Genomic DNA, 144,179 nt, shown 5'->3' on the forward strand with positions numbered 1-144,179 from the left:
CCAGAGCCAGAAAACCTGCAGGAAGTGATAGGAGGAGAGAGGAGAGGGACGAGAAAGCACAAGACTACCGGAAAGGGGAGAAGTTGTGTTAGTAACATGCAATAATGGGATGAGGTTGCATACAGAGGGAGAGAAAGTAGAGGAGAGAGGAGCTCAGTGCATCATAGGAAATCCCCCGGCAGTCTAGGCCTATAGCAGCATAACTAAGGGATGGTTCAGGACTCACCTGAGCCAGCCCTAACTATAAGCTTTATCAAAGAGGAAAGTCTTAAGCCTACTCTTAAATGTGAAGATGGTGTCTGCCTCCTGAACCCAAACTGGAACGTGGTTCCACAGGAGAGGAGCTTGATAGCTGAACGCTCTGGCTCCTAGACTACTTTTGGAGACTCTAGGAACCACAAGTAACCCTGCATTCTGGGAGCGCAGTGCTCTGGTGGGGTAGTAAGGTACTATGAGCTCTTTAAGATAAGATGGTGCCTGACTATTAAGAGCTTTGTAGGTAAGAAGAATGATTTTAAATTCTATTCTGGATTTTACTGGAAGCCAATGCAGAGAAGCTAAGACAGGAGAAATGTGATCTCTTTTCCTGGTTCCTGTCAGAACACGTGCTGCAGCATTCTGGATCAGCTGAAGAGTCTTAACGGACTTTTTCGAGCAGCCTGATAATAAGGAATTGCAGTAATCCAGCCTAGAAGTAACAAATGGACTAGTTTTTCTGCATCATTTTTAGACAGGATGTTCCTGATTTTCGCAATATTACGTAGGTGAAAAAAGGCGGTCCTTGAAATTTGCTTAATGTGAGACTTAAACGACATGTCCTGATCAAAGATAACTCCAAGATTCCTCACAGTGGTGCTGGAGGCCACAGCGATGCCATCAAGGGAAACTATATCTTTAGATAATGCGTCACGGAGGTGCTTAGGCCCCAGAACAATAACTTCAGTTTTATCTGAGTTTAACATTAGAAAATTACAGGTCATCCAGGTTTTAACATCCTGAAGGCACATTTGAAGTTTAGCTAACTGAAGAGTTTCATCTGGTTTGATCGATAGATATAACTGAGTATCATCTGCATAACAATGAAAGCTTATGGAATATTTCCTGATAATATTGCCTAAAGGAAGCATGTATAAAGTGAAGAGGATTGGTCCAAGGACAGATCCTTGTGGAACTCCATGACTAACTTTGGCATGCATGGAGGACTCATCGTTAACATGTACAAACTGAAATCGATCTGATAAATAGGACTTAAACCAGCTTAGAGCGGTTCCTTTAATGCCAATGAAATGTTCCAGTCTCTGCAATAGGATCTGATGGTCAATGGTATCAAATGCAGCACTAAGATCTAGTAAAACCAGTACAGAGACAAGTCCTTTGTCTGATGCAATAAGGAGGTCGTTAGTAATTTTCACCAGTGCTGTCTCTGTGCTATGATGAATTCTAAATCCTGACTGAAAATCCTCAAATAAACTATTGCTCTGTAGAAAGTCACACAGCTGTTTAGCAACTGCTTTCTCCAGGATCTTAGAGAGAAATGGAAGGTTAGATATAGGTCTATAGTTGGCTAAAACATCCGGATCAAGTTTGGGCTTTTTCAGAAGAGGTTTAATTACAGCTACTTTAAAGTACTGTGGTACATAACCATAAAGATAGATTGATCATATCTAGTATAGAGGTGCTGACTAAGGGTAAAACATCTTTAAACAACCTAATCGGGATGGGGTCTAAGAGGCAGGTTGATGGTTTAGATGAAGAAATTATTGAAGTTAGTTGGTAAAGATTGAGGGAAGCAAAACAGTCTAAACATATATCTGGTTCTACAGCTGTTTCTAAGGTTCCTGAGTTAAGAGATAAGTTGGTGCCAGTTGAGGGCAGGTCTTGGTGAATTTTGTCTCTAATAGCTAGAATTATATCATTAAAGAAGCTCATGAAGTCGTAACTACTAAGAGCTATGGGAATACATGGCTCAATAGAGCTGTGACTCTCTGTCAGCCTGGCTACAGTGCTGAAAAGAAACCTGGGGTTGTTCCTATTTTCCTCTATTAATGACGAGTAGTACGCTGCTCTAGCATTACGGAGGGCCTTCCTATAAGTTTTAAGACTATCTTGCCAAATTAAACAGTTTGGTGGAACGCCAATTCCTCTCAAGTTTCCGCGATATTTGCTTTAATTTGCGAGTTTCAGTATTATACCATGGAGCTAACCGTCTTTGTTTTAGTATTTTCTTTTTTAGAGGGGCTACAGAGTCGAGTGTCATTCGCAGCGAGCCTGCAGCACTATCAACAAGATGATCAATTTGGGAGGGACTGAAACTAGCATAGGAGTCCTCCGTTACTTTGTGACTTGATAATGAATTTAGAGTTGATGGAATCGCAGAATCGACAGACATCTTGTATAGAAATTTTTGCCCAATGGCGTGTAGTTCAGAAATACAAACTCAAAAGTTATCAAACAGTGGTCAGACAAAGAGGGATTCTGTGGGAACACTATTAAATGTTCAATTTCAATACCATACACCAAAACAAGGTCGAGGGTGTGGTTAAAACAGTGAGTCAGTTCATGAACACTCTGAGAGAAGCCAATGGAATCTAACAGAGAGATAAACGCAGTACTAAAGCTGTCATTCTCAATGTCCACATGAATATTAAAATCCCCTACAATAATAACTTTGTCCGTTTTAAGGACTAAAGTTGACAAAAACTCTGCAAATTCGGATAAGAATTCAGAATACGGGCCAGGTGCCCGGTACACTATAACGAAGACAATTGGTTGCAGTGATTTCCAACTTGGGTGCGAAAGACTAAGAACAAGACTTTCAAATGAGTTATAATTTAGTTTAGGTTTAGAGCAGATTAGTAGGCTAGAGTCAAAGACAGCTACAACTCCACCTCCTCGGCCTGTGCCTCGAGGAATGTGAGTATTAATATGACTGGGAGGGGTGGATTCATTTAGGCTAACATATTCTCCATCACCCAGCCAGGTTTCAGTAAGACAAAATAAATCAATATCATAATCTGATATTAGTTCATTTACTAGTACACCTTTAGAAGAGAGAGATCTGATGTTTAAGAGTCCACATTTAACTCTCCTATTCGTTTGCACTATTGCTCTTGTGGTTTTACCCCGAGCCAGACTTCTAAATCACTGAGCCTCGCCTCCATGTCTATAAATAAACTACACTTATCACACGTACCATTACCGCTAAAGGAGGCAGAGGAGTAACTGAACATCTGACACACCGAGCAGGAGAAAGTAGGAGAGAGAGAGGGAGAAGGAGAAGCCATCGCTAGCTGCTAAGCTAAAGTCGCCAACGGCTAAGCTAAAGTACTGTAGCGTTGAGTGATAATAACTGAAATTGAGCTAAATAAAATTTCCTTTTACTACTTACTTGACTGTGTTTCGTGTAAAAAGCGACTATGCATAATTTTATTCCATCAGCAGCACTTTCACTTAAATAATATAAAAGGGAGCTTTAAATGTTGAGTTTTATGGAATCATAGGCAAATAAAGACAGCTAATAAAGATTGTTTAAAATAAGAAGTCCCACGCTACACAAATTGTTAAGTCAGGTAGACGAGGTAATGGAACAATATCAGCATTTCTGCAGGTTTCACCCGGTCAAATTTAAGACTTTTTAAGACCATCATGAACGAAATTTAAAACAATATATCACAACTTAAAAAAAGAAACGCACAAAGGAAATACAGTCACAAAATTACTTGCAGAGTAAATCAATGTCTACAAAATTGGCATTGGACGATGTCAACAATGAAACACCAGGATGGACGATGACATCGATAAACTACGTAATTAACAAGCTGGCATGCGGTGACATGAAAAATGGATCACCGGTGAAAAAAAAAAAAAGAGTTCTTTGTCTTTTCGGTGACTTTATAAAACATAACCTACTGCTAATGGATAAACTCAGGGGAGCAGACAGGGAGATCTCTGTCTAAAATTTATAAATTTAAGGCCTTAAAAAGTCTTAAATTCGCTAATGTTTGTGTTCTAGGTCTTAAATAATTTTAAACGGGTATTTATTTTCCTCTAATGCTCATTGAAATGGCCCCGCAGGGCTCAAGAATGTTTTTTCCTCCCATGGTGTTGTAGTTCTTCCTGTCGCTTTTCCAAATCGGTCCAAATATAATTTGCTGTATTACGACTACAAAAGACAAACAGGCAACTTTCGTGTTATTGCCGTAAGTCTCTTTCAGATTGTACCACAGATATAAAACGGATTTATTCTTCAGCTATGGGGAAGTGCAACCTTATCAGTTCTTGGATGGGAAAAACAGATCTTAGGGCTTAAAACCAGTCTCTAGCAATGTATTTGAAGCCTACTGTTGCTGCTTAATGAATGAGAGCCACTATTAAAATTTCACACAACCATTAATGATGCTGGCTGTCTCCCTCTCCTCGTTCTTCAAAGGATGAGTGAATGTGAGAGAGCGGCAGAAAGTGACGGTGAAAGTTAGCAGATGAAAAGATCAACATTAAGTTGTCAGGTGGCAGGACAGAGGTGAGGACAGACAGGGACGGGTGAGGACGGACGGGCAGACAGGTGGGGACAGAAAAGTGGGGACAGTCATATGAGGATAGACGGGTGAGGACGGACCAGACAGACAGGTGAGATTGAGACAGGTGAGGACGGACAGATGAGGACAGAGGTGAGTGTTGAGAATATTTCTTAAGGGGCTTTGTTGATGTAACAGGGAAAGGTAAGACAGGTCTAGTTTAGAGTAATTTAGCTGACCTCATAAGTGTTTTCTGACACTATAGCTTTGGGTATTTCTCACATGTACTTGTCCTTTTCAGGGAGACAACAATAGACTGATTAGTTAGAGTCAGTTGCTCAGGCATCAGGCTAGCAGATATCAGTGTTCTCTGGGAATCTTACAAGGCTGAGTCCTACAAGAATGTTTACAAGAACTCACTGGCTCCACAGATTAGAGTACAACTCATGGATAGTGATAGATTTCAATATGACGAAGCATTGGAGTCAGATCAGATAGACATCAGATAGATCAGTTGTTCTAGGTGAAAGATGACCTAATAGAGAAACGAAGGGGGACACTAGGGGGAAGAGAGAAACATAAAAGGGACCAACAGATGTCATCCTTCAGATTTGATGTTGGCATTTGACAGGTTCACATGTTGTATGCTGGCATTGACTCCTTTGCCGGGCTCAATAAACAATGCTATGTTAAATCTTCATCAGTCTCCGAAACTTCTTCACACCTGAACCTGGCTCACAATAATTATCTTTAACAGTGAGGACGGTCTTTGGGTACCTGTTGAACAGCGGTTGTGTCTCCGTCCTCAGTCTTTGCAGTTCAAGTAGTAAACTGGCTCAGCTCACCCTGGAATAGATCCTGGAGCCCATGGCAAACCTGAGGCTGAGCCTGAGCAACACCAAGAACAGCTGTCAGTACACACACAGGCTTAATGATCGCTTCAGGTGGGATTGATAACTGAAAGCTGATTGGTTGTGTCTGTCTCTGCCAGTCTTCATTCAGACCCCGATCCTTCAGGCTCTGCAGCACGTTCAGGCCAGCTGTGATGAGGTCCAAAAGATGAGGTACGCACAGGGCTGGACAGATAATCTGGCATACTGGGCAAATGCCCGGTGGGCTGACGTACCTTTGGGGCTGGTGTAACGTAAATTATTTATTTATGTAACTGTTTTTATAGGCCAACGATCGGCCCATAAAGCACGGACAGCGGCCCATTGGATAATTTGGATAACCGATCTGTTTGCTACTGGGGCTGCAGCGGCTTCAACGTCAGCTGCAGTACCCTGCATAGAGCAGGCACAGGCACCTGGAAGAGTAAAAGAGCTGTAGCCCCTACCAGGCAGAGGAGGAGGCGTGAGACAGTGAAACAGAGTGACAAAGTGACAGTGCCGAGTGAGAAAGTGAGCAGGAGGAGAGTGGAGGTGAAGCGGGAAGCATGGAGCAGCTCAGCCTGTTGGGAGGGAGCAAGGAGGGAGCATTTACACTGGGGACACTGGGGACATGTAGCCACCACTTTTTGAAAGCATTTGTTAACCAAAAAATAAAAATAATAATCTACTGATTACTGCATTACATTTTATTATATTTTCATATTGCCACCTGAATTTTGTGCTTCCTTTATAAAAATGAAGACATTTCCACCACAAATTGGTGCAGAAAATGTCTCCAGAATGCAGGAAATAAAGTGTTTAATGCTCAAAATCTTCAATCTGCAGCCGACCTCCCCATTTCTGATCACATGTTAATTTCTTTTAATGTCAACTTAACACTGTCCAAAATAAAACTGCCATGTGTCATTTCATTCAGAAATATCAAGGACATTAATTTAAACACTCTCTCTACTGAAATTGACTGGCTCCCCAGTATAAACTGTTTTTCCAACACCGATGATCTGGTTTTTCACTACAATGATGGCCTACAAAACATTTTAAATTCTTGGGACTATGCCAGCTCAAGGTAAAAGGTTGTCGCCTGGAACGCCTTTACAAGAAAACTGGACATTCTCCACTACAAGGACGGGTCTTTCTACAGCCAAATTCACCTATTATGCAAATATAATCAGTTCAGGCAAAGGTAATACCAGAACCCTGTTCTCCATGGTCAACAACATACTACGACCACCGGACTCTCTCGCACCTCATCTGTACTCATCTGCTTACTGTAACTCCTTAATGTCATTTTTTACACAGGATTCACCAGCAACTGACTACTAATACCTCTCACCGTCTTTCTTCTTCAGTTCTTCCGACACCTCTTTCTTGTTCATTTTCAAGTTTCACGCTTCCCTCTGTTGCTGAAATATTGGACATTATTAGAAATCCGAAACCAACTACTTGTCAGCTTGACCCTCTTCCTACCGACTTAGTAAAAGCCTGCTTACCCTGTCTCTCTACCCAAATAACTACCATTATACATTCCTCTCTCACCTCTGGTATTGTTCCCTTGTCTCTGAAATTAGCTGTCCTATACTTAAGAAACCTGGTGCAGACCCCAACAATTTCCGTCCTATTTCTAACCTACCTTTTCTTTCTATAATCCTTGAAAAAACACACTTATATCAGGTCCATGCGCACATGTCTGACAATAACCTCTATGAACAATTCCAATCTGGTTTCCGTCCCTGCCATAGCACAGAAACAGCGCTGGTAAAAATCACCAATGATCTTCTCATGGCATCTGATTCTGGACTACTAACTATTCTCATCCTCCTTGATCCTTTGTCACCATGTCTCATAACATCCTCCTTGACAGATTAGTCTCTATTGGTTTCACACACCCTTGGACTGGTTTAAATCATATCTCTCTGGCCGCACTCATCCAACTCATACATTTCAAATCAGAGCTATCCCCTGTCACTATCGATGTTCCCCAGGGCACTGTCCTGGGGCCCCTTCGGTTCATCATCTATCTACTTCCTCTTGGCCATATCTTTTGTAAATTTAACATCCATTTCCACTGCTATGCGGATGACAAATCCCTGTTCTCTTGCAACTTCCTCAAACTTAAGTGACAAAACCAAGGTTCTTCTCATTGGCACCAAATCCACTTTGACTAAATCTGACAGTTTTTCTCTCACCAATGACAACTCCACAGTTTCCCCCTCCCCTCAGGTCAAGAGTCTGGGTGTGATCCTCGACAGCACACTTTCATTTAAAGCTCACATTAATAATATTACTCGTTCTGCATACTTCCATTTACGCCTCCGACAGTCTCTCCCACCAGTACAACCATTCTCGTTCACACACTGGTCACACCCGCATTGATTATTGTAATTCTCTTCTTGTTGGTCTTCCCCTCAAATCCATACATAAACTTCAACTGGTTCAGAACTCTGCTGCCCGTATCATCACCGGAACCCCTCCTATTAATCATATTACTCCTGTCCTTCAGCAGCTTCACTGGCTCCCACTTAAATACCACATTGATTTCAAGAATCTGCTCCTGACCTTCAAGGCCATTCATAACCTCGCTCCTCTGTACCTCACTGACCTCCTTCATATTAACACCCCCACCTGTACTCTTAGGTCATCTTCTTCTATTCACCTCACTGTACCTCCTGCTCGTCTGACCACCATGGGGTTCAGAGCCTTCAGCCGCTCTGCCCCTCGTCTCTGGAACTCTCTTCCACCAGACATCCGCAACATTGACTCACTTTCCATTTTTAAATCCCGCCTGAAAACACATCTTTAGCAAGTTTAGCTTTTGGGGTGTAGTTTATTATTGCCTCCCTGTCTGCTCCCCTGAGTTTATCCATCATCAGTAGGTTAAGTTCTACTCTTTTTTCTTTCTTTTTTTATTCCCCACTGGTGATCCATTTTTCACGTCAGCAGGTGCATCCCGGTGTTTCATTGCTGACATTGTCCGATGCCAGTTTTTTAGACATCACTCAACCCTAATTTGAATACACTGATTAACACTGCAAGTAATTTTGTACTGCATTTCTTTGTGCATTTCTTTTTTTAAAGTCGTGATATAGGTTTTAAATTTCATTATAATGGTCTTAAATTTGACCAGGTGAAACCTGCAGAAACCCTGATATTGTTCCATTACTTTGTCTACCCGACTTAACAATTTGCACAGTGTGGGACTTCTTTAAACTGATTCCATAAAATTACACATTTAAAGCTCAATTTTATATTATTATATTATATTATGCTAATTTTATTTAGGTCAAGAGATTCAAGTTATTATCACTTGACACCAAAATATCTCATTAAGAATCTGGAAATAGAGAATGTACAACATTATTGAAAAAAAGAATGAAAACAAATTGATAATCAAAATTGTTGCTGGTTAATTATCTGATCAAGCAGTCAATTACTTTGTCTATTCAGTTTTATGCAAGATGTGCCTTATTTTTTTTGTCTGTACAAATGACAGAACGTTTTGATAATAATAAAGGGAACTTGAATTGTAATAATGGAGTTGTATTCATATTTTTCAGGAGTACTATCTGAAAATGGGCATTTTGTAAATTTCAAGTTGACTAGCAGTAATTTTGAGCGAGTTTCCATTGGTATTTGAGTCTAGCACAATTCATTTTTTGAGTAGTTTTCCCTCAGAGTATAAGTTGTCCACAATTAAATTTATTGAGTAAAGAATCAGTGGAATTTAATTTTAATATGCATCAGTGAATCAATGTAGTGTAGTATGCGGAAATTAAAGGTTTTTTAGAAATGTATTATATTTAAGTTGAGGTTTACTCAAAAATATTATTACCACTACTTAAAAAGTTTGAGGTAATCAGGTTCCACAAATATTTTGAGTTTTCTGAACTTATTTGGGTTTACAGTATGACATATGAGGTGGATTTACTCACACATCACTCACAGCCTCAGAAATGTCCACTTGAAGGATTACCCTGATGACTCACTACAGAAAAGGGCACTTTATTTGTTGCATTATTAAAAAATACTGCATTCTGCGATAGTAACTTCATTTAAGGTACCTTTGGAGAAAAAGGTGAAAATGGAATCAAAATGGAACTGAAATACTTAATATCACTGCTACTGGATGAAACAGCACCCAGTTAACCTGAAGAAATGCCAAGCAGGAATTACTCCCCCATCTTTTTTTGCAATCCTTGAGTGTGTGTGTGTGTGTGTGTGTGTGTTTGTGTGTACGCACATGTGACCACTGAGAGTTGGACTGCTGTGCATTCCCGGCATGCTCACATTCAGCAGAGCTCTGAGAGGGGGATGGAAGGAAGAGGGAGGAGTTAGTCTCATGTAAACACACGCATATGTCTGGCTGTTGGAAAACTCAGATTTTCCTCCAGCGGCGAGAGGAGGTGAGAAGGGACAGGGAGCTTCGCCTGAACACACATGTAAGCCGTATTTTCTGTTCGATTTCAATGAGAGACCCTTTCAGAATGCATGAGGGGATTTTTTTTTTTTTTAACATGTTTTTTTTAGTGTTTCTTCCTGGGCTCTGTCTGGTTTTAATTTCTGTTTTTAACTGAAGAATGTGTGCACTTGGGATAACAAAATTGCTGATGATTGTCCTCTCTCAAGCCATTTCATAAAAAAAAATATATATATATATATATTTTCAATAATGAACAAGTTTTGGATATATGGAGTCTTATTATATATTCTTGTTCTTCTTCCTATTCTTTGTTTGAAAAAGAGATTGAATTCTGCTAGATAGCATGCACAGCGTGCAACTTGAGTGTCTGTTTTTCAAGTGTTCCATGCCAAGACTACTCTGCAGCTCTGTTTCTGAATCTACTGGTTGTGTGTAACGTTTCGTTAGAATGAAGCCAAAGCAAAGGTTAAAGTCCCAGTGCTCTGCCTTTTGTGACACAGCTCTTAACCCCGGGCCAGTTGCCATGCAACTCAAATTCCAAATCAAAAGGAATTACCTCAACCACCACTGGTCTTTCACAGTTGCATTAAAAGTGCAAGGTAATGCCGTTTCCAGCAATGCTCTTCACTGCTACCCCACAAAAGGGGTCCTTGTTTAGGATTCCGGCTGTGTTGTTCACCTTCTTTTTGCTCTGTTCTTCCCAGTTCATCTGTGCTCAAGATACTAAGCAGACTAATTGCCTCTGAGAGTGGGAAAGCTGCACACAAAGCGCTGTGTTGTGTGTTTATTGATATTAAATAATATCCAGCAGTGATATCATCACATTGAGGTGTGTGTGGGTGTGCAGCTTGGACTTGGCAGCTGCAGCAGATAATGGAAACAGGATCAGTAACTGTATTGTACACTGCATAATAAACACCCATCTCATTAGCCCTACACAAAGGGAGAGGTGGAGGGAGGGGAGATATGACAGCTCCCATTTATCTCATGCAGATGTGTTGTTATTGCACTGTGTGTCTGCGGCTCATTTATCACAGCCTCTTTCCACAATGCAGCACCATCTAACCATGTTGTGTTGATGTTTATGCTCATGTCTTGGTTGCAGGATGTGGCTGAATCTTCTTTACAACTGTGCCGGTGGAGCAGCTCTTCTGTATGCTCTGTACAGATGGGTGATCCCCGCTGCTGTGCAGTATCACGGAGGACTGGCACTCATTTGGCATGATGTCATTGTGGATCGGATGCTGAACATGCTGACCCAGTCCACACGTCCTCAGGTGTGCCTTCAGTTCAAATCAATTTGATGTATATAGCACCAATTCATAACAGAAGCTATCTCTTTGCATTTCTCATATAGAGCAGGTCCACACCATACTCTGATATTATTAATGATTAATTCCCACCACAAGCAAGCACTTGGCGACAGTGGCAAGCAAAAACTCCCTTTTAGCAGGTGGAAAACTTGAGCAGAAACTAGACTCATGGGTTTGCGGCCATCTGCCTCGACCGGTTGGGGGTGGGGGAAGTGAGGGGTTGGGGGGTAAGGCAATACTAAAGGTTGTAGTGGTACAGACATCACTAAAAGTGAATAATAGTACTAATAATAACAGCAATATTAGTGATAAGAATAATAGGACTAATAATTGTAGCAGCGAGTGTCAAGCAGGAACAGACCGCCCAGGGACGAGAAAGCACAAAACTATAAGAGAGGGAATAAGTCGAGTTAGTAACGTGTACTGAAGGGAAAAGAAGGTGAGATCATGGGAAATCTCTCTGCAGTCTAGGCCTATAGCAGCATAACTAAGGGATGGTTCAGGACTCACCTGAGCCAGCCCTAACTATAAGCTTTATCAAAGAGGAAAGTCTTAAGCCTACTCTTAAATGTGGAGATGGTGTCTGCCTCCTGAACCCAAACAGGGACCCCAGGAGAGGAGCTTGATAGCTGAATGCTCTGGTTCCTATTCTGCTTTTGGAGATTCTAGGAACCACAAGTAACTCTGCATTCTGGGAGCGCCATGTTCTAGTGGCATATTAAGGATTTTAAATTCTATTCTGGATTTTACAGGGAGCCAGTGCGGAAAAGCTAATATACAGTTTTCCCCTCTTACATGGGCACCTCTTACACCTTAACACCAGATTGGTTTGATGTAATCCTGCAAGTAGAGGAGACTGAGTGATCACCAGAAAATGTCAATACCACTAAAGTGCATGTTTGTACAGCAAAGTTGTAGTTATAATAAAGTATGCATTTTATGAATGCTCTAATACAAATTAAATCAGCCTTTAATGATTATTACTAAACAAGACTAACTATGCTATGCTATGCTAACAGCTCTGTGAAGCTGGCACAGCAGTGCTTTTAGGGAAATGCTAACGTAAGCCTGCTAACATGCTCAAAATGACAATGCAAACATGTTGATGAGCAGGTATAATTTTTTTTTACCATGTTTGCCATCTTAATTTAGGGTGTTAGCATGCTAACATTAGTTAATTAGCACGTAACACAAAGTGCAGCTGAGGGTGATGAGGAATGTCATTAGTTTTGCAGGTATTAGGTAAATAAAAATGTTGGCATGTTAATGGAGCTACAAGAAAAATAAGTGAAAAACCATAGTCAGCAGACTTCATTCTCTGGGGACCATGAATGTCTGTACAAGCTTTCATACCAATCCATCCAACAATTGTGGAGATATTTCATCTGGACCGAACTGGCATTTTTTAAATCATGGCCTCTTGTTCCACATTGAGGAGTTGATAAACTTCACACACTTTCACAGAGTGATGTAAAAAACTCAGTCAGCTGCAGGTCAGGAATAGATTTAACATGAAACAATAGACGTTTCACTGGTGTAACTAATACCATTCATAATTGATGCATTCTATTTAGGTGTCCCACTGCCCAACTATAGTGCATGCTGGTTTACTGGGACACTTCAGTTGTTATTAGTTACACCTGTGCTTCTCCTACAATGACAAGCCAAATGCTTTTACCATACTGGAGAACAAAACATAATCTACTCTCATTAACAATGACTACTGAAGTATATGGTCAAAAACTCAAGTTAAATTGTATCATATTATATCTATCAGTGGACAGCACAGAGACAATAAAAATGCCATGGTGGTGGTATTCACAAAGTACAGCAAAATACTGATAACACAAGCACAAAGTATGCACAATAAAAAGTAGAAGCCGATAACAATATCGCTTTGATTAACTACTTGACCTTTCATACAGTTACAGCATGTGACACAGGTAGTGTTGAAGTCAAGATAACCCAAATTGAGACCAAGTCATGACCAAGACCAGAGTTTATCGAGACCGAGACAAGACCAAGACTTTCAGGGGTTGAGACCAAGACCAAGGGAAGGCAAGACCAAGTCAAGACCAAGACCAGTGCCACTACATGACACACAATAAAATGTAGAACAAGATCATAGGCACTTCTCAAACTGATCTGAAAGATCCACATTCCCATAAAACATACAAACACTATGAGCTGAAATCATCTAAACCATCTTTATTCAATGTTCATTTTCCATGTTGTACCATCCACCTAACACAACAAAAAAAAAAAAAACATGTGTGCAAGCATTAGGTTTTCTGGATGACCCTTATCTTCCATATTTGATCCTTCATATTAGATTTGCAACTGTTTATTTATTTTAAATTAGCAATGAGTCACATTATTGGTTGCATTTGAAGCAGTAACATCCAAATTAAGGGTGTTAGCAAAGAAAATCAGACAGTGCACAGGCAATTTATTGATATTGAATGGTCTGGAAATAAAATCCAGGGTCTTCTATGTTTGAGACTGAGACAAGAGAGTAGAAATACGGTCGATTCTGAAACGAGAACAAGTCCTTCAAATAGTGGTTTTGAGACCAAGACCGATCTCGAGTACCACAACACTTGACACAGGCATACACCCATACACACAATAAGTATGCATATAAGAGTACTAATGTGTGAATCCACACGTGTTCATTGTTTCCTGAAAAGAGCTCCTTCTTTTTTGTTCTTTATCTGTCCTTAATAAAAGAAAGAAAAAGAAAAAGCTTTAAGCTATGTCTTTTGATTACAATTTGTTAAATTTTACTTACTTTACTGAACAGATACTAATAGCAGAATATATACAAACCTTAACTTTACATTTTATAATCTGACTTACATTTGTATGCCGGGGAACCATATGCACCTAAAGCACAGAGCACATTTGGGTGTGGATTTCTAGATGGGGTTCAGACATAAGGTGGGCAGTTCACCAGATGGACTTTGTTAGGCCTATTTTAGGGGGGCTAAAGCGACCCTAAAGTGGTCCCTTCAACCCCCCACAATAATAAAAAAAAATATTATTAGATTCCAATTTTTTTTTACAGTACAATAGAATAATTCAAATTCAAAATAATTTGTATTAATTGGCTTAAAATAATCGTTCGGGCACTAGGCTTTTAAGGGAGGCTGCATATCATTGTTTCTCTGCCGCGCAATGTTACCCTGAACGCACACAAACACACATACAGACATGGTGAAGGAAGATTGATTCAACGTGGTGAGTGATAGAGTGAAATTGTAAGTTGTGCTTAAATTTAGCCATGTTTACTTGAGGTAAAGGAAATATATTTTAGTTGGCTGTGTAAAACAACATACTAGTTGGCGTGAACGCCATCAATCTATATTATAGGATTTCAAAACAATATCAGTCCCCACAGAATATTGTTAGTGAAAACTAAATTTCATAGTGTCCCTGATAATGCTATATACCAGTATATCCTTCAATTCATTGACCAGATAGATATTGGCGGATGTTTCAGGAGAGAGAAAGAAGCAGGAGATTGGCAGTACAGGTGATTATACCCACAGATGCACGAAAATATAATAAAATGAAAGCAATCATTTATACATGAATTCATACATATTGTAATTATTACTCCAAATGGTTTATTCCTTCCGCCATTAGGTTATTAAATTCAGACAGTAGCCACTTTAACTAGGATCCTTATCAGCCGCTTTCATAATAAAGTATCTATTGATAACACCCTTACTACTTTATTGGAAACCTGATGGAGGACTGTATACTGAAACACATAAACTCATTAGAAAAGGTCCATGTATAAGACAACCAGAATGAGACCTAAATGCAAACTCAGAGTCAGAGTCAGATGAACTTAAAAGATGCTCTGGTTCCACAAAAACACCAACTGCCTAAGGTGCTGCCTACACAGTATGCATTCAATCCAATGTGCAGGGGGATAGCAGCTCACACTGGGGATGATCTGATGGAAACCAGCAACCTCAGCAAACATGCTGAGGGTAGAGTAATAAGAAAAATAACCATACGTACATATGCCTTGTGTCAACACGTGTTCAGGATTGCCTCTCTCTTTTTTTTTTAAATTGGACAATAACACACCTTTTCTCATTATACTTCCTTTATTTTTTATGCTTGCTTTTAAAATATTTTTGCTAAGACTTAAAGCCACATTTTTACACACTTGACTTTATTCCATATTGAAAGAGCATCCAGCTTTTTTATACAACACACATTCATTCTGTAACTATCTATGAAATATGTAAAAATGAATTTAATGCTTTTCAACACCGTTAATGAAATTATTTCAAAAAGATAATTAGCACTTGTCCTAGTCGATGGAAGTACCTTTTGCCTCAAGTACAGTGTTACATGTTTTTAAAGATAATTATGTGCCTTACATACAGAATTATTGCTCTTTATTGCTATTCTGTTGAATCTCCTTAATAAAATCCCTATTAAATTAAATTTGAAGAGCAAGAGGGTGGACACCAACAAATGGGATCTGTCCTTTAAATATGGGGTCACAACCTGGCAACCCAGAAGTTATTTTACGTATGGTTATTAAAAGGGTAGTTAGTGACACCTTTTATAAAAATGCCCTATTGTAAAGTGATACTGTTTTTTTGATCCCTTCAGCGGATCCTGAGTGCAGTACAGAAGAACGCCACTAGAGGAGACCCTCGCAGCGTAGTCAAAGCCATCGATGATTTCTGCAGACACAAGGAGTGGGCCATGAATGTGGGGGATGAGAAAGGTATTTGTCATTATATGACTATGTGCTTTCATGTGTAAAATCATTACCTTACTTGACCGCTGTGTGTTTTGGTATTTATTTTTATCCTGTTTTGGGCCACAGGCTGTATTCTTGACTCAGTGGTGTCTGAGGTAAACCCAGCCACTGTGTTGGAGCTGGGAACCTACTGTGGCTACTCCACGGTGCGGATCGCCAGCCTGCTTCCCCCTCACGCCAAGCTCATCACTCTTGAATTTAACCCAGACTTTGCTGCAATTGCTCGACAAGTCATTGCTTGGGCAGGATTGAAGGAAAAGGTAAAGCCAGATGTCTCCACATAAACTGAAAACCAATGATTCGCATAGTGTGTGCAGGTCAGAAGACAGTGTGTGTTTCTTCTTTATAGGTCCAGTTAGTTGAAGGAGCTTCTGGTGACTGGATCCCCAAAATGAATGAGCAATTTGGTGTGAAAACATTTGATTTGGTTTTCCTGGATCACTGGAAGGATCGGTACCTTCCTGACACAAAACTGATGGAGGCAAGTTTGTGCAGCTCATTTTATACAGATCAAACTCTTGAATTTTCTGCCATGACACCCTCTTTGCTTTTTCATCAGGAGTGTGGCCTCCTCAGGAAAGGCACCATCCTGCTGGCAGACAACGTCATCTGCCCCGGAACTCCAGACTACCTGGAATATATCCGCAGCAGCCCGAGATACAAAAGCCAGTACTTCAAATCTCATCTGGAGTACACCAAAGTGGAGGATGGCTTGGAAAAGTCTGTCTTTTTAGGGTAGTTTTTAACAGAAACTGTCATGTTTTACACAGGTTATCTTCACAGAGCAGACTTAAAATCAGGAGTTAAATGTTTTTCTAATATGTATTAGTGTGTTAACTTGATATTAAAAGTAGCATGTGAAGGGAAACCAAATAATTTGTGTTGTGTGCTTTATTTTTCTAACACCACTTAATGGAAATCCCAGTTCTTGATGCACTCTCTCAGAGGTCTATAGTGGTACAGTAGGCGGCAGTAGCAATACTATGTTCATGCATGTAATTGACAGATAATGAGCTACAAACTGATCCCGGGGCTGCTTTTCCCTGAGCATCGACTCAAATCAATAATAAATCTAATCCAGCATGCATTCTGTGTTGCAGAAACCTCTTTTCTACTCTGTTATCCTCCACCATTATGCTAGTGTTGACAGGTGTGTGAGAGAGTGAGCGTGTGTGTGTGGTGTCAGTGTGTGTGCGCGAGCGAGTATGAATCAAATCGCTGCTTATCTAATCTCCTAAAGTGACAGAGTTCCATCATGGGGTGTGTGTGGGGGGTGCATTTGGTTCAGCTGTATGGGGGGAAAAAAAGAAATGGGCTAGTCCACCTAGTGCTTTCTTCACAGACGCCTGCATGATAATCCCAATCTGTGGCCATTAGTGCACGGGAACGAGCAAGGAAAGAGTTCAGCAGAGAGAGAGAGAGAGAGAGAGAGAGAGAGAGAGAGAGAAGGGGGGGGGGGTGCCTGGGCAGAGATGCACGCAGAGGAAAAAGAACAGGAGAGAGAGCTTTTAAGGGATTTGGCAGTGATTTGTAGAATCTCGCTGCTGTAATGTTGTGCTTTTCCTCCACTTTTCCTTGATTCTGCCATGATACTAAAAGTCAGCGATTTCATTTTGTCTTTATAAAATTACAACTACTTCTTTTTTAGACCATTGTTTGCAGTGTGTCCTGGTTATTTTTGAGAGTGCATGGCGGCTGTCTGAGATGACAGAGGATTTACCTTTGGTGAGGAGAGGAGAGCCTTGCCACTAGATATATAATCACATTTTGGACCATGGATGGAGGCACGTTTGGAAGAGCTCGTGTGATGGATAAAATCAAGACTGGTCAATGAAGAATGGGCAGGTAAAAAGTGCCTTTACATGAGGAAATGTCTCTACTTGCAGTTTGCCTGTAAAGGTATTTTCAGTGGGTAAAAATTGTCAGCAACAGTTGTGTGATTTCAGCAGCTTAGATTTCTACAGTTTCACATTATGCTTTTACTGATTTTGAGAATCTTTTCAACTAATTTACATGAATCTGAAAAATAGAAAGATTCAGCATGAAGTATAAATATAATAAGAATGCATTGCAATTTGAAGGAAAGTAAATCTGGAAACATGCAAACTAATTTTTAATACTTATTAGTCATTTGGATTTTAACTAAATGAAGATACCCCATGACAAATATTTTCTATTGTCCAAATTCTGCCTGGAAACATAAAATATACTTAATAATGTTATGGTTTCACAGTCTTTCAGCTCACTTGTTTGCTGTGAATTTAGTCAATGATCCTCATTCAGATAACATCTAACTGCCCCAACTTTTGGAGCATGAAATGCTGTGATGCTTCTATTGATGTTTTCTGTTTTGCAAAATTTATAGCGTTTTCCATCATCGGCTCTCAGCTCTCCGTGATAAAAGCTTCCAATCTTTGCTCTGTGTCATCCTGCATGCTGTCTAAAATCTTCTCCTCAGCTACAGCCTTTTATGATGTATACATATATATAGCTTTAGTCCTTTTGTATATTTTAACAAATGTGGATGTAATGCACCAAAACAGACTGCGGCGTTATTTAAAAATATTTGCCAAAAAATGTTTTCATTACATTTTTAAAGATCTTGTAGTGGCCTTGTAGTGGCCTCTGTGAATTTATACATTTTGTTGCCTGATACAGGTGCCATTATACCTCCTCCACAACACAGATCCATTGGCAGGTCTATAATTACAATGTCATGCGTACAGACACACAAGATCCCAAGTCTCAATTTACAAGTTTACAAGGGAATGTGAATAAAATCATCAAAATGCATCTAGAATTTTACATTTTATGTTGTAACCATTTAAATTTTACAGTGACATAGCTTCACTGAAAAATCCAGAACATAAATTTGCTGCTATATGATGCGGTTCCACATTATAGGATAAATTACTGATTCATTCAGCTTTTAAACTAAAGGGTAAATTTAAGAGGAATATTGGAGACATAAAGATCCAAGTAGTTAAATGGCAGTTTTTCTTCTTTCCAAGAAGACTGAGACCATGGAAATTATACATACTGTAATTATGATGAGATGATAATCAGACCTTAAAGCCCCCTCTCTCACTGCCCTCAGGTGTCAAAGGTAGAGGGAGTGGCCTGCTGTTGTCAGTACCTCTGCTGGTCATCATCATGACATCAGAGGCTCGCTCATCCCATCAGCGCTGCTGGCTCGGTTCACCTTCCACATACCAATCATGGCTTCAGCTGATGTGGGTGCTGCTGGTGGGTGTCAGCCCGGGCTCGTGGGCCCAGGAGGGCACCCAACCCCAGTCCATCAAAATCGAGGGCGACATCACCTTGGGCGGGCTATTCCCCGTGCACTCGCGGGGACCCGCCGGGGTGCCCTGCGGGGAGGTCAAGAGAGAAAAGGGGATTCATAGATTGGAGGCAATGCTGTACGCCTTGGACCAGATCAACAGCGACCCGGACCTGCTGCCTAACATCACTCTGGGGGCCCGGATCCTGGACACCTGCTCCAGAGACACCTATGCCCTGGAGCAGTCGCTCACCTTTGTCCAGGCCCTCATCCAGAAGGACAACTCAGATGTGCGCTGCTCTAACGGAGAGCCTCCCATCATCCCCAAACCAGAAAGGGTGGTCGGGGTGATCGGGGCGTCTGGCAGCTCGGTGTCCATCATGGTGGCCAATGTGCTCAGACTGTTTTCGGTGAGGCTTCTTTCACTACCCCTCTTCACTGAAAGGTCAAACTATTTGGGACAGCTCCTCTTAGTAAGCTGATGAGGAGCATAAAAGTGAAAGCCAATGTCCCTTACTGATTTATCTTCACAAAGGAAGAAGTAGAGGCATATAAGTTAAAGCAGTGGTTCCCAACCTGGGGCTTTGGATTCCCCAGTCGGCAACAAAGATAAATCTGAGGGGTCCCAAGATGATTAAAGGGATGGGAAAAATTGAAAAACTTACACCAAATTATGTATTTTTGAAATGATCTTTTCTCATTTTTCATCTTTTCTTTGAATGACTGGATATGTGGGGCGCCCTGGAGGTTGAGTGGTTAAGGCGTGTACCACATAACTGCAACATTACCAGTTCTATAAAGGCCAGGAACCAGGAATGTCATCACCTCCATCACCTCTCCCTGTGTTTCCTGTCTTTTATATATATATTCTGGATTCTTTCATTTCTTCTCACCTTAAAAAATTATTCAAATTAAATAAGTCACTTGGTGTCAAGTAAGTCGCATTGCTTTATTTTAAGGGGTCACAAGCCAAAAAAAGTTAGTCATTGACTAAAAGTCATTAAAACTAAGAGTCGACTGAGACTGTGCCAAAAAGTGTGCAACTATCAGGAATACGTCCCTAATATTCTGCATGTTTAGTTTTGGACATCTTTTAATGATATCAGTGACCAGCTGTGCTCAAATAGACAGATTCCCTGTGTGTTTGTGTGCTTTGATGTAGACTGATGGCTCAAACTAACTGAATTTTTATCATCTTTTTTACTGACCTTACTTGTTCGTGTTTGTACTGTTAAATTAGCTCACTGCTGAGCAAGTTCACATGTACAGGTGCACACCAACTCCACTCTTAGATGATGAATGGGGCCATCATTCAATTTTCAACCATTCAATTATTGTCTTTATTCTGCAGCATGAACATGGTTAAGTTTAGCTGCAGTTCTGTTATGGATTTTACAAACCAAATTAACAGCACTCCTCTCATTTACATCATCTCATTGGACACAAGATGATAATACTGCAGGTATCACCTTATTACTGCTGCGTCGACACATATTCAGCACATGTTTAACCTGATGTGATTTTGAAACAAGTCATCTGAAAAGATGAATAATCTGAATGAGTTTCTGTGTTGATGATAGGTACACGTCACAGGATTGTCAGTCCAATGTCATGGTTTGCCTCCGCGGGCTAATCCCTGTTTGTGTTCATTTTTTTAACAGACGACTGACCTTGATAATTGATTACAATGCATATAGCAGCGATGAGACATTGAATCTGTTTAAATCCCACATTATGCCATTGTCTGCTCGACTTACTGACATACAGTAGTCTGCCAGGAATATAGAAATGTCTAAAAATAAACTCTAGCCTGGGTCTAATTGGCCAAACAAGTTCTACATGGATCTGACATTTCTACTTACATGGGATGCTACTTTTTGCAGCATTCTTTATAGTGATGATGTTGAGGAGAGCCAAGGAAGGCCAGCTTGCATACAGGGCAGATGTTTACATTATAGATCCCGACCTCCACTAAGCCCCTCTCAGCAGCTCAGGACCCTGGGCTGAAATTAGAGCATCAGAGCAGTGGGATGACATTGGTTCTGGGATAACAGCAACTTGCAGCCTGGACAGTGTGGAGCAGATTTAGCTAAATGGTGTGTTTCCTCCTACTGTCCATATGTGCTACTCTCCAGACTGCGGATTCTTCTAAACTGATCACTATACATTGAACATCTGCTCTTAGCCTGAGCATCTACCGCAAACACTGTTATCATATTGGCTAGTTTTTGCATTAAGTGAAAACCGCAGGTGTAGGTCATTTTATACTCAGTAGTCTACCTTGCAATTTATGAGTATGTATCATATCAGTTCTATATTTTACTCAACAGTTCAACTTGTTAAATGACAGCATATGAGCCAACAGTAAGCTGAAATGTTTGTTTGATGAATCAATTCGCCGATAAGTAGATTATTAACCGGTTGTTATTTGAGCATTGTACATTAGAGGATTTGCTACTTTTATCAATATCTTATCCCAATATGAAAATCTTTGAGTTTTACTCAGACAAAATGAGCAATTTGAAACATCAATTTGGTAACTGCAATTGATATTTTTGCTATTTTTTTATAGACTAAAAAAATTCCTCCAAAGAGAATCTATATATCAACATAATAAAACAATCATTAGTTGTAGGCCTATTTATAATAATAAAATATATTTAATATCATCACTGTCCACAATCTTAATCAAAGCAAATGTAGACTGTGCAGTTAAAATCAATTTTCTCAAACCTCCATACCTCAGGGCTGTTGCAAAGTGATAATTAAAAAACAAAAACATTTAACCCATCTATTCAATCTCCCTGAACCCTTTAGAGCACATTTTATACTCTGAATGAAGATCTTTAATACATGCTCTGAATGTATCAAAATGTATAAAAATCCACGCTTGTCATAACATCTTGATCTTATACCTGACACACTTCTTTTTAGCATGTAATTGCTTCTTTACTTTAATCAGGCCATTAGATCAGGGGCTAAAAATCTAATTTCCTTGGAATATCTTGGCCAGTTATCATTTACTGATACCAAGTAGATTTCAGCAGTGCCGGGTTATACTTATGTTACTGATATGGCTCATTGATTTTAGAAAGTGAATTGGTGCAGATGCTTCTATGGGATTAATTTGGAGAGGATTATGTGTTGTCTTGTTCTTAACATATTTGTAGGCAAACAATTGAATCGCCTCGCTGACACTGACACAGACCCGTTGGGACACTGATGTCATATGTCACCTAATGGACTTTTTCTTTGGAGAATGTGGTGTGTAACATGGAGGCTGCCCGGTAAATTTGAGCTTGACGGGGCGAACACAGAGCAGCAAATTGAAGCTGCATGTGGCCATCAGAATTAAATATATTGTATGGCTTACAGCTGAGAAATGCTAGCCTTTTCCTAGTCTCTTGATCTCTGTCTCTCCCTCTGTGCTTAACATAATTTGACTAAAACCTCTATAATCCTTCCAGATAATCTGTGAAATGGTTCTCTCGCTCCTCTCTCCTTCTCCCTTCACTACCCCTTGTGTCTACCTTTCTTTCCTCATCCCCTCCAGAGGGCCCAACGTTAAGCCGTGCTGGGGGACTGGCATTAGCAGGGTCAGGGTCGAGACTGTCGACGTAAACTGTGTCATTAAAGAAGTAGCGCACTAGTAAATTAATCTTCTCATCCTTTTTTTTTTTTCTTTTTTTCTCAAACAAATGCTTTTACAGCTGTGGTACCTACCATCTGTATTTCACTGTGATGTTGGCCATAGCCTCAGCACAGACCAGCTCTGGGCACATCTCACAGTAAAGTTGCCTCAGTTCGGAGAATTAATGAGAACACAGGCTGTTCAAGAGATGAACGCTTTCTATGATAGTCCAATTTTGGGGTTTTAATGCACTACCACTTGTCAGAACTAAAGTGGAAGGCCTCCATTTAGACCCTGTTAAGGTTTTGTCTGTGAGTAATTGGTGCATCATCCTCTGACATGGTTCACTGCCTCTTCTAGTCATTCTTTTAATCTTTGGTATCACATATTGGCCTAATAACAGAGTTGCTCATATTTCACACTTGACCCGACCCCTTCGTCACCACTGACCCATCCTTGTCTCTCAGATCCCCCAGATCAGCTATGCCTCCACTGCCCCGGAGCTGAGCGACAACAGCCGCTATGAGTTCTTCTCCCGTGTGGTGCCTCCTGACTCCTACCAGGCCCAGGCCATGGTGGACATAGTCAAAGCCATGGGCTGGAACTACGTCTCCACACTGGCCTCCGAGGGCAACTATGGAGAGAGCGGCGTTGACGCCTTCCTCCAGATATCCAGAGAAGCAGGTTATCTGGCTGTGTGAATGTGAATTCACTGCTGTGACAATCAGGGATTACTTATTTATCAAGCCGTGTTGTTCTCACTCATTAAAAGACTAAAATAGGAAACATAAATCCTTTAATACACAAGAACTAAGAGGGCAAACAGAAGTCACTTTTTAATATGGGTTTAAAAGCTTAAATGATGTTACTAGGGTACAGATCTTATATCATCAAAAAGCATACACATGCTATAATCAATAATTGACAATGTTAGACAGTTCACTGCAATACCAACATGTTGTTTTAAGCCACGCTACCGGCACGGTTAGTCCACCACTTTGGTCCAGAATGAAATATCTCAGCAAACAACTGGATCATACTTTATTTTACCTGGTTCAGAGAATCATTTAGTCATTTAGCAATTTTCCCTAGTTTCAATACTGACTTAGGTCTAATGCTCTACATCGAGACACTTACAAGACTGAGAGTCTACAGCCATGTTAGCAGCTCTGTGAGGCTGAACTCGTGCACAGCGGTGCTTTGAGTTAAATGTCGGCAGGCTAACATGCTCACATTTACAGAGTTTAGCATGTTAGCATGCTAACATTAGGCCGATCAGAAAGTTATTAGTTCTGAAGGTGTCATAAACCAAAGTATTGAAAAAATTGAAATTGGGTGCTGGGTGAAAATTCAGAGGATCACCATTCATGCTGAAGGGGATCATGAATATCTAATTGTATGTATCACTATTTTGCTTTATCATATTTTTTGTAATCTATAACATGCTTTTTAAGGTTTCAGTTATGATATACATAATTATTTTAATGGTCAGTTAGGGGAGAAAACAGGGGGGTACAGCAGTGCCAACATGTTTTCAATGTCTCTGGCACAGGGGGGCTGTGTATTGCACAGTCCATAAAGATTCCCAGAGAGCCCAGACCAGGGGAGTTTGAGAAGATTATCAAGAGACTGATGGAGACCTCTAATGCTCGTGGGGTCATCATTTTTGCCAATGAGGACGACATCAAGTGAGTCATGCTCTGCTGCACGTCATATTAGAGAAAGGAAATCAGCCAGATGCTAACATGTGCACTAGAATACTGTATATATTTGAGGCTGGGGTAGGCTTTTCTGTAGCATTTTTGGTTGTATTTGTTGAAATTCTCTTTACATCCTGACAACAATCAACAACAATGGGATTTTTTCAGCTGGATTCTTTCAATATCTTGGTAGTTCTCCAGTGTTGCCTACTTTAGCTTTAACTGCCAGGTCTCATGCTTGATTATCACACTTGTCCACTAGCAGAGATTAAAGTAAATTAGAAAGTGTGTGATGAAGTATAATTTGACTTCTTTCAGACGGGTGTTGCAGGCTGCCAAAAAGGCCAACCTGACAGGCCACTTCCTGTTTGTTGGCTCAGACAGTTGGGGAGCGAAAAGCTCTCCAATTGAAGACCAGGAGGATGTGGCTGAGGGTGCTGTCACCATCCTGCCCAAAAGAGCCTCTATTGATGGTAGGGCAAATGTATTAAATCAAACTAACACAATATAATTGGATGCAATAGGAATCTCTACAATATCCTGTGACATGTGCCATTGATACACGAGTCTAATTACCAATGTCACAAATAAAATAAATTAATTTTTGATAAGTCCGCTAGCCATATTTCCTTCTGTCACAAAAATTGGCTAAATTGATTCATAGCCATATTTCATGTAGCATTCATTCAATGGCGATCGGCTGATGTTAGCACAATATGATTATTGATATACTGATATTAGTCTGAGGGCTGTGGTTTCAAAGCATGCATGACATTTTCATCAATCATGAAATTAAGTCTGGTTTGTGAAATGATTCAGGGTTCGACCAGTACTTCACTTCAAGATCTCTAGAAAACAACAGAAGAAACATCTGGTTTGCAGAATTCTGGGAGGATGACTTTAAGTGCAAACTAACCCGCCCTGGAATAAAGTATGAACTTGGTAGAAGGAAATGTACAGGTAAGCAGGCTACAGTTCAACAGTTTAAGTCAATGTATCATAGTTCAGTGTTTGTGGGCAGTTTTGTCTTTTCATCATTGCCACTTTTGCCGTCTGTCAGGTGAGGAAAGAATCAGCCGAGACTCTCAGTACGAACAGGAGGGCAAGGTGCAGTTTGTGATTGATGCTGTGTACGCCATGGCCCATGCCTTACACAGCATGCACATGGACCTGTGTCCTGGCTCCATGGGTGTCTGCGATAAGATGGACCCTGTGGAAGGACGGATGCTCCTCCAATACATTCGCTCTGTCAACTTCAATGGTGAGCTTTTGAATTTCAATCGGTTTTTTCTTTCTTTCTCTTTTCTCATGCTGTGTGTGATGATTTAGATTTCAAAAAGTTTAATTTCCATCTTCAAACTGGACGAGAAACCCTAATAGGACATTAATGATGGCAAAACTGTTTCTTTTGATGCGCTCTATCACTGCAAGTTTGAAAAGGAGCAGATTGGAAAAAGAAAACGGTAGAAGGGAGGTCAGCTTGAAGACGGAAGCCTCTGCTAATGTACCTAGCTACAGAATACGGCACATTTCTTCAAAGCACGTCCCCTCCCTAGGGCTGCCTCCTTAGTCTTCCCTATAGACAACACTCCCGCTTTTCATGCTCGTCTTTCATAAAAAAGTCACAGTTTGGAAAAAGGAGAGAAGAAAGTGTTCTATGAAAGCATCCTATTTACTGCTCTCTCCTTGCTTGATGACCTTGGCTTGTATGGAAGATTTTCTGATTGAGCGCCTGCAGGGACCTGAGAGGAACATTCAATCACGTTAGGGCAACAGAGCAGAGTGCACTGAAAGACTGTACGCGAGGAGGAGAGCCTTCACTAAAGAGCATCCTGCACTCAGCTTTCACATGATTGCACAAGACTATAGAAAGCAAACACAAACTGTATTCAACAGCGCGGGGGTGTTTTCCCCGCCATGCCGGTGCATGTCTCCAGCTTAGAGAGCTTGAATTCCTCATCTCTAGTGACTCACTACTTTGCTTTGTTGATAGCGCATAGGCCATTAAAACTCTGTCTCTGTCAAACAGGCAGCGCAGGAACTGGAGTGATGTTCAATGAGAATGGAGACGCTCCTGGACGTTACGACATCTTCCAGTACCAACTGTCTAATGTCAGCAACCCTGGCTACAAGGTTATTGGCCAGTGGACAAATCACCTCCGACTCAATGTAAATATTTGTTTTTGGTCCATTTGAGGTACTTCTGCTAATAGTTAGACATTTTGAGAAGATAGATACCAGTCTCATACATGTAGGATAACTATGTAGCTAGAGCCAGCAGCCAGTTAGCTTAGTTTAGCATAAAGACTGGGGGGGGGGGGGGGGGGGGGGAGCTAGCCTGGCTCTGTCCAAAGGTAACAAAATCTTGCCTACCTGAAGCCCTAAAGCTCACTAATTAAGATGTTGTATCTTTTTTGTTTAATCCGTAGAAATAAAGTGTTAAAGAGGTGGTATTATGCTTTTTGGCCTTTTCCCTCTCCTTTATCGAGTAATATACCTTTTTTGTGCATGGAATAGGTTTGCAAAGTGAAAAAGCCCAAAGTCCACCCCAAAGGGAGTTCCCATCTCCCACAGAAAACTCTACTCTGAACAGCTTGTTTGTAATCCAGCCGTTTCCCTTTGATCCGTGTGACGACACAGGGATAAAAGCTAAATGCGCCTCATATAACGCCCGCCAAGCAGCTGGACTGACATGCCCTCAAAAACCCCGGTGGAAAAAGGTGCAAGAACCTCCTGGAATTAGCAAGAGCCAGGCTAGTGGCTAACCAGCTGCTGACTCTAGCTACATAGTTAGCATACAGACATTGGTATTAATCTTCTAAGCTATCCCTCTGCAAGAAAGCAAATGAGCGATAATGATTTCATAAATGTGTCATGCTATTTCTCTTAGATTGGTACTGTTTATTGGTCTTGCACTTGTTTTAAAGGGCAATTTTGGTAATTTTAAACCTGGGCCCTACCTTTTACATATTTTGTGGTCGAAATCACTAGTTCGTACAAGAAATGCCCGTGAAATGACAACTGAGTTGGCAGAAATTTGGCTTGATTGTAAAATAAGTCGGGGGGGCGATCAATTCTAAAATTTGGCTCAATCTGAACAGTGTCAGCCCAGCTTAATGACAACAGTTTTTAGCCTTTACAGTCATAGCCAGTGCTTAAGAAACTGTTTATGTGTACATCCACCCCAGCCGGAGGAGATGCAGTGGTCAGGTGGTGAACACAAGATCCCTGAGTCGGTGTGCAGTTTCCCCTGCGAGTCCGGAGAGAGGAAAAAGATGGTGAAAGGCGTTCCCTGCTGCTGGCACTGTGAGCTCTGTGATGGCTACCAGTACCTGCTGGATGAGTTCTCCTGCGACATGTGCCCCTTCGACATGAGGCCCTTAAAGAACCGCACAGGCTGCCGGCCCACGCCCATCATCAAGCTGGAGTGGAGCTCTCCCTGGGCCATCATCCCAGTCTTCCTGGCCATCCTGGGCATCCTGGCCACCACAGGAGTCATCGCCACCTTCATCCGCTTCAACGACACACCCATAGTTCGGGCCTCTGGCAGGGAGCTCAGCTACGTGTTGCTGACGGGCATCTTCCTCATCTACCTCATCACCTTCCTCATGATAGCCGAGCCCAGCGTGGCCGTGTGTGCCTTCCGCAGGCTGCTGCTGGGGCTAGGCATGTGCATCAGCTACTCTGCCATGCTCACCAAGACCAACCGGATCTACCGCATCTTCGAACAGGGCAAGAAGTCGGTCACGCCCCCAAAATTTATCAGCCCCACCTCTCAGCTGATAATCACCTTTATACTCATCTCAGTGCAGGTATGCGTGTGGATGCTTCTTTCACACACACACACACACACACACACACACACACACACACACACACACACACACCACCTAGATCCTTTGTAGCACTCTGACTAATGCTCCTTTCTCTGCAGTTACTCGGGGTGTTCATCTGGTTTGGTGTGATGCCCCCCCACACCATCATCGATTATGAGGAGCAGAAACCCCCAAACCCAGAGTTCGCACGTGGGGTCTTGAAGTGCGACATGTCCGACCTGTCCCTCATCTTGTGTTTGAGCTACAGTATCGTACTGATGATCACCTGCACTGTATACGCCATCAAGAGCAGAGGTGTTCCTGAGACCTTCAACGAGGCCAAACCCATCGGCTTCACCATGTACACGACCTGCATCATCTGGCTGGCCTTTGTACCCATCTTCTTTGGCACAGCACAGTCTACCGAGAAGGTGGGGAATGTAACATTTATGTTGGCATTACTGGTCACTTTTCCTGGGATTGGAGATACTTGTACATTTTACATTACATTTATATTCACTCATTTGGCAGACGCTTTTATGCAAAGTGACTTACATTTGAGGCACAACACACAAGCATCAGTGAAGTGAAAGTAAAGTGATACGAGCAACAATAGATACTAGTAAGAGCTATTAACGCATATGGCATCAATAGGATAAATAACTAGGGGAAGCAATAAAAGTTAACCAATAGTGCAATCGAGACAAGCAAATTGTAAGGAGCACAGGAAGTGCATTTTAGAAGTTACGGGTTAAGAGATGTTTTAAGAGTAAGTGTTCTTGGAAGAAATGTGTTTTCCAGAGCTTCTTGAAGTTAGAGTGGGACGCCCCTGCTCTGATGGCATGTAGTAGCTTATTCCACCATCTTGCTGTCACAGATGAGATGAAACAGCCAGGACTGAGAATACCTTGAGTGAAGGGATGGCAGAGCCAGACGGCGTTCGTGTTACACTGCTTGAGTACTTTAGATTTATGCTGCTTTATACTCCACTATATTTCAGAGGGAAATTACTAGAAAATTTGAAGATCACGTTTTTCAGGTACAAAACCTGATCTTCTAAAATATGATTTATTGACTGACCACATATAAAGTAGTTAAAATTAGCTTCACCTCTCCCAGCTAAACCATTAAAACGCTGCTTACACGGGCGGTGCAGCTCAGTTGGTAGAGCATGTGCCCCATGAACAAGGTCCTTACTGCAGCGGCCCGGGTTCTAATCCAGCCTGCGGCCCATTGCTGCATGTTGCCTCTTTCCTCTTGCTATTCCCTGTCCTATCAAATAAAGGCAAAATAAAAGGCCCCAAAATATCATAAAAAAAGCTGTTGGCACATTAATGCATGGGTATCATTGTCGAAACTTTAAGTAGTCTATCTCTTGCCGTTAACATTTTTGTACATCTTTATTTCAGGAAAATCATGATTGCAGGATTCTTGCATGTAATGGAGTCTTTTTATAATGTGATATTGCTTAATAGACGGCAGAAATTAATTCTGATTGATGGTTCTTTTTCACTCTGCCTCTATTCATTTAAAAAAAAATAAAGATTATGTTTTAGATAGAGACAGATGAAGAAAGACAGGAAAGCAGGGAGAGCAAAAGAGAGGGGACGACATGTAACAAAGGGCACGGGCCAGAATCGAACCTGAGCCACTGACTTAGCCTTAGTACATGGTGCGCGCTGTTCCAGTTACCAAGTCTTATGTTAATCCCTACATTTATTGTGCAATTACTAATTAAACAATAATAATGTGCTTTCTATTAATTGATAGCTTAATATATTCTTTTGTAAAGCTTAGTCAAATTAAGTATGTTAATTAAGTATGTTAATTTCAGTAATTTGCTAGGCTCTTTACTGTAGATTCTATACATTAATGGGAGTATTTCAAATAACCAGGTGAATCCAAATGCTGCAATACACAGTAATTCATTAATAGTAAGAAAGTAAATTAATCCTTCAGATGTTCAAAAGAGAAATCTGAATTTGTTGCCTGTCATATCATATTTGCTTCCTGCTGTACTAACAGGACATCCTGCCTCCACTGTACTGTGAGTATAATTTAGCTTGTGGGCTATTTCTGCTGTCACAAAGTACGAGACTGTTGGAAAAACAGAGATACGCTTTGACTAATAGAGAGCCGTATTATGAATCAGTCAGGCTGAAACAATTAAAGCCCGAGGTGCTTTCAAAGTCTTTTCACCTCCTCCAAATGGAAATGAAGTGAATTAAGAAAAGGGAGAGAGGGACAGAAAGGAGGTCAGATGAGCTGAGGGACGGTAGGGACCCCTCGTAGACCAATTCAGCCATCCCATTCAATTAATCATCACTTAGAAAAAGAGCTAAACATAGACACTAACTTTTGTCTGGCTCATGGAAATGGTGACCGTTATCCATCCCATGAATGACCACGTGTAGGAGGAGGTGATTTACCTGCACGATGTCTGTATTTACATATGGCAGAGCCATTCACTCATCCTGAGTCAGATTCTCTGCTTGCCTCAGGCCAAGCACATGAATACAATCCACTTTATGCTCATAAATCTCCTTTTAGAAATGGAGAGGTCACTGAGAGGAACCGATAAAAAGCACTACTCTGCATGGACATCAGCCTGTGAGATACCGGGATGTGCTGCTGCTGAGGACAGTGTCATATGACTTATGTATGGCACAAATATCTTATTTATGGCACATATGGCCTTATTTATTTATGACCTGTACAGTTTGCTGGAATAATGAGTTCATAATTTATTGGAGGTAGATCTCAGGAGAAGTCACTTCTCATTATTATATGTTAGATTTGCAATAAGAGGAAGAACAGGGAGGGAGTAGATGTGGTCAAAGGCCATAAATAGAGCCTACTTTCCTGACTACATATATCAGGTCATAAATCATTAATCAGGGGGAAAACACAGCTTCCTTTGCTTTGAGATGAAAACTGACTACATTGTGACAACCCATGAGATGCCATACAGTATATTCTTGAACCTGTTCAAGGTGATACAATCTATTATTAACTGCACACTGATGGATAACTCAAATAATTCTGAGAAATGAACAGAAATGAATCAATACTTATTTCAGGGATCTTATTGAGCTGCCGTGTATTTGTTGCAGATGTTCATCCAGACCACCACCCTGACAGTGTCCATGAGCCTGAGCGCCACCGTGTCCCTGGGCATGCTCTACATCCCCAAGGTCTACGTCATTATCTTCCACCCAGAGCAGAACGTCCAAAAGAGGAAGCGCAGCTTCAAAACCGTGGTGCAGGCAGCAACCGTGTCCACGCACCTGTCCCAGAAGTCCACCGACAAACAGAACGGAGAGTCCAAGATCGAGCCGGACAGATCACAGTGAAACAAATGAAACTGGGTCCATGTTTTCATCACATTACGTCTCAAGCCGACACTGATGGAAAATAAGCATGTACGTTAGTTTCGGCTGGACCTTTTTTGCCCTCTCCTTTTATTATGGATTGAAACACCAGCAAAGACGTTTCTTTTCACACTTATTTAGATAACTCTGTACTACTAAACCTGGAATGAAACACAAAAGGAAACACTCACCCTTAAAATGAACAACTTTTTAGTACACTTAACAAGCACTGGAAGGATGGTTGAGGTTGAACAATCCTGAATGGACTGTGACATGGAAGATTTCTTTTTTGTAACATCATCCACGTATACACACCTCAACTTGACATGGAGGTATTGTTAGTTTTAATTTTCCTTGGGAAATACCCATTTAGGAAAAAAAAAGGCAACCTTTGCCCTACAGGAAAATGTAGAAGTGTGTGGAATCCTGTGGGGTCAATGAGGTGCAGTTTACTGGCTCCAAAAGCACTGCATGGATTGTGTTTTATGTGTATATGGATGTTTTGAAATATTGTTTGTATGGGGTATCGTGACTTTTTCTTCCAATTGCTCTGGAAGGAACTAGATTTTAAAATGCACCCCCATGTCCTATTTCTGATGCAGTTCCCTGGGAAGGTATAATTAATCACTTTACTATAATCACAGCAGAATCATGCAACATCCAATCACTACAACAAAGCATTTTATTTACATTAGTGTTATGTACGCAGTTATCATGGTGCAGACTGGTTTTCATTGTGGAAACCTGTAAATTCACGGGTGCAAACAGGATACAAGTAATTGTGAACAGGATACTTATGTTCTACCTGCCACTTCTACGTCTCCACAGTGGAAAACAATGTTTGGCATTTCCCCATATTGTTTGCCAATATATCAAGCAATCTCTTCAAAGGACAGCCTGTAAAACAACATGCCAAAATCATAGACAAGTTACTGATACGTTTACGCATGGGAACCTCGTCAGGAAGTTTACGTCAGCAGTTGTATTTGATTGTGTGTGCGACGATAAAAGGTCCTATATTAGTGCAAGTTCTCATATCTGCAAACATTATAAGGCATTAAACATGAGGTAACTCCTAAAATTAATAATCCTTTATTTGGCAGTATATGATTTGCAGGGTTCTTTTTGTTACTTGATCACAATGTACAACTCAGGTTTTACTGAAGGTGTTTTAAACAACATTGTTCTTGAGGATTTCCTTCTGTACTGGTACAGCCTTTTCAATACAAATTGATTCAGCAGTCACCACGAGCAGTGCATTTTTCTTCACAGGTCAGGAGGGCTGTGAGATTCATGTCCTTGTGTGAGAAAACACTGTTTGCACTGCCCTCTGCAGGAGAGCACACCTCAGTGAAATGTTTGTGAAAAAAAAAAAGTCAAGAGGGAATTGCTTGTAGACCCCACAGAAACATTAATAAAAAAAATTCTTGTTTATTATTTGAGTTGGTTCACATTTGGCAGGTCTATTAAAACTAAAAAAAATACCTATGGCATAGCCTCATGTCTGCGTTTAAGGCGGATTTTAAATAAGCACGAAACAAATGATTTTTCAGAGTACAGGGAATGATGCAGCAGTGATTATGAATGACATAATACAGAGCACTGACATTCGAATGGCCCGCAAATAAGTTGGTTTGTCTGTGACATACAGACATCCACATAACAAGAGAAGACTTTGAAGCAAAGGCTCAAGAGTCTCTACATACAGGTTTAAGTCAACACACAAAAAATGTACAACAGATGTCACCAAAAGCTCAGCATCTGTCATTAAGACGGATGTCAGTTACTGTTTTTAAATAAAGTTAAATTCATATTAAAGTCCTGTTCGCTGCCGAGTGGCAGAACTGCAGCCAGGCTGGTTTCTCTGTGCCAGAGCAGCCAAAACATGCTACAGCATCCTGACCTTTAACTCCATATCCGGGGGAAGGAGAGGTCAACATTTACTCGAGGAAGCTGTCCAGAGTCAGGCAAGTTGCAATCTTGGGTGGAGGCCTGGTTACCTTTTTCCTTTTAGCTTTCATCAGGGGGCGAATCTCTGATAAAGGAGACTGGAGTGGAGTGCTTGGTTAAGGAATGATTATAGATTACATTGATGTTCTCTGATACGAATATTTGCTGATGAATTTTCACTATGAAGTAAGACTAGTCTCCGACACTTTGAAATGTCCAAAACTAAATATTTTCCAAATGCTTTTTTATTTAAAGCCGCATTCATTTTTTGCCAATTGGGACTAGTACAACATGTTTACAACACAATACTGAGATATTATCACTTTATAAAACTGTTATAGCAAACGTATTAGCAAATACTTGCACATCCAGCAGACTGAGCAACATTAGCATTAGTCATATTTCTGGGTACCTGATGAATGTACTTAAAGTCTAACATTTAAATTCTGGTTTCATCTCTACAAACTCAAATATAATAATATATAACTAGTTGCTAACTGTCAACTTGTTTATCAAAGCCAATTGTAAAAGGGCGTGTATAAAAATAGAAATTAGTGAAGCTTTAAATTTGGTTTTCACTGCTAATATTCCATTAAAAGTAAGTCAAGAGACAGCCTAGATGAACAGTCAACACCAAGCTCTACCATCAAAGATAAAATGAATGATTGAGTGATTAAAATCAAGAAACCCATTTGACACACACATTCCACATGACAGAAAAAAGGATACAGGTTGGATGAATTTAGTTCGTCCTCCTAAACCATCATAACCAGTTCTCAACTGAAACAAGAAACATTTTTTCATCAAACCGCTAAAAAGGACAAATGAAACATTAAAACATTAGACCTGAAGTGCAGGAGATGGTTGTGTTGTACATACAACGCCGGGCTTCCGCTGAGGATCCAACATGCTACCGAAAGTCTTCTTTCTGAAGAGTAGGGAGTTCCTCAAAAAAGGATCCATGGATCCCTCCTCATCTCGAGCCTGAAATAGGAAAAAAAGATTGAGGGAGATGTATAGCTAAGTTGAAAATAGGCCTTGTTGCATGACATTTACAAACCTACCTTGCTTTGAGATAAACTTCTCTCGTTGTGTTTGGACACCGACGACCTGAAAAATAAAGCATTTGACAGAATGTTGACAGGCATTTCTACCCACTAACACAATTTAAAGAGAACATTTTGACAAAGTTAACCATATTTCAAAACACTATGTTATGAACACATGGCGCACACAGCAGCAGCTTCTGCAACCACCTTAGAGCAGATAAACACACATTCCATAATGAGCCACATTAAACTTACGCTGGAGGGTCAAGTCGCATCTTCTTGGATGGGACCTGTTTTGGCCTCTTGGCCACGTCGTCCGGAGTAGTGATGTCATAAGTCATGTTGAGGTCAATGTCCTCGCTATCTGTCGGATGGTGAAGGCGAGGCTGCTTCAAGTCCACTGGGGCTGGGCTGACCGATGGAGGAGAAACCTCATCAGTAAATCACATTCTTTTCATGAAAGTCATGTCAAATCGTGTGGAGATTTCAGTCCAGTGGCTGGATGACACACCTTTCAAAGATGAGCCGACTGAGAGCTTCATTTGTCCGTGTCGGGGTGCTCAGGGTTCGCTGAAGAAACTCCACTTTCTTCTTCAGACTCTGTGGAAAGACAGACATGCAGGAATCCCAACCACAAATTTCCCCGATATTGAAAGTAAAAGCAGTAATTGGTGGATTTGCCTTACAGAGATCTCTTTGTCAGCATTGGCCAGATCGTTCAGCAGAGACTTCATGTCCTCTTTAGTCTGATTCGCCTCCATTGAGGCTTTTTGAAACTGAAATGACACACACAAAAACTAAGAGATTCCACATTCAAGACTTGATTCCTCTGGGTGTGATTACTTACTAACAAAGTTACCTTGTTGTTTGAGGCGAGCACTTCTCTCTTCAGCTTCTCACACATGTCATTTGAAGACTTCAGGCCTCCTTTTAGATTATCATACTCTCTGAAAAAGGTAGGGAGGAGATAAATGCATAGTGAATGCCGACAGGGAAGTTGCATTCACTAGGGCTGAAGCTTTTAACGATGCATTAACAAAAGTGACCAACAGCTCTCATGCGCCTTACTTTTTGAGCGAAATACAGTAGATGGAGAGCTGCTCCACTGCCGCCTGGCTGACACCCATGTCTGTGATCATGGACTCCACCTCTGCTCTCTGGCCCTGCAACAACACGTCCAGGCTGGGGGCAAACCAGCAGTATTAGTGCACTGAATGAGTATGACTTTCTTTTACAATGAAAGAAGACACAGGACTATGCAGAGCAGACATTTTGATAAATCATCAATATTTTAACACTAACAGCAGACTAAATATTAAGAATTCAGATTGTCATATTATTGCTGTTATGTAACCTTAAATTGTCTCTTTACTCAACTCATGACTGTTCTAGCTGAGGCAAATGACCAATGTCTTTCCTTACTTATATATCCAAAATACTAATAGAGACTTTTTCCAGCCCCCATATCACCCTCTCCAAATTAAATTTATACTGACCAAAATTATAATCATCAGCATCTTGATATGCCACACCTGTGAGGTGGATGGATTATCTCGGCAAAGCAGAACTTCTCATGGTGTGTCCCATTTGACATGGGAAGTCGGAATTTCCGAGTTCAAAGGTCAAAATTTCAAAGGGAACGCCCCCTTAAGTCAGAATCCCAACTTCCAACTTTGTGATCCAAGATGGCTGTCGGGGTATCAACAGTTAGTAAAAGCTCAAGTTTATACTGTTTATTAGCACTTCTGTGTACTTGTGTCTCATGGAAATTTTTGTACACAAAGTGCTGTCCAACAGCTGTATGTGGTCGTGTTGCTACAGTGTTTAGTGTGAGTAAATACCGCACAATGCGTTTTTTATTATCAACCTTGCGTATCAATAGCTAACGTGGCTAGTTGTAAACAATGGCTGGCTGAGCGAGGTTTTCCGACTTGTAACTGGAACGCCATCAACTCGGGTGTGATGTCATTCCCAACTCCAACCTCCGAGGTAAATGGAACGCACCATCACTAACACAGATTTTGAAAGATTTGTGAACAATATTTGAGAGAAATGGGCCTTTTGTGTACATGGAGAAAGTCTTAGATCTTTGAGTTCAGCTCATGATGAATGGGGGCAAAAACAAAAGTGTTGCGTTTATAGTTTTGTTCAGTGTATGAATTGTATGCTCATAGACATACACAAAACACCATCACCCTGTCAGTATTGAGGTATTCAAGGCCATGTAAAACATTTTTCGCACTCGCAGAAGAGTCAACATTTTCATTAATAAAGTGCGGCCTTACTTAGAAACCTAAATATGACAGCACTTATATGACTGCAGACACCTTTCAAAGGTTTTCATTTTGGTCCTGAGTCTCCGGGCCTCCTCCTTGGCAGCCTGAGCTTCATTGTGTTGCATCTCCAGGTATGTCATCTGTTGCTGTGAAAAATTTACTAAAAATTAAAGCGCTAATATATAAAAAGGCATTACAGAGCCAATATAAAACACGAGGCAGTAAAGAATGGGTTTAAACAATAGAGAACAGAAAACTTACTCTGAGGGCAGAACAGAGCATCTCCTTTTCCTTAATCTCTTTCCGTGCACTGTCCAGGTCTCTCCTCTGCTTGTCTACAGTGTCCTTCAAACTGTCCGCCACCTTCTGTTTCTCTCGCCAGTCTTGCTCTGCAAATTGATCAGACATACATATAAACTAGTGCGGCCTACTTTTAACAGAGAGGTCATTACCAGATCACAACTTAGTTAGGTCTCTTACCTTTAGAGTTTAAAAGTGCCTTCATCCTATCAAGCTCATTCTAAGGAGGGAAGCAGACACACAACGAGAAGAAACAATACGACAAATCAAATCCAGGTGAGTGTAATGACAACAAGGACTATCTGTCTGAGTGTAACAGTTTACATTTTCAAGTAATTCTCAAACAATTTCTCTGTAAGAAAAACTCAAAGCCAACACTGATATATTGTTTAGACACTCCAAGTTTGGTACCTGCAAGCTTTCAGGGTCCGCTGAGGCCTCCTCCTCTCCACCAATATCAAAGAACAGCTTGCTGATAATGTGTCTGGTGCTGACCTACACAAAAAAGCACACCATTATCTAAGTTGACTTTTACCTTCTGTTTGGCAAGTTGGTACAGTTTGGGCTAGCACGAGTTTGGTGGTGTTTGAAAGTGGAGGTACCTGTTTTCTACATTGTGGACAGGTTTTTGTCGGGGCTGTCTGAAACCACTGGAGAAGACTGAGAAGGGTAAAGGAAACACTTATTAGCCCTGTGTAACATGACAGAAATGCTATATAAGAATTGACTTTCTATACCATGCTAGTGTTAACGTTACCATTCATAGTGGAAAGTATGTCCGCAGTGGATGGCAGCAACATCTCTGGAGTGATCGAAAAAATCGGAGCAAATCGTGCAATATGCTCGGATAGGCATCTTACTGTCACAACAATCCCCTGTTTATGGATAGTATAAAAAACCGTATTAAATACTATAGCTTAGCTAAAGCTGTAACATTAATTTTAGCAAACACGTTACTTCTCTGCATTCATAATGCTAACATACAGCTACGCTAAGGCTAGTTAGCTTTGGTAAACGTTAGCTGTCTTGTCAACTGTCGCCACAACGTTACTTACAAAGCGAAGACGTTACGTTACTGCGCAGTGCTTCGTAATGAGATCAAACATCCGTAACCTTGTGTAGAATACGACATTTTAACCGAGTTAAACTGTCTCTACACGAGTTAATCTCATTCTATCTGACAGAATACGTCATTAGCTAACACAAACACAATGGTTGCTCCATTACTGCGCTGCTTCCCCGCTGTACGTTCAAACGTAAGTCCAGCCCATTACGCTGCATTCAGGCACACCTCGTATAAGTGGCTACAATTCTTCCTAAATGTCAATTTAGTTATTTAAAACTACACCCATTTTTCTTGTGTTTAAAAAAAATATATACTCGACGGTTATTTCATCAGAGAAGCTAAAATGTAATATGGCACTATCAAGTGATCACCGCTCATTTGCTAGAAATGTATTTGTGTTTCCATCCCTATATCTCACACATGCACACTCATCACACGCACTTAAACTGTGAAGGGATATAGGGATATACTCACTTTGACTGATAATTATAATTATTATTACTCCAAGGAAATATTTTCTTAATTAATTAAGTTAATATTTTTAAGTAATTACTACATGACATCTATTGTTTTACATCAGATAATAGAATGTGTTGCATTTCCCAGCACCGCTTTTCCTACCCACTTTAGATTAAACCACGCCCACATCCGTATGACCAAAACCTTTCGGTTACCACTTTTTATACACAGTCTATGGTTACCACCACGCCGTTCCCACGCACCATTACATTATTATGTTCACAAGTTTTATTGGTACAAATTTCATTACAAAAACAAAAATGTAAAGGATACAATTAATCAAATACATCCTTTATAATCTTTCCAGAAAACATTGGTTCCCAGTGGTAAAATAGATCAAATATGTTCTTTCGAAATTGCAAAAATCACAGTTGTAATCAAGTTTAAGTTTAAATCTTTGCAACATTTCTTTAAATTCGCATTTCCCCACTGCAAATCACTCACAATGGAGCACCAAAATAATTTTGCTGCAGAAACTATGGTAAGGTCCAAAACATTCCTTAGTCTGAAGTGCTATGAGGTAAAATAAGGAGCTAAGCTAAATAACGGCACAGGTATGCAACATGGAGCTGCCTGACTGATTCACAAATATTTCAAAATTATCTTTCTGATTTATTATTATGTATTGTATCAAATCAGCCTGTTTACCTCTCCAGAGCCATTCTCCGGAAGATAACTTCATATCCCACAATTCTTACTTCCGCGACGTAGCAGGGCATGTTAAAGAAGAAGAAGTGGCACTTTTGTCTCGTCCCTGCTTGTCAGCTAGTTGCAGTAAATGTGACAAGCGAGTCGTGGGGCTCAACGATCAAATGCTCACAGCTCCGGAAATGAAAGGTAATAATTTAGCGTTAATTTAGAGCTGTTTGTCAGAATAAAGGCGGATAAACCAGAGCCAGCTAGCCAGCCTACCGCTGATTATCTGCTAAAGTTAGCTGTCGAAGTAGCCTATGAAGTTCTTCATCAGCATAGCAGACTTCTCTCTGAAGGGTGTGAAACAAGTGACATGACACATTTAATGAAGGAGGGTGTAAAAATGAAAGAGAGATGTTATCATCTAACTAGAGCATCTTATTTTGTCTTCCAGTCTAGTATCATACCAGCTTTGCTTATACCAACAATAGTAACACTCAGCTTTAGTAACGTTACTGTACTCACAAAATGAAAAGTGAGACCATCAAACTGTAATGGTGGTCATGTCATAATAATAGTACATTATAGCCAGATTGACCTCCATTGTCTCAGTCACACGCTGCTGACCTTTGGTCCCATAGCTCTCTGTCTGTTTGTCCTGTCAGGTGTGCCTTTCTGCCATAAGTAGCAGTGATGGAGGGAGAAGCCCAAAGGCCTGGTGCCTCATGGGAGAATGGTACTCTGGCTCCTGTGGACCGCCTTCGCTGTGAGAGGGCGGACAGCCCTACACCAGGTCTGGTGGAGGGAACTGAACCAGGTGAGGCTGGTCCATATTCAGCACCTTGTGTAAATTGTCAGTAGGCAGTCAGATGGACCCACAATTTAATCTAAGTTTCATAAATTGAACCCCTGCTGAGTGGTCGTGATTCTTAGAGGATAGGAAAACTGAAAGTGTGTTGTGTGTGTGTGTGTGTGTGTGTGTGTGTCAACTCCCACTTGCAGGCATTTTACACTGAGAAATTGCCTTCAGTTGCAGCACAAGTAAATCCAAGCAATTACCCACAATGGGATTTTTGTTTTTTTACCACCATTTGTTTTCTTGTGATTTCAAAGACTGTGGGTATGTCTGAAGCTTCAATTTGGGCTGGTCATACATCAGAGATCCACTGTCTTGAGCCCTAAGTAATACCCGTCTTCTGCAAAGACTCATTGATACATGATTAAAACTTTTGTTATTTCCTCATTTTGCATCCGGACAAAAAAAAAGGAATCAGAAAATGTTTGCAGTAGGTTATGCCTGCATTAATATTGATTTTCAATGGATACTCAATTGTACCCTGACAAAAATTCTTAGCATTATAAGCATAATGCTTTTCTGTAACTTTCCTCATGGGTGAAAAGTGTTCCATGAGAAGACTTCCGAATGACCAACTGTTGCATGGCACAAAACCAGAATGACTTGTTTTGATCTTTGTTTTTTTGAATTAAAAAGTTCTCCTTTTGACATAATTAAAACCATGTGACCTTATAGGAAGGACTCATACATTGTGTGTGTGTGTGTGTGTGTGTGTGTGTGTGAGAGAGAGAGAGAGCATGAGTATACACATCCTGTTTGTGCAAAGAAAGTTGACCATATGAACACAATGTGTCTTTTGTAATCCGTGTGCCACTTTGATGGCTGTTTTAAGGGGAAAGTTGTGATAGAGTTGGGAAAAAAATAGACAAGGAGCACCTCAATGATTCAATAGGTTTGTACCTTGTGAGACTAGACTATAGTAATAGTAAGTTTATGTGATGTAAAAGTTTAACACATTAGGAATATCTTGTACTACCAACATTAACAGAAAGAAATGCTAGTCTCTCCCAAGAACCATAATACAGACATCTCCTGACTGAAGTCTGTGTAAATAAAAAAGAACCGTGAAAGCATGTTGGCAGCAGCACAGGTCTGTCACATCCAGCTTGTAAAAATCCTACACTGACAGGAGAAATGATTGAACTTTTCCTGGATTTGCTCTGCTTAGTCTGGAGATAAACACAATATTTTGGCAGTGTTGTCTCGCTGACTCATAATGACACCTAACCTGTTCTTTAAATTAGATAAGCTGTGACCAGAGTTTGCTCACTTCTCTTACTATGGCTGCTCTGAAAAGTGGTAGCCCAAAGTAGGCCAATTCATGTTTTTTGTCACTAATAAAATGTCCATTAACAGACCAGATGAAACGTCTGTTACTGAGTGGGAAAGGGTTCCCATAAAAAAGCGAAGGGAGATGTTTGCATGCTGCTCTTCAAATGTACATTTGCCAAACCAACCGGTTAGTCTTTTCTCTTGTAAAGACTTGGAGAAGCCATACAAAGGGGAGAATTCTGCTTTATCAGAAGTATTTCAACCCCTATTTATTACTTTTATAAGAGAAAGACGTTAAGGAAGTGGTTGGTTTTGGTAAGTGTACATCTGGTTAGCCACCCTACCCCCTTTAAAGATCCGCTTCCCTGTGCACCAGTGGGTGAGCTAGGCCAACAAATGCAAAACAACTACAAAAGCAGCATCCTACAGGGCCTTGTATTTATAGCCCTCCTTATTAATCCATGCACATCCATGCATAAAACTGGCAAAACATTTGACAATCATGTACATGAATGCAGGTGCCGGCCAGAAGAGTGCCATGTTCGTCCACGCACAGTCTTTCGAGGATCTGACTGCTGAGGCTGAGGAAGAGGCTGGGAGGGAGGCTGAACTAGACATATCAGGAGAGTGTACGGAGGAGCTCAAGGTGATGGTGGGGGAGAAAACCCTAGAGGAGCAACACAACAACGACATTTCACCAGAGAGCAGGCCGAAGGAGGAGGACGTGTCCAGCGAGGCGTGGAGGAGCCACAGAAAACACGTGTTTGTGCTGAGCGAGGCTGGAAAGCCAATCTACACCCGCTACGGCACGGAGGAGGCTCTGTCCAGCACCATGGGGGTGATGATGGCCCTCGTGTCCTTTGTTGAAGCTGAGAAGAACATCATCCGCTCCATCCATGCAGGTCAGAATAGACTAAAAATAAATAGGTCAAACGTGCATGTTGTGAAATGTGTTGTGTCCATGTCAACGCAATAACATTTTGTGTGTCAGATGGCTGTAAAGTGGTTTTCCTCGCCAAGAGCCCTCTGGTCCTGGTGGGCGTGTCTCGTACCTGTCAGTCGGACAAGGAGCTGCTGCGGGAGCTGCAGTACATCTACTACCAGATCGTCAGCCTGCTTACCCTCACCCAGCTCAACCACATCTTCCAGCACAAGCAGAACTACGACCTGCGCCGCCTGCTGGCCGGCTCCGAGTATCTCATCGACAACCTTCTGCATCGGCTGGACCGAGACCCCGGTCTGCTGCTCAGTGCCGTCACATGCCTGCCTCTGGCCAGCTCCGCCAGGGACGTGGTCTCATCGAGCCTGCAGGCCGCCAAAGCCAAAAACCTGGTGTTCTCCATCCTGCTGGCGGGGGACCGCCTGGTTACTTTGGTGAGGAAAAAGGACCAGTTCCTGCACCACATAGACTTGCACCTGGTCTTCAACCTCGTCGGCTCCTCCTCGTCCTTTAGAGAGGGTGAAGGCTGGACGCCGATCTGTCTGCCAAAGTTCAACACTGCAGGATTTTTCCACGCTCACATTTCTTACCTGGAGCCTGCGTCCGAACTCTGCCTCATCCTGGTCTCGACCGACCGAGAGGACTTCTTTAATATGTCCGACTGCAAGCAGCGATTTCTGGAGAGGCTGAGCAAGCGCGGTGCCTACCAGGCCCTGAAGGAGGCGCTTAAATGTCCCACCTACTCTGTGGAGCAGGTCGGCATCCCGGAGCTCAGGCACTTCCTGTACAAATCAAAGAGCTCGGGGCTGTACATCAGGTGAGCGGGACGTCTGCTGAAGCTTTATGTCACTGGTTCCTGCATTGAGAAACGCGCCAAAAGTCATATCATTTTGTCTGAATGCAAAACCTCTTTCCTGCAAATCTTCAGGTGTTGCACCTGACAGGATACTCTTTTTCCTTTCCTCCAGTCCAGAGTTTCCTGTAGTGTACCAATCTGATGAGGAGCAGGAAAGGCTGATGGGATTGTACCAGGACCTTCATAGCAGCTTGCATAATCCAACCAGACCTCTCCGCTCCTTCTACCGCTGTAGTGAAACTGAAAACCTGCTGGCATGGGTGAGCCTGGCACACACCAGAACATCACAGCATTGTTTAAGTTCTTCACTGAGTTTGAATTATTGTTATGTTTAAAAAAAAAAAAAAAAAAAAAAGGTCATTATTAAATATCACACTGTTACTTCTTAGCATCCATGCTGTCCGCAGTCACTTCCTGAGGCTTTTTAAATCATTTTGAAAACTGTGTTAGATGTTGATAAAGTTTTCTAGTTTACACCCCTCTAACTAGACATCAAACATTAGATGTCACTTGCATGTTTAATAATCTATAGTACATTAAGCTACAGTGATACTGTAAGGCCTTTTCAGACAGGAAGCGATTGATGCGCCTAGTAATTCGTTTTCAATGAGAGGCGAGCGGGTAGAAAGGAAGGCAATCTGACAGACGGAGTGACAAGCGGACAAGTTTTTTCTGCGCAACGCACAGCGCATCAAAGGATGAGCGACTGATCCTTGGTGTTTGTGAGTTTCCTGAATTATTTAACTGTTTCCTTGAAGCCAGGTTAAGGTGTAGGCCTTCTTGCAATGACCTTGGCAGCTTTCTCTTATTCATTAAAAATAATCTAATAATTTTACACAGCTGGAGCACCACACTTTAACCCCAGTCCATAGCTAAACAAAACAACTACACTTATTCACAGAGATCCAGTTAGTGTACTCAACTGAACTAAACTCACATGTAAACATACTTACTGAACTAATTTGAAAGTTAGTAGTTGAATTATTTAGTTATAGACTCTTTCAGTAATTTCTAGAAGATATATTTCAATGTTTTCTATAACCTATAAAGAAAATACATCTGCGGGGAAACATTAGCGCACGGAAGCCGTTACCATGGTTAATACCCATAGAGCGCCTACAGTTTACTCGCGGAGCGCTTGGCAGACACTCAGTATATTGCAACATTTTTGTCCTCTCCCTCACTGCTGTAGCTTTTAAAAAGTATGAGAGTGGTGCTGGAGGTATAAGCAATTATGTTGTAATATTCTCACAAGGTTAAAGAAACTATTGCTAATATGAGGATGGCTATATTCTGAGGACTGAACATTTGATTTAGAGTTTTGCACTTTGAATGTAAGGACTGCATTCTACCCTCCTTCCTGCAGGTGACAAGTGGCTTTGAGCTCTACATCTGCTTCAGTCCGCTGGGGACTAAGGCCCTGGCCCTCTCTGCTGTCAACAAACTGCTGAAGTGGATCAGGAAGGAGGAGGATCGCCTCTTCATCCTGAGTCCTCTCACATACTGAGCCCTCGCTGCCTTGCTGATGTCCTGAAACATAAAGCGTCACCCTGGACACCGACGGCCCTGGTGCTAACAGCTGTGGATGATGATGCAGCAGTCAGTCCAGTGTTTACGAATGATAGTCAAAGATATGCTTTTTCTCTCTCGCTTCTGGATTCCTATGATTTAATTCACAGATTTGTGATGAATTAGATTGTAAATTAAAGCTGTATTTTTATCTGGCTACATTTTTATAACTTTAAATTCAGATAACAACAATAGAACAATAGATGGAAGCAGCATCAACGTCATCGATGACACAGTAACAACATAAACGGTGGTGTTCGTATGCTGTTGAAGTTATTTCATAAATATTTGTTTTGTATTATGCCTCTAACAATATGAAAAATGCTATCTGTTTTTTTTAAATGCTATCAGCTCAGTTCTTTAAAATCAAGAATGACATTTGTCAAAAGTCAAAAACTGTAATTTTCTGAAGACCTGCAGTAAAATGTAATCTTTTGTGATTAAAACATGCTATCAAAATATGAGTTTACCACATTCCTGTTGTGTTTTATCTTTACATGATGACCAATAACTGTAAGAACCACTGACATTATACCTCTTTGCACTTTCTTTATGCAAAAGGAACTTCAAGAGAAATGTGTTCAGGAGTCTGTAATATGCACATTAATTATGAAAAGTATTGTGTGAAATGTTATCTGCTTGTGTCTAATCATAATTTCACGGGACCTTGCTTTGCTTGAGGAATCCAACAAAGCCGCATCTGCCTCCACTAATCAAGCCTTAACTAATTGTCATTGTTCAAATCAAAATTATGGTTGTAGCAGTGCACATTTATGGCTGATGCATAATTCCAGAGTTGTTATGTATAAATAAATAAATAAATCATTGGTAATAAACAGACTCCCTATCAGTCTTATGTGTCCTAAGACTTCTGGTTTTACTGTTTTAGTGTCGTTGAGGATCTTGAAAAGTGCTATAGAAATAAAATATATGTATTATTACAGTAAAATGTACAGTAGGTACTCTTGAATTGGTTGCCAGAAATCAAAAAAGATATAAAGACAAATCTGTTCTAAAAATGCATCAATTTATGGCATAATGTATGTCACCACGAAAGGGGCATTAACCAGTACTCATACAATGTGTTTGCTGCTGGTATCTGTCAGTCTGAAGTGGTGAGGGGAGGAGCAAGGTGGAGCACTGCTCTAGGAAAGAAGACTGACTCATACTGGGAGTTGAGTTAAATCCGAAACCAATTCAGTTTACATGTTCCAGCAGAGGACGGGCAGGCTTTGTCTTTTAGCAGAAATTAATCTTGCCGTGTTAATCTTATTTCTCCCTGAGGGAAGATCAGTCATCCCTGCGCTGAAGTCAGACAAGGACCAAAGCTGGCAGTGGCAGCTTCCCTGAAGAGGATAGAAACTAACCAGCAAAGGTAACCTTTTCGTAACATTCAGAGCAGCATGTAGGCTTACCATAGATATTTTTCAACAAAATAGAAAAGAACTAGCGATCTGCTACTGCTAATTCTTGCAGTAGGCACTTGTTCAGATAGCATACCAAACATGCAGCCACTGTAAGTAAACAACTGCTCTTCTGAAAAACTATATGGTGGTACTGTTATAATACATTAAGCCTATGATTTGAAACATATTACTGTGTGCCACTTACAGAATTTAAAGTAATGTTAGAGGTTTAATGAAGAGTTTTAATTGTTATATAGGCTTGGGGTACTTAATGTGTGTGATGATGAGTGAAAAAGGTGCGCTGGTGACTAATAACAGAAAGGGGGAGTTGCCAGTGTCATTTACTAGTCCATTTTTAATGTGAGAATGATTTTGTGAAATTTTACATTTATAATTGGATTTATTCTCACTACAGTGTGTGTAATAGAACACAGTGCCCAACTGTAATCATTCCTAAAGCTCACAGAGGAATGTGTTGCCCTGTCTAACTTTTTATGTTATTCACAGCTATTGGAATCAAATACCATCTTACATGTGGATAGGAGCCAGAATACACTGTTACAGTTTGAATTTAAGGCAGACTGTTAGAGTAAGAAACAGGAGCATGAACACAGAGATCAGATAAAAAAAACAAAAAACATTAAAGCACAGGCTGAAAATTATGCTGCTTCTGTGCAATTTTCAAAACTGATTTTGGTACCATGTTGACCACTTACATTGTTTTTGAAGAGCACGCTCAAAAAAAAAAATCATCCCTATATGAATTTAGCCCCCTGCGATGGATAGGCGACCTGTCCAGGGTGTACCCCGCCTTTCGCCCGATGTCAGCTGGGATTGGCTCCAGCCCCCCGTGACCCTGTACGCAGCGGTCGACGATGGAGGGATGGATGGATGGATGGATGGATGGATGAATTTAGCAATTTCAAAATAAAGTAAATCCAGAGTAGTTCTCTGTCCACACTGATGGATTTGGGATGCATTTCCTGCCACTGAATCAATACATTTGTCCTTGAGGTATTTGACCACTGACTGTTTTTGCACATCAGCTTGCCTCTTCAGATCCCTGTGGCTATCTGTGCAGTGATTAATAAAAGTTGCTCTTTGTCACTGTAATGAAATGCCACCAAAGTGCCTGTGGGCAAGGCATTGATCCAATAAAGCTGTTGCCAATGCAATGCCTGCATTCCTCTCACTGTAGCCTCGTAGGTCATTGTTGTAAGTAAATGATAGCAAAGAAACGTGTTTTATGTTTGGAGAATGAGACAGGTAAATCATAAAAACGCATAGTACTCATAGAGCGAATATTTCTTGAAATCTGCTTTGATATTGTTCCAGTAGAACCAATGACACTGGTGTTCTAGTATGATTGCATCTTAATTCACCTGTGAGAGAATATACTGATCCAGCCTTCAGCTAACATCTGCATGCGGACCGGCCTGTAAATAGCGCTATAGTACAATGAATGGAAACTCAATTTCAACCATTTGCTTTATTAACCATGAACATGAAAAAAGTCAATCAGTGCCATTACTATGTATACCCATGTGCTCTAACCTTAATCTCAGTTTCACATGGAGCTGCAAATGTTAAAAAGTAACACAGCTTGAGATTCTATAAATTATTGATGTAAAGACAGCAAACACTTGACTTCAGATTTTTCCATATGATTCCTTATTGCAAGAACAAGTGCTGTTGTTTTTGAACAAAATGTGGTCAAAACGAAGTTAAATAAAATAATCAGAGTTGGTGAAATTCTCTGGCACGAGCAGACGAGCCGTTTCTTTTTCACCTGGGCCTTAAATAGTCACATGTCTTCCTATGACCATCATCTTTCCCCCTGAAAGGCACGTAGTGGTTGTGACAGGAATGCAAAGTAGAGAGGCCGGGGATCTTGAATACAGCCTTACTGTGATGTTTCTAGTTAATGATCCACCCAACAACAGGACAAGGCTCAGGGTTTGAAATACGGTTCCATTTGGTTGGTTGTTTATAGACTGATGAAGATGAGCCATGGAAAAATGCTCAGTTTTATTTGATACATTTGTTGTATTAAAGTTCAACTGTGGCCATTAACTTTATTTGTTACTACCAGTAGTCTATAGGATAAGAACACTGTCACAAGTATTCACAAACAAATACGCAACTTGTAAAACACAATGCACAGATAAATGTAGAGTGAAATGTATCTGTAAATCTGTATCTGTGTCTCAAATTTACAGCTCTTATATCATCATTTGTGTGTCAACTACTTGTGGAATCTCCATCTATTCATGTGGATCCTTTTGAGACTGCTTTTCCATGCCGTTTGTGTCACACAAAAAATCCACAAGTGCAAGGAAGACAAAGTCTTTCCAGTAGATGGTAGTAATGCAGCATTTATGGATGCCAACTTGAACTCTCAGCAGCAATAGAGAATTCTTTTAAAATTTCTTAAATTGCTAAACTGTCACTATATCCTGACAGTAGTACATTAAACAGATAATCTGTAAAAAAAAAAAACCCAGACATTTAAATTTAAATAAATGTGGTTCCTCTGGCTCCTCCTAGTGCTCCTAATGCAATTTGCAAGAATCCACTGCTCCCGGGTTAAAACAACACAACCAATCAGAGCCAGCAGCAGTCTCTAACGCCGTGTCAATGACCACTGACTGCTCTTGCAAACACTGCGCAGCTCCTCTCTCACTCAGTCAAGCTCAATATCTTCAGTGCAGCTTCAGACGTTTTGCAAACACAATGGCTTAGAAACCACCAGCAATGAAAGAACTAAGAATTATGTTCAATGCCATGGCGCTCGTATCGAGTGGCAAAGACGTATGATGACAAACAGTGGGGAATAACTTTTGAGTGGACACATTGGTGTACTAGCCTCTCACGCAGGATGAGGTTTTGCAGGGCAACCGATTACTTCTGCCGTATGAACTTGTGGGTTTGGTGGGAGGGGGGTTAGCACAGTAATACAAGCAGCAGAGAGAGGGATGCATTGTATGTTCAATTGTTACTGACTGCTGCTTTAAACTAACAGTAAGCTGATATGGCAGCTACAAAGGTTCTGAAGAGAGACATAGATGTAGAGTAGGCTACTGATTGGGATATATGAGTACAAATTCATTATCGAGAAACATAACAGCTGTGAAACAGTGGGAAAATGAAAAGAATGTGTGTCCATAATAAAGAACATTGTTATTTATGGAGATACAGAAGACACTAGTTTGCTAGCCACGCTGCTGCTGCCCCTTCACTAACAGGTAACCAGTGACAGAACATGGTTTGGTGTTCTTCTTAGTTTAACATCGGTTGGCATCATAGACTGTATGGTTGGCATTTATAAATGTCAAATTACTCTTAACCAATGGAAAGGCTTGGTCTTCCCTCCACTTTTGGATTTTTCTCAAAAAGGATCCACACAAACAGGTGGAGATTCACAAACATATTTCTGTTGAAAAATGCCATACAAATGTTGATATATGATCTGTAATTTAGGGACACAGATACGGATCCAGATTTACAGCTAGAAATCACTCTACATTTGTTTGTGAATTGTGCTTTGCAGAGTCACATAACAGTTTACGAGTCACACATTTGTTGATTTTGTGAGAAATGGTAGAGAATTGTGTTTTACAAGTTACGTCTTTACGTGTTTGTGAATACTTATGAGACTGTTCTAATTCCAAAGTACTCCTAGATAAAAGATCATGACTCACAATGGGAAAAAAAAACATGAGATGTCGGATTAACTCAAATAAACATTACTGACAGAATGACTTGTGCAGGAAGTCACTATAAAAATAGTCGTATCCACTGTCTACCAAACTGAGCACTACCAACACAGATCTCTGTTTGATTATGTAAACATTTCCGATCAGTGTTTGTGGTGAGTCAGAGAAAGCTTTATGACCACATGTACTTTCATCATCATCTGGCGCAACCAAGATGATATTTATCACCTCAGATCTATTAGCATTCAGTGCAGAGCCTATTTAAGGAGATATTTTGATATTTTGCCTACTTCCTCGGTTACAAATAATGCACACTCCTAGGTAGCACAATGTCCATAAAACATTACGTTTTCTTTGATGAATGACTTTTGATAATATATAGTTTTGCTAGAGGTTTAGTGTTACTGAAGAAAAAGGATATAGTAGATTAGTTTTGAATTAAACTGGTTTCAGCCATTTCATATTTTTGAAGATCAATTTAATTATTTAATGAGTTATTCTACTCTGTCATTTCATTTCATTCAGGTATCAGACGCTGGTGCTAAGGATGTTTTTGTCCCGATATCAGACCTGGAGGTAACCCCACGTTGTCTGTGCTGTCGCTCCCTCTCCCCGTACACCCCGGAGTGGAGATGGTCCACTGGACCGCACAGTGGGGGACATGTGTCTGGCTCCAGACTCTGCTGGCCTTTGCCTTGGCCAACTGTTCCTCACCCACCCCCAGTGCTGTCAACTTTTCTGTGATTTATACCATGCCCTTCTTCCAGGCCCGGGGCCCCATCCAGAACATTGTCAATAACTCGTTTTACCAGGAGGTTTATGTTGCCTCTCAGAATGTCATTGAAGCTGTCAACAGAAGCTTGGAGAAGGTGTGGGAGCTCCGCACTGGGCCGGTGGGAAGCCCAGAGTGTCAGATATGCGATTTGTGCGATGTTGACAAGGATCCCAACTTCCTGGAGGACACAAACAATCAGGTCTTGCTGTTGGATACTCTCTTTATGTATTTATACTCTTGTGGAAGTTCTCAGTATGGTGTATGCTATTTCCACCAACTTAACTCAAATGGAGAGTCGCCTTCTCTTTCAAAGTGTTTATTCAGAAAGGATTCAAACGCTGCCGCCTACTGTCCTGACTGTGTGGCCAGCCCTCTTGGTACCAAAGTCACCATGGTTGAAGAGGGTCAGACAGTCTATTTCTTTGTTGCCGCCACTGTCAATGACAGTGTGACCCAGCGTTATGGAAGGAAGTCTATATCAGTGCGTCGACCACTGGCCACAGAAGATGGTTTCTACAGGGATGTTCGTGGTCTGACTGTCCTTCCGGGCTTGCGGAGGACATATCATATTGAATATGTGTACAGCTTTTTCACTCAGGAGTTTGTGTACTTCCTCTCAGTTCAGAGAGAGAGCCCCGACCAGGACTCATCTCCGTTTCAGACTCGCTTGGGCCGTCTCCCACGGAATGAATGGGAAATGAAGAGGTATCGCGAGGTGATTCTGGAGTGTCGCTTTGAGCCAAAACGCCGAAGGAGGAATGTAGCCAGTGAACCCTATAAGGATGTGGTGTACAACGTGGTCCAGGCAGCCCATTTTGGCAAGGCAGGAAGAGAGCTGGCAGAGGAGTTAGGGGCGGAGGAGGAGGATGACATCCTCTACGGGGTTTTTGCTGTTACTGATGACAACGGGGTCACGGAGCAGGACTCTGCTCTGTGCGCCTTCCCCATGGACAACGTGAACAAAGCAATCGCAGATGGCGTGGACGACTGCTGCGAGTCTGGACCAGAGCAGCTCTCCAGAGGGCTCTGCCATTTCCAGCCCTGTGAGAGCTGTCCACATGAGGTGAGCACATCACTGCACTGACACACAGCAATTCCAGACGATTTATATGATCTCAGGTCTACTTTTATTTAACCGAAAGAGTCCCAGTGGGATTTTCATCAAGATACTGTTTGAAAGAGGCAGACAGGTGAAGAACAAAGGTAAATTCAGTTATGTGTGACTGCGTCAGGGGGTCTGGTAAGTGGGAACCACTGAATAAGAAGATCCATTTGTTTCCAGCAATACATGCCACAATACTTACTCACTTTTGAGAACTCACCTAAAATAGAAAACATATAAGTTGTTTCCCTGAACTGCACCCATTAGTTTGGATACTGTTTGCACCTTGTAAGGGCCTGTTAAAAATCTAACCATGTGGGTGGAGCTACAAAGTATGTCTGGAGTGATGTTCTCTTACTGTGTGTATAAACATTGAAACAGTAGGTAAACCACAGCCAGGAGTTAGCATAGTGTTGTTCCGCCTAACACTACCTCTAAATGTGCTGGACTATGACTTGGTCAGGAGCAGAGGCTTCCTGGAATATTGTCGACACTGTGAGGTTGCCACACATCCTGTGGAGATGCGTTAAAAAAAATCAAGACTTGTTAATAAGTCAGCTTTAGACTGCTGGTCGTGGATTTCTTATCTTTGGAAAGAGCCAGGCTAGCTGTTTCTTCTTATTCTTCTTTTCTGGCTTTCCAGCAGACTAGATGCCTTATGGCATATTGTTGCCTCTCACTGTTCAGTCTCAGTATCGTTTTATGGCATCACCATTCTCAGAGAGGTAATCCTGTGCAGATATAAAGTCTGTGACTGCTTCAGTATCCTTGATTGGTTCTCATGAGGATTCAAAATGTCTCTCAATGTCACTGTCTGTATTCCAGCTCCTGATAGCGCAGAGTAAAGTTGATCTCTTTGCCTTTTGTACTGTTGACATTCCATTAACAGTCTGTTGTTGATTGCAGGTTCTACAGAGTCCATCCTCATGTTTGCCCATCTTTGCCAGATCCCATGCAAGTCCACAGTGTCCCAGTCTCAGTCTTGTCATGATTACAGAATGTCTTCTGGTTTTACCCAAGTAACACTGCTCTGCTTTTTTTTATATTGAATAGTAGTGACAACCCCTTGTTTCATTTTCCCACTGCCTCTGTCACACTGCTGTCATGTGTTCCTTTATGACAGACCGACATTCAGAAACCCCAATACAAACTGCTAGATCAATGTCTCTTTTCAAAGCCATTTTGCTGCCTTGCCTGTCTCCGTGCTCCCCAATTAGGCTAGCTGTTTCCCTCTGCGCCCAGTCTTATACTAAGCTAAGCTAACTGTCTGCTAGCTTTAGCTTCATATTTAGCATGCAGACATGAGAGTGGAATCGACCATCTCATCTCGGCAAGAAAGCAAATTAAGCATATTTCCCCAAAAGTCAAACTATTACTATACACTGTTAATGTGTCATATGGTGGGGACTGAGACGTGACATTATTTACAGTTATTTACAGTAGAAAAAATATTTACAGTTGAAATATTGAATCCCCCTATTCAATATTTCAACTTTAAATATTTTTTCTAAATAGTAGGTCTATTAAAATATATTCTTGTCTTGTAGTCATGGACACCAATCTTGTGCAATGTCACTTCTCAGTCCCCTCCATATGACACATTAACAGTGTTATAATATAGAGAAGTTCAGAAGGGGTTCTCCTTTAAAGAGATTGTCGGGGGTCCTCCCCCCGAAGATTTTGAGCATTAAACACTTAATTTCCTGCATTCTGGAGACATTTTCAGCACCAATTTGTGTTTTTTAGAAAGGAAGCACAAAATTCAGGTGGCAGGTGACAATTCACAATATAAAAATATAATAAAATGTAATGCAGTAATCAGTAGCTTATTATTATTATTATTTGGTTAACAAATGCTTTCAAAAAGTGGTGGCTACATGTCCCCAGTGTCCCCAGTGTAAATGCTCCCTCCCTGCTCCCTCCCAACAGGCTGAGCTGCTCCATGCTTCCCGCTTCACCTCCACTCTCCTCCTGCTCACGTTCTCACTCGCCTGTCACTTTGTCACTCTGTTTCACTGTCTCACGCCTCCTCCTCTGCCTGGTAGGGGCTACAGCTCTTTTACTCTTCCAGGTGCCTGTGCCTGCTCTATGCAGGGTACTGCAGCTGACGTTGAAGCTGCTGCAGCCCCGGTAGCAAACAGATCGGTTATTTTCACGCATTTGGCGGAAGCCTTCTGAAGAATGATTTTTATGTGGCTCGTAATGCAAGAAACAGAGAGCAGAGGGGGTGGGGGCTAGAAGAGATGTGATTGGGCCAGCCCAATGTCAGTATAGAAAATTACCCAATGGGCCGCTGCCGTGCTTTATGGGCCGATCGTTGGCCCGTCTTTTAAAAAGTTATATAAATAAATAATTACGTCACACCGGCCCCAAAGGTACGTGGCCCACCTGGCATTTGCCCGGTATGCCAGATTGCCAGTCCAGCCCTGGAGTGGATCAACACACATTACTATCTGAATCTTTTCGGTCAACTGAAATGGTGCCTGAGTCCAACCCAACATACGGACATTTTAAATATGATTTACTTTATGCACAAACTCTTCATCATGTGTCAGATCTTCAATATTACATACCCATAAAAGGAAACTTTTTGGATTTCTGTGAAGTACCATAAGGTCATTTGCATCCCAGCCGGCAGAGGAATGCAACTAGAACCACTTGCATCAGCGTTCTTTGAGCACTCGCTGTTAAATCCATGTCAAGAGGGATACAAATTGCTTTTTGGATGGAAAAATTTTTATGATATGGGATGGTCAGACAGGAAGAGAGTATTTAAAAGAAACTGAAAATGTAATTCACGTTAGTCAATCAGAATCAGAATCAGAAGGAGCTTTAGTGCCAATAGTGTTTAACACATACAAGGAATTTGATTTGGTGATAAGGTGCTACACGTAGACAAACATACAGATGACATAAATAAATGTAGAAATATATAAATATGGAATAAACAAATGCAAGTTAAATAAGAATAATAAAAGAATAGAGAAAAACAAATACTATTATTTGCAGAGAAAGAACAATGTGGCAGATTTTTACCTGTGCATTACTCTGGTTTATGTAGTGCAGATATATTGCAACAGAAGAGAATATTGTGTACATAAATAAATAGACAATATGAAAATATAGAACAATGATTAACAACTGACAACCAATATGTGCAACTGACAACAAATATGTGCAAAATACATTTGCCTCATTCCTTCCTATTTTATTAGTCCCTGCATACTTCAGTATCCTTTGAGGTCATAGTGTGCATTTGGGTAACACTTTATTTTAAGGTACTTGTAATAGACACTTTTAAGACCTTATAGGATGCTTCCAAACATAAATAAGTCAAGTGTTAATGAAAGCATAATTAACAGATTTATTATTGCTTATAAGACAATTATGGGCTCTTATTAGAAACGTGTTAACAAGTTATATATACCTCATGAACCTTAATAAGATGTTTATTAACATTAATGAGACTTAATGAGTGTTAGTAATGTCCTAAAACACATTATTATTGCTTGTAAGATATTTATGAACACTTATTAGAAACTTGTTAACAGCTATAAACCACTTATCAATGTTAATAGGATGTTTAGTGACAGTAATCAGACTGTAAGAAGTTTATATTACTGCCTTATAAAGGCTAATATATCCTTATTTATGCACTTATTAACCATTAACAATGCACCTTTGCAGCTACCTAAACTAAAGTGGGAACAGTGGCTTATTTAAATTAATAAACCCTTTATTATGCACTTATTAACCATTAACAATGCTCCTTTGCACCCATACTAAAGTGGGATTTCATAACTTTCAACTAAATGCAGCAACCAAAAGAAGAGTATATTAAACTTCCACTCAAACACACGAATAAAATAAAAGTGCAATTACAAATACATTTTCTTTAACATTAACTCTAAACAACATTATGTAAGATGACCTTGAGATCGTGGACTTTGGGGAACATTTTTTGGCTCCCATCCTCCAACTCCACGAAGATCTTCTGAAACCTTAAAAGGCCCTTTAGATAGGTGAAAGCCCTACAATGGGAATACCAAAAATATGTTCAGTGCAAATGAAGGGAGGGCCTCTTGGATGGCTGAAACATCGTTGTCATTATACCAGAGTGAATTTTTTGCTAGATGTTAAGAACACATATTGCTCTTTGCTCTCCCTCTGTACAGAAATCTGGGTGGGATTATATAGTTGCTGTGGCAATTTTGAGCGTTGTTGGGATTTAAGTCAAGAAATGTGTGTGCGCATCATAAATACATTTGTGAACCTTAATGTTTTTCTCACATGGATTTGCCTACATTTATAAACAATAACTATCTTGTGTGAATTGAAAAATATTTATGTGGAGAGAGTCATGTATATATAAATCAAGAAATAAATTTGCGATTCCTGCAGTGTGCATTAATAAAAAGAGGTCAGAAAACTTTTTTTCTTTACCTGGTAGTCCTTGATTAAGTCCTCTATCTTATCATCAAGTTAGAGAATGAGGCCTCTGATCACAGATTCTTTTCAGGACTCAGTGCTGCTGTCCTACAAATATGAAATACAAGATTATCTTACAGTATAGATATCCGATAGCTACATTAAACTAACAGCTACAATATTAAAAGTACATGCCTCGTTTATGATGTCAAGGGTCTTTTCAAATTCCTTCCCATCAGCTCCTCCCTTCCACTCTACCTGTTACAGTCCACAGGGAATGTGGACTGTAGTGGCTTCAGTCTGATGCTTGAGAATTGTTCCTTGATCTGAGAAAGAGACTGAGAGAGAAAGAGAAACATCATGAGATACTGAGAGAAAAGAATTAGAGACACAGGGAAAGAGAAACAGAACACCAAGAAAAAGTAACCCTAGAAACTACCACCATGGGATCAACAAAAATAGATTACCAAGGTAATGGAACTAATGTATAGCCAGCAACATCTGGTGCATACACATTAGACATAAAGTCTTGCTGTTCTTAGTAAAAAAAAAAAAGTCTGAATAATAATTTAGTAATTTTTGATAGATCTATCAATTTGCTCTGTGAAATGCAAAAAACGAACAGGGCAAGTAGAACTCTGCCATCTGAAATGAAAACAACTTTTTGCCTGGCCCATGAGTTAGTTAATATAACTGTAAATTGTACATTCACACACTCAATATGCACAGATTGCACATCACATTGTAATTTGCATTCCTAATACAACTACCCTATATACTTCTGTACATATCTGCTATTTTTGCCACTGATAGGTTCAGATTGTTATTGTCTGACAATCATAGAAAGGGTCCTTACAGAGAGAGACATTTTTGTCTGTTCCAGAGTCTCGACTGAAAACTAAAGGGGACAGAGCGTTTGCTGTCAGGGCCCCGAGGCTCTGGAACAGCCTGCCCGAGGAAATCAGGTCGGCTGAGTCAGTGAACTCTTTTAAGTCCCTTCTTAAAACAGACTTTTATAGGAGAGCTTTTCCCGATCTTATTTGACTTTATTTTATCCCTTTTATTTTATTGTATTTTACTAATTTTATATTAAATTTTCATGCTCTTATCTTTTTTTTTGTATTATTCTTTACACTTGTTAAAGCACTTTGTAACTTGTCCAGTATCTTCAACCAAGTCCAGTTGCCCTTCATTTTAACCCTCGTTGGATAACTATGACCTGGATGACTGAGAATCTTCATAGACACTTTGTAACTTGTTTTTGAAAAGTGCTCTACAAATAAGGATTATTATTATTATTATTATTATTATTATTATTATTATTATTATTATTTTTGTTAAAGATTAAAATTATTTTTGTTTAACCAGAAACAACTCCAAAGTCGCCATCACCAAACACACCAGACTCCATTTAATAATCAATAATTTTAGCATGTATAGAGCCAGCATAATTATTACATGTAAATGGGTGGATTTAGGGTTTATTTCAAAACACCAGAGTGGTGATTGTTGGAACAATGGAAAAACAACTAAGATGGTTTGTGAAGGTTTTATCTTGTTTCTGTCGACATTAAATGAAGTAAGTGCTCATACCAATGCTAATAAGAAATAAGAAATGTGTTCATTCATATTTTGAGAAAATACTAGATGGACCAGTGGACTTAGTATGCAATTTTGTTGATCACAGGCCACTTTTGGACTTTGGGTTCTCACTGAAAAAAGAAAATTTGTTTTAAACTATGTTCATTTTCTTGGCTGGGTAAATGATGTGCAGTATGTGCCCTTAAGCCTCCCATATAATTATGTTTTTTAGGTCAGTGGAATTTGAGATTTAAGGTTCAGGAAACTGTATATACCCATGATTTTATGCTCCTCTAGGGTTTGGAGGTGAATGACTTAAGTCAATAGCAATGCTATTGCTAGTTTGTGTTTTTGGAGGATGGATGTCTTTCAATATTTTTCTTTTGCATTCACTTAATTTGAAAAAGGCTTATTTCTCAGTTTCCTGTTTTCACTTTTCTATGCCAAGAAAACAATTACAAAGTGAAATTTCTTATATCTTGGCCTCAAAGATATTAGCCAGTGTTTACATGAAGACTTCCTTAAATCAAACAATGATCCATCCTGCTTTGTGTCTGTAGATACAAGGGAATCATTCTGTCAGCAATGCAACACATTAATAATGTATCATGGCCTCTTGAATTATGAAATAATTCATGACAGAGTCACCTTGTGCTTCTGGTGTGCCAGGGACTTCATTTCTCATGATTACACTGGTGACCAATGCAGCTCATACCACGTCATTCCAACCAAACAACTGGGCAAGTCTTACTTCATCTGTATATTTTTAAAAGATAAAATATTATTGTCTGAGAATGTGCAACTCTTCAGCGCACATGAATGTACAATGGGCTGTCAAGCTAATGCAAACTACTTGATAAATCAGATTGGATGCTGTAAACTTTGCAGCAGTGACACAAAATGGAAGCTCCTAGTGGTTGGCTTTAAAGCAGCATAAAGGGAAAAGTGGTACTATAATATATCCGCTTACATACCATTGGTAAGTGTTGTTGTTATTGTTGTTGTTGTTGATCAATAAAGCCTTTCTATATGGAGGATCAGTTTGAGAATTACATTTTTTACATTGTCTTATACCCATTCCCCTATGAATAGAATTATATACAGTATAAGTCAAGGTCAAGCTCAAGGTCCACTTTCTTGCTTCTGGATCTTTCTGCCATTTATCACATGGTCTACAGCAGCAGATGGAATTGGCTCAGTTGAATGTGGGTCTCTCTGTTGCTGTGTTGATTTCATCCTGCACTTTTAGGACTCCTCTGTGGTGAGGTACCAGTTGAGCATAAAGGTTCAGTCTTGACCTTGGAAATAGTCACTGGACAAAATAATTACAACCCAAGGTCCAATTCCTGGCTTTCTCCTACAGATGCATTATCAGTGTTCGCTCTTTTTCTTCCTTTTATGTATCTAACGGCCCTGCCACCTGTTGTACACCCTACTGTCAACTGAGTTAAAACGTGTCTAATAATTCCATAAATAATAATAATTTAAATAATGTTGAGTGCCTCACTTTCTGTCCTCTGCTGCCTGTGGCCTTGGTACTAGAGCATGGAGAACAACGCCACATGCAGAGACCATCCTACTATGGTGTCAAAGCCCTACTACAGAGTGGACCTCTTTAACAGGCAGATGACAAATGTCCTGCTCACATCTTTGCTGGTCACAACCATAGAGAACAAGACTGTAGCCCATATTGGCACGTCTACTGGACGCCTTCTGCAGGTACAAAAACATGATTTTAAAAATGAATAATTCTTTTATCATTCATTTGGTATTTGTCTTTACTTGACCATTATACATAACCACTACTAATAATCACATGTTGTATCTGTGTTGACAGCTTGTATTGACAAGATCCAGCCCTGTTATCTTTGCCAATTACTCTTTGGTAGAGAACCAGAGGGTCTCGTCCATCACCGCTGTTTACTCCTCAGAGTATCTTCTCTTTGTAGTTGGAGACAAGGTATGAGAGCAGTCCCATGTCTTTAAATGAGAGAAAAACAATCTTTTGGGGCAAATGTTTTGAAAGTGTATAATTGTTTAGTGGATATTACTGTCATCTGATGCCAGGAGGCTCTTAGGGTCAGCCTTTCTTCCACAGTTCAAAGACATGCAGGTCTGACGCACCTCTGAAAACTGCAGATCTGAAAACTGCAGAGTCCAGTAGTTTTATCAGCTGCTCAGGTCTCTGGTTAAGCTTGGCAACAGGCAAAACCATTTCCTCCCACAAAATGACACATCTTTTCTAAAACCCTTAAAAACCATGGACATAAGCAATTGTTAATGAAAACAGAAGTTGTGAAGATGCCTTACATTTTATCAGGGATGCTGTCACTGTAAGAAAACAATATCTTTAGTTGAAGATAATTTGTATGTTTATTAGACTTAATTTCAGCTGTCCATGTGACCTGTCAAACAGCCTGGTGCTGAATGTGACCCAGTATCAGTATTTATCTCTTTGCGTGGAAGGGATAAATTATTATATTATTATATTAAGGAGTAAATGTAGGTAATTTCATTCAGCAGATATGTTAATGGTCACATCAGTAATGAAATAGCCCAGGGCATCTTTCTTCTAAGATTGATTGTGTAACCTTAAGAATTATTATCTCTCTGTTTCAGATGATCCAGGTGCCCCAGAGAGGGCCGGGCTGTCAACACTTCCTGACTTGTGCCATGTGTTTGACAGCTCCTAAGTTCATGGGCTGTGGATGGTGCTCTGGAGTGTGCTCCTGGGAGAGCGAGTGTCACAGTCGCTGGAGGAACGACTCCTGCCCACCAGGGGTCACTGGGGTGAGGTTTGTTCTGTAAGCCAGGATACAAACATCTCTTTGCGCAACAAATAAAAACATTTCATTTCAAGGTGGTACTATATCTTCTGCTTAATTTATACAGTTCTTTCCACGGACTGCTCCCCCTGATGGTCAAACAGAGTTAACAGTGTGTGGATGGGAGTTCCAGTCCCCCTTAAGACCTGTCATCACCTCCAGAACCCATCAGGTCCGACTGGGACATACTGCCTGCACTGTGCTTCCAGTCAAAAGCAACAACACACAGTGAGTATTGATGCAGTCCTCATTCTGGTTCCAAGTATAATCTGTTCATACTGCAGTTGTTTTGTGGGAATTGTGCTTTTTAGTTATTTTACTACTGGACAGTAGCTCCATGGGTACTTGGCTTGGGAACCGGAGGGTTGTTTGTGTATGTGTATGTGGGACTGGCGATACCATCATTTTTTCTACCAATACTTTTTCTTACCATTTTAATAATACCGATACTGTAACCAATACCAATACTGATTATTACTAGGGTATGTGATTTTCCAAAATAATGGTCATTTTTAGAGATAAAAAAAGATCATTACACTTACAGGTTCAGTAACTTTTATAAATATAATGTTTGGCTTATTTGCTGAAACTGTCACTACATCCTGACAGTAATGAGAAAATGAAAATGAAACAAAAATGTCTGGTCCTGAGTCAAAACAACCAATCACAACCAGGCGGAGTCAACAACAGAGTGTCAATCCCTGCTCCTCCACTCAGTGAAGTTCAATACCTTCAGAAGTTTGCAAACACAATGGCTGAGAATCAACCACCAGCAGTGAAAGAGCTGCCCATCTCTTTTCTTTGCCAACAACAGCAGCATTTAGTAAAAAATCACGTCCCAGCTCCACACGGAGCTTCAGGGTCATTATGTTTGATGCCATGGCACTCGTATCGACTAGAGGCAAAGAGGCATGATGACAAACAGTGGAGAATAACTTTTGATGAGGGACAGTGGTGTGCTAGCCTCTCATGCCACTGTTAGACGTTGTTGCAGCTCCCTCTGAAGCAGGGGGCACTCTCCCCTGAGCTGGAGGGACATCTTTGAGAAGACAAGTTGCGGCGAGAGGAAATGGGGTCTTGGCGAGACTGTATCAAAAAAATAGTGTATCTTGCTGTGAAAATATTCATTTTGTTCTTGCAAAGCTTCAAATCTGTATGTATGTGATGTTTTCTTTTGATACTATGTTTGTTGACAGATTGAAATAAAGATTTTAAAAAAGGCCACATGCTTGGTTGCCATGTCACATAGGTTTTCACAGATATGTGCCGGGGCCAGCTAAATATTTTAGGGCTTTTTATAGGCACAAACATTATACAAAAGTACTAACTCTGTTTAAAGTCCAACAATTTTAATTTACCTTTAAATTCAATTGTCACTTGTGTTGCAGTAACTGTATGCCACTGATATACTAACACTAGTATTTCGTTGTGCTGCCCTGCAGCCTGGTGTGTAAGATTCGCTCTGGGGCCACTGAGTTGTCCAAACCAGTCAACATTACAGTGGAGGTGCATGAGGGAAAGGTGGATGGACGCTATTCTATTGATGGGAAGGCAGAAATGCCAGGATTCACATTTGTGGTAATTTTTGATATTGCCATCTACTTATATTCTCATTACAACGAATCAACGCTATAAATATTTTTATAAACTATTTAATCTTTGGAACTACTTTTACCCTTCTCTACGATCCCTCCAGATTCCCAACATCACAGAAATCCAGCCCAACTATGGGCCGCGTGTTGGGGGCACACTCATCACAGTGACGGGACCTTACTTGGATGCTGGAAAGACCAGGAAAGTCACTCTCAATGATGTGCCCTGTCCTATAAAGAGGTCTGGAAATACATCCCCCCTTGTTTGAATTTACCTGAAATGTTTTGCTTTGTGTAGGTGCCATACTTCCTAGATGTTAATAAGAGAAGTTGCTGCTAAGAACATTTCATTGCCACAAAGGAAATGTGTTCTAACTTGTGTTTAGAATTATCATAGTTTGTGGAACTACAGGCTAACTCGTCGTCTAGCATCCAAACACTTTCTCAGGACAGAACTGTTTTCTACTGCAGATGCCTTATAGAACATGCACAGTATATTAAAAGGTGTGAAGCTTTTTAGTTTATAACCCTTTGTCTGTTTTGGCATGTGATTCACATACCACTGTCTCTCCACAGAGTCACAAAGCCTAAAGGCAATGTGTCCTCCATCATTTGTCTGTCTCAGCACATGTCAGAGGTGAGAGATGTTCCACTGAGTGTTTTCATCGACAAGTCTCCTGTCCTCACCACAAAGGTGTTTTACTACAAAGACAACCCACAGATTACAGCCGTCCTGCCTGGCTGTAGCTTTGACCGGTAGGACAGTCAGACCTCCAGCACAACCAGCTGTGTATTTGTATTTCGATATGGAAATCAGCCAATTTTATTTCTCATCTTTTTGACAAATTCATTTGTAACAGGAAATGGTCTTCAACATGTAACCATCTCTTACATTTGCAGGGGTTCAAAGATTGTGATTGAGGGGGAGAACCTGGATTCTGTGTACCGCACCATCGTCCGCTTTAAACCCAATGAGAGCCACTTGAAACCTGTGACAAGGGTACAGTGTTCATTGTTAAGTACAGTAGATACTTTCAAAAGCATTACTCTTTTAGTCAGTCTATTGTTTAAGATGTACTTGATTTCCCTCCAAGCCTATATGATTACATGTTGCTGTATTGGCTTAGCATAAAGTATGATTACACTGTTTTGTTTTGTTTTGTTTCAGGAATGCATAGGCAAGTCCTTGCCCACAAGGATGGAGTGTATCTCTCCTGTGTTCCCCAGGGATGAGACAGAAGAAGGAGAGCTTTCTTTTGACATGGACGGAGCGTTGGGACTTTGGAACAAAGAGTTCTCCTACCACCCCTACGGCGAGCCTATACCTTTTGAAACAGAGGGACATGTGTTGAGTTTGTACCCTGGGTTTGACGAAGTGTCACTACATGTAAGAAAATGTTCTGAGGATATTTGCTTTTGAATTAATGACAAAACACTTGTTTCTTATAATAACTTTTGTCTCAAATCTTGATTTAACCTCTCTGTACACAGCATCAAAAGCTGAATCTGGTGAGCTCCTGTATGACCATCATCATGACGGTGGCAGGTGTTAATTGTGATGCTAAAGTCCTGGATAATGAGATCACTTGCAGGATCCCCAAAAACATGACCATCCCAAGTGAGGGACTGCCAGTGAAGGTTAGTGAGGCTGGGTTTAGATATTGATTAATTGACTGAATTACCTGGATCCAGCATGCAACACGTGGCCCCAATGTCACACATATGCCTGGCTAGTGGACACCAACCGTTCTTGTACATTGTGCAAGTACCCTGTCAAGCAGCCAAAAATATCATATAATAAATTCAAACCCCAAATCCCAGAAGCTCAATATATTTATAATAAAGATAATCAAGATATTTTGAATCACATTTTTTATTTTGAATATACAAACCAATGAAATTCTGCCATTTAGCATGTCTGCATGCTAATAGGGTACTACATAGTTAATGCTAGCATTCAAAGTTAGTAAAACTTAATGGTAAAGTGCAGCTTTTTGGGAAAACACTTATTTACTTTCCTGCTGAGAGTTTGAGAGGATTAATACCAATTTCATGTCTGTTTGATCTTTCGAGGCTTACGTCAGCAGGAGGTTAGCTTAGCTTAGCCCAAAGGCTGGAAACTGAGGGTATCAATTAGTCTGTCCAAAGGTAACTAAATCCACCTACTGGCACCTCTAAAATGTACTAATCTGGACTATTTCTCAGCCAGGCACAGTAACGTCCTGAAATTTAACAAACAACTGGGATATATAACTTGTTAATTAGTGAGCTGAAGGTATCTTCATATTTAACTTCATATTTATTGTGAAGACATGAGAGTGGTATTCCATTCACTCATCCATTTTCTGGCAAAGCAAGGTAGTTCAGGCGTCCCTCCCCTCAGAAATGTTTTCCAGTTCCACCCGAGGGATCCTGAGGTGTTCCCAAGCCGGATGAGATATATAATATATCTCTCCAGCGTGTTCTGGGTCTACCCCACGGTCTCCAAAGAAGCAGTGGCTCCCTCCGGATGTCCGGCCTCTTAGCCTATCTCTTAAGGGTGAACCCAGCCACCCTACAGAGGAAACTCATTTCGGCCAATTTCTTTAAATACTGTAAGTGTTTGTCAAGAACTAGTAACATTTTAAATTAATCAGTAGCAAACCTTCAACAATGCTGTATTAAGCAACAGAAGGGTTGCCTTCCAGAGTTAACTAATAAAAATCTCTCTGAGTTAAAATCTACCTATCAGAGGTAGATTTTAACTTTTTTGGTAGTTAGCCATATGCTTTTGAAAACAGGAGTCAGAGCTTTGAAGTAATCCATGTGTGACAGAAAACACAGCAGGTCTCAGTGTAAATTGCTTGAAACATTAATTTGTGTTTTCCCATTGTGGCACTTACAAGAAAAGGACTGATAACAATGCTATAATAATGGTCTTCACTGTGTATGATGGACTCTTTAGATCTCTCTTCTTTAGATCTCCATCAATGGGCATGTCCACAACGTTGGCACGGTGGTGAGGGTGAGCAACCACTACATGGTGGGCATTGTTCTGGGGATCCTGGCGGCTCTGGTGGCTGGGGCGGTGCTGGCATTCGTAGTCATGAAACACTTAAGGAAGGAGAAAAAAGGTGGGCTACCCTCTGTTACGTGGACCTTGGTCAGACCTGTTAAGTGCTACCGGCTGTGGGTGGAAATTTGGGATGAATTGCACAAGTCTGTCAACTAGAACATCCCTGGTGTTGCATGGGATGTACAGGTGTTCTTCTCCTGGGGTTGATGATTAAAATATGTTGGGAAATGTTTTTCAGCTTCCATGGTAGAGACCCGTTTGTTGCACGGGGCTCACCGCACTAGTACAAATAATGTGGAGCTGTCGCCCATGGGGGACTACAGGAGAGGTGACTGTTTAGCCAAGCACTGTACTGTAATACTGTTTCAATTTGCTTCACACACACACACACACACACACACACACACACATATCTTTGCAGCTCTCATTAATAAACCCTTCCTTCTGGACTTTTACCAGTAGTATCCCTAAGTCCTCCAACTCCACTGGTAGGGCCGGTGGTGTTCCCCAGCCTGGCCTACGCTGCAGGCAGCATAGATCCTACGCTCACTACTCTCATGCCTCCAGAGAAGATCTCCATCTCAAGTTTTAGGCCAGAGCTTCTGGAGGAGGTGAAGGATGTTCTTATTCCTGCTGAGATGCTTATTGTGCAGCACCACCGGATCATAGGGAAGGGTAAGGAACCCCACTGCCTCTGTCTGAAACAAAAAACTTGTTATGGAGGCTTATGTAAGCTGTATCATGTTTTGAAGGAACAGCTGCAGTCTTGTGTCATTCTGTCTTTTCACTGCAGGTCATTTTGGCACTGTCTATCACGGCTACTTCACAGACCACAACAACAGAGAAATCCACTGTGCTGTCAAGTCTTTGAATAGTGAGTGATATCTGCTTCTTGGTTGTACCTTCTCTTCAGTGCTACTGCTGTGGAACAAATTGTCACAGGATTCCGGATGTTTCCTGAGTAGCATTTTCAATGCACCTTTTCAAAATAGTGATTCAGTGTCTTTCTTCCTTTAGATTTAAATCCATTATGTTTATGTATGTGTGTGTCATCAGGAATAACAGACGTCGAGGAGGTGGAGCAGTTTCTGAAGGAGGGTATCATAATGAAGGGTTTCCACCACATTAATGTGCTGTCTCTGCTGGGCATCCTCCTGCCACAGGAAGGGCTCCCCCTAGTGGTGCTGCCGTACATGAAACATGGGGACCTGCGGCACTTCATACGCTGCGAGAAAAGGGTGTGACAGCCACATTAATGTTAATCATCTGATTTAAGCACAACCGTCCATTTACTCCTTAGCCAACTATGCAACATTTACAACTGATTTAAGTCTGTGGTTTTGTCATGTGTTTGTGGGATTTGTTCAGAACCCCACTGTAAAGGATCTGATTGGCTTCGGGCTGCAGGTTACCAAGGGGATGGAGTATTTGGCTCAGAAGAAATTTGTGCACAGAGATCTCGCAGCACGCAACTGCATGTGAGTCACCGAGATGTGCAGAGAAATCAGCAATTTACTCACTGCCTTTAGGCCTGCAATTTACTCACTGCCTTTAGGCCTGAATCTCTCTTTTATTTATTGCGGGGAGATGTTTCATGGTACAAATTTGGTTGAGGTTGTTACATCATAGTACACAGTATAATGTTTTGCAACAAAAATATCATCTTACTTTCACTGTCTTTAGGCTGGACGAGTCGTATACAGTCAAAGTGGCAGACTTTGGCATGGCCAGAGATGTTTTTGATAAGGAGTATTACAGTATTCAGGATCACCGGAAGGCTAAGCTGCCAGTCAAGTGGATGGCCATTGAGAGTCTGCAGACACAGAAATTCACCTCCAAATCCGATGTGGTGAGCAAATGAAGATCTACATTAGTATAACCTGGGGGTCGGGCCTCTCAAGGGGTTGCAAGGTAAATTTGAGGGGTCACGAAATGATAGGAAAGTGAAAAAACTAATCTTTGATCACCCCCCCCCCCCCTGATCTAAAGGATACTTTTACCTCTTTAGGCCTTTAAAATTATTTAAATAAAACAAGGTAATAAAAATTTGCATGTAAACATGGCTTTGGTTCAAGGGGTCCCAGGACCCAACGTTTGGAAAACACTCCTCTACAAAACATTTAACGTTGATTGCCACCTTGTTGGGTTATGCACTAAATCTTCCAGATTGCTTCACACATTGAAAGTTGTATATAGGTTTTACGCTTGTCTTAACAAAACAAGCAAACACAATACTGATTGGGAGTTCAGGGCTGTACAAGTGTACTGGAACTTGCGATAACTTTTTGCCTTTCCTGACCCAGTGGTCCTTTGGTGTTCTGATGTGGGAGATGCTGACCAGAGGAGCGAGCCCCTACCCAGAGGTTGACCCTTATGACATAACACATTTCTTACTGAAGGGCAGAAGGCTTCCCCAGCCTCAGTACTGCCCTGACCCTTTGTAAGTAGTAGGAGTAATTACATGTTGCTGTAATTTAATCTCATGATTGTAAATGTGTTGCTTAGTTGTATACATCCACTGTAAAACTTCACAGAATTAAGGACTGTTTTAGTATGAATGCTTATACTACAATACTACTAACACAGGTTTTCAGCTACAAGACAGAAGAGAAAAGATACTGACACAAAGTCCAAGTAGTAATAACAAGATCTTCGAATGGTCACTCAGTAGTGTGAAACCAGTAAATTGTCCACGACTTGATATTCCAACACGGTTAAGCAATGCACTTTGGGAGTTAATGTGTATGTCTACAAGACACCTCGACGCACAGTGCTAGTTTCACACACATGAAACACACACACACACACACACACACACACACACACACACACACACACACACTTATGTAGAAAAGCCTAAATGTTTTTGCTGTTTTAATGATGAATACCTTGGACTGTAAGCGTTTGCCCACCAACTTACAGATTGATGGAGAATAAATCAACCATTCACATCCCTGGTCAACTGAGGCCGTGTCACACATCTAACATGGGTTAAGGACTCGTGGAAAAGTGTCAACCAGGAACACCAACACTGGATGAAATATCATTTTTTTTGCCCTTGATGAAAGTTAGATGAGAAGTTCGATACCGTTTTCATGTATATTGATTCAGTATGAATCTAGAGCCAACAGATGGTTGGCTTAGCTTAGTTTAAAGACTGTAAACAGGGTAACAGCTAGCCTGGCTCTGACCAGAGGTATCAAAATCCCCCTACCAGCACCTCTAAAACTCACTAAATGCCATGTTTATGTGGTGTTTGTTTAATCTGTAAAAAGCACTACGTTGTCATTCTATGGGGCACTTTGGTTTTTGTATGGATTAAAACAGCTGGGCTAGCTGTTTCCAGTCTTATTTTCTAAGTTAACTGCTGACTCCACCTACATCCTTACCATACAGATGTAAAGAGTGGTATGGATGTTCTCCTTCCACTCTCAGCAGGATTGCTAGTAAGTATATTCCTACAACTGGTTGATGTTCAGGATAACTTATTTTAGTTGGCAACATTCCTTATTTACCTGACCACAGTATAATTTTAACTTTTCTATCACTGCCAAACAGTGCTTAAAGGGGCTAAACAGGTGTATTTCACCTATTCTAGTGCAACATAGCTGGGTCAGACAATCAAGTCTGCACTTGCCCACACAGTCTTTAGAAGAGGTCTAATAAGGCACAATAAGTAAAAACACCCATGTGGGTGGATTGTGGGTGTGTACGGTCTTTAAGATCCAGCAGCCATCAGCTTCAGACAGATAAAAAAACACAACACCTTGTGAGCTCTGTTTATAAAATGTGCAAGTCTGGTATTTCAGGAAATGCGAAAGTAATTAGAGATTTTTTTAATGATAGCCAAAATATAGTGGACTGTGTTGGCTATTCCCTCAGAGTTTGTCCATGTTTTTACAGGTATAGCATTATGCTTCAGTGCTGGGACCCTGATCCAGAGATGAGGCCTAGCTTTGCTACACTGGTGTCGGCTGTCTCTACCATCCTGTCTGGCCTGGAGGGAGAACACTACATCAGTCTGAATGTCACCTACGTCAACCTGGACCAGCCTCGGCCCTACCCCGCCCTCACAGAGTCTGCTGACGAAGACGAATCCACAGATATTGAAGACTCAGGCTCAGTCTCTTCCTGATCCACTCCTCTTCCTCTCTCGACTTAGACTTCTTAGTCTTCTTAGACTTCTTCCTCTTAGACTGGTATCGGTGCTAACAGCATGAGCAAAGAAACAAACAAACCCAAAACAAAACTCTGCTAGGTTACAACACGTTTCTTACTACCTGAAACAGAGATACTGTTTGGGTGCGTGAAAGTGGTAGTAAGATGCTTTCAGCACACCAGCCATATTGGAGGTCTGTCACTTTCAACAATAGCTGAGTAAAATGTGAACTTCCAAACTTGGTCAGATATTGAATAGACATTCAATCTCTGTGTTATTTTTCACTGCTAACAATAAATGTCACTGTTGATACATCTAATCTAGTTTTGTAGTTACAGCTTGTTAGCCAGCCAAACAAAACACGCCTTGTTGTTAACACTTCCTATGTACCCATTAATTGGCATTTCACTGGTTTGCTAAATCACGCTGCAGGTTAGCTAGCTGGACAACAATGGTAAAAACAGAGTTTGTTGAATTAGGGTCTTCTAACACCACCGTAATGTGCAAAGAAAGTCACATGCCTGGGCTAAATGGTAACAAAATCTTACTCATTGCTGAACAGACCTGTTCCAAAACTACAGGAGTCTTTTTCAGATATTTGTTTTTCTTTTCTTGCCCAGCTAGTATTAATGTAGTCATTATAAATGCTTGCCATGTAATTTTATCCATGTCTAACAGTGTTGGCTACAGTATTGAGGAAAGGAGTCACAAAAGTAGTTCTACAATGCAAACAAGTTAAATCTAGAGGCTTTCTACTACCTACAACATAGTGTACTGTTACAGCAGCAGAGCCCATGTGTATATACGTTTAGGTATGACAATCACACATTTGCTTTTAATTCTTTTGCAGTGTAGTGATTGTACTGTGTATTTTGGATCATACCTTTTGTAAGGCAGAATGTTGACCACAATGCTCTGAATGCTTTGTATTTCTGACACACTGTCTTTGAGATAATGTGTAATGAATTAAAATATTTATTTGTTTATAGATTTGTTCTCATGCTGTGGACTTTAAGTAAAAATGAGAATTTATGCAAACTCTGCCTTTTGTAATTGATTTATGTCACAGTCAAATATTTTCCCATATGGATGCTAAGTGAATTGACTGAACTCAGTCTTTTGTTGCAGTTCTCCACCAGAGGTCAGCATCTTGTTAGAAAATCTCTGCATTGTTGCTGATCTGCTCCTGAAAAGGTACCCGGCAACATGGATGCAGCATTCTTTGTGTGTGCATCATTTTTGCAGCAGCATAGCAACGCGTATGACCCAGGTCTTTCCCCTTATCTCTTTAAACCAACAAATAAGCCCTCTAGATGCCAAATAAGATTTAAAAGCAGACCAGAACAATGCAACGGACCAGGCAGACATGTTTTCCTCTTTCCTTCCTTTAATTTGCTCTGCCTTCAGACATTTGGCAGACGCAAACGACTGCAATGTCAATTAAATGAGTGGAAGAAACAACCAACCTAGACAAACAATCTGTCAATCTCACAAATAAACCTAACAACAACATACAGTAGCAACTCCCTGTGCTGTAAACAGACGTCACACACAACAAGCACACTTCCCCCACAACAAAACCCGAGTCAAATAAAACCAGAGGGAAATAAACATCATAAAGTTTTCTCTTTTTTTCGTGCTGCCAAAAACAAAAAGTCAATCCCTGAGTGGTGGGGCCTTTGATATAGACAGAGCGAGTGAGCCCAGCACAGTGTACGTTATCAAAATATACGTGTGTGTGTGTTTCGCAGGGCAGGGCCCACAGGATCCACAAAGCAGAAGGATCAAGACAGCCACAACTCCACCCCCACTCCTTTTCTCTCTCTGTATCTCCTGTTCCCTGTTGTATTATCTTGCCTATAAAAAAGTACAGAACCTGTTAAAAGTGCTGCGGTCAGGTGTGTGACCATCTTAAACTTCATAGCCATTCTCCTGATCTGGGTTTATCATTAGGTCCCACACACTATAGGCTTTTTATGTGTATCTGATCTTTTTACCCTTCCCTTCTTCTGATGTGATTGTTTAGATGGACTTCAAGAGACTGCAATAAGAGAGGTGATGCTGATTGATCATGATGCAGAGAGTGTGTGCGGTTTACTGTATGTCTGTATGCTGTATGTGTTATATGGCAGCCACATCAGAGGAAACCTGAATAACCAGTCTTTGGGTGCTGTGTCAAGTTTGGAGTGAGGGAAAGCAATCTGTGAGATTGGCCAAGACTTTCTGAAAGTAGTAGGCTAATTATTTCCGTTGCTATGTAATGATGGCTGGCCCTCACAAATAAGTGTTGGAGCCGATCTGGGTGTTCTTGGATTCTTTTCCAGTAGGATCTGGCATAAAAACCCTATGGAACCAGTGAAGCAAGACTCATCATATATTACACTGTGCTGCAGGAAATAGCTAAAACGCCAAGAAAGAGAGGTATTTTGCACATATTCTGCATTTGCATTCAGATAAGCTTATTTTGCACTAGTTGTATTAAAAGTTTTAACCCTAGACCTGAGTTACTTTTTGTCTTTTTCAATTCATCCTGAATCCACCAATCCTCTGCAGAAAAGTGGTGCTCATGGCGTTACGTTCAGCTGAGCTGAATGCAGGAGACAGAGGTTTGGACCCAAAATGCAGACACGGAGCAGGTACTAGTGAGTAGGTGAGGTTTATTCTCAGTAATGGTGAAAACCTACAGCTGCAGGTGTAAGCAGTCCCAGAAACACAAAGCACAGAAGGTTGAGTAATCCTAAATCCAAAGAAAGTAAATCCACAAAACACAGGACGAACAAGAAACACTGGAGGACCACTGGAGACACTAGCACGGAAAACAACGAACTGGCAAGAAATGAAAATCAGACAACCACTTAAATACACAGGTGAGGGAGCAACTAGTATCCACTAAAGCACAGGAAGTAAAACATAACAACACACACAAGAGCAGACTAAAAACTAAAACAGGACGTAAAGCTAACAGAAACATACAGGGAAGGCTAACAAAACACATGGCATGACTGCATTACTGATATAACATATACAAAAGCTATGAACACAGTAAATCAAGACCAGAACACTAGGGCAGAATGAAACTACAATGAAACTTAGGAAACCCCACATAACACAGCCAACCAAACCAAACCCATGACAGTTGGTGAGATAAAGCTATTTTACAATAATGGAATAACATTTAAGTTTCAGCACTGCTCTTCTTTCAGCCGGTCTGTAAGCATACTACAAAATGAAGTTACAATCTGCTACATTTTGCAACCTTGCATTTTCAGCCCCAAACAACCATGGTGTACAGAAATCATTCAAAATGATTCAACTGCACTGTCTTTGGACCTTAATGTTTTTGCAGTGGCTGTTAGAGGCAGGCATTAAGAGGAAAATATGTTTGTACCTTGTTCAAACATTACTGGTGCATCCAGCTCTCCCCAGTCTGAGCACTTATTGCTATATTTCAATTTACTACTTCCTGTGTGCTGAGAAGATTTCCTGTGACCATACACTACAGACCATAAATTACACTTAATGGGTTTAATGCATGTCACAGTAAGTGGCCATTACTGTTGCAATTGCAGTGAATGCATAGTTTAGAGTCCAATTTGCACATTTAATTATTGCAAATTGCCTCTTTATAATATGATAGAACTTTATTTTTATTGCACGTTCATATATACAATGCACTGCTTCACATTATTGAATGTAAAAACATTTAAACAACTAATCAAATTAAAAGGTGTCTTAATTGGTGGGGTAAGTATTGGGGTAAACAATTTAGTAGGGATGCACGATAATTATCCATGCCATAAATTATCAGCCGATATTGGGCGTATTGTCATTATAACAATTGGAAATTGAAATTTTGACAGATAATTTAGCCGACAAGAATAAACAATGCTTTAACGTGCATAGCTGCTGTTGTTGCGCTCATAACGTCAAATTGCTGCACCTGAATGGAGCCATGCAACCACAGTGTAGGCAGCGAGGGCCAAACAAACATGTTGTCGACAGTTTGGATGTTTTTCACAGTTTCACAGAAGAAGACAGCTATATTGCAATATGCAATTCATACTCTGCAATGGTTCTGAGAGGAGTGAAATGTTGTGAATTTCAACACAAGTCACCTGACAGTTTTTCATAACAACGAAGATGTGATAAAAGAATACAAAGTAACAGCTAAAATTAGCACAAGCAAAGAGAGAAACCATGAAAAAATAAAGAAATTATTGGTTATCGGATTGATGAGAAGTAGGCAATTATCAGTTATCTGATTGGTGGGGAAAAAATCTATATCGTGCATCGCTACAATTTAGATCCTTAGCTAGTAATATACTAATAAGGTAGCCAATGCAAAAATATCTATTATGTGCTCTTTTTTGAAATGTTTTTGTTAAAACTCAGGCAGCTGAATTCTGTACGAACTGTAGTCTATTCACTCATGTTTTTTGAGTAATCCAGTTAGCATTACTCCAAGCAAGAGAAAACCAAATTATGAATTCAATTCTTTGCATTAGTTTTGCAATATTTCTCAGAAATGTAGTCCAAAATGCTGACTTAGGTTTAAATCATTGTGATGAAACCCAATATTTTTGCTTCAGATTGAGTTGGCTTTGCCAGAGTCATCTGAGAATTTTGTCTCTTAGAATCAGCACCTACAACCACAATTTCAGTTTTCCCTTTATTTTAATTTCAAATAGCTGCACATCCAAAACTCTGCTCATGAAGTACTGGTAATATGTACAGTTGAGTGTCTTCTGCATAGCTGTAAATATATCATATTGGCAAGTGGAAGCACATAGAGTGACAAAAGGAGGGGTAGTATGTAACCCCGTGGAACACCATATGAAGTATAAAGGGAAACATGCTCACAAATACTAAAAACATGTCTCTCTGTTAAATAACATGGTTTGAACAGACAGAAGTGGTTTAGAGCTGGTGCATACACTGCATTTCTTTTCAGGCAGCACAATTGACTTTAGAGTCGCACCAAATTTCAGTTTTGTTATCCATCGTCAGGCTGTCACACAGTTAAAGCAGAACCGCAAGCCGATTCCCCATGATTTGTGCTTTTTTCTCTCAGTGCACCTGCAAGAAGTGGAGAACACCATAACTTACACCCGCACCTCTTTTTGTTGTTGTAGAGTAGCCAAAAACTGTACTCAAGTAAAAGTACTGTTACTTTGCAAAAACAAGTATAGGCTACTCAAGTAGAAGTAAAAGTACAAAAGTATTTACTAAAAAAATTACTTGAGTAGCGAGTAACTAAGTCTTTTATTTGATGTGGATGTGACTAGAATTATTTCATTATGCTCTTCCTCAGGTAAAGGTACAGAAGTGAACATATACTTGAATATATTTGTGAGGAAATTACAAGTCATCATCTCATTTGATTAGATAACCTGCCTTAAATGCAGACTACTCTACACTGTTAGCTTGATTATTTCCATTAAGGCAGCAAGCAGAAGGAGTTTTTAAGAACGACATACTGAGTGTCGTTATTTATTATTAAACATATCAGCATTAACACAACAGACACTGCTCTCTGTCAACTCAGTGTCAGCACGATGTAGCCTACTGACTTCACAACCAAACCCGCTGCACCAACATGGTCTCATCCCAGGGCATCAGATACCAACGCTTTGAGAAAGCCTGACACAGTGTCAATTTTGGACGCACTAGAATGAGACAGGGCTGGCTGCATGGTGCGCTAAATTTTACTGTGTAGTCTAAATAGTAGCTGCTAGCGTCATTTGGAAGCCATACTACTATGCTGTAGCTTCAGCCATTATTCTGTTCTAACAGAGTCATGTGGATGCTTGACAGCATGATGAATGTTTCCAAATCTAGCGTCGTAAAAGTAATGATTTTTCTCTCAAAAACTATTCAAGTAAGAGTGAAAGTATGATGCATTAAAACTGCTCTGACAAGTACCATTTATTTAAAAAAATTACTTGAGTACACGTAACGGAGTAAATGTAACTTGTTACTACCCACCTCTGGTGCCTTATTAGCATTATTGCTGCCTCAAACAAGTCTTCTATTGACTATCGTCTATAGTCAGAACAGTCCGCAGGGATCGACAGGCTGTTTTATACACGTACAGTGCGAGCGCTCGTGGCTGACCATTGGGATTTGCATGGAAGTGTTGACCTAATTGGACTCTGTTCCTGAAACCTCCTCTTGACCTTTAGTGTTGTTTGTTATGAAGATTCATATGAAGATTCATAACAAAATGTTAACTGTTGCAACACCAGCACTGTGCAAGCAACTTGCAGTAGTTGCCTATAACGTGGCAGTGTATGAGCCATCCATCAGCAGCCTCTGCCTCTGAGCGTTCATGCCCTGCTCTGCTGAATAAAGCCCCGCAAGCAGCAGCAGATAAGTTGTTAGGCCGATGTCAGTTCTGTATCAGGAGGAAAAACTTGACACTCTTGGGAGTTCTGGCCTACATCTGTAATACAAGCCATTAATAATTTACTTCTTTTCTTCTTTTTTTTTTTTACTGAGAGAAGAAACTTTTTTCTGCCCAACCTATGCTGACAGCAGAAAAGGACATGTACTCTGTCAAGCTGATATTGGTCCAGTAACTGAGCTTGAAATAAAAGCTGTTGATTTTACAGCATCATAGAGTATGAGGTCAAGGCATGCTGCTGGAGTTTTTTTATATGGGGGGACTTTGCATAGATTTGAAGAAGGAAAAGGAGATACTAGTGTAAAGTAAGAAAGGCCTTTCTATCTCCAAATAATTCCAAACAAACATTGTCTTCCTCTTCCAAAAAGAGGTATATAATAAAAACGTAAACATCAGCAAATTCATTCTGCTCCAAATTTCAAGAAAATCATCTCTTCCTTGTGGTTATACATTAAAAAGTGCCTGTAAGTATAAATCATACTTTGGGGAAAATATCCCATTTATCTTTATCATGCAGTGGCAGGCTTTGCAGTTGTCTCTAGATAGTAAATTGTAAACAGGAAATAAAAGAAGAGAGTCCTTCAGGTCCATTCACACCTCACTGAAGTGTGAACTGTTAAACACGTTAAAGTGGTCAGGGGTCCTCCTGGGAGACAGAAATACATTTCTCTGAGCATTTTGGTTCACTAATAATAGAAAATTATTTCTTTATAGTAATATTGTGTGTATATGTAAAGTGGTCTGACAACAGTTAGCTATAGAAGCAAAACAAAAAATTGAAATGAAACTATGACTAGGGCGTGCGTTGTGATGGTGCAGTGGTTAGCACTGTTGTCTCACAGCAATAAGGTTCTGGGTTCAAACCCCGGTTTCCCCGGCCTTTCTATGTGGAGTTTGCATGAGTTCTCTCTGGGTGCTCTGCCTTCCTCCAACCATCCAAAGACATGCAGGCTAGGTGAATTGGTGTCTCCAAAATGTGCGATTGGTTGTGTGTCCCTGCAGGGTGTACCCTGCCTTTTGCCCGATGTAAGCTGGGATTGGCTCCAGCCCCCCGCGACCCTGTATGCAGGATAAGAGGTTGACAATGGATGGACAATGACTATGGTTTTGAAGTGCTGACCTTTAGCTTTAATTTAAGGTGCTTATACATGACATGAACAGTTTAGTTCTGCCAGGCAATGGTTGTTTTGATTCAGGTTTTTTCCCCAGGTCAACCACTCTTCAGATGAAAGTAGGGAAAGTTAAGCACTGTATTTCAACTACAATTGGATGGATTATTACGACATTTTGTGCAGATATTTAAGGGTTACATGCAATACATGCATAATGACTTTGATGATCCACTGAGTTTTACTCTAGTATCACCAGTAGGAGAGTTATCACTAATCTTGTGAAATATCTCAATCACTGGCAAAAAAATTTAGTCATTCACGGCTCCCAGATTATGTATCCTAATGACTTTGGTGATCCCCTTATTTTACATCTAGTGCCACCATGACATTGATATTTGTAGCGTATTGTAGAGTAAAATATGTCAACAACTGTTTGATGCAGTGCCATTACATTTGGCACAGACATTCATGATCCCCTCAGGATGAATTGTTATGACTTTGTTATGACCCCGTAATTTTTCCAACAAGTCCTCCAACCTAAACAACATAATAGGTTGTTTGTCCATGCCTCCAAAAACACATATAGCGTTTCTCATACTAGTCCAGGGACAGGTGACTGGACCTTAACTATGTTACATAAGTAAAGTGACGCAAGTCACATGACATTAAACACGGGGTTAAGGTTGTGAAACGGTCACAGTTTGGTTAGGTTTAAGCAACAAAACTGCTTGGTTAGGTTTAGGAAAACATTGTGGTTTGGGTTAAAATAAATACGCCAAATAAGTCATGTGTGGCGTTTATCAAGTGACTTCACAAGTGTGACGGAACTCAATCACGTCATGGAAGTCAATAACGTGTAACCGTTTGGGTCAGTGTTTCTTGGTTGAGCTAATGTTACTTGAAGTAGGTGGAAAAATACGACACAAACTCACAGCCACGCAGATTATGGGATTTCCACAATGCTTGCTGTTTATTACTAACACATCAACCTTATCAAGCCCTGTTGTATGGCTACTGTCTTATTATAAAACAGACATTACATAGCTGGAGACTCTTTAGTCTTGTTTGTACATAAAGATTTAATAGAACAAAATGAAATAAACATACACTAAGTCATCATATTTAATATTTTCTTGTGAATAGTGAAAAACGGTGTCAAATCTATGATCCATAAGCATTTGTTTCATCCCCGGTGATGCTCTGGCAGCCTGCAGTACCGCCACCTTCACTTCTGACGTCACATCACGGAAAGCAAAGGGAGGAATTTTTGGAACTGCGGAAGTGCAGTCTGAGGTGTACAACAGAAACCCGTGATCTCTGTTACTGGTCTGAGACCAGTGTTGCCCAGGTATTTGACGCATTTCGCCACAGCTGATTGAATGACCACGCTACTAAAATTTCACACGCTCATCCATATGACTGTGACACAGTGATTTTCACTCATCGCTGTTTTGGCGTCCTGTGTGTGCAAAGCGAGTGTGTGGGCCAGCGAATGAGAGAGAGCGAGCGGCGGAACGGGGAGAACGTGACGGTGAAAGTTAGTGGAGGAAAATATTTAAGTTACTTAAAGTAAGTAAAATATGCAGTGTCAGTTAAGTCTGTTGTTTCCGCAACTGTTGGAAAAGTGAAGGTGGTTAGTGCTAGCTAATATCTCCCCTGCAGAGTACGTTGCTTTCTTTATTGGCTGCAATGTAACGTTAGCTAAATTAGTAACGGAGTCATGTTAATTAGTTGCATGTCATTACTACCTAACTTTCTGAGGAATGAGAATATCAGGTCCAAACTAAACCGGTGTATACACACACTGTATATCCTGATAGTTAAGTTATATTTCAGTTTCCAGAGGATTCTGACAACTCGTTGTTAAAGGAAGGGCGCTGGTGACCATGGAGGAGCTGAGGCTATTAAAGTAAATTAGGGATGCAAACTAAGCTATTGACGAGACCTTTCTTTTGGATTTTAATGTGCAAATTAAATGCTTAGTAATTATCCAGAAATCACATAGAGAAATAGATCAAAATGGATCGCCGCCATCTGAATTGTAATCAAATTGAATTGGCAAGAGATTCTCATCCATCCTGCCCAACCAGTATTCCCATTCAATTACTTTAAAATGTTCTTTAAAAAGTTTTGTGGAGCGGTTGTCACAATGTCTCCAATTGTCCACTGTATCTGTTAGTGCCTGTTATGTGTTCATAAGTTCACGTGGTATTATGTCCACCTGTAATATATTACACAGGGATGGACATTTTAACAAACAAAGACATGCTATATGACATTAAACATTACTATAAGCTATTATTCTATATTATATCACTAATTCTAAATTGTGACTAAAGTGTATTTATAAAGAGTCGATGGATTCTTGGCGCACAGTGGTATAAACTGGTATTACTATTAGTTATAAAACATTAAAGGTCATCATGACTTATGGTGCCTAATGCATGTTTGTCAGTGATTATCTTATGAATATCTTATGGAAGCATTATATCGTGTTATAAATGTATGCATAGGTCATTATAGCGCTGACCTTCATAGAAAGATTTACCATGGTTTCTAGTACAAGTTGAAAAACTGTCTATAGAAATGTACTGCAAGTAGCAAAGCATGACATGAAGTCCACGTGAGGTTTAGTGAAATAACTTGAATAATCCATTGCTCGAGACAAAAGATTTGTTGAATGTGTGCTTTATTAGACTCCTCCTCTCGTAATATTATATAGTATGTAATATTCAAAAATAGATTATAGCTGTCCTTCTAATAATAAATAAAATAAAAGCAATATTGACAAGAGAAAAGCTGTTCTTCAAAAGTTCACATATAGATACAGGAACTCATCATCCACAGATCACAACCCTGTCCAGCCCATTTGGGAGGTAGTGAGATCATCACGTTAGACTGGACTGAAAATCCCTGTAGAAGGTTTCTAGCACCTCCTTGAATCCAGGTTTTAAATAATTAATGGTTCACTGCAGTGTGTCAAAGGAGGATAAATATTAGCATATGTCTTTGTCATAGGTTGGGATAAGTAGTCTTTCGGAAGTTTATTGTAACAGCAGTCACTGTAGAACAGGTGCTTAGTGGGTAATCCTACCAGACCATGGCTGACCGTGCCATAATGTGTATATGTGAAAACTGAAGGAGTGGAATGTGAGGGAATGCTGAAAAAATCTATTGTGAATCTTCCCTGAGCAAATAAATATTAAGAAAAGTTTTCACATAATACATTACAGTCTTTGCAACATATTGACTTAATTATGCCTTGCCCAAAGCAGATGACATTTAGAGAGTTCTGTTATAAACAATACTTTACCATCTCGACTTCCATCTCAGATCCTGATTTATATTATTAAGAAACAAAATGCCAATTAAAGCTCAGGTTGTCAAAGACAGAGAACGAATGATTCTAGCTATGCTCAGTAAAAATACAGGCCCACCTGGTACAGAATTCTTACAGAAAATTTGTAAGAAAATGTAGACCTCTAATTCATCATCATTCTATCTTACCTCATTAAATCTATCTCCAGGGTCATGCAAAATTCAGCCTTTCCCTACATGCTAAAAAGTATTATTGTATATCTTGTAATTATTTTCCTTAGTAGTTAAGCCATTGAATTGTTATGCCCTTTGGTTCCAATTGTACAAATAATGTGATACAATGCCTTCTTCAAAATACACACACCAGTGTTCATAAAATCTCTGCTTCCTTACTTCTCCACAGACACCAAGATGGTAGCAGCTATACCAAATTATATATCAAGCTGAACAGCATCCAGAAATGTTCCCTGTGTTAAACATTTAGCCGTTCACCATCTCAACCGTTTTTTTGCTAACCTACATGGCTAAGATTTGCTATGGTTGCCCATAAATATAGGAATGAGTGAACAAGAATAGCCGCCAGTGGGACAATAGTCTGGTACCAGCAGCTGAAGGCAGAGTTCAATTATGGCAGGCTTTTTGTAAGTCCTGTTCCTTGAGTCTTGTATTGTATTTCTTCAATTCACAGCAAAATTAAAGATAAACCCAATCTTTTTGGACATCCATGCCACTAATTTGTGCATATGGGTGTACAGGGTGATAACATTTGAACACAATGGAGAGAAAGACACAACATATTACAATATATCTCTACAATTGTCACACTTGGTAATGGAAGTTCTTAGCTATTGTGCCTCTTAACTTACTTTGATGGACTTTTCTTTTCACTCCTTTATCTCCTGCAACCTTTATCTTACAGGAAACTAATGATGTGATAGAGAGCCCAATTTTCTCCACTAATCATATCATCACAGCAGTTAATCACTAGCAGCAGGGTTCATGTGTAAAACTATTAGGCTGGTTTAGGTTTATTGGATAGGATTCAGCCTCTTATAATGTAATGGCTTATTTAAACTGATATGATGGGGCTCAGAAATTGGGATATGTTATTTGCTATTCATAAATGCATATATAAAAATACACTGTATAAAATTCCAACCCTATCCCTGAAAATAGTAAAGTATATCAAAATGTAGCCAATGCGAATAGCATGGATTTTGGAGGTGGATTTCTTAAAGTCCCCATGAAGTCAAAATCGATGTTTATTTGTTTTAATTGCATATATGCCTTGCACTATATTTCACCAATACACCAGCATCTGGCCCAACAATGATGTTAATGTTATGTTAATGTGATAAAAATGTTGTTTTGTAGGTATTCTTGATGGTATTTTAGAGTTTGTCATTTCCTGGAAACCAATTTTGATTACTCATCCTGCACTCAAGGGCATGTATTAATTCAGCATCTAATGAAAAGCTTTCTCATTTTTATGACGCCACCAGAGTGTAGTATTTATGGGAGCCGACCGGACCTCAATGATTGCTGTACAAAAACAAAAAACCAGATCTTTATTAACTGATTTTGGTGAAACTGGATCATATCTGATGGAGAACAATATTTTGTCCCTCTGATATCTCCCGGCTGCCTTGCCCAAGCGGGAAGCTTCCGGTCTGATACACAAAGCCTATTTCAAGCTAAGTCCCTTAAACCTGCATTCTATTCTATAACAGCCAGAAGGGGGCGACTCTTCTGGTTGCAAAAAGAGGTCTGGCTCCATTAGAAACAATGGTAAAATGACCCTACTTCTCACCTGATTTATTATCCCAGTAAACAATTTCCTGATGAGTTCATGCACCGACTGCACACAGAGCAGGGCCAGCGTGAGCAGCAGCTACTCCCTCCACTGTCTGGTGGGAGAGGACGCACCACACACTCACAGAGGATAATCACTAAGCCAAAACACTTGAGAAACACACAGCGAGAAACGATAGACATCCCGCAGGTGGAAACGGACAACAGAGCATGGGAAAGACCAGGAGGCCGCCGTGCAGATGTCGTCCACAATCATCCCACTGTGCAATGCCACGGAGGAGGAGACAACTCTCGTGTTGTGCGCCCTGATGCTGTCCGGGAGAGATTCACCGGCTGACACATAGGCCTGTGAAATAACCACGCACAGCCAGTGAGGAAGTCCCGCGGCAAGGTGAAGCCTGTGTCACGGACGTCGCATACTCATACGTATGCAGCGGCATCCCGTGCCAACTTGCTGGAAGACATCATTCTTCTCTTCTTCTGACTGGAAATCTTCTGCTCTTTAGACAGCTCAAAATGGGAGCCGAAGGCTAGGTCTCACCGTTGTGTATATATATAATGTGTGGATGTAGCAGAGGCCCACGCTCTGGGTGGGTGTAGAAAAACTTTTGTTAGTTCAAGCGCAGATGCGCATGGGGGTTTACCCTTTCTATAACCACCATTTGCGTATATTGGCAGTGGCCTCTACATAGTGCCTGGTTAGCAGATGAGACTGGTTGACTGAATGCAGCCAACTCGATGGCTTGGTTTGCATGCGAGGGAAGCCCCCTATTTGGCAGGAAGAGTGGATTCGGTAGGACCGTAAACCCTGAACCATCTGGTTACCAACACATGCACCTCTGGCTCACTGGTAGGATCTTTTTTCTAATTATGATAAATAAAAATTCTGTCTACGGACAACCACCTCAACTCAGTCTGTCCTAACAGTTCAAATGGGGGCAGACCCAAGGACCTTAACCCCGATTTCAAGTCCCATGGTGGCACTGCAGTGACTCCTGATGGTCTAAGACTCTTTGTACCCTTCAATAGCTGACTAAGCAGCCTGAGAAAGAGGCCATTTTGCAAAACCTTGCCCATATACATGCATATATGGCCAGCGAAACACCAAACGGCATCACCTAGAATTGGTGTGATGCGGTTCACAGGTCTGACCCAGTGGTGTGCCCAGACCTTTTTGACTAGGGTGGCTTAGGTGGGACGCTGACTTGTGCAGGGGTGGCATGAACTACATTTGCCCATACATGCACAAACGCATGTCAGAATAGCATTAATTTACCATTTCTCCACTGCTCATATCTACTTTATTAAGAACATTAAAGTGTCTTACAGTTCCTTACATTCCTATGTTTCAATTTTTGATTTAAAAAATAAATAGACCATGCACAGTGGCTTAAGGAGTCTGTGCCAGGCCCCAATGTAAAATTGTCAAAGTGGACATTCCCATCACAATGAGAGCAACATAATGTGAATGTGAATTAAAAAAATTGAAGCATGCAGCTTTAAAACGACCAGTGACTGTGAAATGCACTGCAAATTTGACGCCCACTACTATTATGAAACCAGACTACTGTGCAACAAAGGAGATGAGTCTTGATAGCAAGGCTAAGACAGTGATAGACTTGACCAAATTGTTACTAGAGCACCATAAGAGATTAAAACATAGCCTAACTGGTGACAGCGCACAATGACACACATATGAAAATGAATATTAAAAGCAATAAATCAGTGCACTTCCCCAAAGCTTGCAGCAATGCAGTTGTGGTCCACAATCAACATATTTGTTAGTTCTTGTATTGTTTTTACTTTTGAGATGCTGTCTGTTAAACAAATTCCGCATTGTTGTACATTTGGCTGGTGCTAGCAGCAGGTGTCACCTCTGGCTCTTCTTGCTCACAGCTCATATTTGCTGCTATCACTTCATTCTTTTTCAAGAAAATGAAGATTTTTGGAAGTTTTACTTATTCTTTCCTGGCTGCTTCTTTGACTTTTCGCTTCTCAAACCTGCTTTTGTGTTGTACTCCATATCGCGTTAATTTCTCAGTTGCTGTCACTTTACTAGCTAGCATTCTTCTTTGTGTGGCTTTTGCTACACAGTAGTGCGCATGTCCATGGCAATGACCATAACGCAGAATTCTGCGAAGGGCAGAAATTGCACATTTTAACATAAAATCGGCCATGAATTCCTTATTTAAACTTTGTTATAACTCCTGGCAAAGAGATCATCAGTCAGAAAACACTGAGGACGGGGGCCTCCGGTCTGAGGGCCTCATCTGATGATACTATTAAAGAGGCAATGGTATGTTTGATTGGGGCCATATGGTCTGAATAGTTACCTGCCTCCTGCATGGCAACCAAGTTTCTGCAATCACTGGTGTGATAGGAGAACAATTTGGGGTCTGATCAGCACCTCTGAAACTCTTCAATATAGATCTTAGAGGAGGGACTGAAAAAGCAGAGGGCTGTGGCCTCTGCCTGAAAAAAGGACTTAGAGGCATTGCCACCATAGGAGCTTCATCCAGCCCCTGGTGTGCTAAAGCTATCTGAATCACTGGCTTCATTGTGGACAGGCCAACTTCTGATCCACATAATGTCTTCCATCAGACCCCTGAGAAAAAAAATCTCTCCTCGCCTTGCCCGTCTTCACCTTTTTCTGTAAACAAACAGCAAGGTTCTCAGTCATCTTAAGGCGAGTCCCTTGTGACAGTCACCACTGGGAGCTGGCTCCCTATTATCAGGCTGGAGATTAAACAAGAGCTCCTTAATTTGGGCAAACTCAGATGAAAGATGATCAATTTTGAGAGCGTTCACCATGCTTGCATTTTTAGGTGAAACGTGAGAATGTCCAACATCTGTGGCCTTCAGATGCTATTGGGATTGTAGCCACAATATCAGGTGGCAACTCATCACCTACCTCTGCAAGTCTAGCCCTTCTTACTGATTGGGATTGATATTGATTTTAAACTATACTTTATGTAATTTTTTCTAACAGTAGTTTAACGTAATTTCACAGGTATATACTTGCTACCTCTATGATATCACTACCATTACTTTTACTTGAAGCAAGGATCTGGACAATTATTCATCACTGGATGAGCATAGGTCTGTGGCAATTTTTTGTGTTTGAGGCCAGTGCTGCAAATATCAAACATCTCTAGACATTTCTATGTTTGTCTGAGTCAGCATTGCACCACATTTCCCTCTAATCAGAAGAACCTTGTGTGAGAGTGTGAGATCCGCATACAGCCAGCGCCTGCTGTATTTCTCATGCATAGAATCTAAAGCTGTCCTCTCCCCAAACCTCACACATGGAAAATCTGATAATCAAGAACTATTTCCGATTCATGCTGCTATATACTGTATGTAGGTCTACTGGTATTCAATATTTTAGAGATTACATCTGAACAACTTTCCATTTATCATCAGGTACAGTATGTCTTTTTTTCTGCTGAGCTGACTAGTTGACAAGCACGTGGGCCTTGTAAAGAAAGCATCAATCATGCAAATCCTCTCCAGGGACCAGCCCATCTCTTAGCACACTCTGCTCACTCACCATAATCAATAACCCACCAATGAGCGCCATATCCAGAGACAGAAATCTGACTGCTTTTTTTTATACATCAGTGTGTTATGGCAGCATCATGCTGACACTCTCTCTCTCTCTCGCATCAGCATCCATTTTTAATCATGGTATCTGGCCTCGCTGCTGCTCGTCAAGTGCCTCAACCTCCTGTCAGACTTTGGGCTTGCAGAGAAGGATAAGAGCTCTTACTGCTGCTATGTGGAAATAGATGTGCTGCTACAACTGCCTACCTCTCCTGGACCATCTGTGGAGTGGCAGTGCTGGGTGACTATTACATAAGGCATTCACAACATGCCCTCTCTTTCCCACGTTATGCTAACAAGTCCTTCAAATAATTTGAATTTCTGTCTCGAAATGTCTTTAACTGTGTTTTGTTATTCAGTGTCCAGGTCTTCTGGCAGAAACAATACTTTTCCTTTTTGGTTTATGTTTTGGCTGTGGCATTTTTTTTTGCTTACAGAAGGTTAAAGTTTAACATTTAATTACTTTATCTGTTGTACAGCAGTTGATTGCTGAGCTGTTGATTTTTGACAAGGTATTTTTGGATTATTTGGGACTTTCAGCAACTCCTTTACGGTAAATATGGAATGTCACTATACCTCTGCATTTCAGTGAATGCTAAACTAGTATTAACATACACTACAATAATGTTTTTGTCATCTTGGAGACATAACAAAGAAGTGAAACTTCTTGTGTTTCTGAAAAAGTGAAGTGAAACTACATATGGGACCGGAAAAGCAAAACATTGAGCTTAAAGATGCTATAAAGCTCTGTCATCTGTAATGGCCCATCCAGTGAGTCAGTCTGATGTAGTGGACCTAAATTTATTAGTTATGCATTTTAATAAATTTATGAGAATTGATACCCAATTATGAATTATTTTTCATAATTTCAGAATTTCCTCGTAAAGGGCACCACCGGAGTTGTTATAATCCTAGAGTCTCCGGACCTCTAGGTAGTTTTGAATAATTATACAATTATTACTAGTGATCAGTTAGTTAATAATCGCTCAATTATCTTAAATCAGTCAGTCAGTCTCATATCTAAAGGGTCAATTCTCTTGGCAGGAACTACAAATAGGCAACACACACAGCTCTTGATTATATTACAGTGAATTTATTCTCTAACTAAAGGTGATAAAAAGATGGTTGGATACAGGGAACAAACATTTTCTGAACAATGAGCCTGGAGGTTCGATTGTGGGAAGCATTCGACTCATACGGCATAGAAGAGCTACTGAAAGTAAACTAATGCTATGATTTTAGGAGTTAAAATGGACATCTGATCACAGGACGTGTGTTAAGTCTTACTGCTTGTCGACAGCCTGCTTTTGGCCTGTTGCACGGGTCCCACTCTAGCTGCCGATCCTGGCTTTTTGCTAGGAATTGTCCGGGGTTCTCCGTGTCTGATTGAAAACGCCTCCTCCGTCTGGCAATTCGGCTGTTTGCTGGTTTCCTTCGTTGTAGCTGGCGAGACCACTTGGCTTGGTCTGACCTCGGTGAAGTTGGCTCGACGAAAAAGGCTTAAAATGGAACTTGGTCGTTCCTGAATTAGTCCAGTGTAACTTAACGGAACTCATAACTTTAACAAACAAAAGAAATAAAGAAAATAAAACAAACTGAAGGCAGATCGATGTCGCGGCACTTCAGGTGTGTAGCTTCAAGCGAACAAAGGCCTGTTTGTTTCGCTGGCCGAGTCTGGGCGTGTTGCCTGGCGAGGCACGCCACGCGCATGCCGAAGCATCCAGAGGCCAGAGTGGAAGAGCGAGAAGAGGGAAGAGTCTAAGAGAGAAGCGCGCGAGCAGGTCGCGTGTTGCTCTTTTGTTGCCTGGGGCGTGGTTCCCCAGGGGGCGTCTCAGGTTTCCCCAGGGACTGCCTTTCTAAACTTAATGTCTAAAGAAAAGAAATCTATTTGCACGTATTATAATCAAATATTTTCCACAATCGAACCTCAATGGTTGAACGGTTGTACTGTTCTAGGCGTTTGGTAACAGGAAACAATTGTCACATTATTGGTCAGTATTACTATACATTTAACCGCATTTCCGACGAGGGCATGTAATACTTATTTCGCTCACTTGGGGGAGCTCAGGTTACATGATGAAAGCTTGGATTAAATCAAAGATCGTCTCTCCTTAGGAACCGGGGAATTTGTTGATTCATCCTTAAATTCAAGCTGGCGATTAAGAGTGTAGTAAAACATTTCTTTGTCATCATTTCTAAAGGGATTTTGTAAGAAAGTATTATGAACAAGCATTGATTACATTAGATGAAGGAGTGTCTTGCTGAAAATAAAAACATTGCATAAGTAACTTCTTTTCAGCACTAATATCAACAGATAGCAACAACAGTTAACATAACTACTCAAATAGAGGCAAACGTAATCAGGTAACTAAAGATTTAATTAAATTTAATTAGCTGCTTTGAGTCTTTTGGAGAATGCAGTCCTTGGTCATCCAAAGTTCAGTGTCTGGAACATGTCACACTTAGGTGAGACAAGGAGTATCCTTTTGATGTGGTAATAAAACAAAGAATAAGGTCAGTTTCCACGGAAACGTGTGTGGTGGGGTAAGTTTTGATAGGCTGTTCAGGGAGATGCCAATGGCTGGCTCGTGTCCCTTTGTCAGTTTAACAGTCAGGCCCCGCGTTATCAGCTTCGGAATCAAAAATGGTGCCAGTTTTATGGTCGGGCTAGCACTTAGAGAAAGCAACTTTGACCCCTCCCCATCTTCTCTGGGGAGGAGAAAGGAATTTAGGGTAGCTCCACATTCATTCAATATAAAATGCAAAAATCCACATCGTTGTTCACTACACTGATAATTACACTGCATAGTTGTATATCAGCCAAGGAATATGAGGCCATTTTCACACAACCAGTAGCACCCTAGGGTGCAAACATTATCGTCTTTCGGTTGATAATGGTCCCATCCAAATTTCAAAAGTGGTTTCCTGGAACACTACAGTGATGGCTCTGGAGGGCTTTCTTCTTGATGAAAGGTCCATTATCCATTACACACAGTTCAGGATGTTGTGTGACAGCTGCACCAGGAACATTTAAGCACTTTGGAAGGCAAATTGTATCACTATTGCTTATTTGTTATTAGATGTTTAAAATGTTATTTCATCCAGGTCAAAGTAAAATTCACAAGTTAAAATCGTTAATAATTCTTAATTCTTACTTATTTTGTTAAGCCGCTACATTTGAAAATTCACCTCAATTTATTTTCCTCCAATGAATGTTCATGTTAATAAACATAGTATAGTAATTTAGCTGTACTGTAGAAAAATAAGATGACTACAGTGTAAATTGATTAACTAAGACGAATGACTAATTTCATATCCAGATAAAAATATAATTTCACATATTACTTATATCCTCTCCGGGAACCATCACCTTATCGTGGTGGAGAGGTTTGCGTGCCCTGGTGAACCTGGAGGCTGTGTTGTCTGGAGCTTAGTGCTCCTGGTAGGGTCTCCCAAGGCAAAGTGGTTCCAGGTGAGGGGCCAGACTGAGAATGGTTCACAAAGACCCTTGATGACAAAACGAGGAAGAGGAGGAGAGAACCTGCCCGGAGGAAGCCCGGGGCCCCTGTCTGGAGCCAGGCCCAGAGGGAGGGCTCTTTGGCGAGCGCCTGGTGGCTGGGTTTGCCACAGAGCCCGGCCGGGCTCAGCCTGAAGAAGCAACGTGGCACCCCACTCTCCATCCTTTGGACCCACAATCCAGCGGAGCTGTCAACTGATCACCATCTGGTGGTGAGTTGGGTCAGGGGGTGGGGGAAGACTCTGGACAGACCTGGTAAGCCCAAACGGGTAGTGCGGGTGAACTGGGAACATCCGGAGGAGGCCCCTGTCTGTGAGATCTTCAACTCAAACCTCCGGCGGAGCTTTTCTGGCATCCCTGTGGAGGTTGGGGACAATGAACATGAGTGGGAAATGTTCAAAACCTCTATTGCTGAAGCTGCAGCGGAAAGCTGTGGTCTCAAGGTCTTAGGTGCCTAGAGGGGCAGTGACCCTCGAACACCGTGGTGGACACCGGTGGTCAGGGAAGCCTGAAGGAGGCTTTCCGGGATTTGTTGTCTCGGAGGACTCCAGAGGCGGTTGCAAGGTACCGACGGGCGCAAAGGACTGCAGCCTCTTCTGTGGCAGATGCAAAGCAGCGGGTGTGGGAGAAGTTCGGAGAAGACATGGAGAAGGACTTTCTCTATTTTCTCTATCTCTCTACTTTCTCTTTTTTTCTAGAGAACTGTCCGCCATCTCAGGAGGGGGAAGCGGGGAACCGTTCAAGCTGTGTACAATAAGGATGGGACTCTGTTGACCTCAATTGGGGAGGTAATTGGTCGGTGGAAGGAACACTTTGAGGAACTCCTAAATCAGACTGACACGCCCTCTCTACTAGAGGCAGAGCTCGAGGCTGATGGGGGATTCTCGTCAATTTCCCTGGTGGAAGTCACTGAGGTAGTCAAACAACTCCACAGTGCGAAAGCCCCAGGGATTGATGAGATCCACCCAGAAATGCTAAAAGCTTTGGGTGTGGAGGGCCTGTCTTGGATAACACGTCTCTTTAACATTGGAAGTCGGGTACAGTGCCTAAGGAGTGGCAGACTGGGGTGGTGGTTCCCCTGTTCAAAAAGGGGGACCAGAGAGTGTGCGCCAATTACAGGGGAATGAAATGGGTTTCCTCAGGCGGGTGGCTGGTGTCTCCCTTAGAGATAGGGTGAGAAGCTCGGCCATCCGCAAGGAGCTCAGAGTAGAGCTGCTGCTCCTTTGCGTTGAAAGGAGCCAGTTGAGGTGGTTTGGGCATCTGGTAAGGATGCCTCCTGGACGCCTCCCTAGGGAGGTGTTCCAGGCACGTCCAGCTGAGAGGAGGCCTCGGGGAAGACCCAGCACTAGGTGGAGAGATTATATCTCCACACTGGCCTGGGAACGCCTCGGGATCCCCCAGTCAGAGCTGGTTAGTGTGGCTCGGGAAAGAGAAGTTTGGGGTCCCCTGCTGGAGCTGCTCCCCCCGCGACCACGATCCCGGATAAGCAGATGAAGATGGATGGATGGATGGATATTACTTATTACTAATTTTGTTCATACATTAAGGAGATGAGTGTAGGGACTTTAATAGAAAGTTAAGAAAGTGAAATAAGCATGTATTCAATAGCACCAATATAAATCAACAGATACTTAAGACACATTAAGGCTTGTTTTAAATGATTTAGCCTGGAGCTGGTATACTCTGACAGTTTTCCAATGGGTCCAGTGGGAGAGAAGATAGTCACAAAACAGAGAGTGTAATTAAAAATATTGTCTCTCAAGCATTGGCACCAGCCAAAGATGCAGGAGCAAGAGATGGCAGTGGGAGTCATGGAAACAGCTGATGGATGGCAGACAACATGAGCAGGAGGATAAACATGATGACCTGTCAAAGGTCTCTGGTGTGTTTCTGTTTGTTCTACATTTTGACTATATAGAAATGTCAAACTGGACAACAGCAACAATTATGTGCAACCAGTGGCCATATACTGACATAATCTTTTTCAAATGCATTATGTTCTTTCACAATGAAGCTATTTTAACCTTTGACCTCACAACAATATCCAGCTGCATCATCAAAACTTTAAGGAATCTTGAACATGCTCTTTCTGCTTTTTGGGAGCAACAGTGACTGCCCATGTCTCTGTAAAAAAAGGCGTTTGTGATCCATTTATACACAAGATTAGATAAATATACATATTCACCCTTTAAAAAATTTGCGCTCATCTCCAAAACTAATGAAAAGCTGAAGCTCCTCAATCCCTGCAATGGCAATTTGCATAATAATTACTACATAGCAAAGACAGTGGGGGAGGACAGCAAAACAAACCCCTGCCAGCTGAATAAGTATATAATATGACTGCAAGTATAAATTCAACATAATATAAAAATAGCTGTAGCTTCTTCTTAATGGAGTCAGGCCTCCATATTTTGTCTTGCTACTCGATTACTATAGCTGTCTGCAAATGTCTCGAGGGATGTCCTTGTCATTATGGAATTCATTCTCGATATTTAGTATTGCACTCAAACAAAGTTGGGGACTCAAAGGAAAGACTTCTAAAAAATGGTCAAAATCAATGTGACAATGTGAGTTTTAGTCCCTAGTATGGGTCATGTGCCAAAATTCCTGGATCCTACACCTCCATAATGCAAATAAATCATTATTAGACCCTCCATACAGTATACAGTAAATACACAAATACACTCTTTAAAACTCAATGCATCGTAACACAGACTTTCAGTAAAATTTGACCAAAAAAACCCCAAAATTTGATAATTTTTCTCAGACTTTGGAAAGCTCCTCCAGAGCCACAGAAAGCTTTAGTGTTTTCACAGGCTGACTAGTACTCATGATGAATAAACAGATCCTTATTTGTAACGTTTGGTAACGTAGACCCTTTATGTCAAAAGCTCTGAGAGATTTAATCATACATCTGCAATAGTGGCTAACAGTTTTTGCATAGTGCTGTAAATGTTAAACTTATTTGCCATCTGCAGATGCAATTTGAGTTGTAATCTTTTTTGTTGCTCATTTCACTGACAAATTAATTTATTTGATAGCCTGAATTGCAGCCACATCTCAGAGTTGTTCAGTGGTTCAAATATGGTGTGACCAATTAGTGCTTAGTAGGCGGAATTATAAATGCTGACATCAACTTCCTACATACATAGCTAGTTAACTATACTATCGTAACTACTATAGCTGTATTCATGACAAATAGTGACAGAAAAATGTTGACAAATGTGATGTAAGTTGTTGTAAGTTGACAGAAATAACAACTCCTAAATGGGCATTAAAACAAGAAAGTGCTGGTAGATAGCATAGATAGATGCTAAATTGGCTTATTTCTCTGATCAAAAAAACATTAAAAATAAACATTAAATGTCAAATGTTGTCAGCCCTAATAAATCAGAGAGAGATAGTTTATTTTTAGGCTTTACATTGCCAGTGTGGACAGATTATTGTAGTAGACTATTGCTGAGACAGAGGTTACAAAAAAACTATTTTTTAGTAAAGAGTGACTTTTTAACATACACGAAACCTCAATTTACTGTCACCACCATTTTTCCACCTTCAAATACACTCACCTAAAGGATTAGTAGTAACACCTGTTCAATTTCTCATTAATGCATTATCTAATCAACCAATCACATGGCAGTTGCTTAAATGCATTTAGGGGTGTGGTCCTGGTCAAGACAATCTCCTGAACACCAAACTGAATGTCAGAATGGGAAAGAAAGGTGATTTAAGCAATTTTGAGTGTGGCATGGTTGTTGGTGCCAGACGGGCCGGTCTGAGTATTTCACAATCTGCTCAGTTACTGGGATTTTCCCGCGCAACCATTTCTAGGGTTTACAAAGAATGGTGTGAAAAGGGAAAAACATCCAGTATGCGGCAGTCCTGTGGGCGAAAATGCCTTGTTGATGCTAGAGGTCAGAGGAGAATGGGCCGACTGATTCAAGCTGATAGAAGAGCAACTTTGACTGAAATAACCACTCGTTACAACCGAGGTATGCAGCAAAGCATTTGTGAAGCCACAACACGCACAACCTTGAGGCGGATGGGCTACAACAGAGAAGACCCCACCGGGTACCACTCATCTCCACTACAAATAGGAAAAAGAGGCTACAATTTGCAAGAGCTCACCAAAATTGGACAGTGAAGACTGGAAAAATGTTGCCTGGTCTGATGAGTCTCGATTTCTGTTGAGACATTCAGATGTTAGAGTCAGAATTTAGCGTAAACAGAATGAGAACATGGATCCATCATGCCTTGTTACCACTGTGCAGGCTGCTGGTGGTGGTGTAATGGTGTGGGGGATGTTTTCTTGGCACTCTTTAGGCCCCTTAGTGCCAATTGGGCATCGTTGAAAATGCCACGGCCTACCTGAGCATTGTTTCTAACCATGTCCATCCCTTTATGGCCACCATGTGCCCATCCTCTGATGGCTACTTCCAGCAGGATAATGCACCATGTCACAAAGCTCGAATCATTTGAAACTGGTTTCTTGAACATGACAATGAGTTCACTGTACTAAAATGGCCCCCACAGTCACCAGATCTCAACCCAATAGAGCATCTTTGGGATGTGGTGGAACGGGAGCTTCGTGCCCTGGATGTGCATCCCACAAATCTCCATCAACTGCAAGATGCTATCCTATCAATATGGGCCAACATTTCTAAAGAATGCTTTAGCACCTTGTTGAATCAATGCCACGTAGAATTAAGGCAGTTCTGAAGGCGAAAGGGGGTCAAACACAGTATTAGTATGGTGTTCCTAATAATCCTTTAGGTGAGTGTATAATCTAACAAGAAAACACAACTTGCTCTATCTGTTTTGTGGTGATTATGAAAAGGCATTCTGGGTAAAAGTCCTGAACAGAAGCCAAACAAAAGGAGGCATGACGAGGGAATGTCCAAAAACATAAATCACAATAGAGAATCACAAAGAAGGGTCAATGTATAAATAAAATGTGAGTCCTGTGTCTTGTCCAGTTCTACCAAAATTCTGTTCAAAATATGTCCTCCTCATTTTGATTCTCCATTACTGACCATGTAAATCGAGCCTTTATTACAGTATGCAGTAAACTGGCATTAACTTTAGGCTACAGATGACACCAGATGGTTTCACATTAATTGGTGGTGAACATCACCTATTTAACTGCACAGCAGGACAGACAGACACTCCAGCTGCATTTTCCTGTGGGTGCTATGATGGCAGCGTTGCCTCTGTCATCTCTGTTGGTTTTAATGTTCCAGCTCCACGGACACCTTGCTTCACACAGTCTCACCTCTTATCTCCCACTGAAAACCCTCCTGTCAATCATAACAAGGATGAGGCTCTGAATGCCTGGCAACCACAGCCACCTGAAATTCCTTTCGCTTTTGTAAAAGATTTGAGGAAAGAAGACAAGTGTTGTTAGCTATTCATTAGGTTTACCCATGATTATTCTCATGGTAACAGGAGAGGATTTGTCTAAATGCATGTGTTTGATCCATGACTCATCTGCTTTTATTCTTAGGGGAATGTATACAAAGCTCTGGCTTTTTAATAAGTGAAATTCCCAAGATTTGTTTTTACAACAAAGTGAAAAAAAGTATTTAAAGTACATTTCTCTCCTGACAGTGTAATTAAATACATTTTATTCTTATAATTATTCACAATTGATCAGTGACCATGTGAATGTGAAAGGGTGACTCATAGTGACCATTTCACAGAGAATCGCATTCCAGCTGAGTTTCAGAGTTTCAGAAGCATTTCAGAGGTGTTGACTTGTTATTGACTTGTTCATTGTTCCTTTTTGTAATTCTACTACAGGGGTGGAAATGTACTTTTTGGCTCAACTGCCAAGATGACTGGTAGATGAAAAAATCATGCTTTATCATTTAACTTAAACCTCCTCATCGGACTCCTCACTTTCTACAATCACCTTCTTCTGGCCTCCTGGTTCTGACAGAGTCCTGGTGCCACAGCATCACAGCTTTTGTGGGATCAACATTTTTTACAACGTTACAGCCTATAGATCAGTCTCCTTGATCTCTCGGGAGGACAGCAGGACCATTAGAAGATCTGACAGTGTGTCAGACACTAGACTTAATTTTGTTATTATCTGCTTCAGCCTCCTCTTTGTTTTTTCTTTTTAGTGGTAACATTAAATGTCGCCACATTACGCTGGTGGCTAGCCAGTTAAAAGCTAAAAACACAACTACAACAAGTACAGCTTTTTTTCATGGGTGTACTGCGCCAATTTAGCGGCACTGTTTGAGAGGTACGGAGCCGGAAGGGGGGGGGGACTGATTTTTATCCCTTTTGTACTCCCTGGGCACGGCTCTCTTTTTTTTTCTATCCTCTACATGCCTTCATATCCCACAGGCAGCGTTTTAGAAGTGGAACTTTTTGCCTGTTTCATTTTGCTGACTTGCTCAGATTTTGTTGAATTGGTAATTTGTCCTTGACCTTACATGGTTAAAAGGTTACATAGTTAAATGGTTGGCTGGAGTCTGCGCAGGGTGTGTTATTTTTGAAAATTGACTGGATTCTATATGCTTTTTCTGTGTTTGACTTTCTGCCCTGCTCTCTATCAGACCAGCTGTCATAATTCAACAGAAAGACTGATGAAGACAGAGACAGAGATACAACTAGGGATACAGAGGTAATTCTACTTCTTGGCCTAAGTGACCTGAACGTGAGATGTGTATGACCCATACCTCACCTTTATCCACACTGAGTCCCCTAAGCAAAATTTCCTCAAAGGAAATATTATTTATCTCTTTTCTACTGTACAGTTTCCCTCTTTCACTGGACTAATTGCCTTGTTAAGTCACTGTAAAACACACAGCAACAAAATGAAACTCAAAATCAAAACCGCTTTGGTTAGTCTCGACCCGAAATAAACCTTTAATGGCAGTTAGCTGCCCACTATTGTTTTGGAGTATGAAGTTTACAGGTGGAGAGCAGTCTCAATTCTTACACATTTGAAGCTATCTAGCAGAGTTTCAAGAGCAGGACCACACCTCAACTGTGCCACTTCCCGCATTCCTATAAATACACATCAAACTTTCTCCTCCTGTTTTACTGTCTGTGTGAACTAGAACCGAAACCAAGCAACATGCTTTCTCTCCCTTCAGAGATATACCTTGTTCTCATTTTCCCACCTGTCGGTAGGAAATGCATGATTGCATCGTCATCCTAAATCTGGCCTTCTGTTTTGGAGGGATTGTTTCTACCAATATTAATTGCTTATATAATAAAACCCTTTGCCTCTGCAGCCCATCTTTCATCTTCCCTATAACCCTAACAAAAACCCTGATCCAGCTTTCGTTCAATTCCTCACTAAGGGATTTAAAGGTTTCCAACCAGAAAGTAGAAAGAAAGGTCTTATCATCAATTATCGTTCAATCTGCAAATCCTGCAGTAATACCCATGATTGTCGATTCCATCATCAACACTATATCACCCTCAACCCTCTTGTCTTACTGGTCAAGTAACTGGACCAGTGCAACATAACCTTATTGTGGTTCTAGCTTGTCATTCTGACCTGTTTCGTTACCTGCGCCCATTCCACAATGACCATCAAAACACTTGCCATTAAACTTTAGCATTAGCTTCTTCTCTAAACGCCTAACCATCCTTATCACCTTTCTCTTAGCGCAGACTTTCCATCAGTCTGCATCCACACCATCCCCTCTGGCTATAGAATCTCATGTGGCTTGAACTTTAAAAGCCGTGTTCTTGTTTTTTATTGGTTTCATCAGATGCTCAGAATTCACCGTTTGTACTTTTCACTTCATCCCACACTGTCAATCCTGTATTTCACTCATCTTTATTCGCCGACAACACCATGTTATTCTACTTGAAGCAAACTAAAACAAATCAATCTGGTCAGCTGGAAATCCTGGAGCATAACCATTACAGATCCTCTCTGCTACTCGATTCTGGTTCCACTTCTTCAGTATGGAAGCTGCCACCCTGGCCTTATACATCTCACACACACCTCATACAGCATTATAAGTTAACTTGTTAGCTAACACTAGTGTGAAATGCCACATCACTAACTTAAGTATTTGTAGTTGAAACATCTTTAATCATGCATGACAGTTGCGTTATCACTTACCTGTTGATTAGATTAGATTTCCAGTTGTTTCACTCAACTTTGCCACATCCATAACTGATAATCACAACTCTGTTTTAAACTGAGCTACAAGACAGTTGACAATGATTTTACTGAGTTTAGACAAGGCAACAAGCATCTACACTTAGCAGTCCAGCCCATTCCTCTTGTTAATTCAAAGATGCCTCAAGCAATTTGTAAATCTGGCTCCTGATATGTTACTTACAGCGCACTGGGAGTTTGTGTTCATCTGCCGGCCTGCATCTCTCTTGCATAAGCCAAAAAGAAAATTAAACAAAACAAAAAGTGCAACAATAATGCAATACAGTTTTCTATCTCTCTTGTAAAAGTCAGGAAAAAGAAATTGAAACTAGTGAAAACCAGACTTCAGACAAGGTTGTCTATCCCCAACAACTTGATTCATTTTGCTTTCTTGTAGCTGCTACAGAAGTGTCTCACTCTCAGGACACTTCAAATTGCTTGGTGGAAAGGAGAGGCATGTAATGTAGCTACACTTTCACAGAGGCTTATCAGCTCTGGGGTATAGCAGGAAAGTGCATAAGAATTTGCTGTAACACAAACATATAATTCATGAGGGTTGCTTCCCAGAAAGAGCTTCTGAAGCAGAAAAAGGGCACTACGTGTTTTTTTGTGCGAGTTTCTGTACTGTTGATTGGAGTCATAAAGTTTATTGATTGGTACTGTCTATATGTCAGAAGATGAGGTCTGCTGGACGTGAGTTTATCTAAAGTACATTTCAAATGATGTTTTGTCATAGTGTTGCTGTAGTTGGCTGCTGGTTCTTCCAGAGAGGAGAAATTCTGTTTCACTGGAGCCTCAGGATTCTGCTTCCGGCAACTAAAAATCAAAGAGCTGGGAAACATACATTTTTCAAAGGAAGAAAAACTAGTACTGCCTTCAAAAAGTATCACACTGTAGATGTTGAATATGAACACTGGCTTGTCATTCACTATATTTTTCTCTAAATCTTTACAACAATGGGCTTTCTTTATTAACAATTTGGTAGGTGTTAAACCTCTGCTAGTCAATATTTTACTCCAACATTTGTCAAATGACTCACCCGACTGCAGTTCCTCTCAGCTCGGCTACTACGTATTTTATCATCCTTCAGCTCATTATTTTGGTTTTATGGCCCACAACTCACTGCTCTCATCAGCATCATTTTCAGCAGCAGTAGGGCTGATAAACCCGCTGTACGCTGTCTGCCCAGCCCCAAACAGCTGACAGACAAAGTTAGCTAGCTCATAGCTAGCTAGTAAACATAGTGCCGCATTGATCAGCTAACTTCAAGGAAAGCATTCTCTAAATTGTTACTTTAACTCAAACCATGCATGTTAAATCCCATTGCTTATCTCTCAGGTGTTCAAACTGAAAATCCAAGTCTGACTTGTGTAATTGGTTTTTCAGTAATAAATCATTCTAATCTAAAGTGGAGAAACAAAACTGAGCTTCATTAAGTATTTGCAAATAGTATTACTGTAAATCATGTTTCTTGTTAAAAAAAGTTGGTGCATCATGTATGTTAAATACCATAGCATGTTAAAATGTTTCATAGTATATTGAAACTGTATATATAGGAAAGGCTTAGTAAACTAAATCTTTAGTAATTTCAGTTAATTTCAGCCAATCTGTGCTGATGTGTCATTCTAAATTACATTTTTGCTTTGGATAAGAGTATGTGGTTACAGCTCATCTAGCATGCCATTGCACATTACTAAAGTGTGCCCTATATTCAGTAATGATTACTGTAAATGTAGATGCTTACTGCCGACTAATGCTAGAAAATCTGGTTCATTAACCACAAGTGAAAATAACACTTAATTTCCTGACGCTGCTAGATGGACCAAAAGCAAATGAGTCCCACCATGAAATGACATTTCTATGAAAAGCTGATAGATTCAATCAAAAAACTCACACATGGGAATCAATCCTGGGGTTCGTCATTTCAAAACTGCAGGATGGAATGGCAGATCAGATCATGAGAGGCAGTGAGCTGCTTGTCTCCTGTCGCCACAGGACTGATCTGTGGAAGAAATCTCCTAAATAGCTTTGGACATTCGGGCATCTCAGTACCCAGAGGCCTTTTCTCCCTGGAAACAGACTGCAAATGTGAAATGTCGTCTCAACGTATTCTTTGTAACCTCTTTATTGATTTCTGACTTTATTGGTTCCTATCTGTCTTTCCTGATCTTCTGCCTTTAGAATGACACAGCGGGAATGTTAAGATTAATTAAATAACCATGGTATTGGTATGGCAACATTGATGGCAATGTTGGTCTTTTGGGTCAGGCTGAAATATCTCAACAACCATTACTACTAAAATTTTACATTTAAATTTTCTTAATAAAATCTTCATATGGTCCCTGATGCTCAGTGCTTTTGTGAGCCGTTTGTGCCAAAAAGACACCATCATATAGTAAACATGCAGTTTAAATACTTCTTTTTACTGTAACTTGTAGCTGTTCAGGTGATCGTTCTGTCTGTTTAGAGAGTTTGTTTGGAGTGTTACATTTCCTTAAGCATTAAAGGAACGAGTAAACACATAAACAGCCAGTAGAGTGACTCATACATGAATTATAGAAAACTCCATAATGGTTAGCTGACACAATAAGAAGACAAGAAAACATAAAGACATGTGTCACTGAAAGAACAAATCAAATTTATGCTATTTATCCAGTGATCCATTTTTCCTAGTAATGATTTTTTTTTTCACATCACAGAAAATGCCACAATGGGGCCAGTACATACTTAATCTTCAGGACTAGCAGGTTCAGCACTATGGATAGTTCCACATCTCTTTTATACAAGACTGTATGTAATGGTAATAAACAAAACACAAGAACAGAGATCCGCCCTGTGTCATTTGTACATTCCGACTCAACCTGCTCACTGTGCTTTCACAAAATGTTGTCGTTCTTCACATGAGCCAATTAACACACTGTCTTTACCCCAGCCAATAAACTCAACCGTTCCACCAGCTGCCGTGTTTACTCATATAGCAAATTGCGCATAGACTTCCTATTACTTTTGTTTTTTGAGTACATATAATTCTTCTGTATTTCAGCTTGACTTTAAATATGCTGTGTTGAGTTAGATTCACCAGGACACTCAGTGGAAATAGCAAGAATATATAGCACTGTGAACAGAATAACACAGAAAACATGGCCACAGACAGATATATACAACACAGATTTGTATTATTATAGACTATAGTCAGATTTTTTCTCAGAGTTTATCTTCAAACAGTGACCTTTAATCTTTGTATTGGATTTTTTTCAGTTATATTATCTCCTCACTGTTCTGCTTTCAGATAAATTTGGCTCACTCACTAATGCTGTGTTTCCACCGCACATACATGCTGTACACTTTGGTTGTTTTATGTGTATATACAATTTTTTTTTAAATGTGTTGCTTATTCATTCTTTCTGAAAATAGACCTGTACTAAATATGTGTGGCTGACATGCCAGCATGCATCCAGTGTGCTTCCAGCTCGATCACATCAAACTAAACTGTGCAAGCAAGACAGAAAAACATCATGTGCTATACATAGTGACACTGTCAGGGCAGTATATATCTATAGCACCACAGCATGATTGTATTAAGTTACAGATTTCTGAGTAATTCTACATGTTGTCAATGTCATAAAACCAATTTGGTCATGTATTCAGGGGCTGAGGCTTAGACCGTAAATCATTTCACTTCCTCAGACTGGAAGCTTCTGATTACAGATACAGCTTGGATTTGTAAAATGCATTCAAGTGTGTCAAACTCTATGTGTCAGAAAGAAATCCTATTCAGGTTAATATCACTTTTATGTTATTTCCATTTATATGATCAACTACATTCACTGGCCACTTTATTAGGTACACCTGCTCAATTGCTTGTTAACACAAACAGGTAATAAGCCAATCACATGGCAGCAACTCAATGCATTTAGACATGTAGACGTGGTGAAGACAACTTGCTGAAGTTCAAGCTGAGCGTCAGAATGGGGAAGAAAGGAGATTTAAGTTACTGAACGTGGCATGGTTGTTGGTGCCAGACGGGTCTGAGTATTTCAGAAACTGCTGATCTACTGGGATTTTCACGCAAAACCATCTCTAAGGTTTACAGAGAATGGTCTGAAAAAGAGTAAATATCCAGTGAGCAGAAGTTGTGTGGATGAAAATGCCTTGATGATGTCAGAGGTCAGAATTTGGCGTAAACAACATGAAAGCATGGATCTATCCTGCCTTGTATCAACGGTTCAAGCTGCTGGTGGTGTAATGGTGTGGGGGATATTTTCTTGACACACATAATACCAATTGACCAATCGTTTTAACGCGACAGCCTACCTGATCATTGTTGCTGACCATGTCCATCCCTTTATGATAACAGTGTACCATCTTCTGATGGTATTTGCAATATACCAGAGTTATAAAATCTAGTGTCTGTGGCCATGTTCCCATGCTGGAGCACCTATAATGATGCATTTAATGTCACCCAGCAATGATTGATTTGCCAGGGGCAACCTAGAGCTAGGTAGAGCGCCTTGATCTGCCATTGCTGTAAAAACAAAATGGTCCATTGGAGAGAATGTTTATTTTTGAGAATTGCTTATTGTTTATGTTGTTTATTATAATTGTATTGTGTTTGTTCAATTCAATTCAATTTTATTTATATAGTGCCAAATCACAACAACAGTTATCTCACAGCGCTTTTCATAAAAGAGCAGGTCTAGACCGTACTCTATGATGCTATTTACAGAAGCCCAACAGTTCCCACCAAGAGCAAGCACTAGGCGACAGAGGCAAGGGAAAAACTTCCTTTTAAGAGGCAGAAACCTCAAGCAGAACCATGGCTCAGGGTGGGCGGCCATCTGCCTCGACCGGTTGGGGGTGAAGGAGAGAGAGAGAGAGAGGGCAAGAGAGAGAGAGAGAGAGAGAGAGAGAGAGAGAGAGGGCAAGAGAGGAACAGAGAGAAAGAGGGAGAGGGTTGGAAGGAGAGAGAGAGGGGAGGGAGGCAGCCTACACAATATACAGACAGATGTACAGACAGTAAAGGTGATGTTGCTATAGACTGAATGAAAAATGGTACAGATGTATACAGTAAGGTTATTGATAATAATCGTAATGTTAATGATTATAATAACAATAACAATAATAACAATAGGACTAGTAACAATAATTGTAGCAGAGGGCAGTATAGGCCACAGCTCGTTTGTAGTCCAGCCCTTCACTTCCTTTACTTGTGGCGTGCCTGACCCCCGCAAGCTGGGTCAGGCACGCCCTCAAACCAAGCTAGTCTGAGCAGAGGCCCTTTGGCTCCACTCGCCTTTGTCTGGTTTTCCATTGTAGAAATGTTGTACCTGTTCCTGTACTTTTTTTCATATCACCTCACCTCCTTCCAGGTTCCAAGCGAGCTGAGGGATACTAAAATGTAACATGAAAACACGACAGATTGCTGATTGTTAAGACAGAATATTCACTATTCACTGCATCATCATTGCCTGCACCAGACAGAGGCCAGCAACAGAAAATTTTACAGTTTTCGTATGGAATTTCCTCGCTACCAGTGCTGTCTCTGTGCTATGATGAACTCTAAATTCTGACTGAAAATGATAGATTGATCATATCTAGTATAGAAGTGCTGACTAGGGGTAAAACTTCTTTATGCAGCCTAGTCGGGATGGGGTCTAAGAGGCAGGTTGATGGTTTAGATGAAGAAATTATTGAAGTTAGTTGGTAAAGATTGAGGGAAGCAAAGCAGTCTAAACATATATCTGGTTTTACAGCTGTTTCTAAGGTTCCTGAGTTTAGAGATAAGTCGGTGCCAGTTGAGGGCAGGTCTTGGTGAATTTTGTTTCTGATGAATTTTATCATTAAAGAAGCTCATGAAGTCGTAACTACTGAGAGCTATGGGAATACTTGGCTCAATAGAGCTTGACTCTCTGTCAGCCTGGCTACAGTGCTGCAAAAGAAACCTGGGGTTGTTCCTATTTTCCTCTATTAATGACGAGTAGTACGCTGCTCTGGCATTACGGAGGACCTTCCTATAAGGTTTAAGACTATCTTGCCAGATTAAACGAGAATTTTCCAGTTTGGTGGAACGCCAATTCCTCTCAAGATATTTGCTTTAATTTGCGAGTTTCAGTATTATACCATGGAGCTAACCGTCTTTGTTTTAGTATTTTCTTTTTTAGAGGGGCTACGGAGTCAAGTGTCACTGCAGCACTATCAACAAGAATTTGTGAGGGACTGAAATTAGCATAGGAGTCCTCCGTTACTTTGTAATCTGATAATGAATTTAGAGCTGATGGAATCGCATCCTTAAATTTAGCTACAGCACCATCAGACAGACATCTTGTATAAAATTTTGCTCAATGGCGAGTAGTTCAGCAATACAAACTCAAAAGTCATCAAACAGTGGTCAGATAAAGATGGATTCTGTGGGAACACTATTAAATGTTCAATTTCAATACCATATACCAGAACAAGGTCGAGGGTGTGGTTAAAACAGTGAGTCGGTTCATGAACACTCTGAGAGAAGCCAATGGAATCTAACAGAGAGATAAACGCAGTACTGAAGCTGTCATTCTCAACGTCCACATGAATATTAAAATCCCCTACAATAAAAACTCTTCAGATAAGAATTCAGATAAGAATTCAGAGTACGGACCAGGTGCTCGGTACACTATAACATAAAGAATTGGTTGCAGTGATTTCCAACTTGGGTGTGAAAGACTAAGACCAAGGCTTTTAAATGAGTTATAATTTAGTTTAGGTTTAGAGCTGATTAGTTGGCTAGAGTCAAAGATAGCTGCAACTCCACCTCCTCGGCCTGTGCCTCGAGGAATGTGAGTATTAATATGACTGGGAGGGGTGGATTCATTTAGGCTAACATATTCTCCATCACCCAGCCAGGTTTCAGTAAGACAAAATAAATCAATATCATAATCTGATATTAGTTCATTTACTAGTACACCTTTAGAAGAGAGAGATCTGATGTTTAAGAGTCCACATTTAACTCTCCTATTCGTTTGCACTATTGCTCTTGTGGTTTTAATTTTTATGAGGTTTTTATGCACAGCTCCTCTACTGTTTACCTTTGATTTAAATAATTTCAGTGGTCGGGGGACAGATACCGTCACTATAGGATTTTCACTAAGTAACTCGACAACCAGCAGCGGAATGACGACATGCGGCTATACATGTCATCACTGGTCAGATTTGGCAGGGGTCCAGAGAAAACTATTAACTTGTTGATGTTGGCAATAACATTATCATGCCAATAAAGCCACTTGAATAGGGATGATGCAACTGTTTCTCTCTACATGGCTCTGGAGCAGCTGCAGCAATGGAATAAGCTAAATGAACTAGGAGTATTACTGAAAACCTAAGAAGCATCCAAGAAAGGTTTCTGGGTATTTGTAAAATATTTGAAGCAGGCTATGTAGCTATTACATTTACTCTACCTAAATAATGGATTATTGTCCTGTGGAAACTTCTCTCTATTTTTGTAACTCTTTTGGAACATCATAAGCATGCATCAACAGTGTTTGTGTAATTAAGTCTCATGCAGACTACAAGACTTTCAACGTTGGCTGATCGCTGTGCTGTTCAGACTTCACAACTTGCCAGCTATGGAGGGATTATTTGGTCAGAACTAAAACTAAAAGTCTAAAACTGAAAGTCGAAATCGGAAACTAAAAGTCGAAATCAAAAATGATTTTGGTATTTAGGATTGGGCATTTAGTTATTTAGCCATTTAGATTGGGGATTTGGTATTTAGGATAGGGCATTTAGTTATTTAGCCATTTAAGATTGGGGATTTGGGGATTTAGGATTGAGAATTTGGGGATTTAGGATTGTAGTTTTGGGGATTTGGGGATTGAGGATTGAGTCGTGTATGCAAATGAGGAGGCGTGACCCAAAGGCTGCAGGGAGGGTTCAAAAACAAGTTACGGGGTGACAAGGTGCTTTAACAAGTGTAAAGACATATAAAGTTGAGACCTGATAGACATCCGCTAATCAGTAACAGAGGACACTACCTGCGTCACTGCCGATGTCATTTGACCAGGGAGTGAATGGTGATTAATGCGATTGTCATCAGTGTTTTCCTAGTGTTTGTTTTGCCCCATGCTCAGCTACATCTACACACCTGCACTGGGTTGCACTAGCTCTGTATTATGTGAGGTAAATGGGTTCATAGATTTATAACACAGGCACCCCCTTATATATTGTTCAGGTAGCAGTGGGGTTTGTTTTTTGTTTCTTCATGTATTGTTTTGTGATACTTTTGCTTTTTGGTATTGTTTAATTATGTATTGTGCTCCAGTGTCCTGTACACAAGCAGGGCATTGTTAAAAAGTAAGTGTTAGATCCTACTTTTACCACAAGAGGGAGTATATTGTTAGTGAGTTATGTTAGGAGCAGCCTCCACAAGGCAGTGCAGACCATGTTCATAACAATGTACCGATCTGTTTGTGTATGTTGCAGGTATGTTGCAAGCAGACATAATTGAACAAAATGTACACAAGTAAGTAGACATAAATAGTCCATGTATCATCCGCTTAAGACCTTGTGGTGGTACATATAAGAAATTGTGTCTGTAAAGCCTGTAACATGACTGTACATGCAGCTGTAATAAACAGGAGCTACAATACAAATGTGTATAATGTAGGAGTTGTGTTTTCCTTTATTGGTATACTGTTAATGAGTTATGTGAGAAGCCTCAACATGGCAGTGCATTTCTGTAACTTAACGTGAGTCTGAACTGACCATGCTGATAACAATGTTTCCATCTGTTTATGTATGTTGCATATTTTAGTAAAGATATTCAAAGCCGCACTGAGTTTTTATTCAGATGTGCAACAATTACTTCTCTCCTAAGTTAGGGCATAAACTTGACACTAGAGGCTTAGAAATGGCTAGTTAGATTTTAACAAAAACAGTAACCAAAATTCGATACACCATGATTAACTTTGGGTATGGACTAAATGGAGTTTCAAAGTCTTTGAACATATACATATAGTAGATAACTGCAAATCACCACAATCTTTATTAATGGGTTGGACTGTGACTTTACATTCACAGGTAAACTGTTTTATCTGTTTGATTCATAATTTCATCTTCAGTTATTGCCACCTGCATTTTGTCCCCATCAGCTAAATAAATCCAATGCAACATACAGAAGGATATCATCACTTTATTAAACAATGGATGTGCTTCACTGAATCAAATGTAATAGTGCTGAATCATTAGTCCTTCCTCCACTACAGTTTTTAAGATAAATGAAATGGTCCGTGTTAGCATGAATTCATATTTCTAGCGCCACTGGATTGAAATGGAGACTTCGCTCTTTATTTACTCATTGCCATGGTGAATTGTAGTTTTCTTTTCATTCCCCACTTACTAACTCAGTGAACACACTCAGGGTTGATTGAACTAGTTTTGATCAGCTGTTTAAGAACTTTTTCACATCTCAGACTCAATCAACTCAGAGCTCCTGCCTCATCATCTCTCCTTTGCTTCCTCGTGTGTTTTTTGTGACTAATCTTTTGTTTCTTGTACCTCAGGATCACTGCCTGCTCCTCTGCCTCACGTTTGCCTTCTGGACAGCCAGCCATGTGTCCCCATTCGCCACTGCCCATGCCATCTCATCTGACATTATTCTCTATATCCTAGTCACAACACTGTGGGCACAGTGCATCATTTTTCACCTACTACCTCTATGATCCAAAAGAGGTGATAAAGAAGCTAAACTCCTCCACCTGCTTCCTTGACCCACAATTTTTTTTTTTACAAACAACTGCATAATTACCTGTCCCTCCACAATCTATATGATGTGGATCAAATCTGGCTTCAGGACCAACCGCAGCACTGAAACAGCTTTGCTGTTTACATTCTCCCTGACACAAATTTAAAAAATGCACTGGACAATTACTTCCTGGGTGTATATGTGTATGTATATTTGTAAAATAATAACTGTATAGGCCATGTTTTATGTTACCATATTCAAATGTGTATCTAACAGGTTTTGTCAACAGTTCCAGTTCAGATCAATGTAAATAGGGGAAGAACAGGGCTGTGTTAAATATATAATGTTGCTTCTTAAACTGCAAAAACTTATTTTAAATTAGAGTGTCATTGCTCAGAAGGTAAATATTTATTTCTTACAAATAGTTTTTAAAAGACTTGTTTTCAGGATGAAATAAATGTGTGACCTCGCTATCTGTCATTACCTGGTGTAGGAAGCTTCTATACATAATTGAAGAACACTGATTTTAACATTTTATTATCGTAAAATTGGAAGTATAATGAAATCCCGTCAGACTGCACCTCTGTGCTATTTAATGCATAATATAATGAGCAAAATAAAACACGATAATTATAAATCACAGAGAAACTCTGCAAGATAAAATACAAGCCTTCAATTAAGAGTAAATTATGTCTAAGTGAGAGAAAATGTCCTGAGTGGATCCAGAGGTTACTGAATCAGCTGTAGCTGTAATTTCCGACTTGTGGTGTGACCAAGTGGACTGGGACTCTGCTGCAAATGGCTGATCCAAAGCTGTGACACCAAGTGGTCCTTCATGTCCAGGTGAGACATCTTTGCTTTCATGGCGGTGTGCTGACAGTCAGAGCTCCCCCTGCAGTCCATAAAGTACCTCTGCGCCAAACCCTCCCTGCAGCCTTTGGGTCACGCCTCCTCATTTGCATACACGACTCAATCCTCAATCCCCAAATCCCCAAAACCCCAATCCTAAATGGCTAAATGACTAAATGCCCAATCCTAAATACCAAATTCATTTTTGATTTTGACTTTTAGCTTCCAATTTCGACTTTTAGTTTTCGACTTTTAGTTTTAGTTCTGATCAAATAATCCCTCCATATGTCAGCTGCATGCTCTCATTGGCAGGATGTAGATTTCGAGTCGGCCGACGGCTCCAGATATTTAGCATGCTGGGTCTCTGGCCGGCGTCTGTGATTTGTCAGCAATGAGTCAGTAAGCTGTTAATATTATTTTATAATCTTGGTGCGTGGTGTCGGCCTATAGTTTTCAATATTGCTGAACTCAGTTTTAGCAAGACCATAGTATCAAGAAAACAACCACATTAAAACTACTATTGAAGCCATTTGGAATGTTTTTCTGTAAGATTTGTGTTGCACTAAAGACATGTTTCTCTAAACAGTCAACGTTAGGTCTTACCAGTTTAAAAGAAATATTGTGAGCTCAGCATCAAACCACATCTCTTTACTTACCAAGAGCTGTCTCTAGTGGTTGAAAGCCACGCCAATACTACTTACTCTCATTTTGCTTATTATTTTTTTGCTTCTTTTCAGTTTCTGTGACACTAACCGGGGGCTGTTAAGTTACCTTCAACTTAATATCGCATAGTGTGACCAATCTCCACAGTGCTCAAGAAAGTAGATATTTATTTACCAATACTGGTTCTTCATTTGCTATAGCACATACCAAAATGCGGGTTTGATCTATTTATACAAAAAGCTTTGATCAACAACCACACACCTCTTTTAAATACATTTGAGGGTCATTTGGTGTGATGGGTCAGAAGAGAAAAGGTATTATTTGCATTATTTGTTCTCCTCCCTCATATTTTGACTTAATGTTTGTAGTGTAAACAAAATCATGTATTGACACGCTTTTAAAGGTGCCTATCCCTCTTTAGAAAAATAAGACATCAACATAAAAGCATTACCAACTAAAAAAAGAAATAAAAAAAGAAAAGAAATTCCTCCTTGAAGCAGGAAGATGGTAATGGGGCAGATTTGAATTCTCAGTGATGGAATGCCCACAGACCAAATCTTGTTGTTTGCTGCACTGAGGCAAGTTGGTGGTTATTACATGTTGGATGGGTGGATTGTCAACATTTGTCCGAGGCTGTTTCTGTGTTGTGAGGCTACTGTCATGGCTTCTTTGTTACTGGGACACACACACACACACACACACACACACACACACACAGTGTGTCCATACCATAAGTCCATACTATTCGATGGGTCTCTAATGAAGCCCACTATACAGTTCATGTCTAGTAGTCCTGGAGCTGGAATTTGATAAAGACGGCATGAGTAGAAACCGGAACAGCTTCCTGGCTTGATAACACTGACAGATCCAAACCTAGAAAGACAATTCCAGCTCCATGTGGATAACAAATGTCACCAAAAACAAAAGCATTGCACTACAGGCTGTGACAAATGGAAACCGCAAACCCCGGCTCCTTCTTTCTTCACAGCTCATTGAAGCAAAGCAAGACGTTCAAACGTGTAGAATTTTTTTATTGGGATAACAGCTTTCAAATATCCTCTAAAGTCTTCAGTTTCCAAATAAAGCTAACAGCTGTGACTGCAGAGGAACATCTGTTGGCTTAAGCGTACAAACTCATCCTATTACCCTCATCAAGATTGCCCCTGGCACGTACGCATGAGGGAAATACTGATGATGGTTAGATTGTTGGGAACTTTGTCACTGCGTGTGTTAGAGTCAACATTATTAATTTATTATTTTATTTGCTAAATTCTGGAAAGGCTCCATTGAATTAAAGCTACCTCGGTTGGTGACAGTTAAATCTCTATCAGCTAGGTCATCTAGACAGAGATGTGTCTATGTAACAGAACAGCTTCCATGGGTGTTGCTGTGGAGATGTTCAAGATCACGGTAAGAGTGGCTGTACAGTAAATGTCCTTGATTATGTAAATCTATAACACAGCCCCAGCCTCCACGGCACAGCACGATTTGTTTGTCTCCCAACATGCCCTTATTGTGGTGTGCTTGTTACCAAGGTAACTGCTGTTTTCACAATGAGAATGTGTAGGATGCCAGAAGCAATGCCAGATTTTGGTTCAATATAGATAACCCAGGCTTTACTTGCACATTGCAACAGATTTGTAAAAAAAAAAAAAAAAGATATGTACTAGAAATGGCTCCAGTTATAGTAAGAACATACAGCCAAGTCAATCAGTAAAGTCACAAAACAGATCAAAAAGACTGTTCTGTTTGCTTCTGTAAGAGGAAAAAATGTTGTGAATAATGGATTAGGATCATTATGAGACATAATACTGCATATATTTTGTGTGCATGGACAATCTGAACCCCAGGCAAAATTGCACCTCTTCTGAAACTCTGATGTTACATAAGATCTGTTGGGTCATGAAATGCATTTTCCCCAACAAACGCAGAATGATTCTGACATAGAAAACAAATCAGTCCAAGAATTTGACTTGCAACAATTTCTTTGTTGCAATGTTGCCTGCAAGTGTTCATAAATGACGAAGATTTAAGATAACAACAGTTGTATAAGTGACTGGCCTTACTCAAGCACAGCCCAGAAGCTAGTTGCATATGTTGCAGGTTTAAATAATTTATCATTTCACAGACTTTCTGCAAATAATGACATTTTAATACACTTTATCATTATTTTTATAGCAGGTACAAGTCTATAGTCGTGGCTAAAGGAACAGTTTGACATTTTGGGAAATATGCTTAATCAGCCTCTTTCGGGTAAATGAGAAGAGCAATACCTCTATCAGGTTTGTCCATTAAATACAGAGCTATAGTCAAGGGTTGATTAGCATAAAGACTGTAAGCAGGGGGAAACAGCTGGCCTCTTTATAGATCTAAAATACCAGCCCCTCCAAAGCTCACTTACTAACACGTGTCTTATTTGTTCACAACGGAAATGTAAAAATGACAAGTCGTGCTTTTTCGATATACAATTAGGAACTTGGTCTTCTTGACAAAGCAACAGAGCACTGTCACTTCCTGTGTACCCTTGTGTAACCCAGAGGAGTCTCTGGGGTACACATTTGCCCGATTAAAGCCACAGTCATGGCCTCTTGTATTATTTCATAATGATAAAACTGTGTTCAAGTGTGCTCCTGTGTATTATCCTGCTAGAAACAGGAAATTTGCTACCAGCTAGAATCAACTAGCTAATACATTACCCACTGTAATCTCAAACTCCCTTAAACTTCCATTTAGGTTTTGTAGATAAAACCTTTACTATTACCTGTTGGTAAATATGCCTGTCATAATTAATTTTCATAGTTAAAATAGCTACACTAAAAAAATTAACTTTCTTCTACCCAAACAGATGTACCATTCTTGGGGCAAGTGTGTGGTCTACTCTACTGCAGCAGCCCATACGGTCACACAGACTCAGGCCTGAGGATCAAACCAACAGGGAGATACTTACCCACAGAGGACGAGTGATTCACTGAATAATTCAGCTCAAGCAGGACAGTTTAAACATTAATGGGTGAGTGGGAGTTCCTCCCGGCACCTCCCTGGGGACATACAGTAGTCAAGGAGACACTCTAATTGCTAACTCTTGTCCAGTAGAAGTCTTTAATTAAAGTGAGAGGAGAGCGCTGGAGCTTCCTTGGAGCTCAGCTTGTCGACCTTTGGAGAAAGGCAGAGGGTGACAAGCAAAGTGGCCTATATGGCCCACTCTCTCTCAGCCCTGTTAAAATTACATGGAGGGATACTGCCCTTGACAACATTATGGCATATTAACTGAGCCAGTTCTGATGTTTGAATACACTCACAGCAAGTAGTATTATAAGACACATGCATGCAGTTGGTGAAAGGCAAATCCTAAGGTGGTATCTACCATAATCTATGCCTCCCTTGATTCCCTTATTGACAGTATATATTCTCAAGTCAAGCTTTAGTACAGAGAAATAATCAAATGTGGCCTTAAAACCTACCTTATTAGGAGAGCTTTTGGTTGAAATCTTGCCCCTTTTCTTTGGCTTACTGTTTTGCTTTTATTTTCATGCTCTCTCTGTTTTTTTTGTTTTTTTTTTAGCACTTCCATGTCTTTATCATGTAGCACTTTGGGATTAGTTTAAATATAAAGTGCATTACAAATAAACTGTATTATTTATCTTATAAATAGATCTCCATAATTATTTTTATTGGACAAATTAAATGAATAATGCAAAAAGTTTTCATTTTTATTTTTGAAGAAAACATCACAACAACCATTAAAAAGTCCATTATATCCTCATAATTGTGATTAATTGAAAAAGGTATAGTACAGTTAACAAAGCATTTACAAATACATAAAGCCATGATGTAGTGATTCTCTGATGTTCACAGTTTCCTATTATATAAATGTACAGTTTTGGTATGAAGTGAAGGCCATAGGGTGCGCGACACCACAAAACGTGGATCTGATTTGATACCAAGTAATACAGGGCCAAAATCACAGATATCAATGCAAATAATTGTGACAAATGTACTTTCATGTAGGAAAGAATCACGTGTCATCATTTAGGAGGTACATGGCACCAATGCACTAGCAATGACGTTTAACAAAATGTTCAATGCTACTCACAGAGGACCTTGAAATCATGCATTTCTAAAATCTTAGATTTGTATCTGAGTGTGTGAGACAAAGGCCCAGCTACTGCTAAAACTACATGTGTCTCTCCTCAGTGCTGATTGAAAGGCATAAGCACGATTTAGTGGATAAGTCAAAACAGGTTACATCTTTTAAAAACCCATTAACAGCAGAATTCACACCTCATAAATTAGATAGAATTTTATTTTAAGTGAAATGGCAATTTTTGCTATGAGAAAAATCTGGTAATGGAAAATCAATATACTATCCTTTAACTATGTGTACAGCTGAAACTGTATCAGTGGTTACAGCATATAACTAAAGAGGAAATGATCATTTGGAAGTGAAGCGAGCATGAAAGTCCCTGTTCAATCATACTGGTCTTGGATCTAGATATATTTTATGCAGAATATTGTGAAACAAGATGAATGTTTTATGTGGCTTTCATATATATTAAATTACCATAGTCCTACTAATCAAGCCGTATCTAGATTACAGATAGCACTGGCTGGTAAAAAATATTTTGCCCAAATACTCAAAATGCATTTGCATTTGAGGTATCAACAAACAACAATCTGGATGCATCAACATATTTGTCATTTCCTCCCTAGTACATCACTTCAGGGAACCGATTGATATACTGCACGTATCCAAAAGCCATGCAGTCTAGCTATAGTATTAGCTAACTACTATTATTATCCACCACATGTCACCAGCTGGACTTCACAGCAACAGGACGACCGCATTTAGCATACAAACCTTAGTGGTGGTTTATGTAACTGTGTGGACTAACCTGAGTAATCACGCTGTGGAGTCATTAAACCGACACAAGTGCAATGAAGAGCCCTCACACCAACCCTTCCCCCTCCTGAAAAACCATTAGCACCACAATCACCACCTCCGCTCCACAGGTCTGCCTACCATCAGATCCGCTCCCCACCCACCTGCCCACCCACCCCACACCTCCTTGCACTTTTGACCCCGCTGACGTCAGCTGTTTCCATGGCAGCGTGCAATAAACTTCATGCAACCCAAATCTATTGTTGGGAAATCTATTGATCTTCATCATCTTCATCCTCTTCTTTTTTTTTCTATATATGGCTTTATGAAGACACTCATCGTGTTTTTCAGTGGCCACTTTATTATATGGGCTGAGCTGAGAGCCTCTCATGAACTGAGAAAATCATCACTGAAAATTGATGCTTGGGAGAAGCTTTAGAGCCCTTGATTACGGATGCTTCTCCAGTGGTACAGCAGAGGTCATTGAGAAGGGTTGTGAAGTCCCTAGTTTGTCCAGTATGTATAAGAGAAGCTGGAGGAGTTGTCCTATCAAATGATTATTCCAAAAAATTTTTGGGGGGAATTTGTTTGTTTGTAACAGCAACAACACATCACCAAATTATTTTTAAAAAGATGTGGTTTGCTGTGATAAACCCTGAACAAATTCAATCTTTACTTTCCCAGATCTCACAAGTTAGGGAGGCATTGCTTTCTTTCTTCATTTAGACATAATCAGCGGCAGTTATAATAGATTTTCCAAGGCTGAGCCCATGCAGTAGGTCTCAAAGGCATAGTTTGACATTTTGATAAATATGCTTATTTGCTCTCTTTCCCAGAGTTAGACGTAAAAAGTCTCATTTCTGTGTGTTAAATCAAGGTGATATGCATGTTGGGTTAAAGAAAGTGTAAAATTGAGACTACTCTCTACCTGCTGAATTCATGCTAAAATAGGACAACTTAGTATGGTCAAATAACTGGGCACCGGAGCCGGGCGAGCAGGCAACTGAACCAGGCTCAGCGGCCTCCCAGGGATCACGGCCGGAACGTAACCGAACACAGCCTCAGAGACTGACGAGGGCCAGTTTCAGAAAAGGGAATACAGTACATCCCTGGCCAGGACTCTGACTCCGGGGATAATGAAGACACAGGCGGGCTCAGACAGGATCAGGAGTGGCTTCAAGCAGGAGAAGAGCGAGAGGACATCTAACTTGGCGTATTAAGGGTTTATTTCGACCGAACCAGAGTTGGTGACGGTTTTGGTGAATTTTATTTTATTTCTGTCGAGTCTGAATGAAGTGTCTGAATGTTTTATGTTGAATATTGGGGCACCTGTGGCTCAGGAGGTTGAGCGGGTCGTCCAATAAACCTCCAATAAGTCTGGACAACTGTCAAATCAGAATACTTCCCCATGACATCTGGATGTGTGTACTGAACCAGTACTACTTCATGCACAGATAGAGTCAAAAGAAAATGAATAAACGCGTTTTCTGAAAGGTTGAACTATAAGTTTTTTTTTGTTGCCTAAAATGCATCTTTATTACCATCTTCTCTACTAAACTAAAAGCATTTGTAATAATTCACTACATGCTACATCCAAAAAGAAAAAAACATTTAAAACGTGTATTCATGTTGACCACCTCCAGCTTTGCAGATCTTTATTGCCATATCAAACAATGTTGTATCTGTGTCAAGAGGATTGGGTTGCGTATTACTCCATTGTTATTTCAGTTCACACACAGAACAATTGGTTCTCAATGAGGCATGGTTATCAGTTTTAAACACAAACCTGCAAAAAAAGAGACACTGGGCACTCTTTGATGAATCATGCCATTTAAAATTTTGGATTAAGGACACAGTTGAAAATGTCGCCAAAATATTTTAGTGGAGGGAGGGTATTCAGAGTTCCTGTTTTCAGAAATCCATCCATGTGGCCAAAAATACACTAGTCTATTAATGAAATAATAAATGGACAGAGTCCAAAACAACGACTCAAGTGATGTATTTTTGCAGCCGTGTCATTTTGCGTCCATCGTCCTTTTTTTAGGCAGGATGTTAATAATATACTCAGTTGTGCATATGCGAAGGCGAGCTCCACACAGGAGACTTGTTTTGTTCATTTATTAATAATTTCATCATTCAGCTGTATTTTCTCCACTACCTCCCATAACTATGGCAACCAGCCGAAAAGTCTTGAGGAGAATCTGGTTCTACAGTAAAAAAAAAAGTTTTCTAATAGCTTCTTACAGCACATATTCACTTGTGACTTCTGGCTGTTTGAAGGCAGTTCATCTTCCCAGTCAATGGAGAGCCTCTCATCTCCTTGAAAAAAACTTACAGACAATCTGCCCACAAGCAGACGTCAACCACATCTCACCACCTACCAGCTGCTTGTAATGCAGACACTGTGTGGGGTGCAGCAAGCAGCAGGCTATAGCTCAGGAGGCTTTATTATTACATCTCAGCTCTGCTTCCACTCACTATTACAATATATCTCCCTACGATGTTGATTTTTCTTGCCTCTTAGGTCATGTGAGCATCCCACATCACTCATTGAGTTGATGCAGGACTTAATTTGTCTTTCCCAGCAGTAGTGGATATATTTTTACAGAGGCATCTCAGTGCTGGAACGCGAGCTTAGCTTTGACTCCAAGACCTGCAGGTGTGACTCCTCTGCACCTTTTCACTTATAGCAGTGTGCACCCCTATAGCTGAACACTTGGATGGATCCTTAACAGACCTACCATGCCCAGACCCCCAAGGGGTCATCGGCCCCCTAGGCCCAAACCGATATTTAAAGTTACTGTTCCATGTAAGATTTCCACCATTCAGCTGAATGATGAAAGAGACACAAAGACAAGTTAGATGATGACAAACATGACTACAATTTGTTGTTTGTAGTCATTTTGTGTCTCTTAGTCTGGGTATCTTGTTCTTACATAGGAGGGATGGGCGGCTTTTACATTGTCTCATAATCAGTCCATGCTTTGAGGGGTCTGGTAACCTTCAGCCATGCACATCAGAGCTCTCACAGGTAGCAGGGGGTCCAGGTGTCAAAAACCTAAGCTCCTGGTGGAGTTTGTCTGTCATTTGTGCTCCCAGTTTGTCCAACACAAACATCCTCAGAAGATCAACACAGGGAGGCTCGCCACTGGCCAAAATTCATGCCTGAAGACAACACCCCCTGTGGTTACCATTTGTGTGTTTGTTTATCTTGGTAGGTCATTTTACCTGCACGGTTGAAAGTAACATCACTGAAGTCTTTTACATTGTCTCATAACCAGTACAATGTGGGTGGTGATGGGGCAGTGGATAAGGTGCATGCCTTTTGTGTGAGAGACCTGGGATCGAATCCACTGTGAAACACCAGTGTGTCCCTGAGCGAGACACTTAACCCCTAGTTGCTCCGTGCAATTGTAAGTTGCTTTGGATAAAAGCATCAGCTAAATGAATAAATGTAAGTCAGACAGATTTTTTTGGAATTTAATGTTAGTTCATTTACTTGCAACAGGAAGAGTGGCCATGGAAGAGACATGCTGACGTGCCGTATTGAAATTCTACATTATACTCAAAGGTCAGAGCAGAGTGGGCGGTATATGCAGTGATGCAGGTTAGTGCGGTGCTGTGTGACTCAGATATAATCATTGTTGTTGTGTCACTCTGTTTTAGCTCACCCTCCACCTGTCACATCAATATTCATTTCATGTTAAATATTTTACTATTTGTTTTCCAACAAATCAGTTTTTTGTTTGGTTTTTCGAGCTGGAATTTTGCTGTAACAGCGCAACAAATGCTCAAATCCTTATCTTCTGCCCACGAGTCTGGCACTGTCTCATGAAAACAATTTTCCCCATTAGTCTTAGGTATTAAAAAGGCAAGACGCTTTTTTCTAGTTCAGATCTGGAGCCACTTGTGTTTACTCATTATAAATGCTTGAGGTTTACATTTTAACAGCTTTAGGCTTATTATTTCAAAGAGTTGGATAAAGGATAAAGGAGTTAAGATGCTCCTTTATGGTTTGGCGTGTCTCCACTGTATGTCTCCAGCTCAATTGAATTATGTTTTTGCACTAGTAAAACATGCTTTGAAGAGATTGCATTAACACATCGAAACATGATGATTATAGAAACATCCCACTTAATCTTTTCATCAGCTCTTCCCTTTTTGCCCATTACAAAGAAAAAGCAGAAATTGCATGTGTGTGCACTGGTATTAAAATTTCATGGTCAGCATCTGTGGTGGGTTTAATATGCTGGCTTTATTATGGTCTTGCATTCCTGATGGTGAAACACTGGCAATGTTTGTGTTCATTTGTTGCGAAATGTTTACACCAATATGTTTCCACTGTGCTGTCATGACAAATGGTGATTCCAAAGAATAACCTTACAGTATGTGGCTTGTGCTATGATCAAAATATGTTTGGAGGGAGTAGCAAAGCCCCCCCCCCCCCACCAGTTCAGAGCAGCTGGACAAGTCAACTGGATCATAATATCAGCAGAACAGTCCCGGATCTTTGAAAACTGTATTTGTTATGAGGCTTAATATAGATTCTGCCAGGCAGTCAGAAAATGAGGTGATGTTGGTGTTGCATGTTTGGCAACACCTGGCAGAAATAGACAAAGAAAAGGGCAGAGCAATAGAAAGAGATACACTGGATAATGGATGATGTTTCGCTGTAGCATGTGCGATAACATTGTTAGGTCTAAACAACCTGCATTATGAATGGTTTTGTTCAGTCTGGCTTGTTTAAGTGAACATCCTGAAATAATCTCAAAAGGACAGTAACAAGGTGTCACCAGAGTCACCAAAACCTCAACAATAATCATTTTCTTCCTCTTCCATGAATAGAACTGCGTTTGTGCGAGTGTGTACATGTGTGTCTAGCCACAATGCCTGTTTCTCTAATGTTCCCAGTGAGGAGCGTTCTGAGGTCCAGTGGGTCTCTGCGGGGAGTTAGCGACTGACACTGCTCACCCTGGGGCATTTGCTAACTAAGCCATTGTATTCTCCACTCCCTCGGGCTACAGTCTCTGCTCTCAATCATTATCTTTCTGCTGAGAGGAGACTGGCACACGCGTCACTTAGCACATGAACGAACAGTGCGCGAGCTGCCAGGTTAAATGGGATCAAGACATCAATAATTATATTCTGCATGGGGCAGAAAATGTGATGACCTTATGACTGTACACTCAGGTGAGAAATGGAAATACTACTACTTAAAGGCAATCATACATAATTATGCCATGACAAGAATTCACTTTAAGGCAAAGGTATCCAGTTGTATGTTTTGACAACTATCAAAAAACACTTGCAATATGTGTGACCGACCAGAAATAAACAGTAGCATGTTGTTATACATTTCCCATGACCCACTATGACCTGACATTATAATGGTAGCTGAGGGAGTCAACCATAGAGGGGTAAATTACGAGTTTGAATCATTTTGTTCAGTTCAGTTCAAAGGTTTGTAGTTAAGGACTATGGGGTTTGTTGTTTTTTTCCCAAGCTTAAGGAGCCAGTATACTCCACCAGAAGTGTTGGTTGGATGCTTGAATAGCTTTGGAAACCCCGTCACCTTACCGACAGTGGACTGAGGGGGCTATATGTCTGTCTGACCATTTCTGTATTTTTCCAAAACTGGCAATGCGACATACACACTCACTTAACGAGTGACTGGCCAGCTGTGTGGAGGTTTGAGAGAAGCCAGGGTTTGAACTCTCCAGCTCCCTTTTTTCATTCTTTACATGGCTATTTCTGTCATTTTTATCTGTGTCACAACACACTTAGCTCACAAGACGAGATGATATTGGGTTCATGAGACGAGATGAGACAAGAGTTTAACACTATTTAAAACAAAATAAAAATCAGTGCCGAATTATATGAAAATGTTGAGCATTAAAAACTTAATAGAGATGATACATCTCAAGGGGTTATCCTGAAATAAATTCAATTAATATCCTGCATTCTGGTGAACCAGTACCTGCACCAATGTCAGTATCAATTTATGGTGGAAATGTTTTTATTTGGAGAAACAAAAAGTTCAGGAGGCAGGTGACAAATTAAATATATAAAAATATACTAAAACATAATGCAGTAAGGCTCATAGGCATTCTGTATTACTTTCAGACATGTATTCTCCTGTAGCTCAACTTTTCTCATTTAAAATCAGCACACATGCAGGCAGTATTTAGTCTTCCCTCCTCTTTTGGGTCTTTTGTTTGCATAACCTCTTTAAATGTGCACATGGCACCTTGTCACCTCAATGATAAATTAAATTTTAATTTTTAATTTAATTTAGTTATAAACTCCTGGAGCAGGCTACTGTAGCAGGCTGTCTGCTCATGTTCAAAACTTTCTGCACATTCAAAATCCTAGATCTGTCACGACCCCCCCTGCTGCGACCTAACCCTGACTTGTGGAAGACTAACCCTGCCTTGTGTTTTTTTTTTTCCCCCTGGGTGTGGCTGCGGTTTTTGGTTTCCGGCCCTTTTACCCTTTTACCTTTTAAGAACCAGCTCTTGTCTCCAGTCTATTCCTGGGTCTTATCTGAAGCGTGACAAGATCACATATCTGTTTGTAATAATACAAGACTAATGCCATCATTTATTGAGAATTCATGATCATTTTTAAAAGTCTACCTGCCCTATACTCTGCTGTGCATTACATTATTGCTCTGCTGATTTGGTAACATTCCCTTCAGACCATCTAACAGACACAGAACTGGAAGAGAGGAGGTGGAAACCGAAACTAACTGAAAACACTTCCATACTCACCACCAATCTCATCATAAATTCATACACATTAACTTCAATTAACTCCGATAAAATGCAAAAAAGTTTGCACTTTTAGATGTTTACATTGAGAAACTCTAACAGTCTCTCGCACTGTGAGTCACAACTCACAGTGCGAGAGGGGTCCACAGGATTACTATCACATATGTCTGTGTCATATCTGTTGGGTAGAGATGATTTGCATAGTCCACATTGGTAATACATTTGTTTTTCACTGAGTGAGAAAACTGATGTGTGGAGTGACAGCATGTGAAAAGTGTCAATTGCGTGAGTAGGTTAATTTTGGGGGCCCTGCCTCACAGTGGATTAACAGTGAAGGATAGAACCATATACAATTATAACCCTTATGCATTTTATTTGTACCTCTAGCAAAATGATGGGCTACGGTTCTTTTACTACAAATTAAATAGCCCACACTCACGGAAACACTCAAAGTAAAACTGACTGACTGCACTTGCCACTTTTACTTTTACTCTGTTTTTGTCTGAATGCTAATCAGACAGAAACGAACTGCAGTATGTGTTTTGGCTGAGCTGACAACACAACCACAGCTAAAAGCTACTGATTTGGTCAGTGACAATAGTGATTCAGTATAGTCAGTTCAGATTGAAGATTGGGGTTTTCTACCTCTAGTCAGCGAGCTAGTTGACCCTGTGCAAACACTGGAATTTTCCTTCAGTAGGTTTTCATAGTGATGCTGTTTTGCACAGAAGCAGCCAAATAAGCAAAAACTGGATGGTCAAAATTACACTATTCTCAACAGATAGCAATGTATGCTTCATTATCCAGCCAAAATATTAAGCTTCAGGCTAAATTCCTGGAGTGTATTACTTTCCCCACTGTGATATTGGTGTTAATTCTAGTGGTAATCTTTCCAGTTAATAAACCAAATTTCAACAGTGACTCTCACCAAACTCTGTGGGCAGGCAGGAATAGTATCCAGGCTAACAAGCACAGAATGTACTGTCTGACCCTGGTGCATGAATGAATCTGCCAAACCCTGAAGTCCCCAAGTAGTATCTATAGTATTCTTCAGCATACTGTGAGCAGTTTGGCAGGTACAGGTTGTTATGCTTCCATTTCAATCACCGGGAGTTAGTTTGATATAAAAGCTGAGCAGGCGGGAGAAAGTGGAAGCTTTTGTCAGTGTCAGAGTCGGAGTGTAAGGCTTTGGCTATTTCCTAAAAGCAGTAAGTACCATTGAGGTCCCAAAATACACAAAACTCAATAATGGTTGCTGTGCTCACATGAAGATACTCTGGCCCAGTGGAGAACAAAATGAGCAAACAAAGAAACTGCGAGTGGGACCCCAGTGAGTGCACTAACGTGTTCATGTAAATACTCAGGGGGGTTATGTAAATGTTATTTGACAATGTTAGAGGTCCGTAAATGGTGTTCACATTTTCTTTTTCACACCGGTATGAAAAAAACCCTCAGATGTCTCAGTCTGTGTCGATTTTGCAAAATTGACCAGTTTATATTCTCACAGAGACTGGGCACGGGGAGAATGGGTGCAACCCCTCAGCACCACTAAAACCAGGCATTATAAAAACCATCAATTTATAATAAAGAGAGAGAGCGAGAGATAGAGAGAGAGTTCAGACAGGCAAAAGAGAGGGACAGCGTGAATGTGGACATACTCACTTTTGTTGCCAGCGGTTTAGACATTAATGGCTGTGTGATGTGTTATTTTGAGGGGGCAGCAAATTTACTCTGTTATACAAGCTGTACACTCACTACTTTACATTGTAGCAAAGTGTCATTTCTTCAGTGTTGTCACATGAAAAGATATAATCAAATATTTACAAAAATGTGAGGGGTGTACTCTCTTTTATTAGATACTGCATTTACATCTGAACCTGGAGCTGAACCCGGGTCTCGGATAAGGCATGTGTCTTATCCACTACGCCATCATCACACTGTAAGTGTCAACGTGATATAACAACCTTCCTTGATCATGAAGCCTAATGTTACTCTGCAGCTCTGTTGTTTATCAGTGTATGAACGACACTGCAGACTGGAGTCTCTGTTAACAGTGACAGACAGATAGATAAGTGTTTTATACACTTGTCTCCTCTTTGAAATGTCTGTATCCTCACTGCACTCCATTATTATAAACTATGATGAACTGGTTGTGGGTCCCTCTTCATCTCCTCAGTTCTGATGCATTAGTTACTGTTGTTGACTGGGTTGCTGCTGTTGTTGCTTTGACGTACAGTGGTGTTCAGGTTTGCTCTCTCTTGTATGTTAGACGTTCAATGCTCAAATTTTTGTGATTTGTTGTTAATAAATATTAGATATAAGTTATCCCGGCCATTAAAATGAATACAAAAAACATGACACACCATTTAGTATGACGTCATTTTAATTTTTACTATATTATAATTACTATAGAAATACCAAAATAACATAGTAATATCAGTATTACTATGTAATTCTATGTTTTTGTTGAATGGACTGTGGAAAATTTCTATATTAATACTATTAAGTTGGCTATGGTGATCTTATAGTGAAGTTATACTATAGTGTTTATATTGTATCACAGTAGTGTTTCCTGTGGTATTACTATGTTTTTTCAGGAAATTACTATAGTTATACTATATTGTTTACATAGTTTTACAATAGTTTTTTCTGTGGTTTTTTTTGATGCACCATAGAAAGTTACTAAAGTAATGCTATACATTTATTATAAAATCATAGTATTACTATAGGAATGTTCTATAGTCTATACTACATAAACATTACATTATATACTATAGTAATACTATTTACAACAATATAGGAATACCAAAAATACCTAGACACATAGTATTACTACTGAAGTTATTAAAATTATACTACATAAAAAACTAGTGTGAAAAATACTGTATAACACCACTATACAATTCTTATACAGTATACTATAGTAGTACCATGGTTCATTTTTTCACTCTTTGTTGTTTTTGTATCTGGCATCATTTATGTTAGACTTTTCTGACAAACAGAAAATGAAAGGTTAAGGTCTCAGCTATAAATAAATATGTTTATGTACACAAATATTTGGGGGACACATGAGCTCTTGAAAGCTCCAGATTCTGCCTCTGGACTAGAAGAACAACTAGTTCTACCAGGTTTTGTTTCTTGTGCATATAAAATTTTAAATACAGATCACTCCATTCTTTACCATTACTCCACTGTGTGCAAAGATACATGGCAAAATCATTGTATATTGATGTGTGTGTCAGTGAGTGTGTGAGAGTGTGTGTCCATTTAGCCTGGGAGACCCGTGGGATGTAATCTCCCTTCTTTATGCCTACATCCAAGCTCAGTGTTCTTAGGATTAACAAGCCAATAAAGGTGTATTAATGGAATAGCAGCACTTCACCTCAGCACGCCTGACTGCTATCGGAAGATATGTATTTATAGATAGAAAATCCATTGCGAGCAGGCATTGTTAGACGGGTAGTGGCAAAATGAAAGATGCTCATTCTTTTAAAAATTCAATTTCTCTGCTATCTATAGGAATACAATAAGGAAAGGCTGCCTCTTTCTACTCTCACTCTTAGTGTGTGTGTGTGTGTATGTGTTTGGCAGGGATCAGTAGTCAAGCGAATCTTACCTCAAGGGGATGTGTTTGTGAAATTGGATTTAGCCTGTTATTTGATACATTATCTTCAGCGCAATTTGTCCGCACACTGATTCCACTTAGGGCCATGTTGGATTGTTTAAGTATGAAATATGTGTTGCTTGACAAGGTCAGCTCCTCCGGGAACATCCAGTGCAAGATGAAATCCATCCAAAACAATCTGTGCACACATATTTATGTGTTTTTCCATCTGTAACTGCTTTCTAATGAGACTCATTAGGCACTGCGGGATGCTGAAGATGAGGAGTAGTAATACAACAAGAGTTGATAATCCAACTCTACATGTAGGGATCATTGACAGCTACAGACCGGTTGGGTTGGGGAGGGGTGGGATTGGTTCTCCAGCTGCTGTCACATCATTGGAAGATGATGGGGATAAAATGCTGATACATCTAGTCTTCTCCATCAGCTATGGATCATGGCACATTCTGTACCTCACATATGAAATATTCATGAGTAATCCTGGAAGTTGGTGTAGGTTAAAATTCCTGTTTTTGCACAGGAGCATCATTAAATGACTAAGTGACAAAGAGCTGAGGGTGTGTTTCAGCGATGCAGTAAATGCGAGAGTTGAGGGGGGTTGCGGAGCAGGAAAACAAGTGCACAGTGCTTGCAGCGCAGATAAACGTCTTTTCTCTCTCAGGAATAGCTGGTAATTAAGAGCACAGAAGGCGTCCTCTTCTGAGGTCAGCTCCTCTGCTCTTTGTATCCCCCTTGAATCCCCCTCGTCTCTACTTCAACACACACAAGGATATTTTCTTCACAACAAAATGCATCAGCCATAGCTTGCTGTGTATGGACTCCATGTAAATCCATGGAAGAATAATTTGCTTACTTGGCTGAATAATGAGAAGTAACATAACATTGAATCTCAGACAATGTATAATCTGTCATCATTAATGTTTAACTTGTTAATAGACTCATCAAAATATAGTGGCTGTCCTTGTTCCTGATTCATAACACGCTTTATTATGAAATCCATGTTTCTTATAAGGAACAAAATGATTATCATATTTTAAATGGGTGAAGTGACGGTCATGTGTTAGAGGGAAGGCACTGCATTTTAAATTGACATTCATACTCTCATTCTCTGCACCCCCACCATCCCCCAACACCCACCCACTGCCACCAGCTTGTACCCCCCCCCCCCCACACACTACTTTTTCTCTTCCTTTTCTCTTCGTGCCGCTGCTCTCTGTGTTCTCTCTTCTCTAGGACGCATTGCATAAACGGAGAGACCAGTTGAAAAATATGTAACACAGTTCAAACACATTTTATTAAAGGAGCACCAGATGGCTTAGACAGAAGTGAAACTCTCTCTGTTGCTCAAGTCTGCTGGAAGTAGTTTGGAAAGTTTTTGGCTGATCCACCCTGCGTACGCGCACACACACACAAACACACACACACACACAGACACACACATATACACGCACGCAAACATGCATACAAACAGACTGTTAATTTGTGTGCTAATTGTTTTCACTGTCATCTTGCTGTGTTCTGTATGAGCAATGGATAACATTATTAAGATAAGACTTTCAGTGGTGGGTTGATCATTGAAAATATTTACTCAAGAAAAAGAACAATTACTCCCATAAAACTTTACTGTAGTAAAAGTGAAAATTAAAAGTATAAAAGTACTCGGTCAATAAACTACTCAAAATACAAGTTACTTTCTGTTATAATATTGCCAAAGAACTTCACAAGTTATTATATGCAAGGAGTCATGTCTCTTTTTGGAATAATAAGTGTTTCATCTGCTGTGCATCAAATTAGAAGCTACAGTGCAACATGGTTATTTCTAGGGAATGCGCTCTGATTTGCATGTTGATTATCTAGCTGTCTAGCTTACTATTGTTGCCTGTATCTGTTGTTATCTTGATATGGACCACTTGTTTTGATATGAAATGCGCTGCACTTGATTTACCTTATCCAATAGCACAGGCACCCAATACAATTTCATTATTCTTAAAGGACATGAACATAATCTTTACAACATAAAGTATTATTGTGGCAATAACACAGGCTTAACCTACTTCATTGAAGTAGGGTATTTTTGGGTATATTTGCTCTCTCCCTATGCTTCCCAAAAATGATTGTTTCCTGAATAAATAACAACTGGTAACCTACTGAGTCAAAGCCAAAATCAGTTTCACAGGCGACATTCTATTTAATGAATTCACCATCAGGCATCGTTATAAAACAAATTCTTTACCCATAAAAAAAAGCAACAAATGCGATGAATTAGAGAACAGAAATAAGCTAATTTCCATTAAAAGAAAGCCATGTTCTGCTCAACGAGAGGATTCTGTTAATATATCAGGATCAGTGTTTTACAGTGTGAAGCCTACATTTGTTCTGTATAAAATTAATACGCCATCAATGTAAAGTGAAAGTATTTCTGCTGGCTTTTGAAAGAGTGATGCAGGCAGCTTTCCAACATGGCCACCAGTGGCATAGTGTGTAGTTACTGGATTTGAATTACATTAGTAGAACAATCAAACTTTAAATGGAAAAGGTATTTGCCTGCCAATGTTTTTGCATTTGTCCAGCTCATTAATATCAGACACAAGTACATGGTACTTTGTATGTAAGGGAGACCCTTCTGCATTATACGTGTTTGTACGCTTGGATGGATCATTTTGGTTAATTTAGCAAAATGCAGACTAGTTGTAAGTAATAAACAATGTGCAAAGTAAAAAGTAGATTACTGACCCAAAAAAAACTTGAGTAAAGACTAAAAGTATAGTTTTGGAAACTGCAGTTGACCTTTTTTTCCCTTTAGGCTCTCATGTACCACTTTTACCTGTCTCTATTAAATGCAATAATTTTTTATCCGTCTAAACACATTACATGAACATTCACAGCAGGTACAAAGATATAAAGAGGAACACATCAAAGCCAAGGTTGAGAGTATTATGCAACCAGGCTGCTTAGTCTCAACGGCGACAGCCTATCAAGATTCTGGATCCTATTCTCCAGGTTGCCATGGTTGCATCAGTGAAGTGTCATTCAATCTGGGATCATTGCATTTAATTTGTTGACGAATCATCTTTACCACTGGTATATAAACACCAAGTTCGTAATGTGTTTTGGAATTTGAGCTACTTCACAAGACCCTATATAAAGTGTGTTACACTTTCAGTGATGCAGTGCAAGTAACACATTTCCGTATGTATGATCAGTGTACAATCTAGGAATGAAAGCAAGAGATAAAGGGAGACAGAGGGTGTGTAATAAGTTTCCTGGTCAAGCATTTTATTGGGAAATGTCATAAATAACACTCAATATTAAATCTTTAAAGCATCGTATCTGGTGGATAAACTAACCGTGACCCATACTTGGGGAATAATCCGCCTCAAAAAGCAATTTTATGTCTATCACTATATGTCTCTGTGCAGGTTTTCATTCTTCTCAGATAACTATCATTCTTATTCTTCCTCATCTATGGTGACACTTTATGGCAGCATATCTGTGGCAGCACCTTCACATGAACGCTCTGTACATGTAGTTGAAAGCATAATTGCCCTCCTCCTGAATAAACTTGTGTCATTGTGCAAAACCGACGTCCAAATTGCCCCAAGCATTGATAGAGTTGCCGTCACCAGTCTATGACTTATTAGTAGGTGGCTTTTATTCCCCACTTTTGATCGCTTTGAGAGAGCTTATCAAATAATGTTGTCAAGGAAACCATCTGTCTGAGAACCACCTCTGTTGGTGTGGCACCTGTGATTCAAAAGTAGTTCACAGTATGGCAAATCAGATCATCTATGATAAATTCGTACATGACCTCAGGTGTGAGCCAAACTCTCATACAGCGCACTTTCTGCCTACTGTAGCTGCATGCACCACAACCGGTTTGGTTGTATTGGAAAAAGCACTGATGATCAGACAGTCTTGTGGAATGTATTATTATGTGAACATAATAAGCTCCGCCCCCCAATCTCAGAGGTTTCTCCAGCATTGACACACCTTCGCCCTTGCCTGGTCATATTACTTTCTTCTCAGTTTATACTCGTCAGACCTTTTCCTCTTTGTCTGTTTCTCAGCTATCTCTTCTTCTTCACAGTGCCTTGAGTCCAGCATGTTTGAATGTGCAGGTGAATAGAACTCTCTCTCCCAGTGCTCCTGGGCGCAAGCACTATTAGCACTGTATTTGGCTTAGTATTTGGCAAAGGAATTTAGCCTTCATAAGTTTGGAGATGTGAGAAGACCATGACTCTCTTTGATGCTGATTCCCAGGAACCTAAAGCTATTCACCTGCTCTTCTTCAGCTCCACTGATGTAGACAGTGGTGTGTCTTCCCCTCCTTTTTCTGAAATCAGTCAGCCCCTTGGTTCTGTTGATGTTGAGCAGTAGGTTGTTCTCTATGCATCACTCTGCAAGATTGTTGATTTCCTCCCAATCAGAGGGCACTATCACAAATTTGCAAATGTATGTTAGAGTTGCATGATGTAGAGACTGGAAGAGTTTATGTCTGCAGATCTGTTCAAAGTATTGAACTGACCACACAAGACTAAGGACGTACTCACACTAGGTAATCCGCACCGTGCCCGAGCACGTTTAAATCCCAAAGTCCGGTTCGTTTCACTAGTGTGATCGCTGACCGTGTCCGAGCATGGAACTTGGACAGAAACGCCACTGTGCCGTGCGAGGGGTGGGGGGGCATGCTAACCTCGACAACCCATCTGTGATCTAACATTAACACAGATATCCTTATTAGCTAGGCTCTTTACATGTTTGCTAATAACTTTTTTTAAGGTGGATCTCCACACTGACAGCTTTACGTTGTGTGCAGCGGTGTTCATGAGAGAGGGAGAAAGCGAGAGAGACGAGGCGCTGAGCGAATATGTGCGCTACACGCAGCTCTGCATTCAAATATGATTTCAAGGCATAGTAAAAAAAAAAAGTGTAGGCGCAGGCCAGCGGGAGAGTGGGGAGGGGGGCAATCGTGCTGGGCCTGGAACCTGGGCGGGGTCACATGATCCAAACAGCAGATGATGAGTAGTAAGGGCTCATGTGCGTATCCACTGTTAGCATTCATGATGATCATCTCTGAATTTGGAAGTGTTAAAACATGTCATAAATGATGTAATTTAGACGAGATGTAAAGCAGTGATTTCAGTATGCCATACTGAGATCCATTGTGTTGATAATTGTGGCCTAGAAACAATTCTGCAGATGATAGTGGAGTTGATAGTGTCTAATCCCTTTATTAGGTCTGTGAGTGAAAAGCAATGTAATGTAATATATAACACAAGCAAGAATCTTTTGGTGATAATGTGGACGCCTCTTCTTCATCTTACTTCCTTGCACACAGCAGGATTACAACAATGCTGGCATCCTTCCAATCTCATGCCATGATCTTAGTCTGACAGATGGACCCGAAGAGCCTGGCACGAGACAGTGTTGGTGACTTTTACAGTAGCTCAGCAGAATTGCAGGGGACCGTTAAAAATGTAGACACGGCTCTTGTAGCCAACTTTCCCTCTTAAAGAGGTAATAGGGCCGTAGCTATCTTCATGATTGACACAGATGATGACTGCTGATAATTTGGAGCAGTGACCATTGGGTGCCAACATCAGTCCATTATCAATGTGGTGCAGACTGAAAAAGGACTCAAAACACAGAGCAGGTAGAATAAAAGTTTTTTTTACTAAAAGCAGGGTTCTGTGCACAGGTGATCAGTCCAAGAAGGCAAAGGTTACACACTAAATGAGCAGGTAAAGATAAAGCTGGAATGCTCACTATAAAGAGAGAAAAAGAAAATCTGGCAACAGACAAAATGCACAAGTGAGCAAGGATAATGATGGACAGGTGAAGCCAATCCGGTAAGGGAAGGTAGTCACACACTGAAACCAAGAAACAAGGAAAACATAACTTAAGCCTGGAGTTGGGACATGCCATCCTGGTAAAGTTCTATTTCATAAATGTTCCCTTAAATACGGAGTGGTGACTGTTTTTTTTTAGACACTTGTAGTTTTTCAGTTACATGTTGTCACTTCTAACCACATCACTTATAGAGTTTGAACAGCCTGCATAGGGAGTCTGAGCCGGAGTCCGAAAACTGTTTACAGATGAATACCAAACAATGAGACTATTGCATGTTCCTGTCCATACAAACCTGGCCATAGCTGGAGGTTGCTTCATCCCATGTCATGTCAGTCTGCAAAAGTTTGCAGAAGTGACTTCATGGAAGTAAGAATTGTGTCCTAGGTTGGCTTGATGCTGAAGTTATGCTTGTCCGAAGACACGTAAAATCTCCCTGGACCAACGCAGATATGTGTATCATGGATAACTGCAGGTTGTAGATATCGACATGTACATCTCCCAAATGTCAATGACATGACTGTATAAAAGAAGTGGACGTAGCCAATGTGAAGTCACCCATTAGTTTGTGGACTACCATTGTGAAGCCTTGTGTTTGGCCACATCATATTGATTTTCTGGAACAAGAAGTGACCATATTCAGATGAGAGGGTGGGCCTAGCTAGCTTGCGTATCAAGGTGCATCCATGATTCACGTTAACTGTGATATGAATTGCTAATTTTGGCTAGCAAAAAAACAGGCTTAAAACAAAATGTACTTAGCGGAAAAGTGAACAGCCAACTCCTTAGAGTGTCTTTTAGTATAAGTGAATGCTGAACAAGACATTTTGACCAAAATGTTTCAATGAACTTTCGTGAAGTGAAAACACAATGTGAAAGGGTGAAAGTTCTTAGACAAAAAACACCAACAACACTTATAGACAAGTTCACGGCTAGTTAAATATACACAGTGCAGTGGATCCAATTCTCCTTTATCCTAATTGACAGGTCAGTGTTGTGACTTGTCAATCACAAGGTATCCACACCCTAAAGCATACCCTGCTTTATCATCAATTGTACTAAATGGGGCCGTAACTTAGTAAATGAACATCATGCTGTACTGAAGAACACTTGAAACTAGTGATAGAGACGATAGACTCATTAGGAATGTGTTTAAAGAGGTAATAAATCAAATGAGTAGTATGGTCATTTTGTCATAGACTACAATGCAGTCTGACTTATTTTGTGGCCCCCTGTTGGCCATTAGAAAGAATGCAGGTTGAGGGCACTTCCACATTGGCATCACTTTTCAGGCACCTGAAGGTTGCTGCTTGGACTTGACCTGTGTGTCAAGCAAATTGATTGGTTGATGGAACTCCATTTGGGTGGTGGGTTTGAACCAAACAACAAAAACAACCAAACATAACTAAGGAATACTTTAACAATTTGGAAAATACGTTTATTTGTTTTCTTGCTGGCAGTTAGATGAGAAGATCGATACCACTCTCATGTCTGCATGGTAATGTGCTGCAAGTCTTGGCTGTGCACAGTCACTCCCTGGAGTCTCCTGGAGTTGCCTGTGTAGCATGTCTAAAACTAGCTATGAATTTTAATTAATTTATGAGAATTAATACCCAATTATGAATTTTAATATTCAAAAATAAATTAATCCATAAAAAGCTCTCGTTTAAAAAGGGCACCACCGGAGTTGTTATTATCCTAGAGTCTCCGGACCTCTAGGTAGCTTTTAATACTATACAATTATTCACCAGTGATCAGTAATAATAGCTCAATTATCTTAAATCAATCAGTCAGTCTCATATCTAAAGGGTCAATTCTCTTGGCGGGGACGTAGAAATAGTCACCACACACACTTCCTCGATTACAGTGAATTTATTAACTAACTAAATGATATAAAAGGGTGGTTAAATACATCAGGGCAATAAACAATGGCTAAACAACATTATGGGACATCCCTGACCACAGAATGTTTTTTGGGTCTTACTGCTTGTCGGCGGCCTGCTTTGGCCTGTTGCACGGGTCCCACGCTAGCTGCCCGATCCTGGCTTTTTGCTAGGGATTCTCCGGGGTTCTCCGTGTCTGACTGAAGAAAAACCTCAAGGGTTGGCCGTCCTCCGTCTGGCAATTCGGCTGTTTTCAGGTTTTCTTTGTTGCCGCTGGCGAGACCACGTGGCTTGGTCTGACCTCTGTGAAGTTGGCTCGACGCAAAAGCTTAAAAAGGGAACTTGGTCGTTCCTGAATTAGACCAGTGTAACTTAACGGACTGATAACTTTAACAAAACAAAACAAAGAAAGAAAATTGCCACGGTTACATGTGTGGGGGGGAAGTTTAGGGTTTCCTGCCCCCCTCTAAAGGGGAGTTCTGATAGGCTGTTCAGGGAAATGCTAATCGCTGGTTAATGTCCCTTTTGTCAGTTTAACAGCCAGGCACCGAGACTTATGTCGGCTCTTGCCTAAGGTGGCAAGTTTTACGATCAACTGCTCATGAATAGCACTTAGAGAAAGTGACCTCTCCACCCCCTTCCGTTGGGGTCTCTTCAGCCCTCCTTTAACCCTCCTGCTCCTCTCTGGGAGAGGAAAAGAGGAATTTGGAGTAGATCCAAATTTATTTAATATTAAATGCACAAATCCACACCGTTGTCCACTACACCTGGAAACTTTACGGTGAAGACTGTGTTAATTAGTGGCTTTTAGAAGTGCTGGTAGGCGGCATTTGTTACCTTTAGACAGAGTCACATTAGCTGGTTCCCCCAGTTTCTAGATTTAATGCTAAGCTAAGCTAACTGTCTCCTGGATGTAGCTTTGTATTAACCATACAAACATGAGAACAGTATCAATATTCCCAAAATGTAGAAATATTATAATTAATTAATTAAAATAATATAATTGTGATGTTATAAGCATAGCTTAATTTTCATCACTCTCACAGCCTTTCCCTCTGTTACAGAAGTTGCAGAAGTAAATCTGTGGAGCTTCATCATCATGGTGATCATGGATATTCATTCATATAATCTAAACTAAGCTCTCAAAACCTTTGAGAGAAATGAGCTTACTGTGTTATTTCAGGAAAGCCAAAAATAGCACAGAGAATATTGGCAAGGACTGATATACAGTACCTGCCATAAATAAACAGACATGAAGACATTTGAATGTCGAACAGCTCTTCCACTTGGCTGTTTGCCTGCGCTGAAAATTCCTCTGAGTTCTGGCACTTTCAACACAAACACATTCACCTGCTGGAAGGTAGTCAGTTTTATTAGAGGAATATTAGAGGAGTGGTGAGTACTACGCTCTTTTCAGAATAACACAACTCTATCTTCTGTCACAATCTAATATTTAATATCTACACATTCATCATTCATCCTAAGTTAGAATATCTTTGATGTTAAGGAAATAGATATACTGACACTCTGGGATTTCTTCAGTGTTCAGAGACAGGCATTTAAGAGTTAAGAGGCATGTCTAATTAATTTGAAGGGATAAAATGTCGCAAGCCACACATTTCTATTTCTGCTTTTTAACACAGGTGGCCAACTAATATCTGTCTTACGTGATGTTTACTGTAAATTCATAGGAGGTAAAATACGTTTTCGATATGAAGCATGAAGTCAGACAGTTCTACCTGCAGTAACCACTCTCATTGTTCCTTTGCTACTGACTTTTTTTTGCCACAGAAATTGTTGAAAAGCACCCTCTTCTGATGTATTTTAAAATTCAGATCCTACATATACTATCTGCAGCCTCTCAGTTGTTCTAATTTTAATTTCAATTTCACCATTGGCTATGATGCAGGATGCTAAAAAAATCCTGCTAATGGGGAAGTGGATGGATCTACAAGCTTTAAAGTGGCCTCTGAGTGCTGTGATGGGCTTGATGGGGAAACATTCATCCTTCCTCTGGATCAATGTTACTCGCAACAACAATGTCCATGTCTTGGAATCATGTACCATATGGTCTTTTATTCCAGGAATAGTGATACATGATTATGTATGCTGACAGAGACAACGATAAGAGAAAAAAAAACAAAACAGCTATCGAAACTCAAAACATGCCAAAACTGAGAGCTGAGAGACAGTGATTATGTGTGTGTGAAAAAGACACACACACACACACACACACACCTACATTTACAGATCTAAACATTCTTAAATATACTACCATAAACCATTTTTAAAACATGTTGTTCTGCATGAATCAGTGGTCTAAAAGCAAGCCATCTGCAACACACTACAATTACTAGATGCTGTAATATAATCCTTATTTTGCTGCCGATGCCTCCAGCTCTGACCTTTAAGTGGCAGTAAAGTGTCAGCAGCACCCCCTCTGTAGGGGTGATATCAAATCACGCTGTGGCCTTCATGATTTCACATCTCAGAAGGGCTCCTCCTGAAAAGCTTGTTTCAGGAGCTGCTGTCATGCAGCAGGTTTCTGCCAGAAGAGACATCCATTCATAGACTGTCACCAAAAGAGGAGCATAGCAAAGTGATTACATCAGATTTTAAAAAGCTGTTGTGCTGGTGAGCAGTGGTAGAAGAAGAATTCAGATCTTTAATTTTAGAAAAAGTAACAATTCTACAGTATAAAAATACTCACAAGTAAAAGACTTGCATTCAAAATCAAAAAGTAAAAAATCCAAATGTACTTTTAGTACCTTAGGATAAAACTTAGTATATTAATTGGTTACAGTGTGTAGTTATATATGGTAAAGTGAAGAATTATCACAGCGAAGGGCCTTAATTTGGTAAAAGGAAGTAGCGGATCAGAAATAATCAGTATATCAAATAACGGGAATTCAACTTACATTTTATTCACAATGGGGCACCACCCTATACAATGAATTAATAATGAATTAATTTAATTCATTATTAATTCATTGCAATATGATCAATAATGTAATGACTTCAGTCTCGATCAGATCCTTGACTAGGTATTAAGTGACCGTATATATCATTCACAAATCAACAACTTCTTTATAAATGAAAGGTTTATTAAACTACTCGGCATAAAAAATTAATGAATTGATTGATTGATTGATTGATTCAACTTCTTTACTGATTGTCAATATTCAAGTTGTGCCTGCAGGAGATGCCCAAACTACCAAAACCATCAAAAGGATACAAACACTATAAAGCCAAAAGGCGTATTTCCATTGCGGTCCTAAATATGGATAAAGGCAATGAATATGCACACAACTAATGACTACTGAACCCAAAATAAATCAGTAATATCTTCTTAACCATTACGCCTCGATGCATAATTCTGGTCTCATTTGAAAGGTCAGAAGCTAAGGAATATAAATCCATTGACATAAACATTAACATATTTATTTTATCATTACAGACTACATGGAGATGCAATACAGAAAACATATGATATTTTCTATATCATATCAATATCTTCTAATACACCTGGAATAAAACTGTAACTGTAAATTTGATGAAAAGAAACTGGTATACAACAGTTATTACACAATCTTTCAAAAATATACCAGGCGAATGTCCATGTTTTGGCCATATTAACATATATATATTGAACATATATGTGTTCACTTTTATTGGGAGTTTTCTTCAATACACTATTTATCTCCATACAACCACTTTGCAAATAACATAAACCTTCCAAAACATTAATATTGATAAAAATAGTCAATATATATGACCAAAAGCACTCCCATGCTTTACAGGCCATAGTTTGAGAACAGAACATCCTACAGGGCTGCAAGTGGGCTCTTTCTCTTCGTATTGAAGAGACGAATTGATATCCTGCATGGCTTAAGGCACCAGTCAGCAGCTGAGAGGTTCTTTGGAAGTATGGGTGAAATACTTAATGGTTCTTTATCATAGTTAGGCCTATAATGAAGAGAGATCCTACTCCTGAACTAAGGCTAAGTAACTTTAAGTTATATGTAGCATCAACCCCACTGTCATAGTGAGTTTTATTTGACCAGGGGGGACGTTGCTCTGGAGGATGATGGAGGAGCTATGCCATTTCTCTATGGGGTGCCCTGAGGCATGCTGGGATGCATTCGGTTCTATGGAGAATTTTGGTTAGCTGATGTGTTTCTCCTGTGGAGCGCCCAGGAACTTGGGCAACTTCTGCTCGAGTTGGTTGTCTCCGCTCCTCTTGCTCTGAGCAGGCCGCTGGATGGCAACCACTTGGTTTGGTTGTGATGGAAACGCGTGCATAGCATCTGCCAGGTGATCATGAGGCAATTGGCATGCTGACTGCAGGAATGTCCACCAGAGCTGTTGCCCGTGAATTGAATGTTCATTTCTCTACCATAAGTTGTCTCCAACGGCGTTTCAGAGAATTTGGCAGTATATCCAACCGGCCTCACAAACGCAGACCACATGTAACCACACCAACCCAGGACCTCCACATCCAGCATCTTCACCTCCAAGATTGTCTGAGACGAGCCACCCGGCCAGCTGCTGCAACAATCGGTTTGAAAAAACAAAAAAATTTCTGCACAAACTGTCAGGAACCGTCTCAGGGAAGCTCATCTGCATGCTCGTCGTCTTCATCATCTTAGATCTTTGAGTTCAGCTCATGATTAATGGGGGCAAAAACAAAAGTGTTGCACTTATACTTTTGTTCAGTGTATATGTGTGCATATAGCAAGTATACAGGTGCATCTCAGAAAATTAGAATATTCTCAAAAACATTTTTTCCCCCGTAATTTACATTAAAAAGTGGAACTCATATATTCTAGATTCATTACAATTAAAGTGAAATATTTCAGGCTTTTTTTTGTTTTATTCTTAAAGACTGCAACTTACAGCTCATGGAAATTGAAAATTCATATAAAAATAATAGAATATTAGAATAAAGACTGCATAATACAGAAATGCCGACCTTCTGAAAAGTTGAACTTCTGAAAAAGGTTAATTTATGCACTCAGCACTTGGTAGGGGCTTCTTTTGCATGAATTCCTGCATTAATGCGGCATGGCATGGTGACAATCAGCCTGTGGCACTGCCGAGGTGTTAAGGAAGCCCAGGTTGCTTTGATAGGTCTGGTGTCGCTCATTTTCCTCTTGACAATAAAACACAGTGGACTAACACCAGAAGATGGCACCCCAAATCATAACAGACTGGGAACTTCACACTGGACCTCAAGCAACTTGGATTCTGTGCCTCTCCACTCGTCCTCCAGACTCTGGGACGTTGATTTCCAAATTAAAAGCTAAATTTACTTTCATCTGAAAAGAGGCTTCTGACACTGTGTCTGGTTCAGGAGTGGCCTGACATTAGGGATGCGACACTTGTAGCTCATTTCCTAGACACGTCTGTGCCTGGTTTGCCTTTTAATGCACAGTGACTCCAACCTCAGTCCACTTCTTGGGAAGCTTCCCAAAGTTCTTGAATCGGCTTTGCTTGACAATCCTCTCAAGGCTGTTGCTTGTGAACTTTTCCTGCCTTCCAGTCAACTTTCCGTGAATATGCCTTGACACAGCACTCTGCGAACAGAGACATTTCTGTACTATACATTCTTTATTCTAATATTGTAATAGTTTGAGGTATGGATTTTGGATTTCCATAGGCTGTGCGCCGTATTCATCACGATTTAAACAAAAGAGGGCCTTAAATATTTTATTTTATATGTACCGAATCTAAAATATATGAAAGTTTCACTTTTTTAACTAAATTACTGAAAGAAAATCACTTTTTCATGATATTCTAATTTTCATACTTAAGATGGTGGTGTCAGGTTATATTAGCCATGGTATGGCCAAGCAAGTTGTAGTTTACTAAACTGGCTTAGGTTGTCAGAGTTGCCTCTCAACCTTCATTATTCATGCCTGACATAAATGAAGAGATTCTTATTCAACCTTTCCATTAGTGACCTCCTGAGTCCTGCAAAGGTCATGGGAAAACTGAGATTTCTGGTGAAAAGTTTATTAGTTCTCTGGACAGATTTAAAATTCTTCATCATCACCATCTTGATCATGTTACACGCTACACTAGTGTAAGTACATCATTTTAATGTTGCATCTGGTGAAGGGGGGGTGGGGGGGGGGGTAATTTTGATCACTCTATACACTGCTGGGTTGCTTAACCTATAATAATAACATATTATCCTTTATTAGTTGGAAAAGCAGCATAAATCGGAAGGACCTCAAAATTGTACTTAAGTACAGTACTTAAGTAAATGTACTTTTTCCACCACTGCTGGAGAGTACAAAATGCTCTGTAGCTGGCTCGTTTCCCCATCATCTCCTCAATATGTTCACAAACACAGAAAAATAACCCCTCTGATCACCCGTTGCTATAGCAACTCCAGCTTGAGCACTGGGAAGCTACAAGGCCATGGATGCTGTTGTGATATCAGACGTTTGCAGGGAAACAGCACAATCTGTCTGTGACCAAAAGTACTGGGCTCGCTATAAAAAAAAGCATTTGGAAGATGGTTGGGGACGGAAAAATGACAAAGACAGGAACTTTTCATGTAAAAAAAAAACACGGTATATACGTATACATGATGTGATGTGAGGACTGCAGAATGTCTGCATTAATTAGACCAGAATCTCTATATGCTAACACTCTGTTCCTGGACTGATAGGAGATAAAACACACATTACAGCCTGCCAACCCTGACAGGAGGAGCTTGTGGTAATTCTGGAGCTTGTTGACAATGAATTGATAAGCAACTCTATCGTGTGTACGGCCATGTCTCAGACAATGTTCCACTGAGGGCGCATCCCATTGATAATCAACCACAAAGGGAGAAGTGATCAGTGTAATCACAGGTTCTCCATGGCACATTTGAGACTTCTGCACGATGAGGAACTGTGGATCTTTCCTAAAGAACATGACATCCTGGTGACAGATGCCCAATTGTCTCTTCTGTCTCTGTGTTGAGAGATGACAGCTGACCCAAATTCTGTAATAAGTACTGCTTGCTTCATTACATCATTGATGTGGTCGTGATAGGAGACAAAGTAACTGACTGTACAGACAATGTTGAACATATCAGACATCTCTCTGTGCACACTTACCAACTGCTCCTAATCACTTAGGCCTTTCTAAACCTGACTTGTTTCACACTTGTCACAATACTGCCAATCTGCTGTGTATTTTGGCTTGTCTGGTGACCAGTGGTTGAGGGGTGCATTTACTGCTTTATTTGCAGTGCATTATCATAAACCCAATGGCAAGATATGCTGCTCCATCCAAAGGTACACAAATATCACCTATTAGCACCCCTAAAGGTCACTAATTAACTTGTTATATCTCTTTTGTGTAATTATAAAATACAAAAGTGTAAAAACCACAATTTTTTACAGAGCCAAGCGAGATGTTTTTATTCTGTTATTCCAGTCGTTATGTTAAGCTAAGCTTATCGTCTCTCTTGGTAACATGAAAGTAGTATCGATCTTCTCTTCTAACTTTAAGCAGGAAAGCAAATAAGGGTATTTCCCAAAAAGTCCTTCAAGCCCCTTTGCTTAAAGAACAAACAAAAGTGATTTCCCATAACTTGATCCTCTAAAAAGGGGGAGCTGGATTGTAAGTGACCCTGCCAGGATGCGATGCTTTCCTACCACCCCATCATAAGTGTGACCTGGCCTGGCGAGCACGTCGTGAACAGCTGAAGAAGCATGATCCCAGTTGGCAGGAGCTGTAAATGGCCAGTATGGCAGCTTGGCTTCTCTCAGTGGTTGCAGATGGCACCCAGCCACGCCAGGGTCAACGTTCTGTCTGTGCCCCGCCAAAATTACCTGTCCTGGGTGGGAAGCTCCATCTTCACCTGCCTCAGCAGATTTCAGCACATGTGGGTGAGGAGGCAGCAGTGTTCGGGGGAGGGATTGCAGAAGGTGATAGAAGTGAGATAGCTTTGTTATCCCTGAGACATACATTGAATCATTCCTTGCGTACTGAGCTCAATTTGAAAATAAGAATTAGAAACCTATCATGTATTTAGACCAGCTATTAGAAAACCTTGCAGTGTGATCCCAGGTTGTCTAGAAGCATCTGACCTCTGATTTCATCGTTCTGAACATATGTGGGGCATCGTACAGTATCTGTCACACTGAGGGAAAACCATCTGCTCTCTCCAGTGTCTCAGTCCATGAGCATCCACTGTTTTCAGTTCCTAATTTTATGTATATGTTTCTCCTCATGCTTCATTTGTAATGTGTGTGGACATGCAGGGTTTGGAAAAGACGCAGAATGTTAGAGCATGTTTTCATCTCCAACAACAATCCGAGGCCAACTGCAGATGCTTGATTTGGCAGTTAAAAAGCGTTGGATTGAAAATGACAGAAAAACGTATATTCTCAAATACCGCTTGGAATCAAGCCATGCTGTTTTTGTTTTATTTGCCCAGGTTTTGAAATATCCATCTCTGAGATTTCTTCCACCACCACAGGCTGTCATCGAACTACTTCCTTCCAGAAAATAGCAGCTGGCAGCTTGTTCTGTGAATTATCCAGAATAAAATCTAGACACCTTTTCTAAAAAGAGCGGTTGATGTTGATTTTTTAAATGAACTTTTCCTAAGCTGCAAAGCTGCAAACCTGCATGGTCTGAAATTAGCATCCACCATCCACCAAATGCTAGTAAATTATTGACAATGGCAGGTAAATTCGCCAGGCCATCCGCCACTTTGGTGGTCAGGGAAAACTCACAACAGAAAGACACATGTAGTAAGGATAGAGTATTGTGGCAATTGGCGCACGCGCCTGTGTCACAAGATACACCCACCTGTCTGCTCAGGGAATATCTGTGGCAGCATTTCAAACCAAACTCACCAGTAGAAGAGACACAGTCCATCCTGAGTGACAGCCAGTTAGCTTGCCAGCAGTGCCCCGGCCGGACTAAGAGGACATAACTCCAGTGTTTAATTGTTGTTGGTCAAACTTTGTATAGACAGCCTAAGTCCCTCTCTTCCACTTCCACCCATTGCACCTCATTTCAGAAAAAATATGTACAGTATGTTTTTGTGATCCTGTTTGAACTGTGCCCTGAATTACACATATGATGTTTATCAATTTCAAAAGATAATTTTGTTTGTCAAGAGTCACAGTTTGTTGTAAAACAGTAAAGTAACATCTTTCTATGAAACCCCTCAATGAACTTCATCTCTCATCTCACACAACATACTACATCACATATTAACGTAATGCCAACTACCTGAAGGGCTTTATTTGTGCTCATTAAAATTTTTATGGGACCTTTGAGAGTCCTCAACCATTAATGTTCCTGTGCAAGAGCCACTTCGAGGCTCCTACAGATTATTTTATCGATTCATCGTTTAAGAAGTACTTTTGCTTGGCGGCCACTTAAGTTTCGTTTTAAGGTGGACGGACTGTAATATTCCATATATTATATATACATTCCAATAGTCCATCACTTGGCACAGGTAGAGTGAGTCTATATGATAGCAGGCAGGATTATGATGTACTGGTAAATGTGAAACTAGGCGAGCTATCATGTCCACTATGTCCAAACTTTCATGTCATTTTATGAACTGAGAATATTCTGAACTGTACCATAGTGTGAATTTAAGCTTAAGCATTAAAATTTGTTTATAGGGTGGTTAAAATGTTGGGGGACGTGAAAGTGAATGCTGGTGCATCCTCAAATATGCTGGTTTATAAGTCGGAGCCCGCAGGCTGTGTCGCATGCTGATCTATCGGCTGGGTTAGGATTTGAACTCGCTCAGCTTGTCTCAGACCCTTCTCCTCCCGCGTGCGCCGTCCTATCCGCTGTGCGCTCTAGACTCTAACACCCCCCGTCTCTCCTCTCCTCCTCACCTCGCGGAGCTCGACGCGCACAGGCACAACAGATGGTACAGTACTGCAGGCTGCAGAAGCGCAAGAATTTACTAGATGTAGATGTACTTTTATTTCTCGAAACTTCACAGGAAGGATTAGTATAATTGGGGGGGGGGAACTCGACTTTGACAGTCACTGGATCCTACGTTTAGAGGCAGAATTTGGTGTCAAGGTAAGTTGAGATGTTTTCTTAATAGCTGTTTTCAGAATCAATGAACCTAGAGCAGAATGCGCAGAAAAAACAAAACGCGATGACTTCAAGTATGTTTCTTCTTGGGCAATGTTATCTATTATATTTTTTTGCTTCCTTTCTGTGTGCAAATCTATTTAGAACACTAACCCTAAACATTTAAGTTTGTTACATAATATTTCACAGTATGAAGAACAGTGGAACAATGAAATAGCGCTCTGGCATCAATGAATCCACCATTAGATCTAATGCCTAGATTTTTACGCCATGTGGGTGAGGACAAATCTGTTTATTGACATAGTTCAATTACAGCTTCGAAATCTATTGCAACAAAATGTTTCCAAAACTAATCTGAAGCAAATCACAAAATATGTGTTTTTTTAAGCCTAATGATGTGAGATGTTTATTTTAAATGGTACTTGGCAAACTTTATAGTTTCATCATTAATGACGGTATGAATAAAGAACATAGAAATATCATACCTCCTCATTATCATGAATTCTCATGGCAGTATGGAGTCCTTTAGTTCTTACAAGTCTTCACTAGCTCCACAGGCACACATCTAAGTGCTGATGCTGCAAATGTGGGGATGCTGATGCCACAACACTGAGCAACATTCAAACATTTTAGTGACTTAGGTCAAGCCCCCCCACAGGGCAAACATTTAATGTGGAAAAACCATACACACACTGCCATGTCAAAGGTCAGTAATACGCTCTGACATTGTCTATGGTGGGTTTTCATCTCTTGTGAGAAGGGGTTAAAGTTGGCTTAAGCGCGGCAGCTTCGGGCATGTTATCGTTGCTCAGCAGTGTATGATGATAATACCTCTTATCAATGCAAGAAATCTAAAATGTAATACCATTCTCCCTGAAACGTGTAATGAGGAATGAAAGTATTCCGGGTTTTTTTTTTGGGGGGGGGGGGGGGGGGGGGGGGTTAATAACCATCAAATATCACATGCATTTTTTTTCAAAACACATGTACTGGTGACCATTGCAGACATTAAAAGTGAAGCATGTGGAAACATGCCATCATCAGTGTTTTGCATTCTGCAAAGTCTCAAGAATAACTCCTGCTTCCATCAGCTTGCAATGAATAGATAAGGCTTTTTACTGTAACAGCATATGAGACACTGACACTAATCTCTCTAAACTCTTGCATGTTCCCTGCCTCGGAGGAACATTAAGACAATCTGACATTTATTTCTAGGATTTAATAAGACTAAGAATAAAAACAATCAAGTCTCAATCTGCCTCTTGACACTCCTTATGATTATTCTGCTACTTAGATATAAATTCAGGTCTGTACCTTTGGGAGCCCACTAGCCAGCTGAGCCACATGGGAGAATTTATGCTATCGGCCGATGCTGTTCAACCATATGTCATGTCCTTAAGGCCCTTTAAGATGAGGGATGCGCATCGTGTTACCAGTGAGCTGTATGTAATGATTTGTTCAGTCCCAGAAGAGGTCCAAACCTGTGGTGGACCCCAGCTGGCCCCATGGCAGCAGCAGCTACAAGGAAGCACAGAAGATTACCACATTGCCTCGCAATTTGTACACAATTAGATCCCCAGGGAGAGCTACTCGAACTTTTTGTTGCATCCGCTCTTGGTTTCTGGCACAATAGAGAGATGTGGAAATGTGAGGATTGCTTTGGAAATGTGACTGCAGATGTCCACTAATTACTGGTGAAATAATTAGGGTGATGTTGAAAATGAATGGAAATGAATAACTCAGAGGACAGTGGAGTAGGTTCTCCTGGAAAAATAGCTATCGGATAAATTTCTGGAAGTCTGCTCATTCAGATCCAGCCTGCCAAGGTACTGCACCCAAAATTGTTTTTATTGCTATCTGCCTTTACTAGTCCTGTGGTTTTCTATATACAGTGCAGCTTGTGCAAAGTAACATCCTTTGTCTCTAAGATATTACGCATAATATTTCTTCTCTTTCTTTGCATGTGCCTTTATTTGTGCTCATTAAATTTTTTATGGGACCTTTGAGAGTCCTCAACCATTAATGTTCCTGTGCAAGAGCCACACAACGAACTAACTTCCCCTTGTGTGCTCTTACATAGTGAAGGAGTGTACAGTGCTGAATACTTGTACTAGATCAAAACACACACTGAGCAGCAATATTGGAGCATAGATTGGTATGTACTGCAGCAAAGATTTCATGTGGAGGGCCAGAGAGATTATCCAATATCTGAGATAGTCTACTTTCATTTATCAAAAACACTGTTCTAACAAGAGGAGGATGTGCATGCAGTGATGCTTAACTGATGTTTCTTTGTTTATCCGTCTTGCTTTTTGTTT

General features: G+C 40.4%; 6 protein-coding genes across 9 annotated transcripts in view; 5 read left to right on the forward strand and 1 right to left on the reverse strand.

The window, feature by feature from the left end:
* The first annotated feature begins 9,680 nt into the window (after positions 1-9,680).
* Positions 9,681-16,799, forward strand: LOC119886699 (catechol O-methyltransferase B-like). Its single transcript, XM_038697606.1, has 6 exons — positions 9,681-9,840; positions 10,927-11,098; positions 15,773-15,890; positions 15,993-16,186; positions 16,276-16,407; positions 16,486-16,799. Coding segments are annotated over exons 1-6 (798 nt in total). The 5' UTR covers positions 9,681-9,838; the 3' UTR covers positions 16,666-16,799.
* Positions 16,800-17,430: 631 nt separating this feature from the next.
* On the forward strand, positions 17,431-33,098 carry grm6b (glutamate receptor, metabotropic 6b). The gene is made up of 11 exons (XM_038696370.1): positions 17,431-17,771; positions 19,024-19,616; positions 23,305-23,521; positions 24,390-24,525; positions 24,856-25,010; positions 25,357-25,497; positions 25,598-25,798; positions 26,567-26,706; positions 27,726-28,349; positions 28,472-28,783; positions 31,466-33,098. The coding sequence occupies exons 2-11, from the start codon at positions 19,080-19,082 to the stop codon at positions 31,703-31,705; spliced, it is 2,703 nt and encodes a 900-aa protein (XP_038552298.1). The 5' UTR covers positions 17,431-17,771; positions 19,024-19,079; the 3' UTR covers positions 31,706-33,098.
* LOC119885979 (TRAF-interacting protein) lies at positions 33,088-38,531 on the reverse strand. The gene is made up of 16 exons (XM_038696371.1): positions 38,354-38,531; positions 38,056-38,173; positions 37,901-37,958; positions 37,710-37,793; positions 37,479-37,518; positions 37,260-37,387; positions 37,050-37,144; positions 35,791-35,904; positions 35,582-35,669; positions 35,409-35,498; positions 35,234-35,322; positions 34,978-35,133; positions 34,738-34,783; positions 34,553-34,657; positions 34,403-34,453; positions 33,088-33,771 (listed from the first exon to the last, which is right to left on the reverse strand). Exons 2-16 carry the CDS (start codon positions 38,151-38,153, stop codon positions 33,664-33,666), a joined length of 1,350 nt encoding a protein of 449 aa, XP_038552299.1. The 5' UTR covers positions 38,154-38,173; positions 38,354-38,531; the 3' UTR covers positions 33,088-33,663.
* A 1,035-nt stretch (positions 38,532-39,566) lies between these two features.
* Positions 39,567-45,838, forward strand: mon1a (MON1 secretory trafficking family member A). Its single transcript, XM_038696372.1, has 6 exons — positions 39,567-39,720; positions 40,182-40,333; positions 42,163-42,546; positions 42,636-43,401; positions 43,553-43,700; positions 44,807-45,838. Exons 2-6 carry the CDS (start codon positions 40,210-40,212, stop codon positions 44,945-44,947), a joined length of 1,563 nt encoding a protein of 520 aa, XP_038552300.1. The 5' UTR covers positions 39,567-39,720; positions 40,182-40,209; the 3' UTR covers positions 44,948-45,838.
* A 334-nt stretch (positions 45,839-46,172) lies between these two features.
* mst1rb (macrophage stimulating 1 receptor b) lies at positions 46,173-70,691 on the forward strand. 4 transcript variants are annotated; one of them, XM_038697684.1, is made up of 21 exons: positions 46,174-46,384; positions 50,657-51,969; positions 59,560-59,736; positions 59,855-59,977; positions 60,637-60,807; positions 60,910-61,070; positions 62,285-62,420; positions 62,539-62,675; positions 63,011-63,190; positions 63,335-63,434; positions 63,603-63,821; positions 63,926-64,072; positions 65,394-65,547; positions 65,728-65,817; positions 65,952-66,164; positions 66,283-66,363; positions 66,546-66,727; positions 66,858-66,967; positions 67,173-67,338; positions 67,793-67,929; positions 69,393-70,691. In XM_038697684.1, exons 2-21 carry the CDS (start codon positions 50,764-50,766, stop codon positions 69,622-69,624), a joined length of 4,122 nt encoding a protein of 1,373 aa, XP_038553612.1. In that variant the 5' UTR covers positions 46,174-46,384; positions 50,657-50,763; the 3' UTR covers positions 69,625-70,691. The 4 variants fall into 4 exon arrangements, 3 of the variants coding, with proteins under 3 accessions (XP_038553612.1, XP_038553609.1, XP_038553611.1); XM_038697681.1 differs by having other exon boundaries at positions 65,949-66,164; positions 69,393-69,624; XR_005441543.1 differs by lacking the exon at positions 69,393-70,691 and having other exon boundaries at positions 46,173-46,384; positions 65,949-66,164; positions 67,173-67,400; positions 67,793-67,879.
* Positions 70,692-141,539: 70,848 nt separating this feature from the next.
* Positions 141,540-144,179, forward strand: part of LOC119886585 (caM kinase-like vesicle-associated protein) — a 45,901-nt gene continuing 43,261 nt past the window's right edge. The window contains exon 1 of the mRNA XM_038697416.1: positions 141,540-141,846. The gene's annotated coding sequence lies outside the window, so the exon portion shown is untranslated. The remainder of the gene's footprint in view (positions 141,847-144,179) is intronic.

The sequence above is a fragment of the Micropterus salmoides genome, unplaced genomic scaffold, assembly GCF_014851395.1.
Source record: "Micropterus salmoides isolate LMB-PRFRI ecotype aquatic unplaced genomic scaffold, ASM1485139v1 Ms_hic_scaffold_4, whole genome shotgun sequence".
Taxonomy (NCBI): Eukaryota; Metazoa; Chordata; class Actinopteri; order Centrarchiformes; family Centrarchidae; genus Micropterus; species Micropterus salmoides.

Coding starts and splice junctions, on each gene's coding strand:
- mst1rb (XM_038697681.1), top strand. CDS start 50,764: ATGGTCCACTGGACCGCACAGTGGGGGACATGTGTCTGGCTCCAGACT. Junction 63,191..63,334: donor CCTGGCTGTAGCTTTGACCG/GTAGGACAGTCA, acceptor TTACATTTGCAG/GGGTTCAAAGATTGTGATTG. Junction 67,339..67,792: donor TCACCTCCAAATCCGATGTG/GTGAGCAAATGA, acceptor TTCCTGACCCAG/TGGTCCTTTGGTGTTCTGAT.
- LOC119886699 (XM_038697606.1), top strand. Junction 16,187..16,275: donor GGGCAGGATTGAAGGAAAAG/GTAAAGCCAGAT, acceptor TCTTCTTTATAG/GTCCAGTTAGTTGAAGGAGC. Junction 16,408..16,485: donor CTGACACAAAACTGATGGAG/GCAAGTTTGTGC, acceptor CTTTTTCATCAG/GAGTGTGGCCTCCTCAGGAA.
- LOC119885979 (XM_038696371.1), bottom strand. CDS start 38,153: ATGCCTATCCGAGCATATTGCACGATTTGCTCCGATTTTTTCGATCAC. Junction 37,959..38,055: donor CATACTTTCCACTATGAATG/GTAACGTTAACA, acceptor TACCCTTCTCAG/TCTTCTCCAGTGGTTTCAGA. Junction 34,658..34,737: donor GAAGTTTATCTCAAAGCAAG/GTAGGTTTGTAA, acceptor TTCCTATTTCAG/GCTCGAGATGAGGAGGGATC.
- mon1a (XM_038696372.1), top strand. CDS start 40,210: ATGGAGGGAGAAGCCCAAAGGCCTGGTGCCTCATGGGAGAATGGTACT. Junction 43,402..43,552: donor AGCTCGGGGCTGTACATCAG/GTGAGCGGGACG, acceptor CCTTTCCTCCAG/TCCAGAGTTTCCTGTAGTGT. Junction 43,701..44,806: donor CTGAAAACCTGCTGGCATGG/GTGAGCCTGGCA, acceptor TCCTTCCTGCAG/GTGACAAGTGGCTTTGAGCT.
- grm6b (XM_038696370.1), top strand. CDS start 19,080: ATGACATCAGAGGCTCGCTCATCCCATCAGCGCTGCTGGCTCGGTTCA. Junction 25,011..25,356: donor CAAAAGAGCCTCTATTGATG/GTAGGGCAAATG, acceptor GAAATGATTCAG/GGTTCGACCAGTACTTCACT. Junction 26,707..27,725: donor CAAATCACCTCCGACTCAAT/GTAAATATTTGT, acceptor CATCCACCCCAG/CCGGAGGAGATGCAGTGGTC.